At 42.0% G+C, this 144,179-nt stretch overlaps 2 protein-coding genes across 15 annotated transcripts; one reads left to right on the forward strand and one right to left on the reverse strand.

Moving 5' to 3' along the window:
- Positions 1–63,511: 63,511 nt before the first annotated feature.
- Positions 63,512–116,077, forward strand: MEF2A (myocyte enhancer factor 2A; the record flags this gene model as incomplete). Of its 14 annotated transcripts, none has more annotated exons than XM_080690614.1 (10): positions 63,512–63,565; positions 67,255–67,458; positions 88,082–88,213; positions 88,279–88,416; positions 90,695–90,914; positions 92,319–92,378; positions 100,290–100,477; positions 110,279–110,405; positions 114,224–114,350; positions 115,708–116,077. In XM_080690614.1, the coding sequence occupies 10 exons, from the start codon at positions 63,512–63,514 to the stop codon at positions 116,075–116,077; spliced, it is 1,620 nt and encodes a 539-aa protein (XP_080546740.1). The 14 variants fall into 14 exon arrangements, with proteins under 14 accessions (XP_080546740.1, XP_080546748.1, XP_080546746.1 ...); XM_080690622.1 differs by lacking the exon at positions 88,279–88,416 and adding an exon at positions 107,365–107,388; XM_080690620.1 differs by lacking the exon at positions 88,082–88,213 and adding an exon at positions 107,365–107,388 and having other exon boundaries at positions 88,279–88,428.
- A 12,029-nt stretch (positions 116,078–128,106) lies between these two features.
- Positions 128,107–132,252, reverse strand: LYSMD4 (LysM domain containing 4; the record flags this gene model as incomplete). The annotated part of the gene is made up of 2 exons (XM_080693339.1): positions 131,912–132,252; positions 128,107–128,637 (listed from the first exon to the last, which is right to left on the reverse strand). Exons 1-2 carry the CDS (start codon positions 132,218–132,220, stop codon positions 128,107–128,109), a joined length of 840 nt encoding a protein of 279 aa, XP_080549465.1. The 5' UTR covers positions 132,221–132,252.
- Between the last annotated feature and the right edge of the window lie 11,927 nt (positions 132,253–144,179).

Below are 144,179 nucleotides of genomic sequence, written 5' to 3' on the forward strand. Positions count from 1 at the left end.
TGCAAGTATCTTGATGGAGTATATTGTTTAGTGTGGAAGGGCATCTGGGTCAAGGGCATGGGCATTTCAATTATGAGACACAGTAGTGGAGAGTGGTGGCACAGGCCTGTGATCCCAGTCCCCGGGAGGCTGAGACCGGAGGGTCCCTGGTGGGAGGCCAGTGCTCAGTGACTTTGGGACATCCTGTTTCAAAATAAAAAAATTAAAAAGGGCTGGAGGTGTAGCTCAGAGGTAGAAATCCCCAAGTTCAATCAATCCCTGGTAACGGGGACACACACACCCATACACACACACACACACACACACACACACACACACACACACACACACACACACACATTTGCCTTCCAAAGAGAGTTTACCAATTTTTACTCTCCTAAACAATATAGGAGAAAGCCTGTTTTGATACACCCTGCCAACGCAGTGTGCTAAAGCCTTTTCATCTTTTATGAAAAATTCAGTCTTTCTATAACCCCATCTCTGCCCATGTTTGCTTCTAGAAAAGGTTTTTTCAGGAGAAATTGATCCTGAGGCACACTCTTCTGAATCCACAGACTCCAAGGAAGATTCTGGGGAAGAATTTCAGCCTTTTTACCCCATTTCCTTGCTCAGGCTGAAGCCAACTCAGCCGAGCTGCTGGAAATTGCAAATGATTGGCAAGGGGAGGACGCAGCCCCTTGAAGCTGAGTGCTTAATTCACAGAATGTGCCAGAACATGATTTCTGGAAAGGCCTTTTGCATTCCTGTAGATCCGTGTCTGATAAACACTTTGTTATCATTTTCTGCAGTGTTCGCCCCTCTCTAGGTGCTGAGAGGTACTGTCTTCTTTCATCTGTGTGCCGGATTACAGATATACATGATCAAATAAAGTCAAGACAAGGATCAGGCCTCATAAAAATCTTGCCTACAGCATGTACCAAAAAAAAAGTCAATCATGCCAAAACTACGCAGCCAAACCAAGTCCAGAGTTGTGCAATTATCCAGCAGAGGTTGAAACTTCTACAAAAACAGGGACCTCATTGAAGAGCTAGGCATAAGAAAAGCCATCTTGACACTGCGCCAAGAGAAACAGTGAAAACGTGGCTTTTGATCCCCGGCGTGTACTTCCTCCATGAAGCCCAGGATGAAATAGATTTTCCATTTCCATATTTTCTGGGTCGGTCATTTTGGCTGTAACTGAAGCCAAATTTTTGCATCAGACCAGAGTGTTCCATACTTTTTGCCTTTGCCTGAGAGAAGACAAAGATCGGTTCTTTCACTTGGGGAACGTTTATTGGAAGCCTATGATGTGTCGGCTAGATGCCAGGGAAGGTGCTGCTGAGTGAGAGACCACGGCTGCTGGCCAGGCCTCAGGGAAAATGACCTGGGCTCTAGGCCAGTGTGTGCCCTGGCCCCCAAGCCCGCCAGCAGGAGTCTTGGTGTTTAGCAGAGTCCAGTGCGTACCGGAATGAACCGGCCTGCACAGAGGGCTCTGGGTTCTCCTGGAAAGCATCTGAAGCCTGTGACCTGATCATTTCCTTTTCGGCCCGTTAGTGAAGGAGGGATCCCTGCCCTAATTAATATGAGATGGCTGAACACGCAACACCTGACACTGGACAGATGAAACCGGGGGAAGAAGATCCAGCCTGCCGAGGGGTTACAAAGGGGCTGCGCTGGGGAGCAGAGCGCGCCAGCAGAACCCAGTGCCAAGCAGGCCTCGTAGTAACAAGGGGGTGTAGTGCCCCTCGGAAGGAAGGCGGGACTGGCTTGTTTGCATCATGTTGCAGGCTGGCAGGGAGCAGAAACCTAGCAGGTTTAGGATTACGACGACATGCGGGTTGTCTGGCGAATGGGGGAAATAGAGGGCAAAGTGGGGACTTTGCCACCGGAGGGGCTATCTGTGGAGGGCAGGGGACTCACGGGTAGGGCTTTGGGATGCTGCAAGGGTCAAAGCTGCCATTTTGTATTCCGGCCTTACAGTGCCATCTGTTAGGTTTCTTACTGACAACTTTCTTCCTATGTGGCTTTTCTAGCAAGAGCTTTGGTGACATGGTCCCAAATTGCTGCCCCTTGCAGTATAAGTGCAAGCATACAACCATCACTTTGGTGAGGGGCTACTGTGGTGTCTGTTTTCTTTTTGTTGGTGTGGCACATAGCCCCTTTCCTCAGATGATAGCATCCCAATTTATGGAGAACTGCCTTCCTGACCTATGATAAAATTCAATGAACAAATTAGGGACAGTGAAAGGATTAACAACCGCTAAAAGAATAACCATAACAACACACTCTAATAAACATTATGTAAATGTGATATTTTTTCTCTCCAAGTGTCTTATTGTATGGTATCCACCCTTCTGCTTATTGACCACTGGTAGCTAAACCTGCAAAAAGCAAAACTGTGGTTAAGGGAGGACTACTGCACCCTTGAATCTTTCAGATACAGAAGCTAATAAATTTTCCTTTTAATTTTTTGCTATAAGTTGGTTTGACTTGGGTCACTGTAACTTGCAGCAAAAAAAAAATTAAGACAAAAATGACACTGACAAATCAGACGAATGGGTTAAGAGAGAAAGCCTCCCCTGCCCCTCTGGTGCAGGAAGGGAGCAGTCTGTACTAACTTGTGGGTGATTTAATCGACTGCTGCTTTCTGATTGCCCTAAATAGGTAACGACAGATCGACACCAAACCACCATTGCTTAAAGAACAGCCCCGTGCCCCCGACTCGGCTTCAGCCAGCTTTGCGCCCATTCTGTTTTGCAAGCAGAAGAAGCCTGGTCCCACCTCAAGGACTTCATCCCTCTCTCTGTTCTACTCACTCTCCCAGGTCTTCTCGTACCAGCTCCTTTGGCCACGTGGCTTAGATGCTGCTACCTCAAAAAATCTTCCCTGTACCCAAAGCCAAGGTACTGGCTCAGCTACTCCGACATCCCGGCCCTCGTTACCACCTGGCATTTTCTTGTTAATGCACTTGTGGTTGTCTGTCTACCCCCAGGACCACAGGCTCCCTGAGAACCTGGACTCTCCTCGGAATTCCCAGTGCTTTGTGCTCGGCATATGGCAGGGGCGCTCCAATAAACAACTGCACATGCAACTGTTAGTTATGTAGGAACATGTAGCTTACGTAAGCACCTTGCATGGATCATGCAATCCTCAAAATAATCTCCAGTAAGGATTCCTATCATCTTCTATGTAGGCAAACTGAGGTTCGGATTGGTTGAGCTACTTAGCAATTTGCTAGTGTTTCACACCTGGAAAAGTACACATGTGACTTATTTCCACTCCTCCTCCTCCTCCTCCTCCTCCTCCTCCTCCTCCTCCTCCTCCTCCTCTTCCTCTCCTCCTCTTCTTTAAATTTTAATTTTTTTTGCAGCACTGGGGATGGAACTCAGGGGAATTCTACCTCTGAGTTACAGCCCCAGCCCTATTTTTTATTCTTTATTTTAAAACAGGGTCTCACTGAGTTGCATAGGACCCCACTAAGTAGCTGAGGCTGTCCGCAAATTGCGATCTTCCAGTCTCAGCCTCCTGAATGCTGGGATTACAAGCGTGTGCCACCATGCCTGGCTTACTTTTTAATTTTTTGGTGCTAGTGATTGAACCCAGGGCCTCACAAATGCTAGGCAACTGCTCTACCACTGAGCTACATCCCCAGCCCTAGATGTATGATTTAAACAAAGGACCATTTGACTCTCAAACCTGTGGTCTTACCTTTTCAGGGATGTTTCAATTGTGTGTGTGTGTGTGTGTGTGTGTGTGTGTGTGTGTATGTGTGTGTGTGTGTGTGCGCGCGCGCTACTGGGGTTTCTGGAAACCCTTCTACCTCCAGGCTACACTCCAGACCTATTTTATATTTTTATTTGGAAACAAGGTCTCTTAAGCCAGCACGGCTGGCTTCGAACCCCCGGGATCCTCCTGTCTCCGTCTCCCAAGCATGGGGATTACAAGCGTGCGCCACCACGCCCGGCTCAAATCTTAATAATCTAAAACTCTGATTAAAAAAAAAAATCCTTGCTAGATTGCGAGTTGTGGTTTGGGAATGACCTGTGGCCATTCTCTCTGTATGGAATCTTCAGGAACAAACAGGCACAGAATTCATCTACATGTTCATTCTGATAAGCATGGCAAAGACTGGTCCTGCTTGGAATGCACTTTGAAACTAATTAAGAGGGGACCAAAGGCGCTTGGTAGGATAGTCCAGGCTTCCAGAAAATTGTGGCAAAAATACACCTGCAAATATCACGAGAGAGAGAGAGAGAGAGAGAGAGAGAGAGAGAGAGAGGGATCATGACGGTTTCATATGAAAGGAGCTGATGTGGGTGGGCCACTGGGGGATGTGTGAAGTTAGCTCCTCTTTGAATGGGTACAGAAAGTGAAAAGAAAAACTCAAGGTTTGGTGTTATTGTAATTGACATGTGAATATATTGCTGGTTGTTGAAGAAAAATCGCAAAGTTTGAATAAGCTCTGTACAGAAGAAAAAATATAACAAAATGACAACATATAATAGAAACTGAAAGACTTATTTGAAGTTTGGATTGTGTTAAACATCCAGCTGTCAAAGATTCAATTTCTTGCGTGTTTAAAGTTTATTTAATCTTTATGTAGACTTTTACATGTAAGAATATAAACTGAGCCAAGGAAAGTTCTTTCATCCCCTTCTTTGAGAAACTGAATTCATCCTTTTCATCACTAGGCATTCAAGAATAAAAGCCCATGTGATTAAAATAAGAAAAGCGAAAACACTACTTTTAATGCCTGAAAAGGATGTAACAATGTTAGAAGTTAAACACGTGTCTCTTATTACTTTGTGATGCTTGGGGATAGCTATATGGCAGACATAAAACCTATTGTTTTGTGTAGTAATTGGAAATATTTTTTTATTTTTCTATTCTTCCTTTCAATTTAGAACATGTAGCATCCCCAATACTAATACTTATAAACATTTTACCAATGACTTTTTTTTTTTTTTTGGTACTAGAGATTGAACCCAGGGATATTGAACCCTCTGAGTATATCCTCAGCCCTATTTTATTTTTTGTTTTGAAACAGGGTCTCATTAAATTGCAGAGGGCCTCAGTTGCTGAAGCCGGTCACGAACCTGACCCTTCTGTCTTAGCCTCCCAAGTACTGGGATTGCAGGCGTGCGCCACCACGCCCGGCCTACCTATGGTTCTGATATTGCTCAAATTGAAGTTAAACTCGCTACTGTAAGGTATTATCAGAATGCTGTAGATAACTAGTGGGCCAGCTACATTAACTCCACTTGAAGGCTGTAACTGGGAGTTGAGTAAAATATAAAATATTAAAATAGTTCATCTTATCACTAAAACAATTTTGAATTTACTAAGTTTTAAAACCGGTGCAGAGAATTCATTGAATGTTAGCATATTACATAAGGATAATGTGACTATCAATCAAGCCAGAAAATTAACAATGATACAACGCTACCATGTTATATAATTATGAACTATAGGCCTTATTACCTCTCCCCAACACCCCCCCCCCTTTATGTTATCTTTTTGTACTAGAATTGAAGCCAGAATCACATTTTGTATTTAGTTGTCAGGTCTCCTTGGTTTCCTCCAATCTGTTGTGACAGTCCCTGCGCCTTGCTCCCCGAGAAATCCTTCTAAAATGCCAAATCCATCAAGCAATTCACCTGCTTAATATCTCCCCCGTGCTTCCAGAGTAGCACGCAAAGGGCCTTGACTACAAACGGCCAGCACGCTAGGGCTCAGCTCGCTAGTTCCCTCCCAACCTCTCCTCTGGCTCGAACCCCCACCACTTTCTCCATGCTATCCGGATTCCAGGCTCGCTGGACAAGCTGTGGGTCCTCTCGGGGGGCCCCTGCATGAAGGGGCCCTTTGCCTAAATCCATGCCGGGCTCTGTGCTAGACATGGAATACAGTGAGAAGCAAACCACAGCGGTTCTCTTTAAGGATCACATTCTCTAGAACAGAGGAGACAGGCATACAAAGAGGCATCCTTAGACTTCCACCAAGGCGCTCTCCTAGAGAAAGCCCTTTGAGGAAACGACACAAAGGGGGAGACTTATGGCTCTAAAGGGCTTTGCCCCCGCAGACAGGAGGAAGCGTGCGGGTGTGGCTAAGACGCCTCCTGGTCTTCTGAATGGGGACAGTGAGGTGACGGATCCCTGCACCAGGATCCCGGACTCCTCGGGAGCTGGAGTTATATTCTTCACATCTAGATTTAATGAGAGCGCGCCTTTTATATCTTACCAGGAGGCTTTCCAGATTCACTCCGGCATTGTCTTCCTTAGGAAGCCCTTCCTAAAGCTCTTCTTGCCTTGGATACTCATTTACTGTGCTCTGGCATCTGCGGAGACGGCAAAGCCGGATCATGCTTTAAGCTGTAGCCAGCCCCTGTGAAGGAAGAAGGCCTGCGCCCGCCCTCCGTATCCAGTGTCTAGCACAATACGGAGCCCTGGAGTTCAGACACCTGGATACCTGAGTGCCTTTAAGGAGCCCGGCTGGTGTGGGAGGACAGACTCAGTCTGCGCCTCAGAATTTCCCTCTGAGCCAGTGCTGCAGGCACATGCTCAGCAGCCCTCCCTGCCAAGCTGAGCACCGCAAGTTGCTGGAGAATTACTGGAGACGCTGGACCTCAGAACAGGCTTTCAAGATCTGACCAGAGTTCTGAGATGACTTCCTAAAATAACTGAACTCTCCACAACAGTTGATTGTGCTCTGCTAATTTGTTTTACACATTGCTAAACTTACTCCCCCCTTTCTCTTCTCCTTGTTTTCCTTGCCCCCGTGCAATTCTTAGGCAAGGGCTTACTGATGCAGGAAATGATGGGGAGGGGTTCTCTCTAAGGGATGCAGGCTTTGGGGTGACCCACGGCACAGGCATAAGTGCTGGGTGGGTAGTCTGGGTTGAGCTGTCCGTGCCCCAGGAGACTCAGTTCTGGAAAGGTGGAGCCTGGGGTGGAACAGGAAGAGGTTTGTGAAACCTCTTTTAAGACCATCTGTCCTCACTGCCCCTTTTCCAGGGTGAAGGGCAGACGGGAAGGCGCGAACTGTGTCTCACTGTCCCTTGCCCCAGACCCTAGGCTTTGAAGGGAAAGTATCAAACGCTTCCTGTTTTCTTGGAGCAGAGGTGCTAAATCCTGCTGGCTTTGCAGCTCCTAGCACTTCCGCGCGTCTTACTGATTTACCCCACATTTTAATGTGTTTTCAAGTCTGCCCCGCAGTACCTGTTGCTGGTTCCCCTGAGCACTGGTGTGGGTTCTGAGCAGAGCTCCAGGCTTGCTTTCCAGGGCCTGGCGTCTTTGTCCTGTCTGTGGGGGTTCTTCCTCGCACAGTGCCCTGTCCTTGGCGAGGGAGCCTGCCAGCCTCCAGCTTCCCCTGGGACTTCCCAGTTCCTCTGCCCACCCACCCCAATCGCCTGGTTTTAAAGTCTGTACTGAGGATCGCGCCTCTCATCTTGAAATGAAAAGAATCAATTTGTTCTGCGTTCACTGCATGAGCACATCTGGGGGCAGTCGCAGGCGGCATAGCCCTGGAAAACTCTCCAGTTAAGTGGCCTTCAGTATGAGAGGACCGGCCACGGCCCACTTCCTAAAGACCTCTGTCCACAAAGCCACTAACCCCATCTCTCCTTTGCCCCTCTTAGGAAAAAAAAAAAAAAAAAAAAAAAAGCAACCCAAGAAACAAAAAACAAAAAACCCAGAGCAGAGTGCCTAGGAGTGCAAGTCCTCTTAAGCTCAGTGGTCCTGACAGGTCGCCTAGACTCTCAGCTCCCCTTTCTCTTCATCTGTCAAATGGGAACAGAAATTGAAATCTACTTGAAGGGGGATGTCGTAAGGGTTACATAAGAGACCGTCTGCAAAAACGATATAAATGCAAGTGACCACACAGTTTAGCCTCACACTAGTTATTATTAAAACTCAAGATAAGCAGGTTTGCTTCTCAACAGCAGGGCTGGGGGAGTGTGCCTGGCCGGCTTTAAAGTGCCCTTTATAAATCCGATGATTTCGGGGTCTTGGCTGCTGCATGCCAGGGATCCGGGTCCACTGGAGCTTGCCCGCGTGGGTGACCAGGCGGCCGCCCCGCGTGCGGCTCTGACCACAGGGAGGGCGCGGGCTCCGGCGTGGCGAGCCGACGTCTCGGAGGCCAGCCGCGCCCCGCGGGCGGGGAGCTGGCCCGCACCCCAGGCGCGGCAGGGGGCGTCTGGACCGTCCCGAAGGACGCAGCCTGGCCTCGGAATCCAGCTACTGCCGACTCGCGCCCGCGGCCCCGCCCCCGGAGCCCGGCCCCGCCCCCCGGCGCCCCGGGTTGGCTGGAGCTGCGGGCCGCGCGCGCCGATTGGCCAGGCGCCGCGTCACTAGGGCCGCTCCCGGCCCGGCCCCCGTGGGCAGGTCAGCCAGGCCGCCGTGGGGGAGGCGGGGGTGGCCGGGCGCGGCGCCGCCGGCCGCCCCGCCCTGGGAGGCGCCCGGCCCTCATCAAGTGACCAGTATCCCTTCCAGGACGGCTCGGTCCTCCCGAGCGCAGCGAGCTCCCGCCTGCAGCCCCGGCGCCAGGCCGCCGTCATCTCCTTCCTGTGTCGGCTGCTCCTTCTCCGCACCCACCCGGAAAAACATAGTCCGCCCTCACGTCCTTGCGGAGCAGCGCCCGCTGCAGGACTGTGGCCGCGTTTCCTACGCCGCCCGAGCTCGCCCGCTCGGCGTGCTCTAGGACCCGCCGCGAGCGCGGGCGGGCGGGCGGCGCGGCGCGGGGCCGGCGGAGGGACACGGCGGGCGCAGTGCGCACGCGCGCGAGAACGAGTCCCGGCCCGGCCGCGGCCTGGCTCTAAAAATAGCGCCGGCGTGGGATCCGTGCGCGGCGCCCCGCGAGTCCCGGCTGACGGAGGCGGCTCCGGCGGCGCGGAGTGCGGCGGCCGGGGCTGCGGCGAGAGCGCGCCCGCCGGCGGCGCCGAGGACGGTGAGGCCGCGGGCGGCGGGGCCGCGGGGGCGGCGGGGCGGGCGCGGGGACCCCGGGCGAGGCCGCGGAGGGCCGGGGGCGCGGGCGGCGGGGTGGGGGCGGGGCGGCGCCGGGGCCGCACCTGGGGGGCGCGCGGCGCCTGGGGGGCTGGGGGCGGCGGCGTGCGTCGCCCCCCCGGGGGAGTTGAGGGAGTTCCCGGGGTCTCGCAGCCTCCGGGGTCCTCCCTCCCGCGCTCTCGGGGGCCCGGGGTCTCCCGGGGCACGGCCCCCGGGGTGGACTTGAAGAAGTTCCCCACTTCTGCTCGGGGGAGGGGTGCCGCGGGGGGCGCAGGTGTGAGCTCGCGCGGTGCGCGTGTCGGCGGCGGCGCCGGGGCGGCGGCCGGGCGGTGGGCACCTGCGGGCGCGGCGACCCCCGGGCGAGGACCCAGCCCGCGGCTCGGGGGACGCTGCCCGGGGCGGAAACTTGGCCGCCCCGTGCGGTGGCGTCCGTCTTTGCACAGCGAGGGTTAAGAACAGGCGACGGCTTAGTGCGAGGAAGTTTGGGCCAGGTGAGACTTTCCTGGTGGGAGTGGGAGTGGGAGTCGGCTCCTGCCGGACCCCGTGGGGAGCCGCGTGGAGATCGGGGCCACCCAGCGTCAGCCTGCTTGGCGTTGACAGTGAGACCGGGATCGACGGCCGCTCTTACAAAGGTCTGCGGCGAGGTGATGTGTTAGCAGCCACGAGTATACGTGTTTAAAAAGAGCCTAACAGTCTTCGGGTTTAGAACGGCTTATTTTCCTTGTGTCTTGTATCTGTTCCTTTATGAAGAGGAGGTTCTCTCGAGCTGCAATTAGGCGTATATTACACAAGAGTACTTTTCCTTTAAGAATCCAGCTGTGTTGTTTTGGCAACTGTTAAGTACTCTAGTTGTCAGTTTTAAAATCTCTGTTACCTTGGCAGTACTTGAAGAGTCTGTGGAAAGGGTAAACAAAATAGTTTTTTCTTGAAACATTCAAAAATGACATTTAAAAAATATGAATGCAGGAAGTGAGGATAAAAGTAACCATTGTGCTGTTAAGGCTTTTTTTGTGCACTTTGTCTTGTTTTGGAGGGCTGTCTTTGCTCATTTCTTTTCCTATAAATGGCAACTTTTGTTTTAGGGAGTCAAAGTGTTTTTAAAGCTGATGCCCATTTAAATTAGAATTTATATTAAGTGTAATGTTTACACAAATGTCATGTTTCTAGACACATTTTTTCATACAAAACGGATTAGTGTATGTTGTACATGACGGTGCAGGCGTCGGTATTGGAATCACCTTGGTATTAGTTCTCCGTGAGGATTGTTGCAGAAGTGGAGAGAATGTTCTAATAAGGGAAGTCCTCTAAAGAGGCAGAGCTAGTGTCTGGAGCGTTTGTGGACTTTAGATGAATAATTCTGTTGGAAGAGTGCTTCCAGTAGATGCTGAAGCAGTCACAGCTTGTGAAGTGACCTCTAAACAGTTATTTGCTTATTTCATTTAATTCATGTTACCACATGTAAAATATGATCTTTTTTGTTAAAGCAAAGATGTTTAACTTAGCTATTTCCATGAAAATAATTTAAAAAATTCAATTATAGAGAAGTAATCAGGGGAGAGAAAATAGCTTATTGAGGCTCCAAAGTAATAGATCTAATGTTAACCGTGTTGAATTACGGTTTCAGAATAATTTCTTTATGCATAGAGTTTTCCCAAGTCCACAGTGGGTATGTGTGGCATAGTTTTTTTTTGGCAAATGTAAATTGGAAATAGTCTTAAAAATGTTGTTTTAAATGGTGATGCTATATTTTTCAGAGCAAGTTCATTACAGCTTTGTATTTTCCATTTAGAATGCAGTGCAGGTTAATACTGATTTTTATTAATATTCAGGTAACAGCAGTGCCCCCCATTAATTATTTGAATACCAAAGAGAGAATTACTAAACTCTGAGCATGGTTAAGTAATCATTGAAATGTTGATTAGAACATGATTTTGAGGTTTGAGATAGTTAAATCTTCTCTGTAGATTTGTGTACTGCATTGGGGGAGGAAGCCGTAAGCAGATTTGCTAGTGGAAGGTAACACCTTTTCCTTCAGCTTTGGAAAGGCGTCTTTCCCCTCCCTCACTGCTTTTAGTCTGACGAGGAATTTAATGTAACATGCAGTGATGATAGTCATGGGTTTTCTGGGGGAGTTTCATTTTCAAATACCCTGTTTTGTAATCAGATCTTGTCCCCCCCCCCTCCTTTTTTTATTTTGAAAGATACGGTACATAGGAATGTTGTGAGGTCTAGTGTAAGTTTTATTTTTTTCAGTGAAGGGGCAGAGAGAATTCTGTTTTGTGGATTGAATGATCACCGTTACTTTTTCCTAGATTAAAAAGAAAATCTGAATATTCTTAGTAAGTCGAGAAATGAGTGCTTTCTTTCTTAAATGCCCCCCCTCCTTTTTTTATTTTGAAAGATACGGTACATAGGAATGTTGTGAGGTCTAGTGTAAGTTTTATTTTTTTCAGTGAAGGGGCAGAGAGAATTCTGTTTTGTGGATTGAATGATCACCGTTACTTTTTCCTAGATTAAAAAGAAAATCTGAATATTCTTAGTAAGTCGAGAAATGAGTGCTTTCTTTCTTAAATGCTTAAGTAAAAAGAGAAGTATAAATATGAAAATCAAGTCAGGCTTGCAGTTGGATAACTTCATACAAGAGGATTCTTTAGCATGTCATGTTGGATTTGCAAACCTTGAAGAAGGAAGGCTGCTTGGCTCTGTAGTCAGATCTTAGCTCAGATACCAGCTTCACCACAGACAACTGAGTTAGGAAAAACCCCTGTAAATGCTACACCACCTGCCCCTGGCGCTGTTAGGATTCAAAGAGAGGCTGTAAAAGTGCCCGGCTCCTGGCTGCCCGAGGCTTGATCGCTTGATTGCCCTCCATCTTTACGAAGATTACATATTTATGCCCCGTGCTACCTGTGGGTATGTTTCGTGTTTGTGACCAAAAGGACTTCATATATCAATTTGATAGGGGAATGCTATTGTATTCCTCCTCCTCCTCCTCCTCCTCCTCCTCCTCTTCTTCTTCTTCTTCTTTTTTTTTGTGGTACTGGGGATAGAACCCAGGGGCTTTTCTACCTCTGGGCTATACTCCCAGACCTATTTTACACTTTATTTGGAAACAGGTTCTCACTAAGTTGCTGAGAGCCTCAAAAGTAGCTGAGGCTGGCTTTGAACCTGTGCGATCCTCCTGCCTCAGCCTCCCAAGTGCTGGGATTACTAGCGTGCACCACCACGCCTGCCTGTGCTCTTATATTTCTTATGGATAAAATATCCCAGTGTCTTAAATTGTCAGATTGTATATAAAATGTTTAGCGGTTGGCTGTTCCACATTTGACTTTTTGATCTGCAACCATAGTTTGTTTCTGACCTCCATAATCTAGCTGTCCTACTCTTCAGTGAATTATGTGTATGAGAAATGATCTGATAGCCATCACCTAAACATGTTAGTTAAAATTCAAAATTAGAAAAACATTGTTATTACTTAGCTGGATTACATATATTTAAAAGTAACTCTGGTAAACCAGGCATGGTGGCACACACTTGTAATCCCCGCACTTGAGAAGTAGAGACAGGAAGATCGCGCAGGTTCGAAGCCAGCCTCCCTGGCTTAAGAGACCCTGTTTCCAAATAAAAATATAAAAAATAGGTGTCTGGGAGTGTGGCCCGGAGGCAGAAGGGTTTCCAGGAACCCCAGTACCACCACCAAACAAACCAACCAACCTCTGGTAGATAATTTGTAATTTTTTGGTACTTCATTTTATTTTGTGAAGCTAAATGATATACTTTATTTGTAGATACTATAATAAATGGACCTAGCATCCAGTTTATTATAGTGAAGCTTATAAACGCATTTGGTTAATTAGTATTGCACATAGCATAGGATATATGTTGGTACTTATTCAGTAAGTACTATATTTTATAGAGACATTGTATTATTTACAGATTTTAATGTTTGTGTTTACTGAATTTTATTGATATTTGCTGGTTTTAATATTTTATTTAATGTTAATTATCTTAGTAGTTAAATCAGGATGAGATCATAAGCACATAAGTTAAAAAAAATTAGCTCATAGCTGGACAGGCATGGTGGCGCATGCCTGTAATCCCAGTCCCAATATTTCCTAGGCTGAGCAGGTTGGAGCCCATCCTGAGAAACTTAGTGACACCTTGTTTCAAAATACAAAGGGCTGGGTTTATAGCTCAGAGTTAGAATGACTCTGGGTTCAATCCCACTACCACCTCCCCCCAAACACACACACAAAGGGGAAAAAAAAGCTTGTGTGTGAGGTGGAATACCATATTTGAACATTGATGTATCATGGCAGATAATTTACTTCTTTAGTTTAATAACTGATGATGCAGAAAACCACAGGAATTGTTAACACGAGTGAAAAACAGACATTAGTTAATCAAACTTCTAATGTCAATCAAGGCACATCTTTCTGTCTTGAATTAATGTTAATATTATTTTCTTACAAAAAGTATAAGCTTTAATCTTTGAATTTAAAAACCTCATTGCCATAAAGTTATATGCTTTGAAAAATGTTTTAGGTGGTGAATTTATACTACACGAGCTGGACCTCTTTCGCTGGGTTACTTTTGTGACCAGCAGCTTGCGTGTGCAGGTTGACTTGGATTTGTTTGAGGTATGATTTATTATCCTTGGAACAAAGAGCTGCTTTTATTTGACCCAGTAAGATAACTTGTTAACTTTTGGGCTTATTAAAACAAGGTGCATTGAGTAAACTATATTTACATGTCTCACCTTTTATCCTCACCCCAGCAATTCACCTACTACATAGAGGATTGGAATTGTATTTCTTTTCTTTTTTTTCTTTTTGTGGTATTGGGGATGGAACTTGGGAGAATTCTACCACTGAGCTACGACACCAGCCCTACATTTATTTATTTATTTATTATTTATTTATTAATTTTGTGCAGAACTGGGGGATGGAACCCAGGGGCATTCTACCTCCGGGGTACACTACCAGCCCCTTTTTTTATCCTTTATTTTTTTGAAACAGAATCTCACGGAGTTGCCAAGGGCCTCACTAAGTAGCTGAGACGGTCTGCGATCCCCAATCCTCCTGTCTCAGCATTCCATATGCTGGGGTTACAAGCGTGCACCATCACACCAGTTTATTTAATTTAATTTAATTAATTAATTTTTTGTTTATGATACTGGGATGGAACCCAGGGGCATTCTATCTCTGAGCTATACTCCCAACCCTATGTTCTTTATTTTTTTTGAAACAGGGTCTCAACTGAAGTTGCAAAGGGCCTCACTAAGTAGCTGAGGCTGTCCAAATCTGTATCTTCTCATCGCAGCCTCCCAAGTGCTGGGATTACAAGCATGTACTACCATGCCCAGCTTTTATTTATATTTTTGAAACAAGGTTTCACTGAGTTGCAAAGGATCTCACTAAGTAGCTGAGGCTGGCAGTGAATCTTACCCTCCTGTCTCAGCCTCTCAAATGCTGGGATTATAAGTGTGCCACCATGCCTGGTTAGTGTTTCTAAAATTCCTATGTACATATCCTTTCTTCTTAAAAAAAACAAACAAAAACCAAAAAACCCAACAACCTTTGAAAGCATATAAGATCAGGCTAAAATGGAAAGGATGAGAGATTGGCCTCTAAAATCAGACTGATAGGTAGAAACACCCATTCTGTTTATTTTGTGTTCTTGTTTACTTAAACTTACTCTGGTGTTTGGTAGGGTCTCTGGCCTTTGAGGGTCAGTGTATGAATCAGTGATGACTTAGGTGCCCATAAGTGAGAGCATTGAATGGCATGCGTATCGCATGCACAGTGACTGGGTGATAGCATGCAGGTTTCTCCTCCGATTTCTACCCCCACTGCGAAGGTCACGGAGCATGGATCCAGAGCTCACTTGAGAGTGATTCCATCACTTTTTTTCAGGATCCGTGTTGGCCACTGCCTTAGCTCCGCCAGCTGTTCTTCCCTGGGAAGGCCGTGCATTTTTGTAGCGACGACTCCCACTTTTATTTCTCTAGCCCAGAATTTTCTTGAGCTTGCTATCCCCTTGGTCTTCTTTTATTTGTAATCTCCAACATAATATCAGTCATATGGCTAAAATATATCTTGTTTTTCCTCTCCTGCAGCCTTCTTCCTTCCTACCCTGGTGCTTCTGTTAGCCTTCCCTGTGCCAGTACAGTACAGTATTCAAGCCAAAAACTCATGATATTCTTGATTCTTTATTTTCCCCCCTCAAATCTTACTCACCTACAAGTCCTATTGGACCCTCACTTTTTTAAAAAGAATCTTGTGGTGCTGAGGACTGAACCCAGGCCTCACATGTTAGGCAAATACTTTGCCTTAAGTCCATCCCCAGCTCCATCCATCCATTCATCCATGCATTCATTCTTGATAGGGCCTTGCTAAGTTGCTGACACTAGCCTTCACCAGCCTCCTGACTCAGCCTCCCAAGTGCAGGGATTACAGGCACGCGCCACCACAACCAACTCTTTACAGTTTATCTTGAGTCAGTCTGTTGCTTGGTCTTAACTGCCACCTCTTCTTTTCTAAGCTGTCATTATTTTGTGAATTACAGTAGTAGCTTCCTATGTGGGCTTCTTTTTTGTTCCACATAAGTTCTTTCTTCATACAGCTACACTTGGGATCATTTAAAAAGTTTAACTCATATCATTTTTCTGCTTAAAATTTTTCAGTGATTTCCTATTCTTCTTGAAATAAAGTCTAACTCTGGTGTGTTGGTGCTCACCAGTAATCCTAGCACATGGGAGACTGACACAGGAAGATCACAGCCTTAACAACTTAGTGACACCCTATTTCAAAATAAAGACGACCAGGGACATGTGTAGGTAGGAGGTAGAATGCCTCTGGTTCAATCTCCAATTACCCCCCCCCCCCATAATAAAGCAAGCCTAACCTGTGATTGGTCCTCCCGGTGTTCCTCCCCTCCTTCCCGAGTACCAGCCGCGGGGCTCTTGGTGTCCTTCAGCTCTGTCTTTCCTCTTCCAGCACCTTTTGTGCCTCTTGTGGCTCGCTTGGCCAAACCCATCTGATCTGGGCCCGAATCTAATTTCTTCATACAGAAGCCTTCTGTACTTGTACTCCATTAGTTTACCCTCTCATGCAGATTATTTCCTTTAAGACACCCTCATGCTAATTTGTACATACCTGACTTGTTTAGTTTTTGCTTATCTATGGTCCTTGCAATTATCTGAATGTAAACTCCATGAAGGCCAGAACTGACTGTTATTCACAAGTTTGTCTCCAAGCATTAGCAGCATAATCCCTGGCACTTGGAAGACCGTAAATATTTATTAAATGATTCTGTATCTTATGTTTTTGCCAAAGATCGGAATGCTTCCTTTCTTGTATACTTTGAACTACTTACCTTTAAGTCCTCACCCAAAGGTCATCTTATCTGTGATTCTAGTTTTCATGTCTCTTGCTCTGTGTGCTACCAAAGCCCTGACACATAGATCATTTGCAGAGTAAACCCCTTTTAGTACTATAAACTACTATAACTGATGTTACCCTTTTGCTAGGCTGAGTTCCTGTGTCAGGGACCAGCCTGCTGTTCTTATGCTCAGTATGTACCAACCTATCATAGTACCTGATACTAAGTGAATTCTCAGTAGATGTTGGAAAGCTTTCCCAAGTCAGACTTTAAAGATGGTAAAGTCTGGATCGAGTCTTCCGTGTCCATTTCCTGTATGTCTTAGCACACTGCCATCACACTGTAAAGGAGGAGTGTGAGTGTGTGAGGACCGGTGGTGTCTTCTCAGGCTCCCCTCCTCTGCTGCGAGGTGAGTAGCCAGCTGTCTGGGGCTTGACTTTTACTTTGAAATGTATTTCTCCTTTGTTCCTTATTAGCCAGAATTCTTTTTCATTTCCTTTAGTTTACCCAGCTAATTTCACATACTATTTTAGAAAGGCTCCCAGTGGGAGGCAACCTTGTACAGCTTAACACCACTTCCTGTGAAATTCTACTAATTTTGCTGTATTGTTAATGTAGATTTACCAAAGAGCTTCTGTGGCCCCTATTAGGAACCTAACCATCATTTTTTTTTTTTTTTTGGTGGTACTGGGGTTCCTGGAAGCCCTTCTACGTCCGGGCTACACTCCCAGACCTATTTTATACTTTTTTTTTGTATTTGGAAACAGGGTCTCTTTCTTAAGCCAGCGTGGCTGGCTTTCAACCTGCGCGATCCTCCTGTCTCTGCCTCCCAAGCGCGGGGATGACAAGCGTGCGCCACCACGCCCAGCCTCAACCATCATTTTTAATAGCAAAAATGATTCTACATTCAAACAATTGACTTAAAAAATGGGATTTTGGCCGGGCGTGGTGGCGCACGCTTGTCATCCCCGCACTTGGGAGGCGGAGACAGGAGGATTGCGCAGGTTTGAAGCCAGCCACGCGCGCTGGCTTAGGAGACCCTGTTTCCAAATAAAAAAGTATAAAAAATAGGTCTGGGAGTGTAGCCCGGAGGTAGAAGGGCTTTCAGGAACCCCAGTACCACAAAAAAAAAAAAAAAAGGATTTTGGAACATATCCTACTTGTACTTGTAAGTTGGGGCTACTTTAGCAAAATGTATTTTTTGATACCTTTTTGTTGATACTGCTAAACCTAATTAGATGACATGGATTGTGAAGGGAAGGGGAAAGAAGCTAGGAGTTAATCTCCCCTTCCAAAGTAAAAAGGTTTTAGTATTGACAGAAGATTTTTATTTTTTAGACTTCATGTTTTAGAAGAAAATCAACTTTAGAGGAAAGCAAAAAGAATATTGCAAAGAACGCCCATATACTTAACACATTTACTTTATTATTATTTTTTAACTTGCAGAGTGGCCACGAAATTTGGACACAGATACTTTTTAGTTTGAAGTTCCTGTATTACATTGTCTGAAGTATGTCAAAGATCAAGGCAGCATCAATCAGAGACACATCAACTAAGGAAAAAGATCACAGGTGCATGCATAGTAATGGCTGGAAATGCTGCATTAATGCCAACAAGGAATTCACATGTTCAATATATAATGTTATTGACTGTCAATGTATTGCAGTGTAGTACTAGGAATCTATTACATAGCTGTTTCCCCTTCTTCCTCTTTCCCCCTCCTTTTGTCCTTTTCCTATTATTATTTTTTATTATTGAGAGTAAGTCAGTGCACATCCTGACCTGTTACCCCTAAATACTTTAGCTGATATCTCATAAGAACAAAGGTATATTCTTACATAATCGCAGTATGTGGATGCAAGAAACTTAGTTGATATTACACAGTTCATGCCGAAATTTCTCCAGTTGTGTCAGTAATATTCTTTGGTGTTCCCCCCATTCTAATATATGTTGCGTTTTAGTTGGCATAGTTCTTGTCTTCTTTAAGTCTGAAACAGTTCTTCAGCTCTTTTGGACTTTGCTGGCGTTAATAGTTTTGAAGAGTATGGGCCTTTTGCTTTGCAGAGTGCCCCTTTGCATTCGTCTTCTTGCTTCTTTGTAATTCCATCAGGTCAGGCCTTTTTTGGCAGAAACCCCACATAAGTGATGATATATCCGCACGACCCCACATCAGGAAGCGTGTGATGTCAGTTTACCCTGTTGGGATGTTACTTGGATCACTCAGTCTAAGTTTTCTTCTTACAAAAGGTGTCACCATCCCTTTATTATTGAGTAATCTCTGGGAGACACTTTGAGACTGTAAATATCCGTCCACCTCCAAATGTTTACATAATGGTTTAGTATTCATTGATGATTCTTGCTTGAATCAGTTAGTACACAGTGGTTGCCAAAAGTGTTAGCAGTATTCATTTTGATATTTCAAATGAACTAAGTCTCAGTGGGAACTCCTTCAAACTTAACCCACTGGCGGTTCTGACATGTATGCATCATCTTTGGATCATTTCCTAACAGTAAGATATTCTGAGCTAATCTGAACGCTTTTTATGCTGCTGCCCGAGAATGAGCTGTACTTGGAGTTCCTTTCCTCTTTTCCCTCCCCTCCCCTCTCCTTTTCTTTTTACTCTTTTTTCTTTTTCTCTCTTTTTTTCCCTTTTGTCTTTTTCCTCTTCTCTGTAAGAGTATTTAGAAACCAAGAACTGGGCAGTAAATACGCTGATACTGGAATTACTTTGTTTTAGGGTGCTTTCAGTTTATCAAGCCAAGACGTTTTTGAGTTTATGTTGATTTCTCAGATGGTACATTGTAGTTTCTCCTTACACTCCTCAAACTCCTTAGGTGAAAGTCTTTTCTTTTGAAAGTGTTAGCAGTCTTAATTACTTTTATCTAATTTTCTATTTTATTCTGCCCAGGTAGTGTCTTGCTTTCCAAAACATTTTCAGCTTCTTGGGAGTAAAAATCCTATTTTGTAATTCTTTCCAAACTCAATGAATATATTCCATAGTATCTTGAACATAGTTGATAACCATGTGTTATTTATAATATTATAATATTGATTCATTGTTACCTTTATTGCTCTCACACCACAATTAAGTATTCTTATGTTACTACATTTTAGCTAATTTTGTGAAAGCTTTTCTTTTAAATGACCTGGTAGTTTCTGTTTTTTTTTTTTTTTAATATTTTTGCTATGCTGTAAGACATGAGAAAGTCTTTAAGTTTTTCAGCTTTAAAATATAAATACCGTAATTCCTGAGATTAAAGTATGTAATTTAAGGGCATCAAAATATCTCATCTTGGCATTGATGTTTTATAGTGTTTGGTTCTTTAGCAAGTGATAACCTTTCTGGGCATCACTTTAATTATAAAATGAAATGATATCTAGATGCTTTTAAATGCTTTGATACTATATATACCTAATTAACATTGATTTTTTTTTTTATGAAAGTGCCACAACAAATGGGAAGAATATTTGCTTCTGACTCAGAAATGTTAGGTTTGGATTCTTTGGCACCAATGTGTTACCTTGATGTTTCAACTTTGGTCTTCACTCCCTTATGATTTGGTCCAGTGGGTAGTCCTGGGGAGTACTTGTAAACAATTCCAGTCAAATGGGCAATGGGCTGAGGACCAGAGCTTAGATTGGTTTGGAGAGACTCAGAGGGTATTTAGTACGACTGAATCAGATAGTGCTTGAGAGGGCAGGTACCACAGTAGTGAAAGATGAGGCCGAGGAGTAAGTGGGGGCCAAATTAGGAGGAGCCTTTGAGCCGTGTTGAGGAACATTAACTTTTTTCCTAGGAAAAAATCAAAGCATTTAAACCTGGGAAGAAATTGATGAAAAAGATAACGCTGGCTGGATGGGGATGTAGCTCAGTGGTAGAGTGCTTACCTAAGATGTGTGAGACCCTCGAGTCAATCCTTATTTAGCAAGGGACTGGCGGTTCTGGTTACACTGTGGAGAGAGGACTATGGTAGCCAGAGAACTGAAGAAATGGATGGGGGCTGAGAGATATACAGGAAGTAGAAGTCAATAATTCAGTGATGGAGGGCATACTGAAGGTGGAAGAGAAAGATGAAATGCCTGGAAGGGTATGGAAAAGCTTATGACTTCAGCAATTGAGGAATGAATGTGCTGTTAGTGTACTGAGATTAGAAGCCTGGGAGAGGAGCAGACCTGAAAGATGGCAGTGAGTCTTCTTGGGAGAGTGTGCCCTGGCATAGTAGTTAGGGTGGGATGTATGAATTTACTGGTAAAAGTACATCAGGGCCGAGTCATGAGGTGGCTTGGGGATGTAGCCGTGGAATGGGGTTTGAAGAGGTGTGGAAGTAAAGGTATGAGGTGGTCAGAGAGCTGAGAGGACTCATCTGTAAAATCCCCAAGGATGTTTCTACTTTAATATAAGGGTCCTCTCTTAGGTGACTTCAAGAAATTCAGTGTTTGGTCTTGGAAAATAGAAATGAAAAATTTCAAAGTTATGTTCTTAATAAGATGTTAAAAAGCTAAAACAAGCAAATTTCTATTATTATTATTATTATTATTATTATTATTATTATTATTATTATTTGCGGGTCTGGGGATGGAACCCAGGGGCATTTGATCTCCTATTTTTTTTAAATTTTTTTATTCTTTATCTTTGAAACAGGGTCTCTGAGTTGCAAGGGGCCTCACTAAGTAGCTGAGGCTGTCTGCAAACCGTGATCCTTTGGTCCCAGCCTCCGGAATGCTGAGATTACTCAGCCATAAAGAAAAACACAATTACATCATTTACAGGGAAATGGATGGAACTGGAGGACATCATGCTAAGTGAGATTAGTCAGAAAAAATAAGAAATCGGATGCTTTCCCTAATATGCGAAAGCTGGGGGGAAATGGGTAACAGGAAGAACTCTAGATGAAGGAGGAGACCCTATAGAGGAGCAAATAAGGCGACCTGAGGGGAGGGGGAAGAGGGAAACTCCAGCACATGATGTACTTAAACACATTAAAGCCAGTCACTAAGCCAAGCAGGGTAGGGGGGTGGGGAGGAGGGAATGGAGTGGGGATCCCGTGAGGGCTAATTGGGTGATGTCCATGTGTCTCTACAAGTCTTGTATCTCATTAAGATGTATGATTACAGTGCACCAATTTAAGAAATAAAAATAAAAGTTATCTAAAAAATTAATAAAGTAAAAAAAAAAAAAGAAAAATCACCCTTTGCATATGGAGTGGAAAAAAAAAAAAACAAAACAGTGATTGAGTTAAAAAAAAGACAAGCATGCACCGCCATGCCCAGCGCAAATGTGGTGCTGAACTCTGATACTGTCTGGAATTTATGGATCAGTAAACAGTCATATTGTAAATACTTAATCTGTTCTTTTCAGCACAATAAATTAGGTGGTAATATTAGAACAAGATGATGGGATATTATTTTAATTGATGAAGCATTTCGAGTCGCCCTAGGAATTGTGATGATTTACTTGGTGTGTATAAACTAGACTAATGTCATGAGTATTCCTTTCTTAAATGTTTCCCTAATTAACAAACATTAATTTTAATTTTTTTATTGTGGAATAATGTTAGAAAAAGCTTCAAAAATAGTGTAGTGTTTATATATATTCTTCACCCAGCTTTCTTTGGTTTTGGGCTATTTACATAACCCTAGTGTAATAATCAAAACCAGAAAAGTAATATTGGTATGATACTATTAACTAAAGAGCTTATTTGAATTTTATCAGTTTTTTTCTCTTAATAACCCCTTTTTGTCCAATCCAATTCACATTGAGTTTATTTGTTGTGTCTTTTTATTCTCCTCAAATCTATGGTCCTACCTTATTTTTCTTATTTTTATGACGTCGATGCTTTTGAGTAGTATTGGTCATTATTTTGTAGATTGTCTTTAAATTTGGGTTTCTCTGTTGCTATCTTGTAATTAATTTGGAAGTAAGCATTTTTGCAATAATTCCACTGAAGTGATTGTGTAACAGGAGGTATATTTTATTCCAGGGGTACATGTGTCTTTCTACTAGTGGTGTTAATTTTGCTCACTTAAGGTGGTATCTGTTGGTTTTTCTTCTAAAAGGTAAAGTTTTTCATGTTTGTAATTGATATATATGTATATCTTTAGGAGATATTTCCAACTTATGCTAATTTCTGATTTCTCTTAAAACTTTTAGCCGTACATTTTAGCATCCATTTGTGGAACTTATCTGCAATAATGAGTACTGTAATTATTTACCTAATGGTGGACTTTTAGTTTCCTGTCCTTTCTCATTTATTGAAATGCTTCTGTAGTGAAGAGACATTTTCTCTCTGTAGATATTAAGATACTTATTTTGTAGGTTACAATCTGACGCTGCTATTCATGTTACTGCTCACATTGTTTTGCCTTGGCCATTGAAAGAGCTCCTTTCTGCTGGCTCTTGGGCCCTTTTGAAATGCCCCATTCTTTTTAAGCACTCTCTCCCTAGTACTCCAAGAAACTCCAGGCTTATCTTATATTTTACTTGCCCAAGCCCTGGCTTCTTTTCTCGAGGATGGCATTTACAAACCAAGATCTGGGTACTCGTAGCAATGGAGTTTTTTTTTTTAGGCGTTCTCAGCAGATACGGACCCACATCCACAGGCAGTTCTGGAACACATCATACATATTACTAAAGACACAGTGCTGTGTAAAATCCTACAGTGAAAACCCGTGGCTCAGTGATGTCAGGAGAACAAAGTTAGAAACTTTGTTAGCAGCACGTTAAAAGCTGGACTTGGTGGCACACCTCTGTCATCTCAGTCCTGGGAAGCAGAGATAGGAGGATCTCAGATTGGAGTTCAGCCTCAGCAATTCAGCAAGACTGTCAGCAGTTTAGCTACAGTCTTTTTTTTTTTGCACTGGGAATTGAACCCAGGGGCATTCTACATCCAGTCTACACGCCCAGCCCTATTTTATTCTTTATTTTTTAAAACGGTCTCACTAAGTTGTGGAGGGCCTCACTAAGTAGCTGAAGCGGGCTGAGAACCTGTGCTCCTCCTGTCTCAGCCTCCCAAGTACTGGTATTATATACAGTGTTGCTAGATTAATAATTCCCTCTACTGTTAGTATAGGGCAGTCCTGTTCAGGGGTTTTGTTACAGTAGTTGAAGAACTGGAGAATCCAATTTTAGGATTCTCTCTTTAGGACCTTAAATCTTCCCTTTCCTTCTTTTGCTTTATATACAGCTGCTGACGGATCTCTCTCCCTTTCACCCTTTTTGTCCCCCCAGTAGCTATGTTTCAAAGAGCACCCCTTTATGTGGTGACTAGCATCTTAACGACACCTGGTTCTTTACATCATCAGAAATCTGAAATTCCTTCCCTGTAGTCGGTATTGTGATCTGCCCAGATACTTTTCCAGTGTTTCTGGATTTAAGGTGACTTTAATGTTTTGTTGGACTTTCAAAATGACTGCAGGCCCCTTTGCTCACCTGTTTGCCACTTAGCCCTGTGACAGAGTGGGAGTGGGTGACAGTTCGGGAGAGGAGGGCTGGGATAAGTTATTTTGTTTTCATTCAGGCATTTTACAGCAACAGCATGTCTTCAAGATATGCTCAAAGTGTAGTTTTGTGTAGTTTCCTTTACCTTTCCCCTTAGGACTGAGGGGGAGTACTTTTTTCTTTTTTTTTAGAGTTAGATATGTTACCCTCATTGTCCTGACTTTCTGAATTCTGTACTTTTTTTTTTTTTAAATTGGAGAGAAGAAGGAAGAATCTATTAATTGTAGACTGTCAGTCTCACAAGACTCCGGCGGTCAGCTTTGGCTGGTATGATGCTAGGGACTCCAGAAAGGAGAAGTGAGCTCACTAAATTTAAATGCTGTCACTTCATTCTGACAGCGTGCAAATGCTGGTTCTGTATTATTGCTAGGGTTCTGGGATTGGACCCAGGGGCATTCTGCCTCTGAGCTGTATACCTCCAGGCCTATTTTATTTTTTTGGCACTGGGGATTGGACCCAGGGGCATTTTACCTTCAAGCTACACCCCCAGCCCAATTTTTTTTAAATTTTATTCTTTATCTTGAAACAGGGTCTCACTAAGTTGTGGAGGACCTAAGTAGCTGAGGCTGGCCGCGAACCCGGATCCTCTGGCCTCAGCCTCCCAAGTACTGGGATTATAAGTGTGCACTACCATGCCCGGCTTTTATTTTTTATTTTGAAACAGGATCTCATTAAGTTGTGAGGGCCTACGTTGCTGAGGCTGGTGGTGAACCTAAGATCCTCCTTTTTCAGCCTCCCAAGTACTGGGATTATAGATCAGCACCACCACATCTGGATTGCTAGAATTTTAATCCTTTTTGTTGTTTTTTTTTTTTTCTGAAAAGGTTATTAAGTCAAAGGTTTGGGTCTACAATATAAATGGGAAACGCCTTGGTTTTATTAATACATGAATTACAGAGCTGTGTGTGGTATCCCAGTTGTAGTATTTGGGAGGCTAAGACAGAATGATTGCAAGTTCAAGGCCAGCATTGGCAATTTAGTGACACGCTGTCTCAAAATAAAACGATTGGGGGTGTGTCTCAGTGGTAGAGTGCCCCGGTATAATCTCTGGTACCAAAAAGGAGGGAGGAAAAAAAAGTGTTCAGCCTGTAGTCAGATAATGGCCTCCTTTGATTTTTTTACTTTTATAGCAATCTAATATGGGAGTTTTCTGAACAGTTAACTTCTAAACTTGTGACTTGGTCAGGTGTTGACTTCTTTGAAAATTAAACTACAATACCTGTTTTTAATCTTTTCCTGCTCTTTTAGTTTTCTCAGTTTTATTTTATGGTCTTAATAATTATTCATTGCTAGTGGATGTGGTGGCTCACGTTTATAATCCCAGCATTTGGGAGGCTGAGACTGGAGGATTATGGTTTGTGGACAGCCTCAGCTACTTAGCGAGGCCCTTACACAACTCAGTGAGAGCCTGTTTCAAAAAATAAAGAATAAAAGATAGGGCTGGGGGATAGGTTGGAGGCACAGTGCACCTGGGTTCCATCCCCTGTAACACACACACACACACACACACACACACACATGCACACACACACACACACACACACACACAATTATCCATTGCTTTAAAATAATGGTGTATGTGATGTTATTCTTTTCTTTTTATATCCACAACTTCTGTGCTATTATTCTTTGACTCTATACTCACTATAGAGTAAGATGACACTTTTTTTTTTTTAAGGTGGCACTGAACTTGTTTCTGGTAGCTAAAGCTAATTGGTTCTCTTGTTTTTATACTTTTTGTGGTTTTTTTTTTTTTTTTTTTTTTTTGCAGTACTGGGGATGGAACCCATGGGCATTCTACCTCCAAGCTACACCCCTAACCCTGTTTTTTATTCCTTATTTTGAAACAGGTTCTCACTGAGTTGGAAAGAGCCTCCCTGAGTAGCTGAGGCTGTTCATGAACCTCGATCCTCCTGTCTTAGCTACCAAGTGCTGGGTTACAAGCTTGTGCTACCACACTTGGCCTATTTGTGTATTTTTTTAACATGAGAAATTTAACATAGAATTATAGAGAAGTTCCTTAGGCTAGTTTTTAGAATTTATCTCCAAAACATTTTTTTCCCTAGTGTTAAAAATGTTTTTGTCCGTGTTTTTATGTTGGAGTAGAAATTGACTTGTTTTATTAGTCTTTTTTTTTTTTTTTTTTTTTTGCGGGTCTGTGGATGGAACCCAGGGGCATTCGACCTCCAAGCTACACCCCCAGCCCTATTTTTCATTCTTTATTTTGAAACCGGGTCTCACTGAGTTGCAGAGGGCCTAAGTAGCTGAGGCTGTCCGCAAACCATGATCCTCCTGTCTCAGCCTCCCAAATGCTGGGATTACAAGCGTGCATTACCACACCCAGTTCGTCATTATTTTTTTAAAATATCAACAAAATTAAAGGGCATAGTGATTTTAAACATCAGAATTCTTTCATAATATAAAAACCCTTTGCTATTAATGATCTGTCTTTCGAGTTACCCACATGGCTTTCAAGTGGTGTTCAAATACCGTATTTATTTTCATTTGTTATTGGAATCTCTCTTATGAACATTTTTTTCAATATTTTCCATGACTCTTAAATAATGACAAGGCTTTTTTGCACCTTCAGTTTCTCATTTGAATGAACATTTGCCAAATTATTTTTTATTGACTCGTCCATTTTTATTTTGGCAAGTAAATCAGGAGAGCCCTCAAACCATGTCCTTGTTTCAGCTTTCCAAATCCTCTCATGTGGCTCTATCCTTACCTCTTTCTCACTGCTTTAAATATTGTTTCTATTTTGTTGATTCTGAAATAGGAACACATATGATACAGCTCCTTGCTTCTAGGAGGTAATTGCTTTGGAGGGTAAAATTCCATTAATTTGCATGCATTATTACTAAGTGACATGCAGATTTAGACATGATGGATTGGGGAGTTCAGGCAAGAAAGAATTCAAGAGCTGAACAGGGGATACTTCATGGAAAAATTGATATTTGAGCTCTTTGTCAAGTGGAAAAAGATAATCTGTGTAGAGAGAACAGTTTGAGAGAAATGCCAGCATAAGAAAGTGAGAGGTGTGTATAGGCTACTGTTTGGCTAGCCGGGAGGATTTTCCAGAGCTCGCCAATAATAGGGTTAGGAAAGCTCTAGGGACCAGATTTTAGAACAGCTTGTATGTTGAGCAGTTTACACTTTGTTTTTCATGTGATGAGCCAATGATAGTTTTTAAGCTTGAAAGTGATCAGAGCCTTCTTTAATATGCCTATATGTGATAATAATGTATATGTTCCTTTTAAAAACTTTTTAATAGGTGCATTGTAATCATGCATTATAATGTAGTTCAGAGAGGTAGGGATATACATACACACAGCACTTGGTGAGCTCCCGCACCCACTGTACTCTTTCCCCTTCCTGGTATATGATATTGAGATTGGCATTGATAATTTCATATATGTGCAAAGATCGTGTGGAATGTTTCCTTCATCAGATCTTCCCCAGACCCCTGCCACCCCTCCTCTGAGGTTTCCTGTCCTGTGTCTAGTCCCTCTGGTGTCCCAGGTTCTCCCTAGCTTCCACTTATGAGAGAAAACATGTGACCCTTTACTTTCTGTGACCGTCTGATCGCAGCTGAATAGTCTCTAGTTGCACCCATTTTCCTGCAAGTGGCTTACTTTTGTAGTATGTATGTACACCTCAAGTCTTGATAATGTGCACACCCCACAGTCTTGTCATCCATTCATTGTTGATGGACACCTAGACTGGTTCCGTAGCTTGGCCGTGGTGAAGTGTGCCGTGGTAAACCTGGATGTGCATGTGTTGCCGAAAGATGCCCAGGAGTGGTATGGCTGAAACATTTGTTGTTCCATTCCTCGTCTTCTGAGGAAACTCCACACTGGTCTCCACGGTGGTTGCACTAATTGGCAGTTTGACCAACAGTGTGTAAGGGTTCCTATTTCCCTACATTCTTGCCAGCATTTATTATTATTTGTATCCTTGATGATTGCCATTCTAACTGGAATTAGATGGAATCTCAATGGAGTTTTGATTTGCATCTCCCTGATTGCTAGTGATGTTGAACTTTTTTTTTTCCCTCCTATATTTATTGGCCATTTGTGTTTTTTTTGGTCAAGTGTCTAGTTCAGTTACCTATTTTTTATATTTTTTAGTGTTAAGTTTTTTAAGTTCTTTGTATATTGTAGATATTAGTCCTCAGAGAAGTAGCTGGCAAAGATTTCTTTTTTCTCATTCTATAGGCTCTCTCTTTAGGCTCTTGGTGGTTTCCTTTGCTGCATAGAAATGTTTGAATTCAATGCCCTCTCATATAATTTTCTGAGCTTTGGGAGTTCTGCTGGGGAAATTTCTCCCCGTGTCTATATGTTGGATAGTTGGTTCTATGCCCTCTTCTGGTATTCCCAATTGCTCTATACTCCAGTGACTTTTATAGTAGAGAAAGTAATACAGTAATTGATCATTGTCACAAGTGTCCTGGGACATGCTGTATTGCAGCAGGCGTGGTGAGTAATACATAGTTGTTGGCATGGTGGCTGTAAACCTCCTCACTGCTCTCATATGGAAGAAGACATATCGTAATACAAGCAAAGGGCATGCTGTGAAGGTAATAGAATCAAATTATTCTCAGTTTATTTTGGTGTCTTTCAAGATAGTTTTAAGATCCTTTAGCATTTTATTTTCTACTGTTTTGGTGCTTTTATCATCATCATTGTCACCATCGTTATTGAATTATTATTTTGTGTGTGTGTTTCTGGTGATTGCACTCTGGGCCGGCTGCCACTGAGCTGCGCTCCCAGGCTCTGTCTATGTTAAATAGGTGGATTGGTGGTTTGGATTTTACTCCTGGACTTATTTTCCCTCATTGAGCGTTAGAGTTTGCATTTCAAAAAAGTGGTCTTAGTTTTCTTGCAGTCTTCTACTTTAGGAGCTGGTTAGTACCATGAATAGAGTATTGACCCTTTTTCTAAGTTGTAATGATAGGGAAATCTCTTCCAGTGTTCTGGAATTAGTTGGTGTTAACGGTTACACATCCCTGACAGTATAAAACATATTCAAGTGCATACTTTAAATAGGTTAATTGGTATGTGAATTATATCAATAAAGCTTCTTGCTTTTTTACTTTTGGGGACCTCTTGGAGAGTTTGGGAATTGTGGGTGAACATGAAAGGGCATAGGGGAAAGTGGGCATTTCTTAGCATTAATATGTTATCACATTATAAGACAGGTGCTCTTTTTTCTACCCACTAAGAATATAATAGGTTATGTTTTAGTGGGAACTGTAGAAGACCTATCTTTTTGTAAACTTGCCTAGCACTTGGCCTGGGATTGCACATGATTCTAGTTGACAGAATTAGTCTTGCCACTCTCTTACCTTTGTACTTTTTTATATTAAATTGGAATACTTTTCCTATTTGCAACATTGTGCGCAGTTGTGTTCTGCCTGCCTTTCCATCATAAACCTGCTTTCCTTTTTGTTCACACCCCTTTTAAGTTTGTGTCATCTTTCTTACTTCCTGTCATGGAACAATCCCCAGTTTAATGTGTGTGTGTCCATTCACTGTCTTCTTTAAGGGCTCGTGTCTGTGAAACTTTGCTGACTTAAAGATACTGGTTCTTGTGAATTAGTGTCTATTTATATGCTTATGTATTTCTCCTTTTTTCTTTTTGCGGTATGGGATGGAACCCACGGGCATTCTACCTCCGAGCTACACCCCTACCCCTATTTTTGTTTCTTTATTTTGAAACAGGGTCTCACTGAGTTGCACAGATTCTCACTACATAGTAGCTGAGGCTGTCCGTGAACCTTCTGTCTCAACCTCCCAAACTGTGCGCCACCACACCTGGCTTGAATATGTTCTTTTAAGACGTTGGTAGCAATTCAAAATTGATAATACAGCCTTTTTTCAACAGTAACCTTTTTCCAATTCTAGTATTAGATATTTCATAATTCCAAATTATGCCAAAGCTTCTCATTTGGCTTTTGCTGTAATATTTGTTTTTCTAATATGTTGAACGAAGTGATGGCTTTTATAGGAATATAGTTAAGAAATTGACTTCTGGTGGCATTCTCCATCTGTTCGGTTTGCCCACTTTCTGAATTGTTTATGGGTGATGCCTGTAATTAGAATTGTTGGCAATAATTACAAAAAGAGCCACCTGTAATTAGGCACTTAGAGAGTAAGTTGTATATGGTATATATGCTAGTCATACTGAGCACATAACACTAATTCTCACAACTAAGGAGGCATAGGACCTACTACTCTCCTGCTTCAGAGATGACAAAACAGACTCGACGAGAATGTGGTTGTTCTTGATTTTAACTATGAAATCAGAAGAATATTTTAAGTATATATAGCGTTTCAGGGTTGAGAAGTGCTTTTTTTTTTTTTTTTTTTTTTTTTTTGGTGGTACTGGGGGTGGAATTTAGAGGCTTTCTACCTCCAGGCTATACTCCCAGACCTTTTTCTATTTTATTTGGAAACAGGGTCTCACTAAGTTGCTGAGAGCCTCACTAAGTAGCTGAGGCTGGCTTTGAACCTGTGCGATCCTCCTGTCTCAGCCTAAGCTGAGGCTGGCTTTGAACCTGTGCGATCCTCCTGTCTCAGCCTCCCAAGCGCGGGGATTACAAGCGTGCGCCACCACGCCCGGCGAGAAGTGCTTTCATGATGTGTGAATTGTGACTCATTGTGTGTTTCTGAGTGGTGGTTCAAAGTTTTGCATATTTATTCTAAGTGAAATTACACAAAATGCATCTTTTTGTATTTGTGGCTGTAAGTGGTTTGTCTCTCGTGTTCCGTATGTGTTTGCATCACATTTTCTTTATACATCTTTAGTGAAAATTTTGATTGTTTCTAGTTTGAAGATGTTATGAATAAAACTGAACACTTGGGTTCCAGCCTTGTGTCGATGTGTGTTTTCAGTTTTCTTGTATAAATACCAAATAGTAGGATTTCTGAGTCACATGGTAGGTGTGCACTCTACTTTGTATTGGAAAAGGGGAAAATAGTACCAAGTGCTGTGTGTGTGCGTGTCACTGTCAACATGATTTACATTATGATGTGAGTCTAATGCACCCATAAACACACAGAATAAAAATAGTCAAAATCAGATAGAGTAATCCTCCAGTCTTTGTTTATTCTCAGAATTGTTTTGGCGCTGTTATCAATTTTTAATTACCCTGTCAGTTTCTACAAGAATGCTTGCTGGGCATTTGGTTGGGACTATGCTGAATTTGGATAATTTAGAAAAATTATTAGAATCGTCCATCACAATATTTATTGGATATTTGGATCCATTAATATGATATAAATGATCTATTTGTAAAGAGATTTTCTTAATTTCTCTCAATGTTCTAAACAATATATGTACTCATATTGTTAAATTTGCCTTTAAATATCTTATATTTGAGGCTAATATATTTGATATTTAATTTTTTTTTTTTTTTTGGTGGTACTGGGGTTCCTGGAAACCCTTCTACCTTCGGGCTACACTCCCAGACCTATTTTATATATATATTTTTTATTTGGAAACAGGGTCTCTTAAGCCAGCGCGGCTGGCTTTGAACCTGCGTGATCCTCCTGTCTCTGCCTCCCAAGCATGGGGATTATAGACGTGCACCACCACGCCTGGCTTGACATTTAAATTTAAAATTTTTCATGTATTATTATAAATATATAGAAATATGATTAATTTTTAGTATTGATCTTGCAGAACCCACTTTTTAGTTTTAGTAACTTTGTTTTAGATGTTTTGGAATTTGCTCTTATGCATTGTTATTTATATATGAAGAGAAGCTATTTTAATTCTTTCCAATCCGGACCTCTTTTCTTTCTTTTCTTGTATTATTGCACTGGTTAGGGCTACCAGTAAAATGGTGAATAGGAATTTTGTTGGCCTTTTTTAATTTGTCATATTTATTGGCATTAAATTGTATTTAGTATATTTTTGATGTTTGAATTATTTGTAGTGATGTCCTTTCATTTCTGATATTGGTAATTTGTTATCTTATTGACAAGTCTAGTTAGGAGTTATTTTCAAAGAATCAACATTGCTTTGATTGATTTTATTATTTGTCTCATGTCTTCCACCAATTTCTACTGTTAGTATTTCTTTTTCTCTTTAAACTTAATGTTACTGTTAGTATTTCTTTTTTCTCTTTAAGCTTAATGTATTACTTTTTTCTAGCTTTTTAGAGTGAAAATTCTTTTCTAACATAAGCACTTTTATTATTACTGTTGTTGTTGTTGTTGTTATTATTATTATTATTATTATTTTATTTATTTTTTTTGCAGCACTGGGAATGGAACCCAGGGGCATTTGACCTCTGAGCTACACCCCCAGCCTATTTTTTTATTCTTTATTTTGAAACATGGTCTCACTGAGTTGCAAAGGGCCTCACTAAGTAGCCAAGGCTGTCCTCAAACCATGATCTTCCTGTCTCAGCCTCCCAAATGCTGGGACTACAAGTGTGCACTACCACACCTGGTTTTAAGCACTTTTAAAAGCTATGAATTTACAAGTTTCTCTAGTTTTACCCTGCATAATCTGATAGTATTGTTATTCCTTTTCATTTGTTTTTTTAATTTTCTTTGGCTCAGTGTGTTACTTAGAAATATGTCAATTTGTAAATATTTGGGAAATTTTCTAATATCTTTTTGTTTTTGACCTTTAGTTAAATTACTTTATAGTCAGATTGTGTATGATTTTAAGTCTTAAAAGTCTATATGTCCTATTTTATGGTTCATATGTTTTTTCTTGTTGTGTAAGAGACGTACACACTTACACAGCGTGTGTTCTTATGTGGTTGGTTGTCGTTCCTGTTTGGATGAGCCGAGCTGGTCTGTAGTGTTGTTCAGAGATTCTGTCTTCACTGATTCTGTGCCCACTTATTTTACCAGGCACTGTGCAGGAGTGTTGAAAGCTCTAGCTAAAAGTGTAGACTCATATGTGTTGCTTCATGTATCTTAAAACTCTATTATTTGTTGTATACGTGTTTAGGATTATTTAAAATTTTAGCAAATTGACACTGTAAGCATTCTGGAGTGTCCTGTTTACTTTTGGTAATATTCCTTCCCCTGAAATCTACTTTGTCTGATAATAAAGGTACTCCATTTTCCTTAAAATCACTGTTTGTAGATATATCCTTTTTATGTTTAATCTCTGTATTTTTATATGTGTATGTGTGTATGTGTATATGGATAATGGGGATTGAACTCGGGCTTGCTACCTCTGAGCTACACCCCAGCCCTATTTTTTTATTCTTTTATTTTGAAACAGGGTTTCACTAAGTTGAGGGACTCAATAAGTAGCTGAGGCTGGCCGAGAACCTGTGACCCTCGTATCTCAACCTCCCAAAGTACTGACATTACAAGCGTGCGCCACCATGCCTGACTAACTGTATCGTTACATTTATAGCGGATATCTTATAGACAGAATATACTTGGGTCTTTTTTTTTTTAATGTACTCAGATATATCTTCACCTTTAATTTATTTTGACACTCTAAATTTTAATAGATGATTAGATCATATATTTATAATAATTGTTGATATAGTTGGATTTATTTATTTATTTATTTTTGGTGGTATTGGGGTTCCTGGAAACCCTTCTACCTCAGGGCTACACTCCCAGACACCTATTTTTTATATTTTTATTTGGAAATAGGGTCTCTTAAGCCAGCAAGGCTGGCTTCGAACCTGCGCGATCCTCCTGTCTCTGCTTCTCAAGCGCGGGGATGACAAGCGTGCGCCACCACTTCTGGCGATATAGTTGGATTTAAGTCTACTACCAATGTGGTTTTTGTCCCACCTATTTTGTATTTTGTTTCTTTTTTTATGTTTTAAAAAATCTCTTAAAATGAATTTTATTAGATTTATCTTTTCTGTCTTTTGTTGTCTCTGGAATTTATCACAATACACCACCTTAATGACCTGTTAACAACCCTTGCAGTGATGGGCCTTCCTGGTACACTAGCTGTAGGCTCGCCACTGTGCGGCTCTGCTGTTCCATGGCAGTGCCCGCAGCGCAGGCCGGCTTGCGACAGGCGCTCTCTGCTCTGTCCAGACTCCTTCCCCCGCCTTCAATCTGGGAGGGCGTTTTACTCCATGGAGACCACCCTGCAGGGCAGCTTTGCTTCTCCCTCCCTCCTCTCCCCTTTCTTTTTCTTTGCACGTTACCCAGTTTTGTCTTTTTTTCTTAAAGTTTCCTTTCATTACCTTTGCCTTTTTTTGTATTGTGGTTCTGGAGATTGAACTTATGGGGCGGTCTCCTTCTGGGCTGCACTCCCAGCCCTATTTTATCATTTTGTAATAGGATCTCACTGAGTTGTTGAGGCTGGCCTTGAACCTGCAATTCTCCTGTCTCAGCCTCCCAATGCTTTTATTACTTTTGGCAAGAAGTCTGTGATGATTCTTAACTATGTTTCTCTAGACATAATGTATCCCCCACCACCCTTTAGCTACTTTTTAAAAATTAATCTATATCAATTGATTTTCTAGTTTGATTATTATATGCTCAATAGAGTATCTTTGTGCTTAGCCTGCTTGATTTTCATTGAATTTCTTAAATACATGAGTTTAGTTTTCCTCAGATTTGAAAATTCGTTTGCCATTATTTCTTTGGATTTGTTTTTCCTCTTCCATTCTTCTGGGACTACATTTACACCATTTTTAAGACTGCTCTGGGGATTCTCACAGTTCTTTGAAGCTTTTATTAGTGACTTTTCCTGCATTGTCAAACTGCTCTCAGATATATCCAGCTCACTGTTTTTAAGATACTTTTTTTGCCTTTAGAAAATCCACTTGATTCTTTTCAAAATCATCTTCATCTTTTTGTTTCTGTGTTTGTCTTTAACTACTTTAACATACTTATGATATTTTCAAGTTTATGTCTGTGGAAACACATCAGTTCTCCTTCTTGGGGAGGTATCTTGCCAGATACTTCACCAGGTACGGGTCATGCACGTCTTCGTTTTCTTGCTTGTAAGTTTTGATCTACTTCTGGACACTCAGCACTTGCTTGTTTGCATTTTGTTGATTTCTTCTCAAGAGATTCTAGTTTTGTTTTGGCAGACTGTTCAGTTTGTTGCATATCAGTTTGAACATTCAGAACTTCCTCTCAGATCCTGTGTTGTCAGATCTAGTGTAGCCTTTACCATAGGACCAATCAATCCTCAGTGAAGGACTGATTTGGCTTCATTTTCTACTAATCGCCTCAAGTTTCAGTGAGATCTTTTTCTCCTCTGTTCAGAACTTGAACACCTCCCATTCTTAGTATAATCTCTTGCCAGTATTTGAGCTTACTACTTTCTGGACACAGCGTTCTTTGCCAACCCTTGTAGAGTTTAATTTTAATCATACGTAGTTCTACATTCAATGGAAAACTGGAGCCATGTTATCCATTTTGGCAGCCATTAGCCATATGTGGCTGGGTGCTTGAATTATGATAATTCTGAATTTAAATGTGGTATAAGTGAAAAACACACACTCAAGGATTGAGTGTGGTATGTATGTGTATGTGCATATATGTGTATGTGTATATAAAGAGAGGGAGCGAGAGAGGGGCAGAATATAAAGTATCTTTGATTTTTAAACTTATTCATTACATCCTGAAATGATAATACTATGAGCATATTGGGTTGAATAAATTATTATTCTAATTATTATTGTGGTGCTGGGGATTCTACCTCAGAGCTACACCCCCTGCCCTATTTTATTATTTTTATTGTTTTTTTTTCTTTTAAGATTTTTTTTATTGAACATAAATAGTATACATTTAAACTATATTTGGTGCCCTCTCCCCCCGCCCCTGTTTTCCCTTCCCCCCTCCCACCAATGGTTGTCCAGGTTAACCATGTCATATTCATAATTTTACACATATTCAGATGTAGACCCTCATTAATCAAGATCAGTCTTCCTCCTCTCCTATCTTTCCATTCAAACTTTGCTGATATTTCCCCTCCATTATCTGGAGTCCCACTGGTATCCTCTGTGTTTCCTAGTTTGGGCATATTAGAGGAAACATATGTACCTTCTCCTTCTGTGCTTGGCTGATCTCACTTAACATAATGTTCTCCAGGGCTTTCCATCTTCTTGCAAATGATATAATTTTGTTCTTTTTTATGGCTGAATAGAATTCCATTGTGTGTATTTCCCACAGTTTTGCTATCCATTCATCTGTTGATGGAGATCTGGGTTGGTTCCATATTTTGGCTATTACAAATTGTGCTGCTATGAACATAGGTATGCATATGTTGCTGTATTTCTCTGAATTCAACCCCTTTGGAAAGATACCCAGGAGTGGTATAGCTGGATCATATGGTGGATCTATTCCCAACTTTCTCAGGAATCTCCACACAGATCTCCATAGTGGCTGAACTAGTTTGCACTCCCACCAACAGTGTAAAAGAGTTCCTCTTTCTCCACATCCTCGCCAGCATTTGTTGTTATTTGATTTCTTTATGCTTGCTACTCTGACTGGGGTTAGATGGAATCTCAGGGTAGTTTTGATTTGCATCTCCCTGATGGCCAGTGATGAAGAACATCTTTTCATGTATCTATTAGCCCTTTGTATCTCTTCTTTTGTGAAGTGTCTATTTAGTTCATTTGCCCATTTCTTGATTGGGTTGTTTGTTTTGCTAGTGTAGAGTCTTTTGAGCTCTTTGTATATTCTGGATATTAGCCCCCTATCAGAATGGTGGCTGGTAAAGATCTTTTCCCATTCTCTAGGCTTCCTCTTTAGGTTATTGATAGTTTCCTTTGATGAGAAGAAACTTTTTAGTTTGATACTATCCCACTTGTTTATTCTTGCTTTAATTTCCTGAGCTTTGGAGGTTTTGTTGAGAAAGTTACTGCCTGTGCCAATATGTTGTAGTGTTGAACCTATGCTCTCCTCTACTAACTTCACAGTCTCAGGTCTAATTTCTAAGTCTTTGATCCATCTTGAGTTGATTTCTGTGTTTGGTGAGATATAGGGGTTTAGATTCATCTTTTTACAAATGGTTAGCCAGTTCTCCCAGCACCACTTGTTGAAAAGGCTGTCTTTTCTCCAGCGTATGAGTTTGGCCCCTTTGTCAAAGATTAATTGACTGAAGATGTGTGGGTTTGTTTCTGTATCTTCTATTCTAATCCACTGGTCAGTATATCTGTTATTGTGCCAGTACCATGCTGTTTTTACTACTATTGCTCTATAGTATAGTTTGAAGTCTGGGATTGTAATGCCTCCTGCATGTTTCTTATTGTTGAGAATTGCTTTGACTATTCTAGGTGTTTTCTTTCTCCATATAAAGTTCATGATTTTTTTCTAGGTCTCTGAAGAATGTCTCTCGTATTTCAATGGGAATTGCGTTGAACCTGTAGATCAGTTTTGGCAGAATGGCCGTTTTGATGATATTTATTCTGCCTATCCATGAGCACGGGAGATCTTTCCATCTTCCAAGGTCGTCTTCAATTTCTTTCTTTAATGTTTTATAGTTTTTGTTGTAGAGGTCTTATACGTCTTGGGTTAGGTTTATTCCTAGGTATTTTATTGGTTTTGAAGTTATAGTGAATGGAATTGTTTTCTTTGTTTCATTGTGGATTCGTTGTTGGCATAAAGAAAAGCCACTGATGTCTTTAGGTTGATTTTGTATCCTGCGACTTTGCTGAATTTGTCAATCAGCTCCAGAAGTCTTTTGGTTGAGTTCTTTGGGTCTTCCAGATAAAGGATCATGTCATCTGCGAATAAGGATAATTTTAATTCCTCTCTTCCTATGTGAATTCCTTTGATTTCCTTCTCTTGTCTGATTGCTACAGCAAGAGTCTCAAGGACTATATTGAAAAGGAGTGGTGATAGTGGGCATCCTTGTCTTGTTCCTGATTGTAGCGGAAATTCTTGCAGTTTTTCCCCATTCAATATGATGTTGGCTTTGGGTTTACAGTATATTGCCTTAATGATGTTGAAGTACTTTCCTTCTATCCCAATTTTTTGCAGTGTTTTTAACATAAATGGGTGTTGGATTTTGTCAAATGCTTTTTCAGCATCTATTGCTATGATGATGTGGTTTTTGTTCTTGGTTCTATTTATGTGGTGAATAACATGTATTGATTTGCGTATGTTGAAGCAGCCTTGTTTTTCTGGGATGAAACCGACTTGGTCATGGTGTATTATTCTCTTGATATAGTTTTGAATGCGTATAGCTAGTATTTTGTTTAGAATTTTTGCATCTATGTTCATTAAGGATATTGGTCTGTAGTTTTCCTTTCTTGAGGTATCTTTATTTGGTTTGGGGATTAATGTGATACTGGCCTCATAGAAGGAATTTGGGAGAGTTCCATCTCTTTCAATTTCCCGGAACATGTTATGAAGTATTGGTATTAGTTGTTCACTGAAGGTTTTGTAGAATTCAGCTGGGAACCCATCTGGGCCTGGGCTTTTCTTTGGTGGAAGAATTTTTATTGCCGTTTCTATTTCTTTGGTTGTTATTGGTTGGTTTAGGCTTGCTATGTCCTCTTGGCTGAGTGTAGGAAGGTTAACTGTGCTTAGAAATCAATATCTTCCAGGTTTTCAAGTCTATTGGAGTATAAATTTTTAAAGTAGTTTCTGATAATCTTTTCAATTTCTTCACTATCTGTGGTGATATCTCCTTTTTCATTTCTAATTTTGATAATTTGAGTTGATTCTCTTTTTCTTTTGGTTAGGTTGGCTAGGGGTTTATCAATTCTATTAATCTTTTCAAAGAACCAACTTTTTGTTTTATTGATTCTTTGAATTGTTTTTTTGTTTTCTATTTCATTTATTTCTGCTCTACTTTTAATGATTTCTTGCCTTCTGCTGGCTTTGGGAATAGACTGTTGCAGAATTTCTAGGTTCTTGAGTTGTGTCATTAGGTTCTTTACTTGGTGGTTCTCTGTCCTTCTTATGTGGGCACTCAATGCAATAAACTTTCCTCTTAATACTGCCTTCATGGTGTCCTATAGATTTTGGTAGGTTGTATCTCTGTTTTCGTTTGTTTCCATAAATTTTTTTATTTCTTCCCTAATTTCTGCTCTTACCCATTCATCATTCAGTAGTGTATCATTTATTCTCCATGAATTTGAATACTTTATTTTGAGTTTCCTGTTGTTGATTTCTACTTTTATTCCATTGTGGTCTGAAAAGATGCAAGGAATTATATTACATTTTTTGAATTTGCTGGTATTTTCTTTGTGTCCCAGGATGTGGTCTATTTTGGAGAAGGTTCCATGGGCTGCTGAGAAGAATGTGTATTCTGTAGTTCCTGCTTGAAATAATCTGAAAATGTCTATTAGGTCCATTTGGTTTATGGTTTCCTTTAGTTCTAAAGCGTCTTTACTCATCTTTTGCCTTGAAGATCGATCCAGTGGTGTGAGAGGCGTATTAAAGTCTCCCAGAATTATTGTATTTGGGTCTACTTGGGATCTTATGTCCAGCAAAACTACTATTCAAGATCATTGGTGAAACCAAAGTCTTTCAGGATAAACAGAATCTCAAAAAATTCATGAATTCAAAGCCAACACTAGAGAAAATTCTTAAAGAAATAAACCATAAGGAAGAAAAAAGAAGCAGACTTCAGAATCAGAGAAGAGAGGAAGTTAATAAGTGGGCCATTTAAGTAAAGAAGAAAGATCAAACCACCCAAGAGTAGACAGAACACAAAATGGCAGAAAACAAAAATCATATTTCAATAATATCTCTTAATGTCAAAGGACTTAACTCACCAATCAAAAGACATAGACTGGCAATGTGGATTAGGAAACATAATCCAAATATATGCTGTCTGCAAGAAACTCACCTCACAGCCAAAGACATTCACAGGCTGAAAGTGAAAGGATGGAAAAAGATATACCATGCCAACGGTGACCAAAAAAGAGCAGGGGTAGCAACCCTGATATCCAACAAAACAGACTTTAAACTAAAACACATCAAAAGAGACAAATCAGGGCACTTCCTTTTATTAAAAGGAACAATACACCAAGAAGATATAATGATAGTAAATATTTATGCCCCATATGTGGGTGCAACCACATTTATTTTTATTGTTTTTCTTATTATTATTACTATTATTACTATTATTATTATTTGTGGGTCTGGGGATGGAACCCAGGGGCATTCTACTTCCAAGCTACACCCCCTGCCCTATTTTTTATTCTTTATTTTGGAACCAGGTCTCACTGAGTTGCAGTGGGCCTCTTAAGTAGCTGAGGCTGTCCGCGAACCACGATCCTCCTGTCTCCGCCTCCCGAATGCTGGGATCACAAGCGTGCGCCACCACACCTGGCTTTATTTTGTATTTGGAAACGGTCTTGCTAAGTTTCTGAGAGCCTCACCAAGTTGCTGAAGGTGGCATCAAATCTTCTGTCCTCCTGTCTCAGCCTCATTCCCTCCTAAGTATGGGAATTACAACTGTGTACCACCATACCCAGCTTGAGTACGTTATATTAATGTCTCCTGCTTCTTTTTACTTTTAAAATGTGGTTCCTAGAACATTTCAAATGACATTTTCAGCTCACTTTGTTTCTTTTGGGCAGTGGGACTTGAGAAACCCCTCTGCAGACTTGAGGAGCATTCTCTTGAGTGCCATCTTGCTACTCTGCCCACATGTTCCTGCTGTGTCAGCATCCCTGGAGTTAGCTCTTTGTCTCTTCTGCCTGGTTGTCTGTTTTTGCTGCTTCTGCTGCCATCTGATTATACATCCACGCACTTGTAGAGGGTACTTTTCTTTTTCTACATATCACAGTGCTCAGCTGCTCATTGGCCTTTTTTTTTTTTTTTTTTTTTTTTTTGCTGCAGGTCTGGGGAGGGAACCCAGGGGCATTCAACCTCCGAGCTACACCTCCTGCCCAATTTTTTATTCTTTATTTTGAAACCGGGTCTCCTGAGTTGCAGAGGGCCTCACTAAGAAGCTGAGGCTGGCCACAAACCGATCCTCTGGTCTCAGCCTCCTGAATGCTGGAATTACAAGCATGCACAACCATGCCATGTTTTAAAATTATAGTTTTATACCTTTGATCAGCTTTGTAGTTGAATTCATTGGAAAAATATGTCTGGTATTAATTACTGTGTCATGGATGGTAAATAAAGTCTTTGAAGACACAAGTTGTTGGATGCTCACAAGAGCTGAACCTTATTTGAATTAAAAACACCATTGCAGCTAAACCTAAGTTTTTTGTTTTATTTGTTTTTGGCAGTACTGGGGACGGAACTGAAAGGCATTCTACCTCCAAGTGACACTGCCAGCCCTATTTTTTATTCTTTATTTGAAACAATGTCTCACTGAGTTGCAAAGGACCTCACTAAGTACCTGAGGCTGGCTTCAAACCTGTGCAGTTCTCCTGTCTCAGCCTCCCAAATGCTGGGATTACAAGTGTGTGCCACCACACCCAGCTTAAATATAAGTTTTTATTATAAATTAAATTCATAACTGAGAAACATGTACCTTTTATTGTATATACAATGTATGCCAGTTGTTTCTTGTGTCATTTTACTTATTTCCTGCCTGTTTTATTTTGTCTTAATTGGGTGGACTTTAAAGCTCTTTGCTTTCATAGAATCTGTTTACTTTGGTGCTGTGTTATGCTCAGGATGGTGGTATCCAAAGAGATTTTGATAACTTTGAAATATAAGATAGCTCCAAGAGGTCAAAGTACCACTGAATGAAGTCATTTACCATTCTTACTTATATGGGAAATTAGAAGCTGAGTAACTTGCACGATGGTATAAAACATGATATTCAGTATTTACCTGTCTTTGAAATCATAATACCCTCAAAGGTCTCATTTTCTTCAGAGTACCTTCTATTTACAAAAGTGTTTGAATGACTTGTTGTGTGAGATAGGAAAAAGGCAAATGTGCTTTTCCTGTTCTTATATGTGCACCTCTCACCGTGTGTCACCCAGTACTTCATCTCTGGTGACCACCGTGTGTGTGAGAAGTTCCCCCACACATCATGCGGTTCTCCAGTGGGACCTGCTGGTGTCCTCCAGCTCAGTTCTGATGCTGTCTACCTGGAGATAGCATCAGATCCTTCAGGTGGTGGGCTCATTCCCACAGCGCTGCCCAAGTACAAGTCCACCGTGATCTGTACTTCTGACCAGCTGACCACCCACTAGGAGGTCCCACAGCCCCCTCCTCGGTGTGGTTAATTTGCTAGAGCAGCTCACAACACGCAAGGACTTACTGTACTGATGTTTACCCATTTATTTCACAGGTAGAGTATTTCTTAGCTTTTGGGGACCAGATGTATTTTAGGTTTTAGATTCTTTTTTCAAATTTTGGGATATTTGCATATATGTAATGAGAGATCTTGGGGATGAGACTGAAGGATAAGCACAGAAGTCATTTATGTTTCATATAACCGCAGATGCATGGCCTGAAAGTGATTTTATATAATATTTTGAATGTGCCTGCATTTTGACTTTGTTCATCATGAGAGGTGAGGGATGGGATTTTCTCCTTGTGGGTTATGTCGGTTCGTTAAATGTTTCTGATTCTGGATGTTAAAATTCGGGATGCTCAGCCTACAGAGGATGTTGTAAAAGATATTAGGAAGGACACAGTTGAGCGGCCAGATGGCAGGCATGCTTGGGCAGGCTCTGGGGGGCTGCAGTGCTCCCTCTGGGCATGCTCCCCTCCGCTCACCTCCATGCATCAGCAGTCTGCAGGCTTTTCAACTCCTTTGCCTTTAGGTTTTAGGGGGGCTTTGTTACCTAAGCATGAATGATTACATCTTTGGCCAAGGGTGATCTATTCAACCTCTAATCCTTCTCACCTCAGAAAGGTTAGTGGGCTGGGCCTACCTTGGTTGTCAGGTTACTGGTGCACATCCTGAACTGCTTGGGGACCCTAGTTACCTTTAAAGTACCTAGGTACTTTAAATTATTGGATTTTTAGAAGTTGGTAATGCAACTAAATTTGAAGTGCTTTTTTATTGCCTACATTTTAGGACAATTAGATTAAAAGCTTGTTAAATTAGTTTTATGAAGCAAACTCCTTTTACCCTTGCAAAAAATAAACATTGTGTGTGTGTGTGTGTGTGTGTGTGTGTGTGTGTGTGTGTGTTTTAGCAGAGGCTATATTTATTTATTTTTTATTTATTTTTATTGGTGCATTGTAATCATGCATCACATTGGAATACAAGACTTGAGAGGATATACAAGCACACATCATCCAATTAGCCCTCATCCAGTCCCCATCCCATTCCCTCCCCCTCCCTCGATCCCATGCTTGTTTGGTGATTAACTTTGATACATATGTTTATGTACCTCCTGCTTTTTAAAGAGGCTCCATCCTCCCCTATTCCATACCCTCTGATTGGTCACCTTAATTGCTTCACTATAGGGCCCTTTCTATAGCTTGACCACTTCCTGTTGCCCCTTTCCTCCTAATTATTGCTGATTAGGGGAAGCATCTGATTTATATTTTCTGCGATATTTCTCTGTGCATGCCGCGTTGCAAGTACCGATCCCACTCTTGATGGCCCCAGTAGTGGCCTGGCTACCCGGTGGACTGATCCAGACCTCGCTGGCTCAAGCAGCGGCCTTGCCTCATGGGAGGCCCCGATTCTGGTCTCGCTGGCCCTGACACTGGCCTAACCCCTCAGCTGGCTTCAATCCCGGCCTCGGAGGCCCCAGCACCGGCCTTTCTCACGTCAGGCTCCGATGCATCAGCCTAACCCCTCAGCAGGCTCCAATCCAGGCCTTGGAGGCCTCAGTAGCGGCCTTGCTTCACGGAAGGCTCTGATGCCGGCCGCTGGCCCCGGCCCTGGCCTAACCCCTCGGCAGGCTCTGATCCCGGCCTCTGAGACCCCGGCACCTGCCTTGCCTTGCGGCAGGCTCCAATCCCGGCCTCAGAGGCCTCAATAGCGGCCTTGCCTCAAGGAAGGCTCTGATGCTGGCCGCTGGCCCCGGTACCGGCCTAACCCCTCTGCAGGCTCCAATCCCGGCCTCGGAGGCCTCAATAACGGCCTTGCCTCACGGAAGGCTCCAATTTGTGTATGTTTTAAAGTCTGTGGTTTTTTTTTTTTTTTTTTTTTGTGGTACTGGGGTTCCTAGAAGCCCTTCTACCTTCGGGCTACACTCCCAGGCCTATTTTTTTTTTTAATATTTTTATTTGGAAACAGGGTCTCTTAAGCCAGCGAGGCTGGCTTCGAACCTACGCGATCCTCCTGTCTCCGCCTCCCAAGCGCGGGAATTACAAGCGTGTGCCACCACGCCTGGCACAGTTTGTGATTTTAATACTTAATTTGTTAATATGAAAAGAACATTTGACAGTTTGTATTTTTTTCCTCTCTTGAGAAAGGAGTTCCTTTCCAAATAGAAGTAAAACCACACTATCACAATTTGGGGTGGAAATAGACCAAAAGCCGTGGAAATAAAGAGCTATGTTCATGTGTGTTTTTATCACATTGAACTCATTATGATGTATAATTGCAGTGCGTTAATTACAATTTTTATAAAAAGATAGTGAAAAAGTACAAGTATAAAAATTGTGTTGGAAGCCGGGCGTGGTACCGCACCCTTATAATCACTGTGCATGGGAGGCAGAGACAGGAGGATCACACAGGTTCGAAACCAGCCTCGCTGGCTTAAGAGACCCTGTTTCCAAATAAAAATTATAAAATGGGTCTGGGAGTGTAGCCTGGAGGTAGAAGGGTTCCATCTCCAGTACCACACACACACACAAAAAAAAATTGTGTTGGAATATGAGACATATTTTATTTTATGGAGCCAAATCACTGACAGTTGACAGTTTTCTAAATAAAAATAATATAGTGAATATTTCAACTTTTAAACTACTTTAAAATATTTATCACAATTGTTAAGTTCAGTAGACTGGACGGATAGTACAGATAAATATAAGCATATCATGTAACTTAGAGGTAGGAGGATGGGACCTAGGAAAGTAGTTATTTAATCTTACAGTACAGGTATGACTGAACATTTGAGGTCTGATTCATTAAAAATGGGCTAGTGAGATGGGTGTGGTGGCGCACACTTGCATTCCCCATGCTTGGGAGCGGAGACAGGAGGATCGCGCAGGTTCGCGCAGGTTCGAAGGCAGCCGTGCTGGCTTAAGAGACCCTGTTTCCAAATAAAAAAGTATAAAAGTAGTTCTGAGAGTGTAGCCTGGAGTTGAAGGGTTTCCAGGAACCCCAGTACCACACACACACACACACACACACACACAAAAGGCTTAGTGACTTTAGATACAATCAATGGGCTAACTTTTTTTAGCTAAATAAATTTACTAATTTAATTTTGTCATTCAGCAAAATTTTATGGAACTGCAAAGAATGGTGTAGAGTGCCAGAGTTTTGTAATAATAAAGCATATATAATTTTCTTTTAGAGTCAATAATCATAACCATCTCATTTTGTTTTCTTTTTTAAGGAATTGAATTTTGTGAAAAAGGAACAAAGAAGAGTTTTCTGAGAGGTTCATATCAGTGATTTTTGCTGATGCTTCATTTCTAGTAAGACATTTTTCCTTTTTCTGTGATATGAATTAAACAATGAAAATGTGTTCTTTTGTTAGCTTGTGTGGCAGTCAGTTTAGAGTTCGTTTTGGGGGTGATGTAGGTCAGGTAAGGAAAGCTGTAAAACCCAGTTGCACTGCATCATCGTGTGATGGCAGCTTCTCTTCCGTTATTTTTCACATTGCTGACATAATCTCCAACTGTTTCATCTTTCACACTTCTGTATCCCATGTGAATTAACCTTTATTTGAAAAGAAGAAAACGTCCAAAGTAGGTCATCATATTTACTATGACAGTAAGTAGAAGGAAGAGAGGATGAGAAAACATGAGTTATTTAATCTGAGGAAAAAGTTTCAAGTGAAAGATGAAGTAGACAAATCCAGCTCTATCTCATGTGAGGTGCGAAACATCAAAAAGAAAACGCCATTTTAAAAATGTGGATGTTTTGCCTTTGAATTTGTTGTCTTAAGTCATAGTTCATATTTACAAAGCTCTGGCGTAGGTTATTTTGAGTCGGGAGCAGTTGGGGCACCCCTGTAATCCCAGTACTTGGGAGGCTAAGATAGGAGGCTCTCTGGTGAAGCCAGCTTCCGCAGCTTAGGGAGACCCTGTTTCAAATAATAAAAAATTTAAAAAGGACTAGTGGTGTATCTGTGAGTTAGGCAGTGCCCCTGGGTTCAATCTCTAGTACAAAACAAAAAGGATTACATTGACCTAAGCTAATTGTTCACAGTGTATCAGTAAGATGCCTGATCCTCAAAAGTTAAAACCTCATCTGAATTCTGCCTTCTATTTAAAATGGAAAAACCCTAAATTATATTAATGTTAGGTTATTATTATTATTTTTTTTTTTGGTGGTACTGGGGTTCCTGGAAGCCCTTCTACCTCCGGGCTACACTCCCAGACCTATTTTATATTTTTGAAACAGGGTCTCTTATGCCAGCGCGGCTGGCTTCGAACCTGCGCGATCCTCCTGTCTCCGCCTCCCAAGCGCGGGGATTACAAGCGTGCGCCACCACGCCCGGCTAATGTTAGGTTATTTTTTAAGAAGTAATTTTGAAACATGGTAGTAGGTGATACTCTTCAGTGTGTTTTAAGAAGTTAGTGTAAACTTTGTGTGTGTGTGGTACTGGAGATTGAACCCAGGGACATTCTACCTCCGAGCTACACCCCCAGCCCTATTTTTTATTCTTTATTTTGAAACAGGGTCTCACTGAGTTTTGGAGGCCTCACTAAGTAGCTGAGGCTGGCCTTGAACCTGCAATCCTCATATCCCAGCCTCCCAAATGCTGGGATTACAAGTGTGCGCCACTATGCCTGGCATTTTTTTTTTTTTTTTTTTTTTTTATGGTGGTACTGGGGTTCCTGGAAACCCTTCTACCTCCGGGCTACACTCCCAGACCTATTTTATATATTTTTTATTTGGAAACAAGGTATCTTAATCCAGCGACTTTGAACCTGTGCGATCTTTCTGTCTCCGCCTCCCAAGCGTGGGGATTACAAGTGTGCGCCACCATGCCCGGCTGGCAATTTTTTTTTAATGGACTGGGAATTGAATCCAGAGGCATTCTTCCTTCGAGTTATAGCTTTACCCCTCTTTAGGTTTTTGTTTTGAAACAGGGTCTCACTATGTTGTTGAGAATCTTGCTATATTGCTGAGGCTGTCCTTGAACCTGTGATTCCTTCATCTCAGCCTCCCAAGTGCTGTGATTACAGGCACGTGCCTGTATTCCTGGGTAAACTTTTAAAATATTAGATATAATGGACTGAACCTGATGATTATGTCACTTGGAAACTTGGATATCTTAAGAAAAATTTTTATTTGAAAAATAATTTTGCTATTTAATAACAGTCTTAAGGTTCTTTTTGAATAGTTAAGTGACTTGACAAAATGAGTTCTTTAAAATATTCTAGCCTAATAGTTTAATATGGCTATATATTTTTCATATTATAACTTGCCTGAAGAACACCCCACTTAATGATATTAGTTTAGGAAACCAGAAGGAAAGGGTTTGCTCTGCCTATTCAAGTAAAGCATTCTTCAGTCTAAAACTTGTGTATGTACAAATAGGATGGAAATAAAGTTCAATTCTCATTTTGGAAAATTAAACCTTGTACTTTCTTGTAAGTCTTTGATTTTTAAAAAGTTTTCTCATTTACATTTCTCATGTATTTTGTTCATGAACTTCACAGAGTGATTCGTGTTAAAGCGCCTTAGAATTTATCTATTCTGATGCCTCAGCGCAGGCCTGAACATGAGGCTGTGGGCGTGGCTCCAGCACTTACGTTTTCAGAGCTGCTTAGGTTGTGGGCAGTGTCCTTCATGGCAGACTCTGGTTCTAAGGTTGGCCTTGGGTTAATAGTTTTGTAGGAGTCACTCAACTATTTCTGAGATGGGAAATGTCCTTTTAAAGAAATCCATGTGATGACCTGAGAGCCTCAGATTAGGGAGTACCCTGTCATTCTGCTCTAATTTTGAGTACCAAATGGAGATTTGTCACAGGAATTGGACAAATGGTTTCATTTTTTTTTCCTCTTGTTTATTATAGTTAGGTCTTCTGGACAATTATTTTTTGATTATATTTAGGTTCATTAAACAATGAATTTAGGTTCATAAGCCAATTTTAGTTACATAGTGTGAGTTAGAAGTTGAGATTTGTTTCTTTGAATATGGATATCAGATTGTCTTAACAGCTACTTTGAAAATACTATTTTTCCCTTGTTGAATTATTTTGGCACCTTTGTCGAAAATTAATTGACCATTTTATGTGGGTCGATTCTGAACTCTGCGTCCTGTCCTGTCGATAGGACATAGGATGCTCTCTCCTTGATTGCACTGCCTTGATCATTGTAGCTTTACAGTAAATATTAAAATCAGTTATTCCATTTCAACATTGTTTGCTCAACTCAAGGCCTTTACACTTCTCTCTTTGCACTTTTAGAATTAGTTTATCAATTTCTACAAAAAAGCCTGATGGGATTTGGTTATGAACGCTTTTCCCCCAGGCATCGGCGGGGAGTTACTTAAGGATGTCGAGTCTTTCCTTGCAGGACCTCGGATTCTCTCTCCATGTCAGTCTTCTTTACTTTTTCCTCAGCAGTATTTTGTGATTTCAGTGTAAAGGTATTTAATAAAATCCATCTTTGGTTGTTTATACTTTAGTATTTTAAATGACAGTTAAAAATCAGTTTTCATTTATTTCTTGCTAGCATACAGGAATATAGTTGATGCATGTATAAAACTTTATAGTTTGTGATCCTGCTAAACTCCTTATTGGTGCTAGTATCATTTTCCAAATTTCTTAAGATATTCTGTTTAGGTTGTCTCTGTGGATAAAGCCTATCTTACTTCCTCCATTTTAATTTCTGTGCTTCTCATTTATTTATTGGTATTCTCACATATGCACATAATGCCGGTGGAAGTCTTTCTTTTGTTAAGTGTCCACCCACGCCTACCCAGGCCAGCTTCCTCGCTCCACTGGGGTTTCTCTTCTGCATCTAAAGTCCCTCTCGTATCCTGGTTACTCCCTGGCTCCCCCATAGAAGAGAAAATGTAAGAGCCTCCGCTTTCTGTGACTAGCTAATTTAACACAACGGGCTCCGTGTTCATCCATTTTTCTGCAAATGACATAGCTTTGTGGATTTTTTTATTGCAGAGTAGAATTTCCTTGTGTGGATGTTCCACAGTTTTGTAATCCATTCCGTCTGTTGGTGAACACCTAGCTTGGTTCTTTGATTTGGCTCTTGTGAATTGCGCTGCTGTAAACATGAGTATGTGTGTATTACTATACTCTGATTTTAGTCTCTTGAAAAGATCCCTGGAAGTGACATACCTGGATCATATGGTAGATCCATCTAGTGTCTTGCTGTTCTTAATGCTTTTCCATTATTGTGTTTTAGTCATTGGAGTATGATTCATAGTTTTCTTTGAGATAAACTAAGTTTTGGAAGTGCTTGGTCACCATTTCTTAAGTATTCTACTTGCCTTGATTTTTGTCTTGTTTTCCTAGTGACTTCAGACGTCACACATGTCACGCGGTCTTCTGGCACTGACACTCATCATTCTCCTTTTCCTTTTTTCATTCTTTATTTCCTGTCTGTGCTTTACTTGGATGACTCTGAGATTAAATCCTATCTAGTATGTTGTTTTCTTTTTATTACTAAGTTATTTTTTATCGTTGGAAGTTTTAATTCTTCCATTTCTCTCATGTTTTTATTTTCCTTCACTATATCTAACATTAAAATTAATCATTGTTATAATGGCCTCATACGTTAATTACATTAACTTTACCATTTCCGAGTCTTTCTATATTGATTGACTTTTCTTGCGATTATGGGACACATTTTCCTGGACTTGTACATTTTCTATAATTTTTTGTGTACTCAACATTGTAGTTTGATGTTGTTTGGTGAAGGGTGTGTGTGTTACTGGGAACTAAATATAGGGGCTCTCTACCACTGAGCTATATCCACAGTCCTGCTGCTTTTTTTGAGACAGGATCTTGCTAAATTGTCCAGACTGGCCTTAAACTTGGGATCCTCCTGCCTCCGCCTCCCAAGTTGCTAAGATTACAGCTTTATACCACCATGCCCAGCTTTGTGGACTCCAAATATTGCTGAGGCTGGCCTCCATCTTGCCATCCTCCTGCCTCCATCTCCCGAGTAGCTGAGATTGCTGAGATTACGTGTGTGCTATCACAGTGGCAGCCGAATCCTTTTGAGGTGCTTTTGTTTAAGCACCTACAATAATTTGTTCCATGAAATAATGCCAAAAGGATGATTAAAAAGAGTAAAGCAAATCCTGCAAAAGTGTCCATGCATCCATGAACACTTGCTGTATGACAAAAATTCCACATTAGACTGGTGAGGGAGTTGTTCAGTAAATGACACTGAAACAGTGGATGATCTAGTGCAGAAATGTGAGTTATGTTGCATACCGTATGCAGAAGTCAACTAAAGATTGATTTGCACACTTCAACATGAAAGGCAAAACTATAAACTTGTTAGAAGCTCATGCAGGAGAATGTGTTCATGATTTTTGGATAGGCAAAAATTCTTTAAATCTAAGCTAATATAAAAATTGAAGTTTGATTACCTTAAAGAAAATTTGTTCTTGGAAAGTTATTAGGAATATGGAAGCAAATCATAGTAGAGAAGATATTTTAAATTCATTTAATGGACAAAAGGCATGTATTAGAAGATTGAAGGAACTTCTATAGATCAGTGTGGCAATCAGTAAAAATAGGACAAGAGACATGAAAAGGCACTTCATAGAAGAAATGTAAATATTTAAGAAACATGAAAGTGAAACCTGAATTATATTAGTAATCTGGGGAATATAAACCCAAACTGAAGATGCTCTCATAAACTCATTAGAGGGATGGATAGTGCAAGTTTTGGCACGGACGCACGGACGCGGACTATGGGAACTCAGTAAACACTGCTGGAATGTGTATCATTACTACCACTTTAGGAGACAGTTCCACACTTATTTATGTGTCCTATGACTCAAGGTGTATTTCTGAGTAGAGTGTGTGTACCAAGAAATGTGTTAAGTAGTATTGGCAGCAGCACTATGTTTGCATTAGCCTCAGACTCACTAGTGCTCCTCAGCAGTTGAATGCATGAGTGTGATTGTAATACTGCCATTTAATGGAATACACTGTAGCCGTAAGTGTGGAGAGTACAGCTACTACAGCACAGGTGACTACCGTAAACAATGATGCTAGAAGAAGCCAGAAATGTAAGGTTTATGATGTGTGATTCTGTGGATGTGAAGTAAAAACAACACACAAAACTAAAACTGGCAAAATAAACTCTAATGTTCAGGGATCTGCGGTTATGTCAGGAAACGACAACAGAGCTCTAGCGCCTGTCGACCAGAAGAGTGAGGGAGCCCGAGCGGGGTGGGGCGGGGTGGCGATGGCGGCGAGGGTGCGGCGCTCTCCTGCTTCTGCACCCTCACACCAGCGTTGTACATCCTCGCCCTGTGCTGCACGTGCTCGGTATCTCAATGTCAGCTACAGTTCAGCATAAAAATGAAACGCCGCGCTCTGAAGTCTCGTTACAGGCATTGTATGATAAGTACCAAACACGCCAATTCCCAACTCCATTGAACACCCGCCTACTTTACTGTATACTTCTTTCCATATTTATTTAGAAGTCCTCTGGTTCTGAATGTAATAATGTAATGGTACACAGAATCATGTATGTCTGAATAAATACAGATAAGCTGTAAATACACTATATCAGCTGCACTATGTACAGATTTGGTTTAAGTGATAATGGAGTTAAAAAGTTTTAGTATATTAATATTGAAGCCATAATGTAGAGAACTTAATGTACAACTACCAGTGATAGTTGATTTTTTATGGAGAATTAGTTGTAAGAGATTTTTCCAGAAACTGTTATGGTATCTTTGAAAGTATTTGTATTAAGCACAAGAATCTGCCTTCTGTAAGTGAAGAAGCATTAATTTATGGAGCAAATTGTTGGTGATAAAAGGGCAGAATGTTCGTTTTCGCACCTTCCTTTGTTGGGTACTTCTCTTGTGTGTCCCGTGTAAAGACAGGACATTGCTCTTTGTGTAGGAGTCATTAATATGGGAATCCAGGGCCACTTACGGTGAGCTCTTACCTCAACAAGATCAGTTTACAAAGTCTCATTGCTTATTTTTCGATAATACCATACCTGTCTCTAAGGAGCTCAAGGCTCCTTGTGATTATGTCCACTCTTATAATTTCTTGTAAGAGTTTTGAGCTATTATTCATGTTCTACTTTTTTTTTTTTTGGTGGTACTGGAGGTGGAACCCAGAGGCTTTCTACCTCCGGACTGTACTCCCAGACCAATTTTCTATTTTATTTGGAAACAGGGTTCACTAAGTTGCTGAGAGCCTCTCTAAGTAGCTGAGGCTGGCTTCGAACCTGCGCTATCCTGTCTCAGCTTCCCAAGCGCAGGGATTACAAGCGTGCCCACCACGCCCGGCTCATATTCTACTTTGTAGAAACGAATTGAGGTGGTAAAAGGAGTGAGTGAGTCACTGAAAATCACATGACAGCTCAGTGGTACATCTAGAAATATACAACTTATAGACTAGTTATACTAATAAAATTTTTGAAGTTAATCTTTTTAGGTAATAGTTCAGATGGTTTACCATGACTAATAGTTTTATTGTTTTAAAATAATTGTCTTGTTTTAAGGAGGTATATTTTTAAGAGAGTGATTATTGACACTATATAATAATTACTCCCAGCTTCCATCAAATTTAGTATGATTTCTTTAGTGAATTTAATGTGTTTTAATGGCCAGTATTTGTAACCAACATAAGTTTTGGCACTGTATTTGTTACTATTGTATAAAACGTGGTGTATATTTCTATAACAGAGTTCAGTAGGGTTAGGCTCTTTACATTTTACCCTTAAACCTAATTTTTCAGGAAATTGGTATTAAGTTATTTGGCATTGTTTGATTTTTTAAAGATCTTTTAAGCAGAGCAGGCAGGCACTGGGGTTCTTACTTGTTTAGACCATTTCCCCCTGATATGAAAAAATACAGATGGTCCTGGACCTGTGATGGTTCAACTTAAAGAGTTTTGACCTTCCAGACAGTGTACAAGCATATCCATTTTGTTTTTACTCGCAGATTGAGAAGCAGGAGTCCTCCGCTTCATTCTGGAGCACTAATCCCCGAGCTACACCCAACTCTTTTTATTGGATGGAAGTACTGCAATCTACATTAAGTCAGCCAACCATGAACACAGTACACTTTGGCATTTATTTAGGCTCTTAATTTCCTCCAATGATGCTTTATAGTTTCTAGCATATAGGCATTTCACTTTCATTAAATGTATTCAGCAAACTATATTAAATATTCAGCACTTAGGAAATTTTGGGTTTTGCATTAGGTGATTTTGCCCAATTGCAGGCTAATGTCAGTGTTCCGAGCATGTTTAAGGGAGGCTAGGCTACGCCAATCAGTGGCGTTCAGTAGGCTAGGTATGTGAAATACATTTCCACTTGCATTATATTCAGTTTATGATGGGTTTATCAGGTCTTAACCAGCCACCTTGCAAGCTGAACATCTCTACTTAGAGTGCCACAGTGTATTCATATTAAATGCAGTAACATCTTCCAGCTGTTCTTTTTTATTTCATTCAGAAATTTTAAAATTATGAATCATATAAAACAGTAGCAATGAACAATTCCATTTATAATAGCACCAGAATAATAAATTACTTAGGAATACATTTAATGAAAGTGAAATGCCTATATGCTAGAAACTATAAAACATCACTGGAGGAAATTAAAAGCCTAAATAAATGCCAAAATGTACTGTGTTTATGGTTGGCTGACTTAATGTTAAGATCACAGTACTTCCATCCAATAAAAAGAGGTGGATATAGCTCGGTGATTAGTGCTCCAGAATGAAGCTGGAGGCTCCTGCTTCTCAGTCTGTGAACCTACCACAGCCACAGTAATGAAGACCGTGTGGTGCTAGCATAAGGATAAAACACACAACAGAGGTCGGCAAAATAGAACTGAGAGTCCAGAAATAAACTTTTGTTTATGGTCAGTTTTTGACAGGGGTGCCAAGATGGTGCAGCCTTTTTTTAGGGGGGAGGGCATCAGGTGTTCTACCTCTGAGCTATACCCTCAGCCCTGTTTTATTATTTTATTTCTGAACAGGGTATCACTAAGTTGCAGAGGGCCTCACTGACTTGCCAAGGCTGGCCACGAGCCTGCTAGCCTCCTGTCTCAGCCTCCCAAACACTGAGACTACAAGCCTGGGTTCCTGGGCCCAGCTTAGTCTAGCTTTTTTAACATGGTACTTGGATATCAAAATATCCACACTCAAAATAATGAAATTGGATCCTTACCTCATACTGTATACAAAAATACTAGCTCAAAATGGATTAAAGACTTACATGTAAGAGTTAAAACTATGTAGCTAAATCTTCTTGACCTTGGATTTGACAGTGGTTTCTTAGGACACTAAAAGCATAAGCCAAAGTGAATAAAATAGAAGGGAAGAAAATGTTTGCAAATCATGTATCTGCCCACTTAGCTGGCTTTTATGTTCCTTTGATAATCCAGCCATTCTAGTTTTTCTAATTCTCCAAGAATTGGAATTGAAAGGATTTTTTTTACGTTACTTGAGGCAAGAGCAGCAATGGTTAAGTAGAAGCTCATGTTCCTTTGCCAATGCTTAGAATGTGTCCTTGGAGGACACGGAATGGTGTTAGGGAATGGTGTTAGCTTTGATGTGCAGAGTAGGTGCGATTGGGAGTTGGAAGTCAGAGCGCTCTCAGTCGGCTGATAATTGCCAGCAGCTCTTGTACTTCGACGGTCTGTTTTGTGATGTCCTTAGTTGCCTGTTGGTGTTGGAGCTGGGGACGTAGTGCGAGGCCACGTTTCTGCTCATGCTGGACGAGCTCTCGTGCAGCTGTGCATGTCTAGCAGAAATTACCTTAATACTCTCTGCTGAAAGGTAGCATACTCACAAATCTGGAGTTGATGATGCCTTAATGGCTCACACCAGGGACGATTTTGACCAATAGCCACTGACTGAATTAGCTTAGATTGACACGAGTCTCAGTCTCACTAGTTGCTGAGGCGGTCCTCAAACCTGCCAGTCTTCCTGTGTCGGCCTCCCAGGTGCTGGGTTATAGGCATGCATCTCTGTGCCCTGCTCACAGGCCTGTTTTGTCTGTAAATGAAGTAACGTATGTTAAGGTCTGATGTAGCTACTGGTGTGTGTAGATATTTGCTAAGTGTTAAAGTTGCTGTTTCTTCGGCAGAACTTTTTCAAAATAAATACTGAGCTTTGTGGCTAGATGTGACAGAATTTTGAATCCATCTTCTAAGATACTTAAGATTTTAGGGAAAAGATAAACAGCTGAATCAACAAGGATGCTATTCCACTGTGTTCTGCTTTGTCTTTGTCAAAATAATTTATCAGTCTTTTTAGTATATGATATGTGTATATTACAGAAATTACTTGCTCTTTGAATTTCAGTACTGTTGATGTTCGGTAGTTTTTATTGAGTATTTAATTTATACACCATCTTTTCTTGTAAAGTGTGTGCTATACTGAGTACTTATAGGATATCAGAAATAGTCAACATTCTTTAAAACTGCATAGAAAGCTCTTATTTTTTAAAGTTCTGTATGTGATCATTGTATGGTCTGACACAAAGCATTTTTTCTCTATCCTTATGTATCATTAAATATTTTGACTTAGATTTTTGTCTTATTAGCACTTTGTCTTTTTTTGTGTGGATTGAACCAGGGACATTCTACCTCTGAGCTACACCCCCATCCCTAATTTATTTTTTTTTATTTGGAAAGAGGGTCTTGCGAAGTTAATGAGAGTCTTGCTAAATTGTTGAGGCTGGCTGCAAACCTGCAATTCTCCTGTTTCAGCCTCTCAGGTACTGGGATTACAGGCGTGTGCACCACGCCTGGCTTTACTAGCACTTTGGATGCTTATTAGTACAGCATTTTTATAGCTAAAATAATTAAATGTGGTCGATTAAGAAAAGAATATACATGATTTGGTATGAAAATGACTAATTAAAAACATTTAAAAATGATCACTTCTTTGTCTTTTTTTTTTTTTTTTTTTTGGTGGTACTGGGGTTCCTGGAAGCCCTTCTACCTCCGGGCTACACTCCCAGACACCTATTTTTATATTTTTATTTGGAAACAGCGTCTCTTAAGCCAGCGAGGCTGGCTTCAAACCTGCGTGATCCTCCTGTCTCCGCCTCCCAAGCGCGGGATTACAAACGTATGCCACCATGCCTGGCCCTATAATGCTTATTTTTAAATTACATAGATATATTAAGTGAAATAAATGATTAAAAAAGTAGGCAGACTGTTTTTCTTTGTAGATGAAACCCGTGAAGCAGTAAAGAATCCTGTCAGTGCATCCAGTTTGCCGCCAGGCGTGGTGGCGCACACATAAATGCACACAGCACTTGGTGTCATGTTTAGGAAGAAGGCTCTGGGATTCATCTTGAGCCAAAATACTTGTTTTTTAGGTCATAAATATCAGTAACATGTCATGCCATGCTTGGAAATATACTTCTTGGAAGTAATATGGTGTTTTTGGATTATTTCATCCAAATAATTGCAAATGTGTATTTTTTCTCGCCTCCTTTGAAAGTATCACACATAAAATTTCAGTTTTTGTGTTATAAAGAGTTACTTTTACTTAGAAATTGATGGGCACCAAAGGTTATCCAATAGTTTAGTGATGTGGCAGGGGCTAAAATCTAGGTTTTCTCATTCACATTGCAGTAGACCTTCTCAGATAATGTTTTAAAATTCTAAGCATGTAGCTTGGAGGCAGAATGCCCCTGGGCTCAATCTCCAATACACACACACCAAACAGACAGACAGACAGACAAGCAAAAGCAGCAAACAGTTAACTCCGTTCTTCCTGCCCTTCCGTCCCTGTCCACTGCCATTTTACATTTTGTACCTATGACTGTCACCACTCCAGAATATCTCATATAAGTAGGATTGTAAGTTTCTGTCCTTTTGTGACTGGCTTATTTCACATAGCATAAAGCCTTCAAGGTTCCTCCATGTTATAGCGTGTGACAGGATATCTTTTAAAAACAAGTTTTTAAAGGTCACATAATCATTCCTGGCAGTTACACATTACAGTTTACTTATATTCAGCTACTGATGGACATTGGGTTGTTTCCTTCCACTTTTATTTATTTTTTGGTACTGGGGAATTGCCCATGGACATTGTACTTTTGCGCTGCAACCCCAGCTCCACTTAATTTTATTTTTAAATGGCATGGCCAGGTTGCTGAGGCCGGCCTGGAACCTGCTCTTTCCTGTCTCAGCCTCACGAGAACTGGGATTACAGGGGTGCACCGCCGTGCCCGCTCCTCCTCCCTTCTGCTTATTGTGAAGAAAGCTGTGCACATTGGTGCGCAGATGTGTTTGCGTCCCTGTTTTCTGTCCTTTCATTTATACACGCAGAAGCAGAATTGTTGGCTCAAATGGTAATTGTATGTTTAGTTTGCTTTAGTAACTATTATTTCCCATTTCCTGATGTAGTGCATAAGAGTTCCCTTTCTTCCTTTTTTTACATGCACACTGACACTTTGGTTTTCTCTCCTCCTCCACGCCGCCTCTTTTATCCTAGCCATACCGGTGGAGTGAAGGGTCTCACTGTGGTGTGGTTTGCGTTTGTCTAATAATTAGTAATGTTAAGCATCTTTTTTGTGTGCTTACTGACCACTTGTGTATCTTCTTTCCAGAAATGTTTGTTCGTGTCCTTCACCCATTTTTTAAATTTTTTTTTTACCTTTTGTCTTTTTTGGTACTAGAGATTGAATGTATACTACTACTGAGCTACATCCCCAGTACCTTTTGTTTTTTATTTTGTAACAGGGTCTGGCAAAGTTGCTGTGTCTGGCCTCAAGCCTGTGCTCCTTCTGCCTCAGCCTTTCCAGGTTGAGATGTGGGGCACCATTGGTTGTTTTTTGTCTTTGTTTGGCTTGTTAAGTTGTAGGGTTTCTTTATTCTGGATATTATTGTCATATGTTTTTTGCAGTTATTTTTTCCATTCTGTAGATTGCTGTTTTTCTCTGTTGATAGTGTCCATCATCGGTACACAAAAGTGTGTGTGTGTGTGTGTGTGTGTACACGCACATGTGGGGGGGGGTAGTGGGGATTGAACCTAGAGACATTCTACCCTTAAGCTATATACCCCCGGCTCGATCTTATATATTTGGAAACAGGGTCTCACTAAGCTGATGAGAATCTCTCTACTTGCTGAGACTGTCCTCAAACCTGTAATCCTCCTGTCTCAGCCTCTCCAATACTAGGATTACAGGTGTGTGCCCCCACACCCTGCTTCTACAAAAGTTTTTAATTTTGATGAATTGTAGTTTGATTTTCCTTTTGTTGATTTTGCTTTTGGTGGTGTGACTAATAAATCATTGCCAACTCTAATGTCCTAAAGCTTCTCTAATTTCTTCTAAGAGTTTTATAGAATTGGCTATGGCTTTAGATCTTCCATCCATTTGAATCTTTCCTTGTATGTGGTGTTGGTAAGCACCCAACTTCATTCTTTCTATATTATTTCTAGTTTTCTCAGAATTATTGGCTGAAAAGATTGTGCTTTCCTATTGAATAGTATTGGGCATTTTATTTATTTTTTGAGGTCCTGGGAATTAAACTCAGGGGTATTCTACCTCTGAGCTCTACCACAGCCCCATTTTTTTTTTTTTTTTTTTGAAACAGGGTCTCACTTAAGCTGTGGAGGGCCTCCTAAGTAGTTGAGACTGGCCTCCTGGCAGTCCTCCTGTCTCAGCCTCCCAAATACTGGGATTACAAGCGTGCACTCCCACACTTGGCAGTATTGATCCTTTTAAAACAAAATTTTTCTCCTAACCCCGATTTTAGCTGTATCTCATACTTTTTGAGATAATGTATTTTTAATACATTCCATTCAAAATATTTTCTAGTTTCACTAATTTCTTTTTTGACACATTATTTAAAAGTGTACAGCTCAGTTTTCACTTATTTGAGGTGTTCCAAATTAAGTTTTGGTTGTTAATTTCTAGCTTAATTCTCTTGAAATCGGAGACCATGTCTGGTCTTTGAGATTTGTTGAGGCTTCGTTACGGCTCACCATGCGTCATTTTGCTGAAGGTTCGCATGCAGTTATAAAGTGCTTTTCTTCAGTTTTTAGGTGTGTGCTCTGTGTGCTCCGTTTTTAGGTGTTAACTGTCAGATATTTTTGTTTCGTCTGCTTGTTTCTTTATTCTCATTTGCTTGTTCCCTCAGTTAAGGCGAAAGCTTTGTTAAAACCAACTTGATATAATTGTGGATTTAAGATTGTTTTAGCTATTTATTAGGAAAAGTATGTTTTTACATCTGCATAATTCCGTTTAGTATTTAAATAAACTAGTATATTGGGAAAGTCAGAACTCCATTTCAAATATAAAGGTAGACTATGGAAATAGACATGTAGACGTTTGAACGCGCATACCAAGTGTCGGAAAAGGGAGTGACACGAGGCTGCTGGCAAGAAGAAAGGTGCTAACGTATTAAAATTCGAGCCTTTGTCTGCCATGTCTGTCTTGAACTTATTTCTAATTGCCTTTTATATTTAGCCCTTAATTTTTCTTAGATCTGTAGAATGCACAAAAAGTTGAAAAAGCGTTAAGTCGTAGAGGAGAGAGCGAGCCAGTGAGAAGGTTGTTGCCTGTGTAGTCATGTAGTAGCAGTCTGCGTCTGAGCCACGGGAGTTCACTGTGTAAATGGGCGTTCACGGGATTACATGTTAAGAGAAAAGTGAACGAGGATCATGAGTCAATGTGTAACGGTTTCTAATTAGAATAATAGGAAATAATTTCCTGATAATTTTTTTGCACAGAATATCTAATTTTCAGGGACAGAATTCTGACTGCATGTATTATTAGTTATTATTAGGTTCATTCAGATTTAGAATTGTATGTCTCCTGGTGAATGAACATTTATTGCTTTAATGTCTCCTTTTATGTCACAGTTCATGTGTCTATCTCCTGCACTAAAGTTTACTAAGTATAGCCACAAAACTTTGTTTTGGTTGTACTCTTGGTTTACTTTTCTTCCTGCTTTCTGTATCCCGACATTTAAGATGAACCCTCTCTAGTCATCATCTGATTGGAGTTTTTATCAAATAGTGTTCTATTATCTTTTTTTTTAAAAAAAATCCCAGGTTTAACTTCATTATATTTAGTGTAAATACTGAAATATTTTAATTATATCTCCTCTCCCTGTTTGCTTTTGTCTTTTTTTCCTTGCCCTTTTTAAATATATTTTTATTTTTTAATTTTTTTGGTGGTACTGGGGTCCCTGGAAGCCCTTCTACCTCCGGGCTACACTCCCAGACCTATTTTATATTTTTGAAACAGGGTCTCTTAAACCAGCGTGGCTGGCTTCGAACCTGCGCGATCCTCCTGTCTCTGCCTCCCAAGCGCGGGGATTACAAGCGTGCGCCACCACGCCCGGCCTTCCTTGCCCTTTTTATTAATCCATTTTCTCCTTTCTAAGGCTTTTTAGCAATACATACAGAGATTATCTCATGCGTCCTCGATTTATTAAAGTTCAAAAAATGGGACACCCCCCGCCCTGCGCATTTTCTAGTCAGTAAAAGATTTTGGAACGCTTTAGCTTTATTTGGCATCCTCCTTAATTGTACTATTATTGTGTATTATAATATTTTAAATCCTACACTCTATTGTTAGTATTTTATTTAATTGATCATCAGAGTTACCCATTTACCTTGTTTATTGTCACTTCAGTTTTTTCTGTACTAGAGCTCTGTTATTTCTTCCATATGAAGAAATCTCTTCCCTGTTTCCTGGTAAAAAAAATTCTGGTTTTGTTTGCCTAAAAATGTCTCTGGTTTGTTTTTCTTTCTTTCTTTTCTCTTAATATCCTTTTATTGGTGTGTTGTAATCACCATCATAATGAAGTTCAGGGTGATGGGCACACGGGCACAGCTCCTGGTGAGCCCCAGCCGCTCCGCTCCCCTGCTTCCCCACCCATGGCAGTGAAATTGGCAGGAGTGGTATAGCTGCATTGTCTGGTGGTCCCATTCCCAGTTTTATGAGCAGCCTCCACACCCATCTCCATAGTGGCTGTACGGATTTGCAGTCCCACCAACAGTGTATAAGAGCTCCGATTTCCCCACAAGCTTGCCAGCATGTATCATTGCTTGTGTTCGTGATGATTGCCATTCTCATTGGGGTTAGCTAGAATCTCAGTATAGCTTTGATTGGCATCTTCCTGATTGCTAATGATGTTGAGCATTTTTCATATATTTATTGACTGCTTGTTTGTTTTAGTTTAATTGTCCATTTTTTATTGAGTGTGGGTTTTTTGTGATAAGATTTTTACGTTCTCTGTATATTCTAGATATTAGTCTTAGATTAGAGAGGTTGCTGGTGAAGATCTCCTTCTGCAGGCTCTCTGCAGGCTCTTGCGTCCTTTGCTGCACTGACACTTTTTAATTTGGTCATATTCCAGCTATTGATTCTTTGTTTTATTTCCTGAGATTTGGGGGTCTTATTTAAAAAGTCCCCAAAACAGATTACGTTCCGTTTTGCTTTTCTAGTTGTTCTCACAAGAAGATTGGTTTGAAGCAACTTACTCTGCAGTTGTCAAGAGCAAAATGCCCACGTTTTAGAATTCATAATTTATTTGAACATGAGCGATAATACTGAGTGTTTGTCTTATAGACATCAGATCTTACATACTTCGGCAGTAATTTCTCTGCTGTGAAATATACAGATAATTGTCTTGCCTACTATAGTGCAAGTTTCATAGTGGGAATAGAGCGGTTTGGAGTAAGGGAGGCTCTTCTCTTTGTGATACAGTCTGTTGAGGAACAAATGTTTCACAACACAGCTGCTCATTTGGTTGGGTCCTGCCATCTTTCAGTTCCTCTGCTCTTCCCCACTTTCTTTCATTGTGAGGCATTTATTTGCACACGCCATTTTTTCTGCTCGGCACGCGTTCCCTCATCCTCAGGTTTAAATGTGAGGCACGTCCTTGAGGAAGCCTTTCTTGACCTGCAGACTCCTGTCAGGTTTAGGTCAGGCCAATGAAAACTCATTTGACCAGTGTATGTTTCCCCCTTCTAGCCTCTGAATTCTGTTGGTTTTCTTTTTCCTTCACCATTTTATCCTCTGTGCCTAGTTCAGTGTTTGGAAGCACATTTATTGTAAATAGGTGATCAGCTAACAAATTGTCAGTTATTAATAGGTGATCAATTAATGTTTGTATGAATGAACTAAAAATTGGATGAAGGAAGATAAACAATGCGCTGATGATAGTACATAAAGTTATAACATTGCTTTTGAGCAAAAGCCATATTTAATCAAACATTGAATTTGTACAATATAACTGAAATTTTATAAATATACATGTACAGTATTAAAATACTTCAATGAAATTGCCTTGGGAATTTATTATTGTCAGTATTTTATCCTTTATTTTCCATCCTTCACAAATAGTTATTTTACTGTGTAAGTTTTGAAAGCCCTTGGTTTTTAAGTAACACAACCATCTTCCAGAGTGTTCACCACTCAGCACCTGGCACCACTGGCAGTCATTCTGCTAGAGCGAGAAGTGGGACAGAAAGCCCTGACAAGTCTTTAAAATCTTCAAGGATTTAGTCTCAGCTGACTGCAGTTCACATATGCATATATACATGCGCACATTTGTGGGTGTGCACACGCATGCACACACACACACCATCACCACTGCCACCACCGCCACCACCTGACTCCTAGGTGGTACCATTTTTTCTGTCAAGGGGAATTGGTTTTGGCTTCATTAGGGAGGTGACATTTGAACTGAAGCTTGAATGACGCTTCATTAAATTACCAAAGAAATAGTATTCCTGTTAATTACCTATTATTATAAAAGTTGTATACTGGTGTCTTTATGAACTGACAAATAGCAATTTGGCCAGAGGTTAGGGTGGTTTGCAATGAGAATTTGTAAAGGCAGATTAGGGCCACCCACTGTAGTTACCTTTTGGCCATTAGAAAATTTAAAGATAGTCTATAATTATTAATAGGCCGAGTTCTAGAGCCAGACTCTCGTTCATGCCTCAGGCTTTGCCCTTTATTGTGTGACCTTGGGCACATTATATATTTTTTCTGTCGCAATATCCCTGCTTATAAAATGAAGATGATAATTATAAGTAACTGAACTATAAGTAACTCAGTGGTTAGGATTAAGTGAGTTAGAAAAGTGTTAGCTTATAGAACATTCTCAGTTGGCTTTTGTTGTTGCTATCACTGGATGCATTGAGAAAACCTCAGACATTATATTTGAATTAGTTTAACCAGAGCCAGAGGCGGAGAGAGATTCAAAATAATTTTAGGGGGAAAAAAATCAGTAAAACTTAATGATTTTAATCATAAGTTTCAACTAATATTGATGCATATGTGCAACATAAAAACATGTTCAGAATTTGTATAAAAATTTTATGTTTGCAAACTTATAGAACTTAAATCTGCTAATTTGTGTTTTTTTTTTTTTTTTTTAGATCTTATAGAAAATTTCAGGTATAGCCCTTGGACTAGAAGCTTAAATCATAGAAGCTGTGTACGATGCATTAGGGTATTGAAGAAAATTAATTTTTGAATTAAATATTTGGAGTATAAGGAACGAAAGGTGACTGAAAATGGGGCGGAAGAAAATACAAATCACACGTATAATGGATGAAAGGAACCGGCAGGTAAATGAACATTTAATTACTTAATTGATTTATGTATTTAATTGGTACATTTTGTTAAAAGAACAGAATAGAATTATTGAATTTATCTTTAATTTTGAGTATTTTTAATGTGATGCTAAATGACAATTTTTGTAATCATAAAATTGTGTCTTTTTATCATGTACTTTAAGGAAACCATTACAGAAATCTTATGTGTTAGGTAACATAGATATGCAGAAAGAAAAGTAAAATTATTACAGGCCCATTATTATCAATTGTATAGATCGTTCATAAGAATAATATGTTGATTGTATGTTTGTTGGTCTTCTATTATTTTCATCTGATCACCTATATTTTCATAATTAGGTAATATGTAAGCTACCTGGAATTATTAGTGAATGTGTTCTAATCATTTAATTTTCTGGTTAATGAGTAAATAATGAGGTATAGTTTTATACCTCTTGTTATCCACAAACATTTCTCAGACACTTAATGTATAATACTTAAGCTTTAATTGGTAAGTATACAGTACCAGTATCAGTAAACCCTTATAAATTCAGTATATTTATAATGATGTTGATACTTGAAGAGACCAAAACCTGTGCTTAGAGCTGATTAGCAAACTATGGCCTATAGGATAGCTGCCTGTTTTTCTAAATAAAACTTTACTAGAATACTGCTATGCCCATTCATTTTCAAACATGTGGTCTGTGATTGCTTTCACAGAGTTGAGTAGTTGCCACTGAGATTGTATGGACCTTAGGCCTAAAATTTTTCCTCTCCCCCTTTAAGAAAACGTTGGCCAACCCTGTGGTTTTGAGAACAGAGGATAAATAATTTCATAGAATATTGCAAATGAGCCACTCTTCAGAGCATGTGCCCGAGGGAGGGATGCAGGCTCTGAATAGTTTGCCTATTAGCAGTTTCAAGAACAGTTTTCCGAACACTGAAGATGTCTTCTGTAAAGCCAGAGTAGTAGTTCACTTGAGTGTAGATGCAACTGGGGATAAACCCGACTGAGCTACTCGCGGGCCCTGAGGGCAGTGATTGCCTGACCTGAGGTGGGCCCTTGTTTTCACTCAGAAAGACTGCTTAGCAAAGGTGGGCGGCCCACATGGTATGAGAGCCATGAAGGCCAATAAAGGATGATCAGCCATTCCATCATTCCTGAGGAACGACTCCCAGCAAGGCTGCCAGAAAACTCCCTGGACACACCCAAAGACTGGTAGAGGAGGGGCACGCAGTATACATGTTGAATAGCGTTTGGTAGAGAATACATACAAGCAGAGCTCATAGAATTCCTGAGTTCTCATTCCCATAGACAGCTGTGTTTCAGTTGAGCATAGCTAGACAGGACCCTGTGAGACAGACTCTACATGTTTAGAGAAGAAGAGAAACTGGGGATACGTAGGTGCAACTGTGTGATGGAGCTTCCTGCTTTGAGGAGGTGGTTTGTTAAAAAGATGGAGTCTTTGATACATTACTCATGGCTCTGTATATGATCCTATTTTTTTTCTTTTTCTTTTTTTATTCTCTCTTTTGTCACATCTCATGTTTTTTTAAATGAGGTGTCAGATAATGTATGTGAAAGATACTATAAATATTCTATTCCTCAGACATACCCATTGAATTCAGGTACTGAGTGTCTTAGAGCAAGCAGGGATTGACCTGTGTGAGGACTGGGTTGCGGTCTTGACAAAGCTTCATCTCGCTTCTTGTGGTTTCCTCTGCTCTCCAGGAGGTGCCCTCTGAGGCTGTCCACTATCCACTGTTCTGTTAGAGTCACACATATTTAAAGTTGTTAAACCTGCTTGGTGAATTTTGCAATACATATTGACTCTCTCTACCCTCGATGAGGCATGTTTTTCTTAAATTTACTCTGCCCACCATTAGCTAGCTACAGCTTCGTGTGTGTGTGTGTGTGTGTGTGTGTGTGTGTGTGTGTGTGTAGTCCTGGGAATTGAACCCAGGAGCATTCTACCTCTGAGCTACACCCCCAGCCCTATTTATTTTTTATTTTGAAACAGGGTCTTACCAAATTGCAAAGGGCCTTGCTAAATTGCTGAGGCTGGTCACAGACCTGCAATTCTTCAGTCTTAGCCTCCCATGTACTGAGATCATAGAGGTGTGCCACCATGCCCAGCTGGTTGATGTTTTGATAGGTCAAGTTCTTTATATTTACTTTCAACTTTACTGTGTCCTTTTGCTTTGGGTATATCTTTTATAAATAACACTTGGCTGGATTTTGTTTATTCAGTCTGATATATTCATAGGCAAAAATGAATCTAGATACAGACTTTGTATCCCCCATAAAAATGAACTAAAAATAGATCACAGGTCTGAATGTGAAATCAAAACTATATCTAGTTATCCTAGCACCATTTGTTTGAGGTCTGTTTTTTTCTCATGGGATTACTTTTTTTTTTTTTTTTTTTGGCGGGTCTGGGGATGGAACCCAGGGGCATTCGACCTCCGAGCTACATCTCTGCCCTATTTTTTATTTTTTTTTAATTTGAAAAAGGAAAGGAAGAAAGCCACAGACAGCTACAGACATTTCTTCCAAACATTTGCCCTCTGAAGTGCACAGTGAAGAGAAAGGTTGGTGGCTGGAGGAGCAGCGTAGACTAAAGGAGATGCTAGAGCACATTTCTGTGCTCAGGTATTTGATCTGTAGAGTGAAAGAAAATGACAAGAGTCGGGAAGGAATAGGAACAGGCATGCCGTAGCATCAGAGGCGAGGGGACAGGTGCAGGGAGAGTGAAGCTGGTAGATATGGGAAGATGAGGTCATTCGTTTTGTTTTCTCAGTGAATTCAGACGAGGCGATCAGAGAGTGAAGTGGGGAGGAGATGGGAGATAGTTGCCTCAGAGACGAGTTAGTGAAGCAGGGGAAGTGAGGAACTTGCGGCAATTTAAGCGTTAGTTGAGATGTACGGTTATAACGTCAGAAGCACCAGCTCTGTGCATGCATGTGTGCTTGTGTTCTCAGAAGCTGCGTGCATAAAGAGATAGCGATACCTGGGCATAGGTTTAGGGAGTCAGTCCCTGCTTGGCGCCCTCCCGGGCACTATGTTAATGAGAGGAGAATAAGGTATTCTCTGTGTTCGGAGAGTGAAAATAGTGATGGACCATCAAAATGAAAAGGAAGGACATGAGAATAGTAGATGCAGGTTGAGCATCCTAATCTCATCTGGGTAAAACCAGAAACCCCAAAACCCTCACATCTGCAATATTTTTGAGTGCCAGTATGATGCCACAAGTATCCACTTCCACACCTGACTTGATGTGCTGAGTCACAGTCAGAACACAAGGACACTAGAAGTATTGTCTAAGATAACCTTTAGGCTGTGAGTGCAACTTTAAACCAGGGCCTCATCTTCATGATATCTCAGTGTATATATGCACATATCCCCAAGTCCTAATGGCCCTCAAACTCTGTCTCATGTAGTATAGCCACAGCAAAGGAAACGAGAATACCTTGTAGAAGGTGGGAGGCTTCTCTTTCAGAGCCTTGAACATCCAAAATAAATGTGACTGCCATCGTCCTGTGGCAGAACAGGGAAGGAAGGCCGTGTAGCACGAAGCCAGGAGTCTTTCCATCTCAAATCTGGCACAGCGTTATAAGAAGACTTGTTGTCAAATAAATGGCCTAGTTTTCAAGTGCTACTGATTCTTTTAATAAAAAATATACTTCTTCCTTTGATTGCCTAGGTCACTTTTACAAAGAGGAAGTTTGGGTTGATGAAGAAGGCCTATGAACTTAGTGTGCTCTGTGACTGTGAAATCGCTCTCATCATTTTCAACAGCTCTAACAAACTGTTTCAGTATGCCAGCACTGATATGGACAAAGTTCTCCTCAAGTACACGGAGTACAATGAGCCTCATGAAAGCAGAACCAACTCGGACATCGTCGAGGTAACACACGTAGCTAGTAATGCAGTGACGCAGCTGACAGGTCGCTTTGCGTATTCAAAATGCAAATCAGGTAGAGAGCTGTCTTTTCTCTGAATCATTTCTTAGAAGGGATTAAAATTGCTATGTCATGTCCCAGTTGTACTATAACACATATCCTATTGATTGAAACAAAATAAGTTGGGCTGCTTTACCATCTACATCTTAGCATGTAACCAGAATGATACTTCATCTATGATTACTTATTTTGTATGAATTTTTAAATTGATACTGTCAAAAACTACCACTTTTGGGTACAACGTATGGAGTTGTAATTTTAGTATATCTTAATCATTTCATTGTCAGTGATAATATCCTTAAACAGTAATGGAAGGAAAGAAAATTCTGTAAGTAATGTTGGTTTTGTTCATAGAGCTTTAGTTGAGTGTGAGGAGAAGTCCATGTACTTATTTCTGAGCCACTGCCCGTGTTAGTGTCTTTAGGTACTTATGCCAACCTAATTAAGTGAAAAAGAAAAGGAATTTTTTGGAATGATTTTTATCTACTCACAAGTAGTATTTTAAAATAAAGCATATAAAAAGGAGAACCTGTCTGCTTTTTCCTTTATTTTTTGTTTAAAAATCTTACAAATGATCCAGGCATGGTGGTACACGCTTGTAATCCCAGTACTTGGGAGCCTGAGACAGGAGGATCTCAGGTTCCCAAACAGCCTCAGCAACTTAGTGAGAGACCTTATTTCCAAATGAAAATAAAGTAGGGCTGGGGGTATAGCTCAGAGGTAGAATGCCCCTGGGTTTCCTCCAGTACCACAAAAAGATTTATAATGATGGCTTCCTATTATTAGGAATAATATTTCTAAAAGCATTTAAGTGCCGGGCATGGTGGCGCACGCTTGTAATCCCCGCGCTTGGGAGGCGGAGACAGGAGGATCGCGCAGGTTCGAAGCCAGCCGCGCGCGCTGGCTTTAGGAGACCCTGTTTCCAAAAATGAAAATGTAAAAATAGGTCTGGGAGTGTAGCCCGGAGGTAGAAGGGCTTCCAGGAACCCCAGTACCACCAAAAAATAAAAAATAAAAAATAAAAAAAATAAAAGCATTTAAGTAAGCTTCATATTTACATTTTTCTCTTTGCTTACATTTAGAGCTTTGTTTCATTTTCATTTTTTAAACAGGGTTTTTAATTTAATGATAATACTTTGACTTAATTTTATAATACTAGGAAAGAATATTGAGATGCTAAGACAAGAGGATTGCAGGTTTCTGGCCAGCCTCAGCAATTTAGTGAGTTCCTGGTTCAAAATAAAAACATAAAATAGGGCTGGAGGTGTAGCTCATAGGTAAAATGCCCCTACTTTCAATCCCCAGTATCACAAGCAGAATTCATTAAATTAGGCATTTCCTTGGAGAAGTAGTAAAACCATGTGAAGATATTATAGAACTAATAAAAGAACAATACATCCCAATCTAGATTTCATATCTAATTGGATTGAGCTAGATAACTAATTGTATTATAAAGGAGTCTAATTTATTTGCCTGCTTAGATTATGTTATAGTTCTAAAAATGTATTTTAAATTTTTCCTATTTTTTTCCAGTCTCACCAGTTCCATTTTGGACAGTGATTGATTTAGTTTGTTAACTTCAAAAACCTGCTGTATTAATAATATAAGATTTTAACTTTTTAACCATTAATCAGTTGTTTTAAGTGAGAAATAAGAGTACAGCATAATTAGAGCTCAGACTTATCTCTGTTGCTGGACTGGCCCACAGTTTTATTTTGGGACTCATTACTGTGAACCTCCCTGATATGCATTTGACGTTCTCTCTCTTTTTCAATGGTGCACCATAGTTATACATCATAGTGAGGGTGGAGCAACACGTGCATACATGACACAGCATTTGTGTGTTTTCCTTCATGCCCACCCTGCTCCCTCCCCCGCCCCACAGTCTCTACATGGAAACATGCACACCCTTGGAGGAATAGAGGGTTTTTTGAATAGTTAATAACATTAGCAGATCTCCTCTGGATCCTCCTCTGGATCCTCCTCTCTCTGGATCCTCTGCCTCCACGCCACTGGTGTCTCCCCCTCATTCATCTGCGGTCTCGTTTCCCAGTTCCTCTCTAGCTTCCACATATGAGTGAAAACATATGCCCCTTCACTTTCTGTGACTGGCTAATCTTATAAAGCATAATATTCTTGAGTTTTATCCATTTTCCTGCAAATGACATAAGTGTATTATTTTTTATGGCTGAGTAGAATTCCATTGTTTGTATATACCATGATTTCATAATCTATTTGTGTGTTGATGGACACCTAGGCTGGTTCTGTAGTTTGGCTACCATGATTGATCTGCTATAAACAAAGAAATGCATGGATTATTATAGTACTCTAACTCCAGTTCTTTTGGGAAGATCCCAAAAGTGATAATGGCTGTTAGAAGTTTTTTATTTTGCTTTTAAGCATCATTTTGATTAAACAATATAATTATATCTTTAGCCATACCCCTTAATAGTTATGTTTATGTTGCTTATAAATTATTTTGTCATATTTTACATTTATAGCTTATCAACACTTCTGCAACATGAACTAGATGGTATATTCTTTCCTTACTATAATTCATGAATACACTTTGTGTTGTAATTTTGTAAACTAGTGGATCATTCGGCAAGTTTTGTAGAGACTTTATTACTAGATTTCATTGAAATGGAGAGGATCCCTGATGGCTTTGTTTTTAATGTGTCTGTCTTATCAAAGCGTCACAGCCTAAAGGCAAACAAAGAAAGTGTTGACTGCCTGTGTGAGCAGATAGGTGTTCTAGCTGGGTTCCTCTTAGAGGGCAGCTCCTAATGCTAACTGCTGTGCTCTTTGATTGCAGCAGTTGTTCTTGGTCCCTGAAAGTTGAGGGCACTTCAAACAACCTAATGCCTACTTCCTTAGAGATTTGAAGAATATGTCTGGTTTAATCCTCCCAGAATTGTAGAACTACCTCCGTCTTCATCTCTTGTGGTCAGTAGTCAAATGTAAGGGTTAAATCCAGGCATTTTAGCAGTCTCCTACGTTACAGTCTGCTGCAACATGAAAGGACACTTACAGTTCAATTACCACTTGAGAGTTTGATGTTTTATTTTAGTTGCACGTTTTAGATATAATAAGCTAATGTGAATCATACCAATAGTTCTTCACGAAGTTCTGAATTTATATAAAAATAGAAGATATTTGGGTTATAAGCAATGAATTTGTTGTGGTAGGATAAGTTCACTTTATTTGTGTTTCTTGTATATTAGTCTTATTCAGTCTTCATTGTGAAACTGATGGTTAAACTCATACGATGGGATTTCTTTCACATATGGAGATGACGTAACCGTACCCTCATGCATCTGAGTTCTTTTTATTGTTAGTGGTAATAGCTCACACGACATCCTTAAGAACCATCGTGGACCAAACTACATGTACAGGGTAACAGTTTTGACAGATGTCATGAAGCACTTTTGGTGGGCCAGCTACTTTCTAAGAGCTTTACAAGAATCTCACGTAAAGATCCTTTTAGAATATCATCACAAGGAGTTTTGTCTTCTTACTTAATATACTTTCAAGCAATTGTTGGAATTGGAAACAGCTCTTTGATATTCACTTACTCATTTGACAGAGATACTTGTGGAGCTTATGTGTGCTGTTGAGTTCTACAAGGGGATCGCCTTAGAGATTTCTAACTTAAGCCATAAAATATTCTTTCTACCTATGCTTTTATAAACCATTGAGATATTCAGACTGGAAAATTTATATAAATAAACTTCTAGCAAGTTGATAATGAGGTATGCTAGACACTGTTATATGCAGCTGAGTAAATCTGGAGTAAAAAGGCATAAACATATTTATAAATTATCTGCTTTTGAATGTTTCCTTAAATAATGTGATTAGTCATGACATTTAAAAAACTTCCTTAACAACTTTCATAAGGCCTCTAACATGACTTTGCCTATTTCCTGTTGCTTATGTGTTAGTGTATAAAATCAGGATTTAGAAGTGGGGGTGGTGGTGCATGCCTGTAATCCCAGTACTTGGGAAGCTGAGACAGGAGGATCGTAGGCGCAAAACCAGCCTCAGTAACTTAGTGAAGTTCTCAGCAATTTAGTGAGACCCTGTTTGCAAATACAAAAATAGGGCTGGGGATGTAGCCTGGAGGTAGAAGACTCCTGATTTCCATTCCCAGTACCACAATAAACACATACATACATACATACATACATACATACACACACACACACACACACACACATACATACATACAAATATTTAATTTTTTATTATTGCCAGGATATCCTCTAACCGTCTCCAATTGTACCTATACACAAGCTATTTGGGATATACTGTAAAGAAAAGGATGGGTGCATTGTGCTGTTAACCAGAGTTGGCAGTGTAAAGATGCACTTGGGTTATGTCAGTAGAGTTATTGATCAAGTATGCTTTGGGGGAGTACTATAAAATTAATAATAGTGCTTGTTGAGCATTCCTAATCTTCATTACTAAAATCTGAAATACTTCAAAATCTGAGACCTTTTGAAGGCCCACATGACACTCAAAGATTCAGATTTGGGATTTTCAGATTAGGGATATTTTCCCAAAAAATCCTATGCAAATAGTGCAAAATCCCAAAACTCCAAAGTCTGAAATACTTCTGGTCCTAAGCCTTTTGGATAAGGGTAATTGTTAACTGAACACCAACAGTAGTATTATAGATACAGTGTTTATATTTATCTACATTTCGGTTTTATTTAACCACAGATATTAGAAACCCATCTAGAAAATAATGTTTTCTTATAACTCTTTTTTATTTCAGTGTACCTGTGTTTTAAAACTAGTTTCTTAACATTTTAATTGAGTAGAGTTGGTGAAATTTTAGAAATTCTATACAACTTTGTTTTCAATTAACAATGTATTTTTATATTTTAAATTCATTTAGGTATTTTAAATTAAAGTCTCTAATAGTTTGGGGATGTGTATGCTTTCTTTTCTATATTAAGAAAGATGAATACAGAGGCCCCTTAATTTTATAATGGAATTATGTCAACTATAAAGTGGATTATGTCCCAATAAGCCCATAAATATGTACCAAGCAGCCGCCATCCAGCACCCTGAGAGAGTATCATACCACACATCACGAGCTTGAGGACAGTTCAAATTTGAAGTTAAAATTTATACTCAATGCCAATCACTTTTGCAGCACTCTGAAGTTGAAAAATTTGAAGTCAAATTAATCAAAATTGGATTAATTTGGGACTGTGTATATAAAAATGGAAATTTATAAATTAGCCTTAAAATTAAGGGATTGCCATTAGGATAAACTTTATAAGAGACCTCATAATTCAGTTTTTCAAAGTGAAGAATATTATGATTATATTTAAAATGACATCTTACTTGAAAATGTGTATGCATTACTTTTCAAGAATATATTTCTTAGAAAAAAAGGAGTTTCTATATGTCCTGTATTTCTTTTTTTTAACTATTGATGAGTTTATTCATAATTTTAAGAAGTGATGCTTGACGTCATATAGCTAGGGCATATAAATTATTGGATGCATTTTTTATTTCAAAAGGACGATATTGACACCACCATTTTAATATTCTTTGCAAGGAAAAATGTAGCTGTCAAAAAATACACCAAAGGCCACATGACTTTTTAAACTGTTTAAGGTTCATGTAAGCAAACAAATTTGAAATACTGCTCTTTGACCTAGGCCAGAGGGGACTCTATGTTGAACCCCATATTTTAGATTGTCCCGTATTTTATAACAAAAATTAGATAATAAAGTAGCTGGTACCCAGTTGTGGCCCAGGATATTAATTATATATTGCTATGTAACACGTTACTCCAAAACATACTGGGTCAAAGACACATTTTGTCCCAGTTTCTGTAGGTTTGAACTCTGGAGGCGCGTCCTGGGCTGCAGTGAAGTTGCGTTGACCTCCGAGAGCTTCACTGGGAGGAGCCTTCTCTGGCTCACTCTCAGGACTGGGCAGGATTAGCTGCCTTGTGGGTGTTCCCTGTAGGGTGTTGTCCAGAAGCTGCCCTCAGTCTCCTTCCCATGCGCCTTCTCTAACATGGCCACTTCCGTCATCAAAGCCAACAATCCAGGCCCCAGGGAAATGTGTCTTCACAGAGGTTTTGGGGTTGTCTGCTATTGATTGTAGAGAGACCGTCATTTAGAATACAGGGAGACTTTAAAGGGTAAACGTTACCGGAAGAGAGGAAGGACAGATGGATTACCCTGTCAGATCCTTCCTCTCATGCACAGTCGTGTGTCATTTCAAAGTAGGACCGGAGCTGTATATGGTGGCTGAGCTATGTGTTTCTACATTAAGCCATTCACATTTGGTGTGCATGTGTGGTGCTGTGGCTGGAACCAAGGAGCATTCTCTCTCCAAGCTATACTCTCAGCTGTTTAGATTTTTTTTTGTTTTGAAATAGGTCATAGGAGGTTGCACAGAGTCTGGCTAGGTTGCTGAGGCTTCCCTTGGACCTGTAATCCTCCTGTCTCAGCCCCCCAACTACTGAGAACACTGGCATGCACCACCACAGCCCGCTCACATCGCTCTTGAAGTTTGGATGTATGCGTATCTAGACATAAGAAACATAGCACATGTGATGTACTGACAGTGAGGCAGGCATTGAATGAATCAGAGAGTTTTATTTTTATAAAAAATATTTGATAAATTGTCACCTTTTGGCAAGGTATAGGTGGCACAGGCCTGTAATTTCAGTCCTGCTGAAATGGGAGGACTGCCGGTTTTAGGCCAGCATCAACAACTTAGTAAGACACTGTTTCAAAATAAAGTGAGGCTGGAAGGTATAGCTCAGGGTAAAATGTCCTTGGATCAGTCCCCAACAAAAGAGGAGAGTGGAATCATCTTTCTGTAGCAATTTAAGTTTTTATATTTAAGATTTTTTTGCTCTTTAATTTAAATAGGTCATTTACATATTGAAAATAACATTTGAAAGCAAGAAAAACATTTTAATTTCTATTTTTATTTTAACTACAAATACATTTACTTTTTTAATTCTTTTCCTCATTCCCATCAACAGACACAGATTATGTGATTATAACAACATAACTAGTGATTTCACTGAAATGAAGAAAAATTTATGGTGCAGGCACGCACACACATACATGCATGTGTGTGTTTTATTACTCATTCAATCATTTATTATTCATTCGCCACCAGAATGCCCAGATACATGCAGTATCATTAAATATAATTATTTTGATATTCTTCTCATTGCATAGCTCTGAGGGCAAAAACAAACTTTATCTCCCTCTACTCTTGGGCTCAAAACACAGAATACTCTCATAACTTCTGTAGCTCGACACGCGTGGGGGAGGGCCGCCACCAGGCAGCTCTTCTGTAGCTTGACACGCGTGGGGGAGGGCCGCCACCAGGCAGCTCTTGAGTGGCACGTTGCTGTCTTCTCACTCAGCTCATTCTGACACTGTCTGCCTGTAGTCAGTGTCGGAGCCCGTAGATGAGGCTCGGGTCCAGAATGTCTGCCTGGTACTTCTGACCAGCTGGTTAGAAGTGAAGGCTCCCTGGGTGCGATGAGTTTGCTAGAGCAGCTCCCGGGATTCCTTCACTGCTTTATTGTCAAGCATGTCACTTGTGGGTGGAGAGTGTCAGGGGAGGTGCAGGGTGAGATCTGGAAGAGTCCCTGGAGCGGCAGCTCCTGTCTTGGTGGAGCTGGGATGCACTGCTCCGCCTTCAGTAGTGCATGGCTCAACCTGAAAGCTCTATTTCCTATATTTCATTAGGTGACAATCCACAGAGAGTGTCACCAAGGACATACATTATATCTTTGACATACATTGTATCTTTATATGTTATTAAACATGGCTATAAAAGTACAGGTTTGCTCATGTGTGTGTAGGAGTGGGGAGAGGTTGTGGTCCTGGGGATTGAACCCAGAGCCTTACATGTGTTAGGCAAGTGCTTTACCACTGAGCTACACCCCACTAGACACTTAGATCCAGGTGGCAGACTTCAGTCCTACAAAATGGAGTAATTTAACCTAAGCATACAAAGAAAATACTACAACTTCTGTACTTTTTTCAACTGATTATGATGAAAATTTGTGAGCTATTTTATAAGAATATATATATGTTCTGCAGTATAGGAAACTAGAAATTAAAGGCACTAATACAACTAGTCAGTATCATTCATACACACATATTTGTTTAAATTGAATTTATAGTAAATAAAAATCTAGAACCTATAGAAACTTTGCAGCTCTGCATCAAAATAAAAATGCTAAAAGGCATGAAGTGAGGATTTTAGCAGGTGCTACCTAAGAAACACTTGAGAGTATTTTTGTATCCAAATGTTCCCTGTCATTTTTGCAGAAATATTCTAAGTATTAAATCTTCCTGCTTGTAGTATTTTAACAAGCTTGGTGGCATTGGAGAACATTTAGTTAGTAGTTTATGTGGCAATTGAGATCATTGTTCTATCTTTTAAGAATGTGAATACATGGCCATTTATCTCTCTTGTTAATGTCTTGTGAACTGTTTCCAAATAGAGGTATTTTTTTTTTCACCACAGGAATACCATAGCACTTAAAAAAAAATTCCATTTGCAGTATCTCATTTGATCTTCACATCCAAGGTAAGCTTTTTTAGAAGTAGAAATTGGAACTCAAATTAAATGACTTGACCAGAGTCATGAGTTTTCCTTAATAAGGAACAGAAAATTAGTGAGGATAATTGCAGTAAGAATAATGTATAACATTTATTAAACTATTATTATGCTGTGGTACTCTTCTAATGACCTAATTTTTATCTTATATAATCTATTATCTATTCCCATTTCACAGTTGAGAAAATTGAGTCACAGTGATAAATGAAGTTAGAGGAGGATATATATCTGACTAATGAGAAAACTTGCCCTTTTGAGTCCTAGTACTCTGTCTGCTTTCAAGTTGCAAAAAATTAATAAATAATAACAACAGGGAATCAGTATAAGATGTATCAGTTAGAAAATAAAAACATAATATTAAATGTGTTCATGCTGGGAGTACATTATCTTATTTTTTATTTTTTATTTTTGGGTGGTACTGGAGTTCCTGGAAACCCTTCTACCTCTGGGCTACACTCCCAGATACCTATTTTTTTATATTTTTAGTTGGAAACAGGGTCTCTTAAGCCAGCGCGGTTGGCTTGGAACCTGCGCCATCCTCCTGTCTCTGCCTCCCAAACGGGGGGATTACAAGTGTGCACCACCACGCCCGGCTGGGAGTACATTATTTTAAATCAGTGATTCTCATAATGTGGTACCCTGACCAGCATCATCAGAGAACGTTTTAGAAATACCAATTCTTGGGGCTTCCCCAGACCTACTGAATCAGAAACTTGAGATGAAACCTAAGTAATCTTGTGGTAACTTGTCCTAAGTGTAGTTGTGAACTGAAGCTTCAGGTTAATACATTATCTCTTGGTGGTGGCTATTCAGCTTAAATATTTTTATCACCAAGAGTGTCTCCTGAAGTAATTTCAGGCAGTGAGCAAGCACAAATTGTAACTATTAACTATTTAAACTTTAAAAAGCAACTCAGAATAGTATGCTAGTTGCCACAAGAGAACATATATCTAACAGGCTACATTTCAGTTCACTTCTATGTGGTTCTAAGAGCTTCTTTGAATGTAACACCTTCCTGGGTGCTTCTTGAGATGGGTGCGGGGATGTGAGAGATGGAATCTGGTTCCTCCAGTGAGCAGAAAGTTAAATGAGTATTTCTGTCTCCTGAAATCATCCAGTGTTGACCACACAGCCAGAGGGCGTGACTCTGCTTAGGGGTCTGACAGCTCTATAATACCTTCAGAGAGGCTCTTGGAGCCGGTCACTTTCCCCTGATAGTTGAAGATGGGAACAGACAGGGAGTGTATAAGAGGCTTGCCTAATGTTTTACAGGGCTGCAGTGGAGCAGCAGGGAAGGGGAAAAATACAATGAGGCATCTGAAGGCAAGACAAAGTCCCTGCACCTCCAGCCCTGCCCTGCTCTCTATCCCTAGCAGGGCCTGCAGCGGCAGCGGGATCCACTACCCGTGTGGGTGAGGCACACGCTCCTCATGGTCCCTCCCAACCACCGCACCTCCGCCTCACATAGCCGTCACCCTGGCTCTTGCAGTTTCAGTTCTACCATTTTATTTTGCTATGTATTTCAGTATTGCTTATCATGCCGTTATTGGTTTTCATTTATGTGCTTTTTATAAGAAACTCCCAACTGGTTTTTCTCGTCAAGATCATATTTTTTTCCATCAGAGATTGGTGGTGATATATAAACCATATTCACGGGGTGCAGAGAAGGGTGATATATATCACTCTGTAGTGTAACTCGCATTTCTCTGAGACATTTCTTGTGCTCATTGGTGGCTATCTGGTGTGCCCTTTTTATGTCCATTTGTGTCAGTGATTGAGTATGCTAGTACTTACCATCAGATAAAGTGCTCTCTTTTCTCCAGAAAGTCTCTGATGTATTAGTCTTTTTTTTTTTTTTTTTTTTGGACCAAAGGGAGAAGGGGAGATAAAGAGGATTAGGAGAGTGGTCAGGGAAAACTTCTCTGGAGTTGACCCCATCCATCACCAGTCCTTTACAGGACATGGGTGGAGAAGGAAACAGGTATAGAAGGAAGGTAGTTAAGTTCACGAGGGCAACTTACGTGAAAAGTAGAAAAATGTCTGCACTGTAGAGTTTATGGAGATAAGGTCCATTCAGTGTAATTGTAGGGTAGGGTTCAGAATGGAACAACTAGTCGGTTGTGGTGGTGCACGCTTATAATCCCAGCATTTGAGAAGCTGAGACAGGGAGGATCCTGGGTTGCGGACAGCCTCAGCTACTTAGGCCCTGTTTCAAAGTAAAAAAAAGAATAAAAAAAAAATAGGGCAGGGGAGTAGCTCGGAGGTTGAAGTCCCTGGGTTCCATCCCCAAACCCGCAAAAAAAAAAAAAAAAAAAAAAAAAAAAAAAAAAAAAACAACCAAAAGAATGGAATAGCTAATCCTGAGAGCAAACCAGATCCTCATGACCTGTATACGGCCTTTAATCTCTAAGCTGCCTGGATTTCATTGGTCTTCATTTCTCAGGCAGTGAAATGTGTTAGAACTTTGATGTTTTCTTTAAAAGGATTGCAGGTAAAGCCAGAGAAAAAGGAGTAAGAATGTTGAATAATGTATTATTTCCCCTCATTTTCTTTATTGCCCAGTATTTTATCATACAATATACCAAGCAGTGTGTCAGACACTCGGAACAGTGGTCACTGGCCATGCGTTGCAGCTGGCGTAGCAGCATGCACCGACCTTCATACGGTCCTGAGCAGGCGTCCTTCTCCCGGCTTCAGTCTGGCATCAAGGCCCTTGGACCCCAAGCTGGGTGGTCCCCAGTATCAGTCACTTAGTAACTAAGTCATTATAGTGCTGGGAGAGCTAGAAGATCATTTAGAACACAAGGCGCTGGGTATTTGACATGTGTATCATTGTTCTTGGTATACCATAATGATGTGAGAATATAGTCTAAATTATATATTTTTCTCTTATTTAAAGGTGTATAATGCAGACATGCAGGTTTTTGAAACTTGGAACTGCAAACACATAATGTAAATTTAGATGGCAGCCATAATTTTCATATTTATTTTGAAGTTATTTTGTAGCTCAGTTCTGAGAAAAATTATTTAGGGTCTGTAAAAAGAAAGATAGTTTTTTTGTACAGATTCATCATAAATAAACTTTTAAATTTATAATTGTAAATTAGTGCTGTGTTTGTAAGAGATTACTAATGGTAGTATGAGGGTTTTATATTTTAAAATCGTAAGTGCAAGCTGGGCATGGTGATGTACACTTGTAATCTCATTACTTAGGAGGCCGAGACAGGAGGGTCCCAAGTTCTCTGCTAGCCTCAGTTACTTAGTGAGGCCCTCCACAACTTAATGAGACCTTGTTTCAAAATGAAGACTAAAAGCCAGGCGTGGTGGCGCACGCTTGTAATCCCAGCATTTGGGAGGCTGAGACTGGAGGATTGCGGTTTGTGGCCAGCCTCATCTACTTAGTGAGGCTCTCCGCAACTCAGTGAGACCATGTTTCAAAATAAAGAATAAAAAATAGGGCAGGGTGCGTAGCTCGGAGGTTGAATGCCCCTGGGTTCCATCCCCAGACCCGCAAAACAACAACAACAACAACAACAACAACAACAAACAGAGCTGGGGGTATAGCTCATAGGTAGAAAATCCCTAGGTTCAATTTCTAGTACTGCAAAAAAAAAAAAAAAAAAAGACTAAATGTATAGAATTTTTCAGGTCTTTGGTTGATTTGATTCATAATTGTTAACATGTACTTTAACAATTCTGTATCATACACTAAGGAAATCTATGAGGAATATATTACTGTATGTTTAAGAGATACATAATTATGTTTATTAACTCAAAGAATGTTTTTTGTAGTTCTCATTAGCAGTAAAACATGAGAAGGTAAACCTTTTATACTATTTTTAAAATGTTAGCAATTTAAAAAACTTGATAAATAGGCAACATGATTGAGCCTTCTAGAGTAAGCCAAAGCTTAAGCATTCATGATAGAATTTACCTCTTGTAATTCAGGGAAGAATATTTTTCTGTCATGCTTTATTCTTATAGAATTTTTTTCACATAGTAGTTATTTTGTGGCAATTTCTGGACTGAAATAATTTCCAGAATCTACCTTAAAAAAAATCTTAAAAATGTTGATGTTCTGAAAAAGGAATTTAAAAATAATTAGTATTTGTACAGGAATTTAAACAAAAAGCTTGTTTTTTATGCTTCTTCTGTTAATACAAGATTGTTGTATAATATATAATTAAAATATTGCTATTTTCAACATTTGTATAAATGAATTAAGTATTTAAAATTTGTTATTACTTGGAGGTACTTAAAATTTTTTTTGCCAATGTTCTAATTATGTTGAGGCATTAAAAAATTGTTTTGTAGGATGGTGGAAAATACTGTGAGTTTTAGCCAGGCATAGTGGCACACACTTGTAATCCCAGCATTTGGGAAGCTGAGACAGGAGGATCATAGTTCGCGGACAGCCTCAGCTACTTAGTGAGACCCTTTGCAACTCAGTGAGATTCTGTTTCAAAACAAAGAATAAAGAATAGGGCTGGGGGCAGGGGTGTAGCTCAGAGGTAGAATGCCTCTGGGGGGGGGGGTGGGAAACTATGGATTTTGTTGTTTTTGTGGTCCTAGGGATTGAACCCAGGGACATTATACCATTGAGCTAGACGCCCTGCTCTTTTTAATTTTTATTTTCAAATAGGGTCTCACTAAGTTGCTGAGGCTGGCCTTGAACTTGTTCATCTTAGCCTGAAAATAATGTTTTAGAGGGTTACTTAGGCATTTTGTGAAGTATGTTTAATATTATACTCTCAAACTCTATATGTTATTTTGTTGGTAATTGAAAATAAATTTGTATATCTAGTACTCTAGCTATTAGTAAATAAATCCAGCTTCATTAGAAAATAAGTGATTATTTATCTTAATAATCATTTATTTATTGAATGCCTACTGTACCAAGTACTGTGCTTAATGTTTAATAGGACAGAAAGAGCAGTGTTAAAGTTGTGTATCTCAAGGGTTCATCATATGACAAAACCCCAGCAGTGTGCTAGAGATTAGGCTCTGCTCTTGCTGGCTTTCCCATGGTGTCTGAGGAAGCTCTGGGCCTTGTGTCTACACACAGTAGCACTGAAAGCTGTACTTTCTAACCAACTGGTTTTGACAATGCAATTCTGGCTGGGCTGTTCAGTATGGTGGCCAGTAGCCACATGTAACTGTTGAACCCCTGATATGTGGCTAGTATGACTGAGAAACTTGAGTTTTAAATCTCATATCAATTTAAGTGACAGTCTAAAGTATCAGACATATTTATGTCTCAGGATTTTCAGAAACTATTCTAAAATTAATTGGTTGTACTAACTTATGTCACACGCCTCTCCACATCCCACACCCAAAACACTAATCACGCTGGTGGGGAGAGGATGGGATGTGCTTCTTGCCTTATTCTGGCCAGATGCTTTACCTCCGACTCACCATACCAGTAACCCAAACAGTGTATTATTTTCATAGTTATAGATATCTATTTCAGTAGAACAGAATGGAGAACTCAGAATGGCCCACACAATATGGTTAATTGACTTTTGACAAAAATGCCAAGGTTAATCAATAAGAAAAAAATTTAAACAAATAGTACTGGAAAAAAAAGATATCCATATGGGGAAAAATAAGCCTTCATGTTTGCCTCACCTCATGCACATTTGTGGATTAGGAGCTTCTATATGGGAATAATGTAAGGTAAGGAAGAGACAAAAACCTCAGTATTGTTGGGCCAGTCATCTGGACTAACTTTCCTCTAAAGACAACTAAAAATGGTAGATGAATTGCAAACAACTTCTTGCCAGGCTTAAAGAGCTCTCAAGGAGCGTGCCAAACTAAAATCTAACAGAAGGTGAGAACATAAAGGTGAAAAAGTTATTTGAAGCTCTGGCTCCCTAATCATGTATCCTGTGGATAGAGCAGTTGAAAACTGCAGTTCAGGTTCTGATGGACTCAGAAGTAAGGGGAAGGCAGTGCCCCAAGGATTTTAAGTCTAATTGTCCACACCTTAAGCCTGGGGCTTTAGAAAAATGTGTTGTCTTTTCCGGCTACCAGGAGATTGCAATAAGAGTTCTTTAGTGCTGAGCAGAGTAAGAAAAGTCAAAAGAGAATTTTTCTCTGAGAGGTTGTAAACCATGTACCAGGACTGGGTGGAATTCCAGGCCACCATCATAACGCATAAGAAACCCAAGTAAGCCAGTGGTGACGTACCTGAAGGAGTGAAATCTACACCATTTGAAGAGACGCCTTACACTACACATACGAGATCTGCACGAACCTCTCAAAAGCGTGGAGCGTCACGTTCAACAGACATGGTGGGAGTAGATCTGTGAGAGTTGCAGAGAATTTGCAAAGGGAAAGATACAGATTTAAAGATGGAAAACACCAAGAAAGGGACAAGTCAAGGAGAATTGTATTAGACGTTCTAGTAGCCTACATTTAGTTACATTCCAGAAGAAGGAAGGGGGAGAGGGAATGGGGAGAGGCAATATTTGGAGAGATAATAACAGAATTTTCTAGGATTGATGAAATGCCACAGTCCTGAGACTTAAGAATCTCAACAGATCTCATACAAAGTAAAACTAAAAAACAAAGAAGAGGAAGAATGAAAAGAAACCCGTATGTAAACATCTCATGGTGAAACTGCAGAAAATGAAGAAAAATAAGCATATTATTCCTCAGAAGAGTGCTTATTCTACAGAGCATCAAATAGACTCAGTGCATGGACATCCCAAATGTGCTGGAAGAGAGTCAGAATCCAGCCTGGAATTCTACACACTCCAGAGAAATTGCTTTCAAGAACAAAGACACACTCGCTGTACATCATCTTTGCCCAGGGTAAGAAAGCAGGAACAGTTCAGTGACCACCACAGGCTTCATGTAGACGACAACCCGTGTCTGTTTTGCTTATCAGTAAGTGTCTGAACCTAGTAGTATGCACTCAGTAAATTTTGTTGGGGAGGGGGGTGTAAGAGTATTCAGTAAACAGACAGAAGGGGACAGTGAAGGGCTAAAAGCTAGGACTTTGGTGATACACTTTCTTGACTTTTCAGTGCACTGAGACTCAGCACCAGGGAGGAATTTGTTTCTGTTTGGAGATCTACAGCAGAGTAACGGAGTTAACATTTCAGTGGTGACAGACTGAGACTCTGGCTACTCAGAATCCAGCTCTTGGAATTCCAGGCCTCAAATTTGTGATTGAGGGAGAGAGTAGGGGTGAGGGTAATAGTATTACAATTCATTAGGATCTTTGCAGTCATACGTAGGATCATGAAAACTGAGTAAAACCTTAAAATTCAAAAAAGCTAAAGCCTGAATATGCTTCTCACTGAAGATGTGGGTGAGTTCCTGGAAGACCTGGGGAAAGAATACGAAGACATGCCCACAGTCACAAACAAAATCAATGTTATCGCTTTTTAGTAAAGTGCAGTCTATAAATATGTATGTTTAGCTTTGTGTCAGTTAAAAATTTTGAAAAATGTCTTAAAAAAGAAAAAAAAATTAAAGAGCCTCCCTATTTTGAAGTCTTTGATCAACAGAGTATACATTTCTTTTCATTTTGGTAAAAACTGATTTGTTTGATATGAAACAACAAGCACAAAGATTGTAGATGTGATATAGGGAATTCATTCCTGGAAAGCCTTAGTGGCAGAACACTACCAGCTTTTCCCCTGCCAGCTTTAATTTCACATAAATCACACTGGCTTCGGATGGAAAGGAGCCTATTTCAGGAGATTGTGGGGGTTGCTATTTCAGATGGTTCAACTCAGTGCTGTGATTACAAATATTTAATTAGGAGTTATAAGAATTAAAGATTACTCGTTTTGTTTTTGATGGTGGTGGTACTAGGGATTGAATCCTGTGAACTATGCCCCCAGCCCTTTTTTATTTTTATTTTGAAACAAAACAATCTTCCCAAGTTACAATATGCTGTCTATCGTCCTGATTCAGCCTCCCAAGTACATGGATAATAGGCATGCACCCCAGGGCCTGGCTGAACATTACTCTCTAATTTCTTTGAAGACAGTACCTCAAAGGTCGTAAGCTTTCTCTGGTTATATTTCCTTACAATCTATTACCCTAATAACATGAATCATTAATTGGATAACCAAGTATTTTCAAAAAATTTTATGCTTTTTTAATTTTTATTTTTTTGGCAGTACTGGGGATGGAACCAGGGGCATTCTACCTTTGAGCTATACCTCCAGGCCTGTTTTATTATTTTATTTTGAAACAGGGTTTCACTAACTTGCTAAGACTGGAGGAGAACCTGTGATCCTTCTGTCTCAGCCACCCAAGTACTGGAACTATAAAGTGCACCACCACACCTGACTCAAAACAGCTAAAGAATAAAACATTACTTAAAAAAACAACAACAATGCTCAATCTATTCTTAAGTCCTATCAGGGGTTACTAGGAGTCTCCCCTCTGAGAGAGCTTTCATCCATAACTTATAACTAGTAACAGATAATTTCCAATAAAGGTAAAATCACAACTTTCAGACATTTAAGATGAATGTGAGGCAAAGGTTTTAGCTCACTGATTACTGTGGATACCTTTAAAAAGTTGCAAGTAGTTAACAGTGAAATCCAAAGGTCCAGTATGTAAGCCTATCAGGAAGGCCACATGAATTTGTTTCACAGGTGCAAAACTTGCTCTTCCCCAATAGGGGAAAGAAGTTCATTAATCTTTACTACACATAACGCATTTCATATCATTAACACAAATTATTTGCATTCTCTTTAATAGAGAGCTATGAAGTAGTTCAAAGACAAGGGCACAAACTCCATAGCGCCAGATAACTTGGAAAGAAAGATGTGCTCTAAACAGTGCATCATTTCCATTAAAGATCTTCATGATCCATTTAAAAGTATTTTACAGTTTATCCTTATATAACTAATGTTGAAAGGTAAGTGTTGGCTAAGGACACTTATTTATTTAATGCCTACATTTTGTACCATAAATGACAGTAGGAAAACACACCTCAGATCACAAAATGAAAAATCATTAAAATCCTAATGGAATATAACTTTACTGATGACAAAGTAGAAAAAGTTCTTTTTTAAAGTTTTTAACTGACTCTCCAAAAATAAAATTTATCTCCTAGAGAAAAGGATTAATAAAAAATATAGGTGCATTAACTTTAGAAATCCATTTTAAGTATTAAATCTTGCCAGTTAAAACCTATAACATGTATAGAACACTGTTATAAAGGGTATAAAACAGATTGTATCAAGTCAGCTCAAATTTATTAAAACTTAATTTCTCATCAAGTGATCCATTTAGCAGTTTATAATGTATATTTCAGAGTATAAGAAAACTATACTGGCACCTAAGGATAAATCAAATGTTCACTGCTTCACCACTGAAATTTGAAATTATTTTGACATAATTATCTTTTGCCCTTAGTTTGCCAGATTGAAACTAAAAACGTCAGTCACGTTTACAAGAAGTAGGTTCCTGAAGTCCTGTTTCCTCGGATGGAAGACCGTGGTCCGCGGTGATGGCCATGGCCAGTGCTGTTGTTTTTGCCGCGTCTTTTATAGCGCTGAGCTTACCCTCATGGTGCTGACCTTTCAGACTTGCCTTCTGTGTTTTTATTGTGGCTGACTTGAAGCATGTCAGAAAGTGGAAGCTGGCCTGTTTTCTTTTGTGCCTTGCCTGGCCTTGTTAATAGATTACAGCATTCCACTGGTTAGTGCCAGTGACACGGGAGAAACTTACTATTAAGCTATTTGGTAATGATAAAGAAGACAGAAAAAGTCTTTTTATGGTAGTTGGGTCCTCAAAACAACTCTTCATGTTTGATGATAAGGAGACAGAAGTTGGCTGTCAAATAGGCACATTAGCTTGTTATCTACAGAGCTGATACTGCCTCTTAAGTCCCCTGGCTGTGACAGACACCCATCTGCAGTGAAGGCTTGCAGGACTGGAGCTGCCAGAGTACTTTTCCTTCCTCATAGGTACCAGTAGGGTTAACCTTACTCTTGCAGAGTAAAAATTGCATGTAATTTTTGATCAAAGGCCCTATTCTTTTTTCCTCTGTGGATTAAAAAACGTTGAAAGCAATGTGCACTTGGTATTTGTGGAAAGTTGAGTGATAAGCATTTCAGTATATCAAGAACAAGACTGAATTAACTAGTTTTTAAAGATATATGAAGATTAGAGACAAGTATCCAGAGATTTAGGGCTGGAACAAATCATCTATTTCATGATAAGATCTGCGTGTATATAGGCACTTCCTCTATCCGTTCTGTTTCTAGAACTGTGCAGGGTTTAAGAGTTCAGTGTGTTCCATGATTCTGAGTGTTAACATTTTCACTGCTGATAGCAACTTGAAAAGATTTGGCAAGTTGAACTTGCTGCCACGAATGGGGAGGAGAAATGTCTTTATCCTAGTGTTCTGAAGAGCAGGACCTTTTATGGTTAAGTACACATAAATGTCCCTGAGATTAGTTAACTTGTAAAGCTTAGGACCATGGGACAGAGGTTGTCAGAATAAAGGTAGGGTTTGATATATGCTCATGTTTAGTGATTTTATTTTAATGAGAGTTTCAGGTATTGTTTATGGGATTCTTAGCACACGCCAGGTAATTTGAGGAGCTAACATCCATACTAATGATTGCTTATGGTTTTCTTTAAGCGTGCAAAATTAAAAATCATATTGAATAAAGTAAAATTTTAAAATGATTTGGCTTTGAAGAAACTAAGAAAAAGTCCTCAAATCTTACTGTGTTACACTCTACTTCTTTCAGGAAAAAGGAGCAAAGTAAACGCCCATAATTATTACAGAGCGAATTTCAGAGGGTGCTCATGTCTATTATGAACTAATATGTCTTAAGTTTCATTTAAATAATCATTTGTTAATGGCTTTATCTGGAACTAGTGTATTGATCAAACTTGACTTCCTAAATAAGCTCTGTTAGGTAGACATATTTGTAAACTTTTAACTTCCTAATACTTCTCTGGGGTTGGCTGGAAAATCAGCAAATCTCAAACCTATTTATGTTATTGAACTCAGTAATGCTAACTTACAGTCAGCCCCATTAGAATTTCTAAAAAAGATATTCTACAGGTAAATGAATATTCATATGTCATTAAGCCCTTGCTTTTTAAATACATTTTTTCTAAGTACTAAAATTATTTCATGGTTAAAGTTCAAAAATAGTAAAAAGCAGAAAACTAACCATCCATTATATTTTTACCCCTAATAAAGGGGGGAGGGAAAGTTAATATGGTCCAAGGGAAACTTTAATGGCACTTCTTAAAATTCTCTAGAGTCAGTTCAGTGGAGTGAAGCCAGCCAGGGAGGAGCTGCAGAGAAAGCAGCAGCAAAGGGAAGGGATGCGTTGGACTCAACGCAAACCCAGCTGTGTTATGGACGTAGGAGAGTCACTACTGACATAAGTATTAAGCCTGAGCTCTATATTTCAGAATTATGTGGGAAAATGTATTTCAAGAACAAATTGGGAATGATATTTCAGAGACTCTGGGATCATTTCTTGTGAATAGAATAAATTCTCACAGGCAGAAAGGAATGGCAATAGGTGAAGTTACCAAAATGTTTAATGTGGAAAGGTACTGTAACTTCTCAAAGCAGCATTTTGGTAGATTTTTAACTCATTTCCTAAATCCATTGGCCCTAAGTTGATCAGGCTATAATTAGATTCTAGGTGTAATTGTCAGAAAATTGTGTAATTTAGCTCTAAGATGTTTCAAAAGGAAGAATCCAAACAAGTAAATACTCCTTTTTCTCTTAATGTGCAATGGAAGGATTAATTTTGCTTCTATCTTAGGTAGCCTTTACTTGAAGAATTAGTACATTTGCAACTATTCAAAAACCATTTCAGTGGCTCTTATATAACCTAATTCATTCAGTCTGTGCTCTCTTAATAAATTATACAGAAAAAAAAAAAACTCATGGGAAGTTAGTATTATTTGTGTGTGAATTTTCCAATTGTATTTCAGACTTTAAGAAAAAAAGGCCTTAATGGTTGTGAGAGCCCTGATGCTGACGATTACTTTGAGCACAGTCCACTCTCGGAGGACAGATTCAGCAAACTAAATGAAGATAGTGATTTTATTTTCAAACGAGGCCCTGTAAGTACTTTCACTTTACCTCTACTTTTTATTTGTTGATCCTTTTTGTTAACTTCATTATTTAGGCTCTGAACAAGAAGGAACACAGAGGGTGCGACAGCCCAGACCCTGATACTTCATATGTGCTAACTCCACACACAGAGGAAAAATATAAAAAAATTAATGAGGAATTTGATAATATGATGAGGAATCATAAAATCGCAGTGAGTACTAAAGTATGGTTTGTGCTTTTATCTTGTGCATGAAGAGATTGACCACACATCTTATTTATTTCTATAGTGGGTGATGACAACAAGACCTAGAAGGAGAAAAAAGGCATTATTTTATACAGTTTTAAAATTGCTGAAATCCTATAATAGTACATGGTCAGTATCTTAGATGTAAAATTTAAGGGAAAATATTCTAGTCCAAATTTTTGTATGTATCACCCCTTTTATTTTTAGATTATATACCTAGACAACCTAAACATACTGAATTCTACATTCTTAAAAATCTATAAAGTCAATGACTTGGCTCACATAATTTTTTTAGGTCCCTTCCAGTTCTAAAATTTTATGATTTTTCATATTAAACATGAGAATTTATTCTCTCTCTCCAGTGAATTAAAACTTGGATCTAAGTAGTTGAATTTGTTACGAAACTTGGTGTTTCTGAATTATTTTTAGTTATTTTATATAGTTGCTTTAATATTAATAGATCTGAGCTTTCGTTTTGGCTCTTGGTATGTTCTCAAAAGCACTTGGTGAGCCCGTCAAATTTCCATTCTTTTCTTACACTATTGGTACTGAGGAAAAGAGGCCTGGATTTATTTTATTTATTTATTTATTTATTTATTTATTTATTTATTTATTTCTTGGTGGTACTGGGGAGGTGGAACCCAGGGGCTTTCTAGCTCCAGGCTACACTCCCTGCCCTATTTTTATAATTTATTTGGAAACGGAGTCTCGCTAAGTTGCTGAGAGCCTCACTAAGTGGCTGAGGCTGGCTTCGAACCTATGCGATCCTCCTGTCTCAGCTTCCCCAGTGCTGGGATTACAAGCGTGCACCACCATGCAGTGTTCTTCAACTGATTGACAAAAGTCACTTTAAATTTTTTCTGTGAAAAAGTACTTTTTTGAGCTCATGTTCCTGGGGTAATACTTCATCACAGTTTTTCTCATAAGAACCTCCATTGGTGAGAGCTACTTCTGATTGTTATTCTGGATCTAATTGTCTAGTTCTATATATGTAAGTGCAGCTTTCATGAAGCAAATTGAGGCTGGTATTTATTTCATTGTCAGTTATTTCTCTTAAAGTTATGCCCTGAAGTATATGCATCATAGATAATTTCTTCAAAGAAATCCTATAGAAGCAGCTCATGAAAAATAGCTTTAAAGAGGTATTTTGGGGCTAATATTTTTAAAAACAAATGAGTTGCAAACAAAGTAAAATTTTTCTGATTTCACAAGGATGATGATATTCTCGCAGGTAACATTAAACTGCAAAAATATAGCACTAATAAAGTTGTTTAATTGGAAAATTTTTCTCATATGTTGTTTTGTATTTGTTGGTAAATTACTGTTTTTTTAACCTGAAATTATTGAACAAAGTATATATACTTCTAACTTTGAATTAGCAATGTTACCTTTCTTTGTATATCACTATTTTAAAATGAGAGCAGAAGAAAGGGTTTCACCCTTTCTGTCACTTTAAATTATAAAGGGAACTGTTATTTATCATGGTCAATAAACATATTTTCTATGGAGGATATATAAGTAGGAAACAGAAAATATACCTTAATAGGGGATTTGGAATAATTAATTTAGCAGGAGGGAGAATAGCATTTATAATATTTGTAATTTAATTTTCATACAATTTAAAGAAAATACCAAAAAATTTATTACTAGTTTGTCAGTAGTAATTTTGTTTAGATCAAGTTTCTTTGCATTTTTAAATTATACTTAGATTTCATTGTGTTTATAATTACTTGCTTTTTCTTTAGTTTTGCATGTTATGAATGTCCATCAGTCAGATCAAACTGGGGCTTATTTATAATGTCCCAAAGTTGATGTATAAATTAGTAATTTGTATGCACACTTTTCCCCTGTTATATTTGGGATCTCCCAGTAGGCATGTAATGTTACTAAATCAGTTTGCATTGAAGTGCTAATTAGTGCTTAGTTGGTAATAGTGATATATTTTACAATGTCTAAATTAAAGCAGCAATACTTTAATATCAGGTTTTAACTTCTAATTTTCATCTCTGAATATTTGAAATATAGAATATATACATTATATTATACATATGTAATAATATACAAAATATTGAAATGAAAGTGTTCATGCCAAACATACTCATGTTCAAATATAATTCTAAAGAAAACAGCACTCTATCCCCATCCTCTCCTTTTAATAATATGAGTTACCTTGTCAATTTAAAGTTCAGAAGGTACTAAATGTAGATGAAAGTGAAGCTAAGGGTTTTCTCCTCTTTCTTCACAGCCTGGGCTGCCACCTCAGAACTTCTCGATGTCCGTCACAGTCCCTGTGGCCAGCCCTAATGCTTCGTCCTACACTAACCCAGGGAGTTCGCTTGTGTCTCCGTCTTTGGCAGCCAGCTCAGCATTAGCAGAGTCAAGCATGCTGTCTCCACCTCCAACCACATTACATAGAAATGTCTCCCCGGGAGCTCCTCAGAGACCACCGAGTACTGGTAATGCAGGTAAGTAATGACACCTAACCTGCTGGTTCTTTAAACAACAGGATGAAAAATAATTGCAGCACAAGAAGTTTCTGTTTTAGAACCTTTTTATTAGTGCAGTAGTCATACATCTTAATGGGGTGCAAGATGGTAGAAGCATCCATGCACACAGCACCCAATCAGCCCTTCCCCAGTTCTCACCATCCCCCCTTCTCCTGTTTGGCTTAGTGATTGACTTTGATATGTTTATGAATGTACCTCATATACATTAGGGAATTTCCCTCTTTCCCCTTCAGGTTGCCTTATTTATTCTGCTACCTTTTTTCTTTTTTGGCTACCTTTTTTTTTCTTTTTTGGCTTTTTTGTGTGATTTTGGGGAGTGAACCCAGAGACATTTACCTCTGAGCTACACCCCCTAGCCTGATTTTATTATTTATTTATTTATTTATTTATTTATTTATTTATTTATTGGTGGTACTGGGGTTCCTGGAAACCCTTCTACCTCCAGGCTACACTCCCAGACCTATTTTATACTTTTTTTAAATTTGGAAACAGGGTCTCTTAAGCCAGCGAGGCTGGCTTCGAACTTGTGCGATTCTCCTGTCTCTGCCTCCCAAGCGCAGGGATTACAAATATGCGCCACCATACCTGGCTATTTTTTATTTAAACAAGTTCTCATTAAGTTGCTGAGGCTGACTGTGAACCTACAGTCCTGTCTCGGCCTCCTAAGTACTGGGATTATAGTAGAGCTCCGTAACACCCAGCTTCTGCTATTTTTAATGTCATTTTCTGAAGGAGCAAGAATCATTGCTGCAAAATTGGACCCACCTTAAAGATTTTTGTTTTAATTTACTATGCAACAAGTACTATGTTAGGCAAAGTAGAATGATAAACAGAACCTGCAATGTTTAAGCTTTTCTTATCATGAGAAAGCTATACTTTGACAGACAATATAATTAGGATCTCATAAGCAAAGATTTAAAGTTGAATGTGAGCTCTCATGTTAGAAATATGAGGAATACACTTATCTGATTGGAGTTAGAGTATTGCCCCCCATCTCTTCTTGCCTAAATTAATTCACTAATTCAGCAAACATTTGCAGTACATTTGCATCATTAGTCTGGGTAATGCAGTGTCCCCTCTCCCTTCAGTTCCAGATTGAATGGTACTCCATATGCACTGTCCCTGTTCTTACCTGTATGTATACAGGGAATGCACACCCCAACACACACACCATATGTAGTAATACATGTTACACTTGTATGTGTATGTGCGTCATTACACATGAATGTCAACTTCAGACTAGGCTAGCTTTTCTTTCTTTTATTTTTAGGAATGGGATGCGGGTTAGTCTCCATTCGTCGTCATATAAGGAGAGCTAATTCATCTTCATTTTCTGTTCTTGTCTCCTGTCTGTAATGTTAGGTGGGGTGATGAGCGCCACAGACCTCACAGTGCCAAATGGAGCCGGGAGCAGCCCAGTGGGTGAGTGGGCTCCTCTTGTTGGACTCTGTGTAGGGATCTGGCTTATCTGAGCTAAAGGGAGACAAGGCTCCTGTCTTCTAAGGGGCACTTTACACTTAATATTTTCCCACAATACCTGTTCGTTCTTCATACACTCGTTCCACGTGCATTGTTTATTGAGCACCTCTGCCGTATCAGACATGGTTCTTTCCTGAAGTCTCCGCTGTTGCCTTGATGCAGTATCTTCATCAGGATAGTTTCTTAAGAAGATTCTGTAGCTTCTGTCCTTCCAGAGTCGATGGTTAGCAAATGCTCCAAGTGTCTCCGGGATCTGCTTTGGCAGCACGTGATGCACACGTTACCTTGCCATGGATTTTACCTTAGGGCTCCTCCCAAGATGGCACGTTTAAACACGTGTCATTAATGTGCCTGGCCATCCCTGAGAAAAATAGATTATGAGCTTAACATCGCAAAAACATAGCATATATGTCAAAGAAGTAGCAAGAATAACTGTAGCCCTTGGATTTTCACCACATTAAACCACCTTATTACCCTGACCGTCTTAATTACCATCAACTATCTGAAAGAAAGGGCAGGAATTTTCTTTTTGTTTAAATATTATGTGTCCTGGAGACATCTGAAAACATCAGTTGTAGGAAACATTGCCAAATACTCATTTTGCAAAAATGTAAGGAGCTTCTGCCTAAGAAAATTAGGTAGATGATTGAATGACTTAATAAAAAATGATGAGAAAAAAATAGACAATATTGAGTGAGGCAAGTTACAAAATATATGGTAAATTTAAAGTAGGAATTAATGCTTGGTTAAGTCTGCACTGTATTAAATGCCATTTCAGTGCCGTTTAAACAGATGAAACCTATTGTAGATAACAAATGTAAGAAAATGCGTTAAACTAACTATAAAAATATTTATTAAAATAAATATAATGCCCTCGATAACAAAAAGGAACTATAGCCATACATCTGAAGACACTTCTAAAATTAAGAGAATATAATGTACATTTTATACTATTTATACTATTAATTTTAAAATCTAAGGAGAAAAAATAGATACACTCACAGAAAGACTGCAGCCTTCTGAATCTTTGGGCATTGTTTTCTCCACGCGGCGTCCTGTCTTCTGTGTGTGGCCATTAGCGCTGCAGCAGCTGTCTAGCGCTTATGAGGCCGGCGTGCTGTGGACAGTGGAGGGGAGAGTGGACACGGGACTCTTCTGGGTCCTCAATGTCGAGCTGCTAACGCAGCTGAGTCTGAAACTATGCTTTCTCCAGTCTTATGTGAATAATAAATTCTCTTTATTCTTAAGAGCAAAAGTAAGAAAAATTACAAGCATTGAAGAGGGAAATGTTTAATAACTGGACAGGCATTCATGTGCCGTAAATACAAAATTCAAAGAAGAAACCCAATTAGTATGTTAAACATTAAAAAATATGTTCATTCTTGGTAATAATTATGAAGTTCAAATAAAAATAGTGAAAAGAACCCCGACTTTGGCTTACCAATTCCCAGCTAGTGCCTTGTTTTATTGAGGTATGCAGAAATGAAGATTGTATGGTGAAACCGATGTTCTCATATGTGCTTTGTAGCCTTGTAAATTAGTAGCAATCTTTCTGGAAAGGTTTTGGCAAGATACTTCAGTAGTCATGAAAATGTTCATACCTCTAAACCCACTAATTCCATTTCTGGGAATCTATCCTAAAGAAGTAAATTAGAATATGTAAAGATTCATTGCAACCTTATTTATAGTAATGAATGATAGGAAAAATCAACATATTCAACAATGTGGAAATTAAATAAATTTCAGATGAATTCCTTTTTACTTCTGATATCAGTTATGTAAAAAATACGCACATGACAGCCAGGCACAGTGAAGCCCTGTGTGCTTCGGGCAGTGTGTTGCCGAGGATGCACAGCATCTCAAAGAGAGGCTGAGCTGCCTCCTCCAGGGCTCTGCAGAAGCAGAACCCACAAGCACTGCGAAGGGCTAAGGATGAGGTCCTTGCTGTTCACCACCAGGCCTGTCACAGATCAAGTGAATGTGCTGCCAGTTATTTCAAAAGCCATTGTCTGCATTTTTTTTTTTTTTTTAGTTTCAGAAACCTCAAACAGCTTTTTATGCAAGTGACACAATTTTAAAGCTTTGAAAGTGGCCAGGTGTGGTGGCGCACACTTGTAATTCCTGCACTTGGGAGGGTGAGACAGGAGGATCACACAGGTTCGAAGCCAGCCTCAGCTACTTAGTGAGGCTCTCAGCAACTTAGTGAGACCCTGTTTCCAAATAAAGTATAAAATAGGGCTGGGAGTGTAGCCCAGAGGTAGAAAGCCTCTGGGTTCCACCCCCAGTACCACTAAAAAATTAAAAAAAAAAAAACTTTTAAAGTGTACTTTGCTTACTTACTGACTAAATAGCTGCACATTTGCCAGATTTTATGCAAGGTTTGTCAAATATGGTAAAATCAATTTTTGAACCTTGTTTTAATTGAGCTTTTAGGAATCCTTTGGAGTTTGCTTGTCAGTCACTGCTTTATGCTGTGGGTTTAAGTGCAAGTCAAGTATTATGTCTAAAATGGAGTCATAGTAAAACATTAATGATATCATCGTCTACAGTTTATTCCTAGATGAATATAATATTAAGAACATGGAATATTTACCAGACACTTGAATGCATTATTTCAGCTGACATGATTTATATTCTGAAATATAAGCCAGACTGGTTGTTGAATGAACTGCTTTATAGCTGAGGGGACCATAATTGAGATTCAGTCTGTTAAATTCTGGAGCATAGGTATGAAGTTTGCTCGAGAGCATTTTTTTCCCCACATTTGTGTTGTAGTAGTAAATTACCGTGATAACTTAAAAAATAGCCTAACGATAATCACACTAAATTAGGTTTATTCATTTAGTGTAGACATTTTGATTTCTAAACTTAAAAGTGATGGCAAGATGAATTACATACTGAAAGTATCCACTTCAGAAATCTATCTCAACAGTATCCTCATTTTTGTCATAAAATTGAACTGGAGGTAAGAAAGCTTTCATTGGATAGTGTATCAATACATACTACAAATAACAAGTCATGCGTATGAAATCACATTAGCTTCAACCTGGCAGGTTACCAAGCACTTACGTCATGCTGCAGTCTGTCTGTGGCAGATTCCTGATTTCATACTAAGATACGTGCTTTGAGATCTCTTTTTGCTCCTAAACTTGATTCTCATGGGTTACTATGGTACACTACAAGAAGCATCGAAGCCAAGTGTGGTGGTGCACACTTGTAAACACAGCTACTCAAGTATAATTGTGTGTGTGTGTGTGTGTGGTACTAGGGATTGAACCCAGACACATTCTACTTCTGAGCTCTACCCCAAGCCCTATTTTATTTTTTTAATTTCAAAACAGGATCTCACTAAGTTTCAGAGAGCCTCACATAGCTGAGGCTGGGTTCAAACTTGCAATCCTCCTGTCTCATCCTACCAAGTACTGAAATTACAAATATATGCCTCCGTATGTGGCTTTTTAGTTTTTGTAAGGGGCTGTGGCTCAGAGATAACATTGCTGGGTTTAATTCCTAACGTCAGTAAGGAGAGCCAAAGCAGAGCTTGCAGCCCTAGTACTTGGAGGCTGACACAAGAGGACCGGAGGTTCAAGGAAAGTCTCAGCAAGTAGTAAGACGTTCATTAGCATAGTGAGACCTTGTTTCTAAATAGAAATAAAAGAGTGCTGGGGGTGTATCCTGGAGGTAGAATGCCTCTGGGTTCAATTTCCAGTACCAGAAAAAAGAAAAACATGACAGATTCCACAAGGGAAATGGCATCCGTGCTTCTTGATGACACACTGCCTTCCTCTGAGTTACAGACTTGCATCGTCTTACGATGTCATTGAGAGAATGCTGCTTTATGCTGCAGGTTGAAGTACAAGGCAAGGATTATAAGTATCAGAGGTTGAGAACATACGCTTGTCCCATTACAAAGTAAGAGAAACTATTAATCTCAATATTGCTATGCCAAACGAAGTTTCTCTTAAACCTTTCTGTTTGGAATGAAATTATTAGATAAACATTTTTTATCCTCCAGATGTCTGGCTTAACAATTACCTCTGCCCAACTCATGAATGAGCTTTCCTCTACAGGGGGTGGCCTACTGAAGAGACTGTTTTTTGAACAACACTGCTTTCTGAAGTTTAACAGGATGCAGGAAATTGCTCTATGGGTGTGGGAGGGAGATTGAGCCCAGATTTGATTCAAATTCTCTCAAGATAATGGAAGCAGAAGGCAGGAAATAGCCTCATGAGGTTAACTGAAGTACCAGTCCTCACAGCAAAACTATGTCGCGCTAGTGAATTACAAGTGGTAGGTCAGTTGGTAAGAGTTTTGAAGACAGCAAGTGCAGTTGGTGCAAGGTGAGAAAGAAATGGGCAGTCACCTGGACCTGAGGTTCAGGTTGATGGGCCTGCAAGGGGAGCCGGCAGCCTGTGGCCACAGCTCCTTCTCCTCCTCTGCCTCGGTGTTTAGATAGGAGACCTGGAAATGTCGTGATGAGGAGTCAGCAGAGTCGATTATATCACACTGGCAAAGCATTGATCTCTAGCTTCTTATGTAACTCATCTAAATAGCATATCGTTTTCAAACTCTAAACATAAGCAGATATGTATATATTTTAACAAGTCATCGTTACAAACTCTCTTAGTTCATCTCTTCCTAGTTATATTTTTTTTCAAGTTGTGGAATTCATATGTATGTATCAGTTGACCTATTTATTCTTTACCATCTCAAAAAATGGCTTATAATCTGCCAAGTACTATACAGACAGAAGTTTAAATTCAATAGAAACTTCTATAGAATTAAAATGATCTGAATATCAGTGCAAAAGCTCTTCAAGTGAAAATCATATATACATCACTTATTTTGTTATTAATTTGTTGCAGTTCTTTGGAGAAAATTATTTCAGTTCTCAGAATTCAATCTTCTTGGGGTAAGATCAGTAGTAAGAATCTTATGCCAGTGTTTAAGTACACAACAGAAGCTCAATTTTGGTTAATTCTTCCATCTATGTTAATGTAGGGTTGTAGTGTGTGTGCATGCGTGCGTGCGTGTGTGCGTGCGTGTGTGCGTGTGTGTGTGTGTGTGTGATATCTGATCCGTTGTCGAATTATTTGTGATGAATTCTCAAGTTTTTTTTTTTGTTTGTTTTTTTTTTGGTGGTACTGGGGTTCCTGGAAGCCCTTCTACCTCCGGGCTACACTCCCAGACCTATTTTTATATTTTTATTTGAAAACAGGGTCTCTTAAGCCAGGGAGGCTGGCTTCGAACCTGCGCGATCCTCCTGTCTCTGCCTCCCAAGCGCGGGGATTACAAGCCATAAAGGGAGGGAGAGGAACAGAACAGATGCAGGCACGCTGTCCTGCTGATGTCCTATAGCCGTAGGTCCGGGCTTGTCCCTTGCCGTTCATATTCACACCATACTTATTCATTTTGAGCACATTATTTTCCTCATTAGGATTGTCTCTGTCTGCTTTTCGCATTCTCCCCTGTACACTGCTTGACCCTGGAGAGGTTCCCCTAAGCCCACATACTTGTGATTGGCGCTTGCTGTCCATTTGCTTGGGAGTTTTGCACAGCAGCCTTTAGTTGTGTTGCTGTGGCCCACGTCTTCATGTGATCTTGAAGACCGTGTCGAGATTGTGTTTGTGTATCTGCCTTTCTGTGCCCTTCCAACTGCACAGCACTCTACGCGTAAGAAACGTTTCCAAGTTTTAAATTTCCAAATAGTAAAATAGAACATACTTTTGACTTTAGGTGGTTGAAACTTGATAACTTGTGAATGCTGAGTTTTTACCAAAGAATTCAGAAGCCCCTTTATCCCTTAGGAGTCTCTAGTTTACTATTCTCAATATTTTGTTCTTGGTCAACTTTGCAGTAAACACCAGGAATGGGATTCTTAAGCTAACATTTATTTATCCAGTACATTTAAATTAAACTCTATGAAGCTGGGCGTGGTGGTGCACGCTTGTAATCCCAGTGTTTGGGAGGCTGAGACCGGAGGATCGTGCAGGTTTGAAGCCAGCCTCAGATACTTAGTGAGGCTCTCAGCAACTCAGTGAGACTCTGTTTCAAAATAAAGATTTAAAAATAGGACTGGGGGTGTAGCTCTTAGGTAGAATGCTCCTGGGTTCCACTCCCAGTACCACAAATAAATAAGTATATATAACTAAATAAAGTAACTTCTGTGTACTATACTAGAGAATACTTAGGACTGTTCGAAATAGAATTATAGTACAATATTTATGACATTAATGTTCCAATTATCATTCAAAGCAAACATCGTGATAAGCCTAAAGTTTTTTTGTTTTGTTTATAAAATTGGTGATTTTCTTTTTAAAATTATTTTATTGGCACGTTGCAATTGTACATTATAGTGAGATTCAATGTGCTAAAAATATGGACTAGTAGAATAAATACGTTTATGGGTAATCAACTATTTTAGATTTGGTAATTAAATTTTCATAAGATATTTTAAAATATATTTTATAATGTGTTTTATTATTCTCTGCTTTGTTTGCATTTTACTTAAACTGAAACAGCATATGCTATGTAGTCTATAAATGAGCATTCATTATATGTTCCTATATGCTTATTACTTATTTCTGCTTGTGACATCATCTCTGCTGTTGACTACAAGCTGATGAATATGTTAGGATACTGTAGGTTGCAACAAACAGAAAGCTATCCTTAAATAGTTTCGGGATTTATTATTAAATTATAAACGTAGTTTAATAAGTAAGGATTTTTACTTGTTTTCTCTGCTCTTCTTTCTGTATCTGCTTTTTCTTGATCTTCTAAGTCTCAAAATGGCTTACATGTGTTTCCTTAGTCTTACTTGGTATAATGTAGGAAAGCTAGGTTCCGAGTGGTCATTCCTGGACCCAGCCACTGTATGTGGTGAGAGAGAATCTCTATATTCATTGCCTTGGATCTGAATCAAATGCCTATCTTCTAGCCAGTCTGAGGCAAGAGTCAGCTTCACCCAGTCCACAGAGCTGCTGCTCACAGGGAGGACTGGAGTGACCAGAACACTCAGGAAACAGGGGTGCTCCCAGGTGGTGGCCACGAGCACGGTGTACACAAACACACAGCGGGCCTATTTCCTTTTTTCTTTGGAGACGGCACTTCTGTTAAGGAAGGTTAAAAAGTAGAAATCAGATGATTCAAGTTAGATAAGTCATAATTATTTAGTAAGGACTGTAATGGAAGTTGAAGAAACAGCAGGGAGAAGTAGAGCCACAGATACCAATACTTGGTGAAAACGAGGCATTGTGCCAAGTGCTAAGTAAGCTGCAGGTAAGGAGCTACCTGGAACCTAGATCAGTACCCATCACCAGGAGCAGTGCTTTGTGTCATAAGGATGAGTAAATAGGCTGGCCCACTATCTCCATTATCATAGCCCCCAGTAGGAGATGACCTGTTAGAAATCTGTGTTGTGAGCCGGGCGCGGGGGTGCATGCTTGTAATCCCCGCGCTTGGGAGGCGGAGACAGGAGGATCGCACAGGTTTGAAGCCATGCTGGCTTAAGAGACTCTTGTTTCCAAATAAAAATATAAAATAGGTCTGGGAGTGTAGCCTGGAGGTAGAAGGAACCCCAGTGCCACAGAAAAAACAAAAAAAAAGAAATCTGTATTGTATTTTAAGTGTCTCCCACAACATATCCAGCCAGAAAACAAGTGGCATTAACCTTAAACTTTGTGTTTTAGACTTTGGTTGACTTTCTTTGCTTATTTTCAAAATGTTTAAAGATAAATGTTTAGGTATTGGTGAGTTTTGTTACATTCATTTGCAACTAGGACTGGAAAATTTGCTTCATATTTGTGACAAATTTTAATGACTCTTTTTATGTTAGCAAATATTTATTTTTTCTAGGGAATGGATTTGTAAACTCAAGAGCTTCTCCAAATTTGATTGGAAATACTGGTGCAAATAGTTTAGGCAAAGTCATGCCTACCAAATCACCCCCTCCACCAGGTGGCGGCAATCTTGGAATGAACAGTCGCAAACCCGATCTTCGTGTGGTTATCCCCCCTGCAAGCAAAGGCATGATGCCCCCACTGGTGAGTTGGACTTCTCTTAACTTTCCTCCTTTGGAACACACGTAATCAATCTTCATCTTTCTTTGGAATTTTCTATACCTCCAGAGTCCATACCTTTTCTTAATGGATATTTTTTTTTAAATTAACATTTGAAAGAAGTCTACTTTAAATGCACAAAAATCAGATTATGGAAAAATAGGAAGTAAATTTGCTTTATAGTTTCTTAAAATTAAAGCTAAACATGAAGAAGTTTTTATGCTTATTTTTAATTTTTACTAGGCTAGAATCTTTGCTTATTGATATCATTCCCAAATTTATAAATTAATCATGACTTTATTTCTTTGCTATAGTTTTCTCTTTCAGTAATCAATGACATGCTTTTGTCTGTGACACTACATTATTTGTTAGAAATTTTAGACTGAAGAGAGAACAAACTTGAATGAGTTACTCACCAGATAATTTTCTTTGCTTATTCCTTCTCAAGTAACATTTCTATTTAGCTCTATAATAAAGAATGCAGTACCCCTACGCACACGCGCGCAAACACGCATGCACACGCGCACACACACAATTATGTCTACATAACTTCTTGTAGGAAAAATATTAGAATATGTATGTAAGGATAAAACCATTTTTACTTTAACAAGTGTTTGACTACGAACATTGATTCTATGTAATACACCGGATATTCTTTTACTCTACAGCTGTTAAACTTGCCATTTACATTTTTACTAAGTGAAGGTGATGTTTATCCAGCATAGATAACAATTTTTCATTTGTGCAGTGCTTTATAGATTCCCAACCTCATCAGATATGATGATGACTGATTCTCTCCTCTAATTCTCAGTTAGACTGAGGCTGTGACTAGGAAGAGATAAGAAAAGTAGCTAATGGTCAGGACTTTTGAGTTCTAGTCTCTTTGTTATACTTGGGGTCAAAAATGAACTTTTTTATTTCGAGATTCAGAAAGCTGAAAATTGTATTGCTCCCAACTTTACAATGGAAAAGCTTGAACACACGGAAGGTTCACAGTTTTTCTTGAACCCATTGTACTATTGAGATTTCAGGGTAACCCACTGAAAGACGATACTGTGGGCAAATCAGGGGCATTCTGAAAGAGCCTTTCTTGTAAGACACCGTGTAGACGGAAAGAGTAGTCACTGCAAAGGGGGCGGAAAAATTGTTCGGCCCTTTCTCTTCATTTGCGAGGAGGTAAAGAACAAACCGTGTCACTTTTAGAGCACCGGAGAATCCCACTGCATGTGCAGAAATGTACAAGGAGACTCTCTGACTACGGAGGAGGGGCGGGGCGCAGCAGTGCCAGGAGACTGGCAGAGGCCTGAGGGGGCCAGGCCACAGCCTGGGCGCGTCCCAGAGCGGCGGGCTGCACGCACTGAGGAACATGCCTGGCAGACCAGTCCCCTCCACAGGCCCTCAAGCCTCGCTCGGGTGGTTCCACCGAGGGGAACCACAGCAGCAGGAGCTCGGCCTGAGCCCAGTTCCTAAGAAAAATCAACCCAAACCCTCTTCTGCAGCCTAGTAGGAGTTAAGACCTATAGGTCTATAAATCAGTAAGAACTACCCAAACTTAAATACAAAGGAAGAGAATGGAAGCAAAACAAACAGAACAAAGCACCGTAAAGCTGCTGGAGTTTATCAAACGGTGTAACATATTTGTACTTGGAATTTCGAAAAAAGAACAGAAGTGGAGTAATAACAGAGTAGAACATTTACTACCAACATAACCACACATACGTATCTATTTAGACTGCTAAGAGCAAAAGGCGAGGAGAGAAATCTTAAGGCAGCCAGAGAAAAGGGACACATCACATAGAGAACAGAGATAAGAATTAATGCCATACTCTTCTTTAGAAACTATGCAAGCTAGAAAACATTGAATACCATTTAATTTGCAGTAGAGCATCTATGGGAAAATATAAAGGGCACAAATAATAAGTCATAGGGGAGATAATGCGGAATTATGAAAAATCCTTTAGTCGTCCAGGAGAAGAAGAAAAGAACAGATGGAATGAAAGTCTAAAAATAAGATGGCAGATTTTAATTCAGCCATACAACCAATCACATTGAATGTGGTCGGGACACATTAGTTCAAACATACTTAGATTTTTAAAAATTAAGATAAAAGCCGGGCGTGTTGGCGCACGCTTGTAATCCCTGTGCTTGGGAGGTGGAGACAGGAGGATCGCACAGGTTCAAAGCCAGCCGCGCTTGCTTAAGAGACCCTGTTTCCAAAAATAAAAATAGGTCTGGGAGTGTAGCCCGGAGGTAAAAGGGCTTACAGGAACCCCAGTACCACACACAAAATTTTTTTTTAATTAAGATAAAAAATATGCTTTCAGAAGCCTACTTTAAATATAAAGACATAGATTAAATGATGGGGGAAAATACTATGCATACAGTAAACAAAAGAAAAGCTAAAGTAGTCAAAAGCCCCTGAGACTAACTGGTAAGTTCACAAGCTCACAGAGGAAGAAAACCTGTGTTCTTTTGTGGCTCACGAGTAATTGGAGTTGAAGCTTAGGAGAGGACCGCCACTCCCAGAACGGAAGTGGCTAGGTACAGATGCAATATAGTTGCAGTTTAAGAAAACTAGAAAACACTAATGAAGTCAGATAACCTAAATGAATAGAGAAGCCAGGCATGGTGACGCATGCTTGTATTCCCCACGCTTGGGAGGCGGAGACAGGAGGATCACTCCCAGACCTATTGTTATACATTTTATTTGGAAACAGGTTCTCTTAAGCCAGAGAGGCAGGCTTTGAACCTGCGTGCTTCTCCCGTCTCCGCCTCCCAAGCGCCGGGATTACAAGCATGCGCCACCATGGCCAGCTTAACCCCATTTTTAAAATGGGCACAAGATACTTTTTCAGTGCTGGGGATCAAACCCAGAGCCATAGGTATGCTAAGCAAACAGCCTACCACTGAGGTATACCACAGTAAGATCTTAACAGGTACTTGAGAAGATTCATAGAGGGTAGATAATCTTATGAAAATATGCTTACCATCATTAGGCATTAGGGAAATGAGAATGAAAACCACTGTTTTCAATAAGACTATGTACCTATTAGAATGCTAAAATTTTTTAAGTAAATGAAAATTCTGTTGAAGACGCAGAGCAACAAGAATTCTTGTACATTCCTGCGTGGAGTGCAGTGACACAACCACCACTTTGGAAAAGAGTGCAGTGATTGCTTGTGAAGGCAAAGCATAACACTTGTCATGGACTCCACAGTCCTACCCTGAAGTATCTACCCTGTGAACTGGAAACTGCTTACATCATAACCTGCACTTTGCATAATTATAAAAAATGGAGAAAAATGCAGATTTCCTTCAGGGAATGAATGTACATTCACGTTCTGGTTAATCCATGCAAAGGAAGACTATTCATCAATAAAAAGGAAGGCACAAAAATACAGTAAATCTCAAGTGACTTCTGCTAATGTAAAGGAACCGTATCCAAAGGCTACAGTAGGGCGATTCCAGGTAGATTTCATTCTGGAAAATGCAGAGTAGCACAGTGTGTAAGGGGTTATCTGAATTTTTTAGGTGATGTAACTATTGTGTGATAGATACTGTTGTTAGATACATGCATCTGCATTTGTTAAAACCCATAAAACTTATGTAATAGAAAGAGTGACTTTTTTACCAAATGCAGTTTTCAGAAATTAACTAGGATTCCTGGGGACCAGCGGAATGCACACTAGTTTTATTTATTTATTTGTTTGCTTTTGGTTTGGTCTTTTGGGGACTCATGATTGAACCAGGGAGCTTTTAACCTCTGAGCTACACCTCTATCCCTTTTTATTTTGAAGCAGGGTTTTGCTAGGCTCCAGAGGCTGCCCTCAAACTTGCAATCCTCCTCACTCAGGCTCCCAAGTACTGGGATTACAGGCGTGCACCGCCATGCCAGGTTGAATGCATACTTGACACATTAATGCAACTCTCCTACAAATGAATGACAGGATAATATTGAAGGGAGTGAGGAAGAAAGGATCCAGTCGAAGGAACTTTGAACACTTTTTTGGTTGGAGACTATAAGGATAGACAAAAAACATAACAAATCACACTGTACTCCAGGAAGTTTTCTCCTCATACATATTCACACAGTCATTTTAGCTCGTAAGTAAATACAGTATAGAAATTCGATGGAACCAGGTTTCTTATTAGAGAAAAAAAGTTACATATAACGTAGAGGGTAAAGATGGAAGATTTTAGGAAGCTAAAATGAACCTTTTAAGCATAGACACCTAGGTGGAGACGTACAGAGGTGGGCGTGCACACGCATGTCTTTCTAGCTCTCTGCTCAGAGGCTCTTGAAGTCTCGACACCCAAGAACAGAGCATACTAGTGCTGAGACTGGAGCTTCTGAACTCTACCCTCTCCTTCAGGGAACCAGGACCCTTTAGGGCTTGATTTGGTAGACCTGGTACAGGGCAATACTAGATGAGACACAGGCACCAGAGTGAGGAGAAGAGCCCCCGCGGCCTGAACTAAAGCAACTTGAACAATAAAGTAACAGTTGTTGAGGATGTAACCCAAGGGATAAAGAATACTGAATCCATTATGGATAGAAGTAATGATTACATAAACAAGGGGAGAAGTGACAACTCTTCCTTAGGGAAAAATTCTAATTAGTAAATGTAGACAGAATGAGAAACAGTAAATCGCCTTTAGAACATCTTGGTGCGCTGATGTTGCAGGTAAGGCCAGTCAATAAATGCTGCCTTTGGTGGGCAAAAGTTTAAGGTAAAACATAGTATTTACATAGTCTCAAAATGTCTCTTCCCCAATGAGTATTTCTTACCAAGGGAACCTAGTGATTTTACGGTGGAGAGTCTCGAAAGATGCTACCTGGACTTAGAGGATCAAGGTTAACGGCACCAGTAGTAAGACAAAATGGTGCCGAGCTTCCCAGTACAGAGTGTTAGGAAGGTCACCTGTTCTTTGGCAGTCTTCCAAACATCCATGCCCTCTATCTACCCGTGAGCAAACATACCACAAACCCAAATTCAGAGACAGTTTACAGGATTAGTGTTCTCCGAAAGTGCCACAGGTATGAGAAAAGAAAAGCAAAGAAGGAAATGCTGAGGAACACAGTAGTGGAAAATAATCCCAGACCAGAGGAGACTCAGGACCCATGACAACTAAAGGCATGCTCATCTAGGACCTGGTTCTGGGTCAGAAAAAGGATGCTGGTAGCACGACTGCCGACATCCAGTTAAAGTCCAGAGATCTCATTAGTGCTAGATTTAAAAGTTTCACGATCAAAGCCGGGCGTGGTGGTGCACGCTTGTAATCCCCGCGCTTGGGAGGCGGAGACAGGAGGATCGCGCAGGTTCGAAGCCAGCCACGCTGGCGTAAGAGACCCTGTTTCAAAAATATAAAATAGGTCTGGGAGTGTAGCCCAGAGGTAGAAGGGCTTCCAGGAACCCCAGTACCACCAAAAAAAAAAAAAAAAAGTTTCACGATCACATTGTGTCTGGGAGGCTAACATTGGGGTCATGCTGAGTGAAGTTTGTGAGGAAGACTTCTTTGCAGCTACTCTGAAGTCTAATTTATTTCAGAATTGGAAGTTTTAAAATATATACAACTATAGCAAAGAAATATGCCCAAAAAGGTGCCAAGCAAAGTGTGGCATTGAGGATGGCCACTGTGGCTTGCCTTTCAGGATTGGATGTGCAGTCCCTGGCCACTGTCCTTCAGAAATATATCTTTTTAAATCACAAAAAGTTTTATTTAATTAAAGCTCAGAAATCTGTTAATATGAATTATTAGTAAGCCACAAAATTTAAAGACAACTACACTTAAACATCAAGAAATTGTTTAATACAATTATATGTGGCATTAAGGAAATCATGAAGCTTCTCTGCAGAAACTTCCCACATAAACTGTTTACATCCTTATAATGAAAATCATTTCTCTTACACACACTTGCATCCTTAGCGTTGGACAGTGTTTCAGTGTGTAATAAAATAGTTGAAAAGCATTTTCTCCACCTTTGAGCTAGGGATTGTAAGCTAGGTGACTGTTTTGCAAAGTAATGAATCCGCTTCCCCCTCTCCCGTTCCGTGCATCTGCAGAGAACCCTGCTTCAAGATGAGGGCCTTGTGTATCATTGACTCTCATGAAAGACACTCGACAGATTGCAAAAACATGTTGACTTGTTAAGTAAAATGAGAAAGAAGCTAACGAGTAGACTGCTTCTAGCTTATTAATATTTTATAAATGTTTAGAAGAAAAGGAGCAAATATGTTTTATATATTTCCTCTTCATAACTTATCAACTCATTTCTCTTTCATTTTCTTCATGTACATGGTGTTTCTCCACTAAAATTACTTTATTCACATGAAAACTATTTGCAAATGATAAACATTTTATAAACCTGTTAAACTGTTGTATTTATTATCAAATGTTTGAGTTTATATTTTTTATGACACTATGCTGGCTATTGTGGGAAGTAAAGCCCTCCACAAGTTCTACCAGGGAGCACAGAGTCTAGCAGGAGATACGTGGACATGTATGGCCAGGTGAGGTAGTGACTGGGAGGTCTGAGATGTACCCTCAGGGTTTCAAATACAGACTGGCGTCATGATTAGGAATGTGTTAAGTGTTGGCGGGAGCATGGCTGTGGGTGGGAGGCCAGCATATGAGCTGCTGAGATAGGTGGGGGGCTTTAAATCCTGGCTTTAAAGAGTTTTCCAGTCCTTTGAAAAGTCAACTACACGTGTAGAAACAGTTGCATTTTTATTGTGTATATAATCATATCTCTAGAGTCACAAAGAACTTCTAGAGTCCAGGTGCCATGTTTTTCTAAAGAACTATTTTGTTGCGCGTACCAACAGTCTTCTTAGTGTAACTCTCTTATCCCTCTCATGTGCTGAGTACAGTCGGAGGAAGAGGAATTGGAGTTGGTGAGTGTGGGTTTCTGCTTGAAGGGACTTGAAAAAGATGTAGAAAGTACTAATTAAATGTTTTTATTCTAACCAATGTTCCTTTGTTACATAGGTATTTCTCTTTTTATTAAACATTGTTCAAACACTTTGAACCACAAAAGCAGTCTACTGGTAATGTAGACTCTAGCTTTTCTCTTAGTAATTATATATGTTGATCTGTGTTATTTATTGGAGGAACATTGGACTAGAGCCTTTAAAAACAGTTGCTGTCCATGAGCACAGAGCACTGTTGACGATTTTTAAGGAAAGGCACAAAATACCTTCTGTAGCTCTCCAAATTATTAAAATATTTTTAGAAAATGACTTCACTCTCAGAGTTCCTCAGATTGTAACTCACGGTCTTGTGTTATTTCTTTCTTTCAAAAAGATTACATCACTTCTGGTGAGGTCACCTTTTTCAGAGTTAGAATTATTTCATCCTGCATGAGACAGTCTGAACCACAAGGGGGTTCCCTGTTTACTGAAAGGAATATCTGTAATGAACAGGCACAGATTTACTTTCCTGTCAGAAGATACTCTGTTCTTAAAAGCAAACATTACTCCCTTACCTCCCCCAAGAAAGAAAACCAATGTTTTCTGTTGCCTTTTCCTTTAGAAAATAAACTTGACTAAAAATAACTTAGAGTTTAATCTCTTTCTTTTTTGGGAACTAAACCCCCAAACTTCACAGAAGTAATTCTATGCATTGAGAGTCAGCTGCTGCTGAGATGACTCTAATTTAAGGGGAATAAAAACTTGAAAGTGTTGGGCTTTGGCATGGGCAGGGGTTCCAAGTGCATGAGAGCATGGGTAATGCCACTGGCTGGTTTATTTACATCTTGTTCGTACATGTTTATGCATGCTTGTGTGTCTTGCACAACTGTTTTGAAATAAGGTTGTCTGTTCAATCCTTAAAATATGAGATTGTTTTTTATTTAGCACTATGATCAGTTTTGGAAGTGGTTTTGAATTGATGAGCTGAGATACGCTAAATTAGCTGTAAATGCAACATTGGGTACATTATGATTACCATTTGGGGAAGTCCTTAGTGATAGAATTATTGATAAAGGAAGTTTGTAATTCAAAATCAAATAATTCATCTTCTATTAGACCTTACTCTTTACCCTAACAAATTGTCCCATTAAACACTTCCTTGAATTATCTAGAACTATGTTGCCCTCTGGTGGTTCTGAAGTCACTTTACTCCTATTTCTAAATAAAGTAGAAATGACCTGAGACTGAGACGTGACTAAAAGTTGCAAATACCATTCGTGTTCTTTAAAATGTAATTCGGAATCTAATGTCAGATACAGAGCTTTATGTGTCAAAGTCAGAGTAGAATCAGGAACACAGTCTGGGAGAACTTAGTTGTTCCAGTTGGTTTGAGCTCTAAAACATAGTCATGGAGGGAGGGCTGAGCGGCAGATTGAGGAAGGACAGGGAGGTGCCCGGGTCCCTGGGGCTCTGCTACGGCCTTGACCCTTCAGAAGCCTTGGAGTTGTAGGGCAACTTTACTTCATGACTGCTCTAGTTAGTGACTGGATCAGAAGAAATAAATACATTTGTCCTTTTCAAATCAGCACCTCTGTAGAAATAGGATTACACAGGGCTTCTCGCAGTAATAATTTAAAGGTACGATCTTACAGTTCTTTAGTAGTTCAGTTCGCAACGCATTTCCAACAGAACACATATCTGGTCTTGACGGTGGCACTCAACACAGGTAGTACAGAGATCACTGTCTTCAGCCCTCTTTGACGAAGAGGCTCAGAGAGGCCAGTGAATTCCCCTGCATAGGAAGCCGTACGTCCGGGACCAGAGCTCAGCAGTACAAATGCATTTCACATTCTTTCCGACACTTTCCACCTCAGACAGGATGCTAACCAAAATCAAGTGACTTGAGATCTGCACTTGTTCGAGTGTCCGGATCTGGTCAGGAGGCCTGCATCTCATGTGCCCTTCTGGAAGTAGAGAACCAAATCACTGATGGTGACCAGTTCAGACTGTAACATCTTCAGAACAAAAAACATAGGTTGGCCTTAGGCTTCGGCCTTACACACTGATGACATAGAGTCTGTTCTGTTACTCTGATCCTTGAGTTTAGAAAAAGAATACTTTAAGTCAGTGTGGGGAGAAACTGATCCTATCATACTCCTACATAGACAACTTGATTGCTTAAGAGTTGACTTTTTAATCATTCCCAGTGTGGATATGAGGCAGGTTACTGTGTAGGTGCACTCAGCAGCATTTAATACGGCTGTATGCGTATCCCGTAGAGCAGGTCTTCATGTAAAAGCCCTCCGCTCAGTCTCTCAGGCTGGGAGTCTGAAAAGACACATCTGAACCTACTGTTAAGAATGGGTCATCTGCAGGACCAGAGGGAGGAATGCAGGACACAGGTGTGCCCCCAAAGCCGTGTCTTGGGCCCTACGGGAATACGCAAATGCAACAAGAAAAAGTTTTGATTTCTGTACTAATGGGCTTCTAATCCCAGTATATACAAATGGCTTGCTATTGTCGTGTCCTTAAAACCAACACATATTTTATTCAGGGTAACCTGGCAGTATCTGTAATGGCATCAGGTCTTCATTATGCTAACACACAAAAAAGTGTTATCACCCGTAAGGTAAGTTTCTATTTTAAAGCTATTCCTCTGACTTTAAGAAACTATTAAAGAAAGCAAATAATTAATGTAAAAATAGGTTTCAATTAGTATTTTTAAGGTGTTCACATCATCACTGCTTCAGAAAATAATAATATTCACATAAAATTGTGAAAAGTGTCACATTTAAATTGAAAGTCATTTTAATATGTTAAGTCTGAACATAAATACCACAGAATAACACTCTTTATTTTTTCTGATTCCTCACAGTGTACCCAAAGGATAAGCAGTTCTCAAGCCACTCAGCCTCTTGCTACCCCAGTCGTGTCTGTGACAACCCCCAGCCTGCCTCCGCAGGGACTCGTGTACTCAGCGATGCCGACAGCCTACAGCACTGGTGAGAGGCTCTGTGCCTTCCTGGGTTGTACAATGGGATTTTTCTCAATCCAGCAAGACCCTGTTTCCAAATAAGAAATAAAATCGGTCCGGGAGTATAGCTCAAGGGTAGAAATAGTCTCCGGGTTCAATCCCCAGTACCACCAAAAAGCAAACAGAAAGAAAGTGAAGTTGCAGGTGACTGGGCATTTCATTACCGGTTTGTCAGTATACTTAGAAATTCCACTCTACTTAATTTTTAGAAATATCACTAGATTAAACAATTTATATAAATAAACATTTTCACATATATAGTAAATATTTCAAAATACTGAATACAGTCCTCTGGAAGTAGAAGAGTTTCAGTCCCCACAACCACAACAATGTATGTTTATTGAAATAAACTGTCTTTATTGTTTTAGATTCAAAATTGGATATATTTTTTAAATGCTAGCCTTGAAAAGGTTGCAGAAAATATATTGATAGTAGGGTGAGTTGAATAAGTTGTTTTATTTCTCCAGTGTGAATCTTTACTTACCCTTGACCAAGAAACAAGTATTATCTGGAAATGTGGTGTGCTGCGCCTTCGGGTGTGTTGTAGTTCTTGTTACAGCGCCCTCTTTAGGTCCTGAAGGGCGGTGTCTTTCTGTGCTGCTTTGGGAGAAGGAAGAAAGGCGTGGTTCAGGTCCTGGTGGGCTGCGCTCTTCCCTCTGTGCCTCTGGGTTTGGTCTGTGGCGTTGGTGCCTGCGGGGTCAAAGAAGGGCCTTTGTCGTTTCTCCTCACAGCCACTCACTCTGCTGTTTTTACTTAGGAAAGTGTAAGAGTGCCTCAGTGAAGGCCAGGGTGCTGTGGGCGAGCGGGCTGCACGAGGACCCGGGTGTGCGCTAGGTGGCCCTGCTTGCCATCTGACTGAGGCGACACAGTGTGTGTGGTTTCACATCTCTCCAGCTGAGCCTAATCCCTGTTGCTCAAAGGAAGAAGGAAAGGTAGCTGGGCATCACCTTGCGAGCTGGCGAGACTGCAGCATGGGGAAGTTACTCTCAGGCTTCGTACACGCAGACTGTGGTCAATGGTTTGGCGCCTTGTCTTCACACTGCTGTCACAAATGACCCGAGGGGCAGAGTAGTTGATACGTTTGACTGCCACTTTAATTCCAAGCACACATTTTTTTAAAAACAGAAACAACTTGGTTCTCTTGAAAAAGAGCCTTTCCAACAATCAGTACTGGTGGGGGGCAAATCCATCAACTGCAAACTCGCCTAGATTCTGTCAGTGACTCTGCATTGTGTCTTAGACAGAGAAGGTTCTAGAGAAAGCCAGGGATTAGGCCTTCATAGACATTGAGTTTCAGTGCATTAATCACCTGCTTCGTGAGAGTTTCTGTGCTAGGAACATACATCTCTTGTTTATTCTAGGTAAGGAAGATAGGACATACCTAAGCCAATAACTGGGGAAGGGGAGGCCTGCGCTGTTGTGTAGTTAATACTTGGAGGTGGAAGGCTGGGGGAGCTGCCAGCAGCTCAGGCTGAGAAGATGGAGCTTGGGCTGGAGGTCAAAGGGAGGCTGCAGTGACTGGGCATTTTACTACGGGGTTTCAGTAGAACTAGAAATCCACTGTATTTAATTTTTAGACATGCCATTAGACTTGACAATTTCTATAAATATTTTTACACATATAGTAAGTATTTTAAAAATATTGAGCACACTTGTGTATACAGATTATAATGTCTAGAAGGAATTACCAGAGCATATAGAAATGGAGTCAGGCCCCTTGAAATCACCCATCACTTAGCTTTAATCTCATTCTACCTTTGATAGCTGATGACTGCAGTTTTTGCTCTCTCCCAGAATACCCAGTTCTGAGGATCGTAGGTTTATAGCCAGCCTCAGCCACTTAACGAGACCCTGTTTCACTATAAAAGAATAAAATAGAGCTTGTGGTGTAGCTCAGAGGTGAATGCCCCATGAGTCTCCAAGGCAGTACCATCACCACCAAAAAAAAACCTGTTTATTTGTAGCTTGTGTATCTATTTGCCTTTTATACTATTCCATGTTTTATCTTTATTTAATGTGTCATGCACCTTTTTATACATATTTAGTGTCAAACATGTCAGTATGTAAAGGGATGAATAAATAAGCAACTTTTTAAAATAAACTCAAAACAAGTCCTTGCAGAAGAATCCTTTTGACGCGTCCCGGATGTCACTACGGGCGCTCTGAGCCCAGGCGGGTCGAGGCACCCATGCCGTGGGGGCTTGCCAGGCACTCGCTGCTGCCCTGCCCAGGCTCCAGAGCACACAGTCAGACTTGGGGCAGAGAGGTAGTAGGGATTTGTAGGCCGTGTTGTGGATTTGGGGCGTTGTCTTTTGAGAGCATTCAAAGCCGTAAAACTTGTTAAGTAAAAGATTGTCATGATCATGTTTTTTTGTTTTGTTTTGTTTTGGTGGTACTGGGGTTCCTGGAAGCCCTTCTACCTCCGGGCTACACTCCCAGACCTATTTTTACATTAAGCCAGCGTGCGTGGCTGGCTTGGAACCTGCGCGATCCTCCTGTCTCCGCCTCCCAAGCACGGGGATGACAAGCGAGCCCGCCACGCCCGGCCTTATGCTTGTTTTAAAAGGACAACTTCAAAGCAGGCGCAGTGCACGTATCTGCATTTCCTGTACTTGGGAGGGTGAGAAAGGAGGATTGCAGGTTCCAGGCCAACCTCAGGAACTCTGTTTCAAAATTAAAATAAAATTAGAGCTGGCTTGGGGTGTAGCCTACAAGTTGAATGCCCCATGGTTCAATTTAAAAACAAACAAACAAACCCACCACCACTTGGGCTGCAGTGTCCATAGGAACCAAATGCCAGGAAGCCATCTAACAGCTAATACAGTGGGCCAAGGAGTGATGGCTCATGGCGTGGACACCGGGACACTCAGAGGCAGCGGGGAGAGTTGGCTGGACTCGGTGGCAGGCGGTGAGAGAGGGGAAGAGAAGCGGCGGGAAACTGCCATGCGCCCCAGGGTGTATGCGGGGTACAGAGCACTCAAGGAAGAGAAGCTTTAGAGGAAGGTGTGAGTCCAGTGTGAGCCATGATGTCACATAGGTGTTTGGAGAGGTGCCAAGTGGGCCTGGCCTGCAGGCCGATGGAGGCCAAGAGGTCATCGGATAGTGGGGCCCTAGGACGAGCTGGGGCAGGGGCCGTGCGCGGGCCTCTGCAGGGCCGGCTGAGTCTGAGCCAGCCAGCGAGCATGTGGAGTGAGCCTGGTCCTGAGAGGAACCGAGCGCCGGCATGCGGCCTCATCTCAGCGCCTTTCAACAGTGTTAATTCAGCAGGAATCAACTTCTTTAAACACCTTTCTCGAGACATGAGAAAGGAGTTAAAAGTAAAAGAGCTTTTGCCACCTCTCTTTAGAACTAAGTGGAAAAAACAAGTGTTTATGATGAACTAAAATAACTCTACGTGTGAGTGATAGCTAATGTCCTAAATCTTGATCAGTGTATGACTGAAGCGTTCATGTAACATGAGCTGCATTATACCTTGTGCCATGGGAGGCTGCCCCATGGAGAGGTGATTGTGCACGCCCAGGGCGCTGTGGCAGTCCCGGTCCTTTAAACAAATGCAGGTGACTGTGTGCTAGTGGACGCCACACTGGTCACCGAGCTGGGCATCCTGTGAGGAGGGACTCTGTGTCTTTCCTGTCTTCTTGCACCTCATCCAGACCTGGCGATCCAGACTCAGTCTGGGTGAGCCCAGTGCTTCTCTTTGTCGCAGATGGTCGTAGCAGGCATATTTATTTAAAATAACCACTGTAAAGGAACAGCTCAATGCAGCAACCATGTCTTCCTTTGCAGATTACTCGCTGACCAGCGCTGACCTGTCAGCCCTGCAAGGCTTCAACTCCCCTGGAATGCTGTCTCTGGGGCAGGTGTCGGCCTGGCAGCAGCACCATCTAGGACAAGCCGCCCTCAGCTCTCTCGTGTGAGTAACGGAAGCCCCTGCACCTTTGCTCTCGGCTGCAGTCCTTTCTGCTAGTCAGTCTTGCTCTGGGGACTCTCATGTGAACAATCCGCAGTGATTCCATTTTAGGCTGTCACAAGTATTGGGAGAAAATGTGTTAACACGTCTCTAGATGATAGCTTGGATACAGAGCAAAACACGTTCCTTGAAGGGATTCAGGGAGCAAGGCTTTCCTTTACAGACACCCAGTTAGACTCCAAGACTGGTTGGTATCAGGGGTCCAGAGGCCCAGCTGCCTCGCCTCCCGCCTCCAGCCCCACCTGCCTGCCTGCCAGCAGGAGTAGGCTATGGCCTCCCACGTCTGCTCCGGCTGCTTGAGGAGGCTCTCCGGCCTCCTTCCCCTGCTGTGGTGACTGCGGAGACGAGGAAAGGAGCTGTGCCCTTTGCTTTTTCCCTGGCTCTTAGGGAGTGATGGTTGGGTATCACGTGTATGTCAGGCTTCGCAGGTTGATCCCGCCCAATGCACACACCGTACCTCATTCACGATGACAACAATTTCTGATGGGCTGAGTGTGAGGATAGAGCCAAAGAAGGTTTACAGTGGTGCCCGGAAAACACCAGACTCACTGAGAAGTAGGGAGAAGGGACCAGCCCTTGAGAACCCACTGCCCAGGGCAGTAGAGACACCCTAACCTTCGAGCCTCCTTCCAGAAAGTGCTCAGAGGCCTGACCCCAGGAGAGCATTCCCCTGCTTTCTGCAAGAACTCTACTTCATATTGTTATCAGTAGTCTTCCCGAGAATTAAGTCATGGAAAACGAGTAGAGGATCTCGGGCCTTTTGTTGTTGGTAGTTTTTTTTCTTATACAACTCTTTTAGGAAGAAACTATCCTAAAAGAACAAAAAGCCCCTGGAGACCAGTGGGAGTGCAGGCACTGAGCTGTGGGCGTTCTGTGCCCACCCTCCGTGGCCACTGTGAGCGGGTTCCTCGGCTCTTCTGAGGCTGTTGGCTCATCTGAGAAATGCAGATGGTGCTGTGAGGCCAGATGGGATGTTGTGCCTGTCACGGGCCAGACTCGGCTCGCCATGGCGCCTGGTTGTTCCTTTGTGGACCGTGCCCAGCACTAGGCACTGAGACTGAGCTGCAGACTTTGCTGCACAGGTGCCAAGGCCGCAGGAGGTAGCAGTAGGGACGTGGCTCGACAGTTCTTCCCCTCCCAGGGAGACAGGGTCTCCTGTGACACTGAGGATGAGCAGAGCCAGCCTGGGGGAGTTCTGACAGGCTTCGCCCTGGCTCTTGTCAGAAGCCAGGCCTGTCACTGTCCGCCCGTGAGTTACCCTTGCATTCACAAACCATCTCACTTCTGTTTTTTCCCTCAGCGCTGGAGGGCAGTTATCTCAGGGTTCAAATTTATCCATTAACACCAACCAAAATATCAACATTAAGTCAGAACCGATTTCACCTCCCCGGGATCGAATGACCCCCTCAGGCTTCCAGCAGCAGCCGCCGCCGCCGCCTCAACAGCAGCCGCAGCAGCCGCAGCCGCCCCTGCAGCCCCAGCCCCGGCAGGAGATGGGGCGCTCCCCCGTGGACAGTCTGAGCAGCTCCAGCAGCTCCTATGATGGCAGCGACCGGGAGGATCCCCGGGGCGACTTCCATTCTCCAATAGTGCTGGGCCGACCCCCGAACGCTGAGGACAGAGAAAGCCCTTCTGTAAAGCGCATGAGGATGGACGCGTGGGTGACCTAAGGCTGCCGGCTCACGTCGGTACTTTGTTACTGCAGTGAACCTCCCGACATATCTAAGTGGTAAATAAGGACATGAGTTAAACATATTTATATGTACATACATACATAGGCATCCCTCTGCGTATGTATGTATGTGGGCGTGAGTGTGTATGTGTGGGTGTGTGCTGCACTTACTGCAGGCTCCTCGCAGGTCTGCAGAGTCCACGGTGGCAGACACAGACCTGCAGGCACAGACCAGGCTGGCACTTCCTTGGACTACTTGTTTCATAAGATAACCAGTTTTTGCAAAGAAACGTGTACCCATAGATAATTCCCCCACACTAGCTTGCAGAAACCTAGAGGGCCCCTACTTGTTTATTTAACTGTGCAGTGACTGTAGTTACTTCAGAAAAAAAAAAAAATGCTTTGTAGAACAGAGCAGTAGAAAAGCAGGAACCAAGAAAGCAATACTGTACATAAAATGTCATTTATATTAATTACCCAACCTGGCATGGGTCTCTATTGCAAAGGGGTGCATGGGAAAGGGCTGTTGATAATAAAAAAAAAACAAGCAAATAAAACAAAAAGCCCCACACATAACTGTTTTGCACGTGCAAAAATGTATTGGGTCAAAGAAGTGATCTTTAGCTAATAAAAAAGAGAGACTAGAAAACACGCATGAGATATTCAGAAAATACTAGCCTAGAAATATAGAACATTAACAAAATAAAATTAATATATTAAGTTATAATTGGAATATGTCAGAAGTTTCTTTTTACATTCATATCTTAAAAATTAAAAGAAACTGATTTTAGCTCATGTATATTTTATATGAAAGAAAACACCCTTATGAATTGATGACTATATATAAAATTATATTCACTACTTTTGAATACATTCTGCTATGAATTATTTATATAAGCCAAAGCTGTATAATTTTCTTTTTTTGTTTTTTTTTTGAAAATAGCTTTATCTTGTTTTAACTTTTTAGTTTTATTTTAAGAGGAGAAAACACAAACAAAATATCTTGCAAGCAGAACCTTGGAAAAAAAAAGCCATGAACACTTATTATTCTATATGTAAATTAAAAGTTGAGCCAAACTCTCTGTGTATATAGCATCTTAAATATATTACCACATTTGATGTAAGTACCTATGTATTGTATGGTCACCAGATTAAAAAAAAAGTATATTTTTGTGGATTGCCGCCAGTTTGGGGGAAAAGGCGAAGTCCTTATTAAGTAGAGTATTCACTGTTTAATATTTGCTATTTTGTTAAATATACTGTACTTTGGGTTTTAATTACTAGCCCAGTTCTCCCGGAGGGTCGTGTATGGGGCTCTCCCTCACCGGTGGTGGATGTGTGGTGTTACTTGTAATCTTTGTGCTGTATGGGGTGAGCATCATTATATATTTTATATGTGTACATAAATAGCAAAGTGGCAAAAAAAATTGGTGTTAAATTCATCCTGATAAATATAAATGTGTTGTAACAGATTTTATAAGGCATTATTTAAAACTTGCCTTCTGTGAGGAAAAAAATATAGTAGAAAGAGATGATCTAATTTAATTAATATTAGAGAAAATGGCAAAATCGTAGATGAGCACAAAGGTTTTATAAGTGGTATATGATTAGGAAAATATTTGTGGGGAAAGGGATCATTTTCCCTTGAGCCCATAAAAATAGAATGATGCAGCTGGTTATGAATATACTACCATTCTCAACTGCCGCACGCATTGAGACAGCACTCCTGTGTGGGAAGAGTCCTCCCGTGGTGCAGTCTCAGGCCCACCTCTCGCTGTCCCGACTGAAATCAGTGCCACCCTCGGTGTGATTCCCAGCAAGGCCTTATTCTTACAGGAAGGCAACTCATTGGTGACTGCAAGTTCATCCGTTTACTGGGCTTATGCCACGAACAAAATTCAAAGTCCTGGATATCTTTTTTCATAGATTTTTAAATACTCTCTTTTCCTGAGAAGCTCAAAAGAAAGGCTTTTTGAATTGCTGCTATTTTATATTCTAATCTTATACTGAGCAGCTACCTACGACTTTCACTTCCATTTTTATTTTCCCCCCTAAATTATGTTTTTTTTTGACATTTTCCTAATCTGCTCTTTATGGCAGATTATCCGCCAGGCTTCCTGGCTGACGCGTAGGTGAGGTGCAGGACACAGGTCTGTGGTGCCCGCCCGCAGGCCGAGGCTTTGGAGACTGTGTGCAGTGGCGGTTTGGGGAGTTTTTGGTCAAAGGCAAAAAGAAGAGGGTAGATGATGTCCTGTCTCCTCTTTGCAGTACAGACATTTGGCTCTTACTCAGAAAGGATTCGTTTTCTTCTTAAATGTACTCATTTTACTGAGCTACGTACAGGCACGTTTCTTCATAAGGTCATGCCTGACTGAAACAAGACAGTCTCCCGACACTGAACTTCCAAGGCCATCCTTACCACTTTGTAGACCGTTATAGCTTTGAAAGTGTTACGTGAACCTCTTACCCCTTATGCATGTCCATGAACTTCTGCTGTACACGGGACAGGAGTTAGCACATTCACATTTACTGTCTATCTTCTTGTGTGCCTTACGAGATGGCTTTTCTGACTGTATCTCAATAGTCTTTCTTTCTATGCAGGTTTATAATCAGTACAACTACTGTTTTCTAAAATAATATTACACAAGGCTCGGAGTTTGTATTCAAATTACATTGACCAATAACAATGTATTCCGTTTTCAGGAACTGAGTATTTGACTGTTAACCTTCCCCGTATGCCCAGGTGCTTTGGACCTAGCAGACACCTCACCCAGACACCCATGCCTGAACACGTCCACATCCTCATCTCTTGGCGGGGACCACCCTGGACTGGGGAGGACACTAATGGTGTTGTTTTGAAACCAACTTTTCTTACCCTTTTAGACTCATGTGTTTTGTATAAGACACTTGTCGCAGGAAAATTTTAATCCCTTCATAAAATGTATTTTATTACTAAAAAAAAACAAAAACAAAAAAAGCTTAAATTGCACTGGTGGAAGGTAGTTCCCAGCAGCGGCGCTTCCTCCAGCCCTCACCTGGCACTGCGCGAGAGGAGATGTCTCCCCGCGCACGTGCACGGTGGCCCCGATCAAACTCCATCTCGTGAGCCCTAATTACCCATTGTGTTCTAGACGAAATCAGGGGTTTGTTCGAAAAGAACAATGCATGTTTTTCCATTTCCTTTTAGCTGTAAAGACAACGCATAATACGTTAACATAATTTCTGTACTAACCATCATGCGCACAAGAAGTACATAGTAAATACGGAACCTGAGAACTCCTGGCGCTGGGTCATAAGAAGCTAGATGATTAGAATGTGAAAAAGATTTTACAAACGTAAGACTTTTATTTCTCTGTAGAAACTTTCTTCACTTTGCTGTGCAAGAAGACACTGCTTTGCTATATTTAAAATGGCTTTTTTAAAAGAGATTTATGTATTTGGTAAATGTTTGTAGTCAACAGTTCACACAAGAAGCTGTACACGGTTTGATCATGTAAAACCGTTTGGCGGCACAAGCTGGACTTTGTTGCCATCCTTGAGATGAACCTTTTAAGAAAAATAAGTTAATCTCAATTTTTCCCTGAATGTGTTGTTTTTTCTTCATTATTCAATAAATATTATAGTGAACTTTTTATCAAATGGTTCAGACCGTGCTAACGGTTGTTGTAAGCTCTTTGTCCTTTGCACGCGCTCCAGTAAAGGCGGACTCACTCTCAGCCCACTCCCAGACTCTGTCGTGCTTGCCTGGGGGAGCGGGAGGCGCTGGCTCTGCCACCAGGCACCCTCCCCAGAGCGCTCTGCTCCTCACGTGCCAGATCCCGCTCCTTGTGCTGAGACATGGTCAGGGAAGCTCCTGGGCCCAGCGTCTGGGCAGCCCAGCCGTCCAGGCCCGGCACAGGTCAGCCTGGCTGAGCTGTGCGCGTTGATGTGGGCCGAAGAAACCCTTTCGAGCTCCAGGTACTACTCAGAAATACCCAGAGTGTGTCGAGAGTGTGGGTATTGCTAGCGCTTGCTATCATTAGGTTCCGTTGATCTTGGAAGTTTAGGGGTGAAATGATTAGTCCCAAATGCAACAACAGAACGTTCACTGTCGAAGCGATAGCTGCGGATTCCCTGTGCTGGTAGGTACTCCTCAGTGGTCATTTCTCTTGACCAGAGTTCAGCTAGAAAAGTGAAAAATGCTCCCTTCCCATTTGCCTTCTGCGTCAACTCCTAGCTAAGCAGAGTCTTGGTGTCTGATGAAGTCAGAAACTAAGCTTTTGTGCCTGGTTTTTCTTGCTGGCTACAGTGAGCCTCTTACCAGCTGGTTGAGTCCTGTGACTAAAAATATTCTCATCACAGCTTCAGCTATTAAAATACTCACTGTGTGGCCTAGCCAGCGCCCAGGGAGCCTTCCTCTGGGCTCTGTCTTGTTTTTAAGTGAAGTCTGTCTCTGGCACCAACCGAGAAAATGATTTTCAGTTGGAGCTGGGCACCAGCTGGAGGGCTGCAGCCTGCCCCATCCACCTGTGCACAGGAACCCCCTGTGCTATGTACCTGTGGATCTGTCTGAATGATGTTTTCTCATGATTGGCACAAGGTGTACATTTGGGCAAGAATATCACAGAACTGATACATCCTTACTGCTTCCTGGAGGTGAGGGTATTGATACTTCTTACTACAAGTCTTGACCTCCAGCACACGAGGAGTGGTTCCTACCGCATTTCTCTGCCCTTTGTAATTGGTAAGTATCTTGGAGACCCTCTGAAGCCACGCAGGATTCTTCTCAGATTTTCACCCACTAATTTACCATTTTGTCTACAACCATCTTTTGCTTTTTGTTTGCTTGTTTTTGTGGTACTGACGATTGAACCCAGGAGGATTCTTCCTCTGGGCTACATCCCCTTCCCTTTTTATTTTGAAACACTGTCTCGCTACATTGCTGAGGATGGCCTTGAATCTGTGATTTTTCTGTCTCAACCTTCCTAGTGCTGGGATTACAGTCATGCGCCACCACTCCTCTCTCTATAGCCTATTCTATGCTCATTGGTGGGGATGCTGTCTTAAGAAACAGCTGTCCTCTCGCTCCACTAATTTGTTTACCTCAATATATGAACTCATTTATTCTGCGGGTTATAATACTATTTTTTTTTTGTCCTCAAATCACTCCACCTCTGATGGTCGGCAGCTGCATCAGGTAACCCCACGCTGTCTGGACCCCCTGTGGCCCCCGCCCCTGCGTGTCCTTACCTTCTGGCACCACGGGATGTCCACACGCGTCTCGTTCTCTCTCGCCCACTACGGGTTCAAGCATGTCTTCGAGGATTCCTGGCTCCTCCTATTAGAGAAGGATATTTTGAAACCAAGATCTGAGCACTCTGTGTGCCAATTGCTATTCTCGGGCTCTGAAAAGACCCCCAGGAAAGGCCTGTGGGCATGCTCCCCCAGAGATGCCATCCTCCACTCCCTGATTCGCCACAGGCTGCGCGTGCCCCTAGTCTTTCCTCATTTGTAGCTAATTTCTCTTGTGGCCAGACACCCAGTTCTCCTTCACTACAACCTTTGTACTTAGTTGTTCGGTGCACATGCAGTGGTTTCAGAATTGCCAGTCCACACCGTCCAACATCCACCCCGTGTCTGCCTGCCACACTAGCGCTCACAGAAGACCATCACATCCCTTCAGCGCTACTTCAGGGCTCTGTCATGCATGCTTGATTACTTGATTCTTTTCTTTCTTTTTTTTCCTTTTGTACTGGGGGTGGAACCCAGGGGCTTTTCTACCTCCGGGCTACACTCCCAGACCTATTTTGTACTTTACATGGAAACAGGGTCTCACTAAGTTGCTGAGAGCCTCACTAAGTAGCCGAGGCTGGCTTCGAACCTGTGCGATCCTGCTGTCTCAGCCTCCCACGTGTGTGCCACCACGCCTGGCTCAGTACTTGATTATTTTTTACATGTGATACAACCTGGGGAAGATGAGGAGTCACTGGCCTATAGGGATATCAAGAACGAGACGTGCTGAGGTCCTCAGGTAAGAGGAGAGCCCCGGTGTTGGCATGCCGCGAGATGTCTAGGTAGCAGGTGCTGTGTCCTGGCAACGCATGTCCCGTGGGAGGAGGAGGACTTGAGGAAGGAGCAATGGTCTCAAAGTAGCGGTAAGAAGCAGAGGACACGTCCACTTCTGAGCTGCAGCGCGGGCTGTCCTCCCAGCCTTTGCCGAGTACTGTTCAGTATAAATGGAATCCTGGGGACCTGCCACGGTCCTAGTTTGGGGCCAGGCTCTGGGCTTAAGAACAGTAATCGCAGTTTGAGATGCGTAGCTGGAGGGCGGGAGGGCTCAGGGGTCCTCCATTTCTACCTGCAGGGTTTATACAGGGGCTGAGCTCCAACAAAACCTCTCCGCTGAAAGAAAACTCATTACTTACGCCTCCTTTTACTCCTTAATAGTTCTTTTGAGTTTTGAGGACCAGTAAATTTCTTGAATCTGTGGGTTTATGTAGTTCTATTTTGGGGGAGGAATTAGTCATTTTTTCAGTTTCCTCCCTGATTATTCCTCTTCAGCTATACATTGGGCCATTTGATGTTCTAAAGTTCATTGAAGTCTTTTATATTTAGTCATCCTCTGTGTTGAAGTGTGGGTAGTTTCCATTGCTGTCTTGATTTTCTATGTCTAATCTACCATGGAGCCCATTAAGTGCATCTTTCATTACAGATATTTTCAATCTCTGGAACTTCTATTTGGATTTTTTTTTGGGCGGGGTACTGGGGTTCCTGGAAACCCTTCTACCTCTGGGCTACACTCCCAGACCTATTTTAATATTTTTATTTGAAAACAAGGTCTCTTAAGCCAGCGAGGCTGGCTTCGAACCTGCGCGATCCTCCTGTCTCCGCCTCCCAAGCGCGGGGATTACCAGCGTGCACCACCACGCCCGGCTGGATCTTTTTTTATACCTTCCATTTCTTTCATCGTTGCACTCACGTGTTCTCAGACATGGAATTTATTGGTAAATGTTAACATCCTTATCTGCCTATTTATCTGTTTTAACATCCTTATCTGCGGATTCTATCACTCACATCACTCTGAATCCAGTTGGTAAGTCTCCTCCTCGGTATGGGTTGCTTTTGTTTTCTCCGTGCCTGGCAATTTTTGGTTGGATGCTAGACAGGGTGAATTTATGTTGTTGGATGCTAGATTTTATTGTCTTCCATTAAATATTCTTGAGTTTTGTTCTGGGACATAGTTACTTAGAACCACATTGATCCTTTGAAGACTTACTTTTAAGCTTAGTCACCTCCTTAAGGTGACTCCCCACAGATGGACAGAGTCACCTTATCTTGAGGCCTCCCCTCCCCCAGCCAAACTTCTCCAAAACTCTGAGGTTACTGTAGTTAGTTGGTTGCTTTGATTGTTGTATTAACCTGGGGGGGGGGGTACTGGGGGTTGAACCCAGGGGGGATTCCACCTTTGAGCTACACTCCCAGCCTTATTTTTTATTTTTATTTGGAAACATGATCTCACACTTGGCAATTCTCCTGTCTCAGCCTCCCAAGCCCTGGGATTGTAGGCGTGCGGCCCTGCGCCTGGCTAAGATTCTTCTTCTTAAATGTTAACTCTGCTGCTTGGACTTCCCGTCGCTTCCCCCGTCCATCGAATGTAAGTTCCCATCACACCAGGCTACTCACTGTTTTCGTCCTCGTGGTCCCTGCGTTGCCACACGGGCACATCTGGAAAATGACCACCCGCCACACATCACAACCCTTGTCCTCTTCCCCACCGGCCCTCTCGTGGGCCCACGGTGCTCCACCACGTCACCACCCCTGCCGAGCGAGCCCCGGCCTTGCCCTGGCTGTGAGCAGCTTGAAGTGCAGGGGCCGCGTCAGCACATCAGCTCTTGGCAACCAGGCCGACGGATGGACGGGCTCCGGAGGGTGTACGTGTGGTGGGTAGAAGGATTGTGGGAGGAGGATGACAAGCGGCACATGTTCCCAGCTGGATGTGGTGGCGCACGCTTGTAATACCAGCCTTCGGGGCTGAGACAGGAGGATCGTGGTTCGTGGCCAGCCTCAGCTACTCAGGCCCTTTGCAATCAATGAGACCCTGTTTCAAAATAAGAAATAGGGCTGCGGGTGTAGCTTGGAGGTAGAATGCCCCTGGGTCACATAACTGAAAGCTTTCTGAAGCTCTGGGAAGGTCGCCCCGGGTTACCCTAAGGACTGTGCTGCCGCCACTGTAATTCTGTCTTGTGGCGTTTGGAGCAGAATAGGAAGGGGCACAGGCACAGGCTGAAGCTGTACGCCCCATGCTGGTCCTAGTTGTTTAGGAGGCAAGGAGGCTGGCCTCACTTCCCAGCAGCTCTCTTGTACCCAGCTGACTGGGACAACAAAGAAAAATGGATGCCGCCCACATTCCCCCCGCCCCCCAGGCATGTGCCCTTGCGCAGCCCAGTAAAGCCAGTCGCCCCTCTCTCTGGAAAGAGAAATCTGGTCCCAAGGTGTTAGCACTGAGGGGAAAGGGAAAAGGGTTGTGTGTGTGAGTGGAGACTGCACCCAGAGGCATTCTACCTCTGATCTCTGAGCCACAACACCCCCCAGTCCCATTTAATTTCTTATCTTGAAACAGGGTCTCACTAAGTTACTAAGGTCCTAAGTGGTCCTAAGTTGTGGAGGCTGGCCTCGAACCTGTGACCCGCTTGCCTCAGCCTCCCAAGTACTGCGATCATAGGCATGCACCACCACACCCATCAAGGATGCTCCTTTGATTTCTTGCAGTCGAGGAAGGACCCGGCCCTCTGGCTCAGGGGCTAAATTCAGTTAATTTTTTTTTCCCCAGCAAGAAAACAGGAACATACACGTGGGTTCTGCAGCGCTTGGTATTCAAGGCTTTCTTATCACCGCAGGGTCAGCGCCCCAGGTGGATCAGTAGAAATCTTGGCTCCTCGCTGTGCTCTCTGCCCGCAGCCCTGCCTTGGGAGGCCACAACGGGCCCGTGCAGCCAGAGGCAAGAGTGACCCACGCGTGCCGAGCCTGGCTCAGGCCCACAGAGGACAGGAGGCAGGTGGCCGCGCAGCAAGGCCCAAGGCCTGGGGACTGAGGAGAGGACAGCTCCCCAGCCCCGCCCGCCTGCCAGCTGTGACAGCAGCTTCCTTTCTCCATCTGCCGGGTGGGCTGAGGACGAAATGAGTTCATGTAAGGCCTCTGAGAGCACTGCAGGGCACGAGGGAGCAGCAGGGGTTACACGTGATGCCTCTGTCCCCAGGGCCGCAGCCCAGTCTCTCCCAAAGAGAAATCTTCACGACTCTTCGGGCCTTCCCTACAGCCGAGCTGCCTGCCTGCCTCTGCTCAATTCTATGACCTTCAGAACATTCCTCCGCACCCCAGGCACCTGGCACAGTAAAGCCTGCCTCTGTGTCTCCCCAGAAGCCGCAGAGCAGGCTGCCTGACAGCATGAGGGTCCCAAGGCTTCAACATTAAGCCAAACGGTTCAAGCAGAGATTATTTCTTTAAAACATTAACTCCCAGCTAGCACACACGTATAATCCCAATACTTGGGAGGCTGAGACAGGAAGATCGCAGATTTGCATCCAGCCTCAGCAAGGCCCTCCACATCTTAGGACATTTCAAAATTTAAAAAATAAAATAGGGCTGGGGGTGTAGCTCAGAGATAGAATGCCACTGGTTTCAATTCCTAGAACAACAACAAAAAAAACCCAAAACAGTAACTCCCCAAAGACAACAAAAATGTCTACTTTGTAGAAAGCAAACCTCATGGTCATGTTTACATATACATATACTTAACAATATGTATGTTAAGTATATAACGTGCTTAACAATTATGAACTTGTTATCCAGCGGGATCTGCCAGAGTGTCTGGCCCCACTTGGTCCCTTCCCTGCTGGCATGGCCATGAGCACAAGGCCGAGGCCAGGTCCAGGCCCAGCGGGATGCTCAGCCCTCCACCTTCTCAACGTCGTCCCACGTCTTCTAGTTCAGTTACCCATCCCCAGGTTTTAGAAAGAGGGAATCATTTTTCCTTCACAGAAGAAATCATTTTATTCCATTTGAGAAAAAGACATAGACATTCATTTTTGGCCTGCCAAAAGTGATTTCGCGAGGGCTCTGAGGCCTGCCTGTGAGGTCAAAGGGACAAGCCTTAGAGAAGGCTGTGTCCCTCCAGAAGCCTTTACATGATCACGATTCCTGCAGCGGGGCTTACAAGTTCATCTTATGCTGAGGACCACTGAAGTCTCCAAGATAACATTTAATTTTGAAGGTACTTTAAATTTGCCAATTAAACCTTGGGCAGATTATTTTCACACAAAGCAGATGAGAGAGAACCTGGAAGGCTGTCCGGGGCGCCTCCTGGAGCCCTCCCCTCCTCGTAGTGGTGCGATCCTTTCGGTTCATCTCCAGGCCTCAGGCGTCAAGCCCCCTGACCTCCTGACTCAGCACGGGGGCCACCGGCCACCTCAGCCCTGCCACAGCACAGCGGCTCTCACTGCCTGCCCCTGCTGCTCTTCCGAGGAGACGGAAACCCTGAGGGCCTCCCCTCTCAGGTGTCAGGCCCCCTTGTTTGATGGACTTCCCAGCCAGAGCCACCTTGCTATGGTTTGGAGTCTCCTAAAGGTCAAAGGCTTGGCCCTCAGGGAGGCACTACTGGGAGGTGGTGGCCCTTTAAGAGGCGGGGCCTAGTGGGAGGAGTCAGCTCACTGGGGTGGGTGTGCCCTGGAAGGGATCTCAGGGCCCTGTGCCTGCCTCCCTTTCAGCTTCCAGGCCACTGTGGATGCCCTGCCCTGCCCCGGCTGTGAAGTCGGCCTGGCCACAGGCCCCAGGGCAGCAGGCCAGCTGACCGCGGGCTGAAGCCCTTTGACACCTCCAGTCAAGCCTTCCCTCCTGAGCTAACTCAGGGACTTTGTGACAGTAATGAAAACCTTTCCAACGGGTACCGCTAGCTCCACCATTAAACATCTGGTCTCTTAGCATTATGAACGGCATGGTGTAGAGAGGGTTTCTCTAGGGGCATCAACCAGAGAAACGGACCGAGCTGCCTTCCCGTGGGGAAACGCTAGGGTTCTGAGGAATGGCGTCTTGGAAGCAGCAAGGTCACCACCATGTCGCGGAGGTGCTGCCCTGGCCACGCTGGCTGGGCGGCCGCGCAGCCTCTGAGGCGCGCACTCTCACCGCACACACTGCAGGGCGGGTGCTTCCAGGAGGGCCACCTAGGAGGCCAGGGCCACCCCGGGGTGCTCCTCACTGTGACACCCGCACCCGGCTCCCGCGTGTGGCTTGGGACACGCCTGTTTGTCAGACCACAGCGCTCTGAGCGAGTGAAGAACAGACCTGGATTTAAATTTGCATCAGTGTGGATTGGGGGCTTTTTAATTCCGAAAGTGGCCCTGCTTCAGTGAGGCCAACGGGAAGTCGGGCTTGTGGTAGCTGCCAACGCATCGCTGTCTGCGGCAGGGTGGCGACATGCCGGCGCAGTGTGGCGCCCCTGCTGGGGGGACGCAGGCCACTCCAGTCAGTCCTGACCCCTCCAGGGCCGGCAGGGGATAGATACTACCAGTCAGGTGACCCAGACCAAGGCCAGGGCCCCGTACTGTGACAGGTCCCAGCCAAGGCCGTGTCCCTCCTGCTGATATGTCCAACGTCAGCCCCACGCAGGGCTGCTTCAAAGGCGCTCGCAGACGGCGCACTAGTCTTCCAGAAACAGCCTGTGGTCCCAGGTAAATCTCTTGCCGCACCTCTCTGGAATTGAGGAGACCAAAGATGGCGGTGTATGGGGGTCCTGCAGCCCTGGATTAGGTGACACCATTCCCAGGGTCAGGTCAATAGAGGACACTTCGGTGACTTCTGAAACGTGTCCCAACATCCCAGGAAACCCAATGCAGCGCCCCTCGGGTCGGGTGAGTGACAGCATACACACTTCCAGAGCCGGCTGCGGACGCTGGGCCGATTCCCCAAAACCCGCAGACAGCTCAGTTCCCAGCCGGGGGGTCTGGCTGAAGTGGCCATCTGAACAGATGACAGTGGATGTTGCTATTCGAGCACTTACCCTGGAACCACGCTCAGCGCCGCTGAGCCATTGCGGACAGCGGTAGCGTTCAAGTTCTCAGGGGTCTCCCCTGTCGCTTGTATCTTAAAATAGACCAGATAAAACACCGGTAACACAATCCCAATCAGCAGCATGATGAAAACGGCATTCCACCACCGAATCCCACAGTCCGCACCATCCGCCTGCGCCTTCGGAGGGGCCGGGAGCAGCAGCGGAGCCGAGGTCTCTCTGCAGCAGTCCTCATGCAGGAAGATCTCGGACTGCACAGCACGCTCGATGTTCTGGTCAATCCCCTTAAAGAAATCCGTGAGCTGGCTGGCTGGGGCCTCGGCATCCTCAGCGGCTCCGTCTCCATCTGGCACTTCCACGACGGTCACTCTGGTCTCCGTGGACGGGCCCAGGAGGGGTTTTAGTTCCTTGTGGGTCTCTGTTAGGACCCCATGGTTTTTCACTGGAATCTTAATAGATTTCAAAGCATATAAATCTTGTTCTCTGATGAAGTTGTTGACTTTCTTGATATCTGCCACCTACGGATGCCAGGAAGACAGACACTGTAAAATATGTGAAGCTCCCCAAAACTAATACCCAACCAGTGACCTTCACCCCTCTGGGTGACGAGCCAAGTCCACCCCACTAAGCAGCTGAGGAAGGCTGGAAACCGCACCGATGCCCTGAACTAGCGTAAGCAGAGAAGCTCTTGTTTTCTTGGCCTTTGTTCAGCCTTCTTGAATAGTTTAGTAATCAAAGTTCCTAGAGATTCACGAGTCTGAACAATTTAAAATTAGTTTGGCATATCGAAGTCAATCACTAAGCCAAGCAAGGGAGGGAGGGACGGGGAGGGAATGGGGTGGGAATTGGGTAGGGGTTAAATCAGCGATGAGTACATGTTTGTACACACAAGATTTTTACCCCAATAAGTTGTATGAATATAATGCACCAATAAAAAAAAAATGAAAAAAAAATTAGTTTGTGAGACTATTTAAAGGTGACTGTGATTCGGGAGGCTGAGACCAGAGGATCAAAGTTCTGGGACAGCCTCAGCTACTTAGTGAGGCCCTCTGCAACTCAGTGAGACCCGATTTCAAAATAAAGAATAAACAAATAGGGAAGGGGCTGTAGCTCAGAGGTTGAATGCCCCTGACCCACAAAAAAAGAAAAAGGTGACTGTGATGACATGCATGCTTTTAGGTAAAATATAAATGGGACGCTAAAAGGACCGCTGTGGCCCTTTGTATGTCTTTTAACTTTTGAGTCAACAGTGCCCCACCTGCCTGACTCCCCTGTCACACTATAACCTAATTAAATTGCTGCCGGACATAAGCTTCATCAGCCCCTAACCTCTGGCAGCTTACAGACACACACAGGATCTGGTTTACCTGCAAGACCCTCTAACAGACGTGCCCGCAAGTCTTTGCCAGGCTTTCTTTCCCAGAAGCACTACAGTGCATAGAAACTTGTTTTTAAAATAAGAGCAATCTTTAGTTAATTCACTTTTAAGAGATCGCAGCCCTTCTTTTCATTAGAAACATTTAGGAAATCATCTATCAAGTTGGAAATTACAGACTTAGATTTTTCTATTCCAAACTTAGGCAGAAGGAACATGGCTATAAGTTTTACCAAGTAACACAAAGTTCATGACAAGCTCCTTGGTAAGCAAACCTCGTAAAATGTAAGTTAAAAAAAAAAAAAAAAAAACTGCCGGGCATGGTGGTGCGTGCTTTTAATCCCAAGATTTGGGAGGCTGAGAAAGGAGGACTGCAGTTTGCGGCCAGCCTCAGCTACTTAGTGAGAGCCTTTGCAACTTAGTGAGACCCTGTTTAAAAATAAAGAATATGCTGGGCGTGGTGGCGCACACTTGTAATCCCCGTGCTTGGGAGGCTGAGATAGGAGGATTTCACAGGTTCGAAGCCAGCCTCAGCTACTTAGTGAGGCTCTCAGCAACTTAGTGAGACCCTGTTTCCAAATAAAATAGCCTGGAGGTAGAAAGCCCCTGGGTTCCACTCCTAGTACCACCAAAAAGTAAAAAATAAAAATAAATAAAAATAAAGAATAAAAAATAGTTCTAGGTGTGTAGCTCAGACGTGGAATGCCCCTGGGTTCCATCCCCAGTACTGCAAAAAACAAAAAAAGTAATGTTTGAAAAATTTCAAAAGCATTAGAAATGGACTCTTGATGATGAGTCTGCTTAAACTAGACCTTTGGATAGTGGCTCATTCAAATCAATCATGTCAATTATTATAATTATTTAGCAACTGCTTTTATCATTTCACTGAATTGCAATGGGAAACATTTTTATAGTATTCAGAAACTAATGACTGTAGACAATCCCTGGGATCTTTTGGTCTTTTTTTTTGGTGGTCCTGGGGTTCCTGGAAACCCTTCTACCTCCAGGCTACACTCCCAGACACCTATTTTATCTATTTTTTTTTTTTAATTTGGAAACAAGGTCTCTTAAGCCAGTAAGGCTGGCTTCGAACCTGCATGATTCTCCTGTCTCTGCCTCCCAAGCGCGGGGATGACAAGCGTTCCCACCACGCCTGGCTCCTTTGGTCTTTGTTGCTAATAAAGAGCACATTTATTCACTCAAGTAGGAAAAGTGACCAGTTACTGGAGGTGTTATAACATTCTCTATGAGCCGGGCGTGGGCGCACGCTCGTCATCCCAGCACTGGGGAGGCTGAGACAGGAGGATCCCGGTTTGCAGGCAGCCTCAGCTACTTAGTGAGGCCCTTTACAACTCGGTGAGAACCCGTTTCAAAAGAAAGAATAAAAAATAGGGTTGAGGGTGTACCTTAGAGGTAGAATGCCCCTGGGTTCCATCTCCAGAACCAAAAATAATAATAGTATTCTTTATGGTTTTATTGGATATGACCATTCCAACAGGCTTACTCCATCTTTTTTAGCATAGGATTAAATTTTCAGTCCATGTTCCATAAATCATATATTTTATGCATACAGGAACTGAATCAAGAGTCAAATATAACTGTTAGCACAAATTAAATTATATACACCTAGAGTCCAGCCTGAAGTTCCTTATGAAAAAAACAAATACCACATAGGATTTTTAGCCATTTGGACCTTGTCAAATAAATGACAGACACTTTAAGGGAAAAAAGTTGTTTGTTTGTTTTAATTACTAAGTAGCCTATATAGCCTTAGAGTTGACCATAGAAATTTATAGCACAGTGCTAGTAAAATGAAGCAAATATTTTCAACCCAGGAGAAAATGCAGCAATTCTAGAAAGACTTTCCTACTTACTTTGCCATTGTTAATCACTCTGAATGCTAAAGACATAATTAAAGAGAAAACAGGGTTACACAGATACACAGCACAGAGGCTAGATCATGCAGTTCTAAAAGAGAACAGGGAAAACTTTACCACTCGAATCAGCTACCAGCAAGAAAAGTCAGAAAACTGAAGGTGGCAAGAAATGCAAGCATGCCAAAGAAATCTTGGGCAAATTCTGTCTGGCACTCCAGCCCCCTAAGGTCTTAAGTAAAAGGCCCCCCCCCCCAGGGGCTGGGGAAAGTCTCCAAATTTTACTGTACAAAGACAGGGTAGTAGAAGTACTCTACAGAGAGACAAAGGTACTATGACCTGAAGTTCCCAGAAACTTCACTCCAAGCCCAGGTTCAAAACTAAAGGCATTGCCGCCTGCCTTCTAACTGGCCAAACAGGGAGTCCTCTGCTGCTGCAACAGGCCTCTGGCCACCGACTAGGGGTCAGGAAGGGCAAGGAGGGGCCTCCCTTGCAGTGAGCGCCTCTAAACTTGGGGTGGGGACAGAGCACGTGGGGTCTTACTTTGCATCCATACTGAAGAGCCAGCTTGTTGAGGCTGTCCTCCCGGGCCAGCTCTCTCTGCAGCAGCACCACACCGCCCACTCCTGCTCCTGCTCCTGCTCCTGCTCTTGCTCCTGCTCCCGGCAGGCACGGGTGGTGAGCATCACTCTTCCTGCCCCGGGGCCGCAGAACGGCCGGCTGTGCCTCTTCTTCAGAGGAGTCCCCCGAGTCCTTCTCGCCATTCTTGAACACATAAACGTGGCTGCTGGGAGTCCTGCAGACAACAGCTGGGCCTTGGAAGGTCTTGGTCAGCACCTCCTTTTGCCTCATTTTCTTAACTGAAAACCAAGAATCCCAGGGTTAATTCCATACACAAGGTCTGGCCCTTCCTCCCTGGCTTCCATAGGAGAAGTACCTGGTTGGCAATTTTTCCCTTCTCCAAGTATTGTGACTACTCAACAAATGCCCTCAGTACAAACAAGAATGTCCTTATGGTGGCTAAGATGGAAGGGATTACCTTTTGTGCAGAAACCGAAAAATTCCCCACTCTTCCCCCCTTATTCCTCATCCATAGCTCTGTCTCCCCCAAACCCTCAAAAACAAAGAAACCACTTCTACTTTTGGTCTCAACGTCATAAAAAAAAAGTGGCTAAAATCTCTGAAATAGCAGGGAAGGAAAATTCTCAGTTTCTCTGCACTGACAATCTTACACTCAGAACCTTCGCACAAAATATTCCTACTCAACACTTCACACATTCCACGATAGCTTCACTGAGATCAACACCAAGGACTTCGGAGAACTAGGAGACCGAAACGCTCCTATTCTGATACTCGTTGACTGTATCTAATATGCAAGACAGATGAGGGGGAAAGTGCCTGTCCATCTGCGACACCCGTCCCGTTTCTCACAGGTCCCTTTGCCTTCATGACACCCCACTTCTGTTCAGATGTCCACCTTCGACCAAATGCCAAATAAGCTTCAACTGGTTCAAATGAAATTCCAGAAATCGTAAACATGGGGTTTTGCAGGCCTCAAAAAGAATGGCACGCGTCCCTGGAGTCACAGGGATGTGCCCGATCCGGGACGGCCTGCGCCCAGAGCGACTCCGTGGGGCGCCGGGAGGAGGGAGGCTGCGGAGGCCGGGGCCTGGCCTTCCCAGCCAGGCGAGGGGGCTGCGAGGGGGCTCGGCCGCTCTCAGGCCCTTGGCCCCGGGGCCCCTTCCGTGGGAGGCGGGGGTCTCTACGCAGGAGGTGACACAGCGAGCCCGGCGCGCCGGCCCCTGCCCCACTCGGGCGGCGCCCAACACCCTACACAGGCGGATCCTCCAACCTCTGACCTCCGGCTCCCGCGACCGGGGCCGGCCCTCGCCAGTCGCGGTCACCGCCCCTCCGGCCGCCGGTGGGGGGGGGGGGGCTCGGCTGCGGCGCCACCACGAGCCTCAGGACAGCGCTCGACACCGCGGCGACCCCGCAGGCCCGGGGACTCGGCTCCCAGCGCCGCCGCCGCCGCCGCCGCGCCCATTGGCTGCGAGAACCAGATCTTCCGGGGGCGGGGCCGGCGAGGGAGCCAATGAGAGAAGCGGAGGGCGGAGAGTGGCCCGAGCTCTATAGCTGCTGAGCTCAGCCAGGGGCGGGGCGGGGCGGGGCATGGGCGTGGTCGTGGGCGGGGCTACAGCTCCGGACCTGACCTTCGCTGCGTCCCCGGCCTGCCAAGGCTCGACCCCAGGCTTTACCTCCTCTCTCCCTCTCCCTGAGCCGCAGCTTTCTTGCCAGTAGAAGAAGCCTTCGAGCCGCCTGCTTGTATCCTCGGCAGAGTGGGTATCCCCTCCCGAGTTGTACAGGGGAATAAGTGCCCCTCTGGCTCCGCTTGGTGGGCAGGCGGTCTTCCTGTCTCCGGATCTGCGATCCTAAGACTTCCACTCAAAAAAGGAATCCAAAATAAAAAGCAAACAAGAATCTGAGGGTGGAGGAGGATATGCAACAACCACCTCCCAAGAACAACAAAAAAATTGGAGGGCCTGTGTTTAGCCCTATAACGGGTGAACAAAGTGGCGGTTCATCTGAGTCTTATTTAAGTCATGTGAGAAAGGGGGTTGTTGGCAATGGGCCATTGGCCATTTTCTAGCATGCCGGGCATAGGGGGTGCCGTTTCCTAGCAGCTTGGGTCTTATTGCAGACAATGAGATGGTCGAGGGCAATGGTTGGGCGGGATTTCTGAGAAAACCTTTGAAAGGGGAACTTCTGGAAAAGCTCGCTCCCATGGTGGCACGCGCCTGCAATTCCACTACACGAGAGGCTGAGACAGGAGGATCGCAGGTTGCTGGCTAGCCTCAGCGATTTAGGACGGTCCTCAGTCACTTAGTGAGACCCTGTTTCAAAATAAAAAGTAAAATAGAACTGAAAATGTAGCTTGGAGTAGAATGCCCTGGGTTCAATCCCCAGTGCTACACACACACACACACACACACACACACACACACACACACACACACACACACGATGTGCTGGCTAGAACACCCACAGTCATTACAGACTATGAGGCAATACTGGAGATGGAATCCATTCTCTGAGAATAGCAGGGCAGAAAGATTGAAGGCATGCACACGATTTTAAAAAATGCCTTTGTTAGGATCTCTATTAGTAGCAGCTGAAAAAAAAATTCCCAAGTCACATACTTGGGCACAGAGATTAAGTTATTGGCCCAAGATGCCATGACTAATGGGGTACAGGAGACAGAATACAACCCAGACACCAGAGGCTCCATTGCCCCCGCCACAGCCATGAACGCTTCTGCAGGAAGGAACAGGGTCATTCCTGCTTTCCCAGCTGCCCTGGCCCAACCAGGAGGCATGCTCACTGGTCAACAGTTCCCCAGAAACACTCAGTCTTCTCCCCAGCCTTTGCCTCTGCTGGCTTGAGACACAGTTTCTCAGGTTTTTGAGGGCAGGAGTAAACTGACCTGTCTAGTGAGGTGTGCCAGGGTCATGTGCCCAGGACAGCCACATCACTGGGGCCCCATGCTCAGGGGTTGAGACTTGAGGATCCCAGGTTCAAGGCTGGTGTGTGGGAATTTAGCAAGATGCTTTCAAAATATAAAATGAAAAGAAGTAGGGTTGTATCTCAGAGGCAGAACACCCCTGGGTTCAATCCCCAGTATCATTAGAAAATAAAAATATGTAAATAATAACATTTCTGCCTGCAATGGACCAAATGTCATGTCCCCTTCAAATTCATGTGTTGAAGCTTGGAATAGTGACACACACTTGTAATCCCAGTACTTGGTTGACTGAGGCAGGAGGACTGCAGGTTTGTGGCCAGCCTCAGGAACTTAGCAACTTAATGAGACCCTGTTTCAAAATAAAAAAATAAGGCCAGGCATGGTGGCACATGCTTGTAATCCCAGAATTTGGGAGGCTGAGACAGGAGGATCTCGGTTTGAGGACAGCCTCAGCTACTTAGTGAGGCCCTCTGCAATTTAGTAAGACCCTGTTTCAGAAAACAGGGCTGACAGTATAGCTCAGAGGTAGAAGGCCCCTGGGTACCATCCCTTGTAAGACAGACAGACAGACAGACAGACAGACAGACAGACACACACACACACACACACACACACACACACACACACACACACTTCATGTGTTGAAATCCTAAATCCCCAAGGTGAGCCTTGGAAGGTGAGCCAGGCTCTCCCAATGCCTTTCACCTGTGAGCACACAACCCGGAAGAGGGCCGCATGGAGCCCGACCAGCCCGACCATGCCCGCCCCCAGGCCTTGGACTTCCAGCCCCCAGCTCAGGAGAATCAAGGTGCTGAGCTCTCGTAGAGCCGGGACCCAGGGAGACCTGCCCTGCTCAGGTGGCTGGAGCTGGTCTGTGGGGCTCTTCCAGGCCTAGTTCTGCGGTGATTGGGGGACGTTGTCAGGTGAGTTCCTCTGTTTGTCTGCAGCTTCATTTTAAGACCCAGTTGCCCCCAGGGCGACCCATATTTGGCTGGAGCGTGGGGAGGTGCCTGGGAACAGGAGCCTGTTGGACAGGGATGTCAGCTGGGGCCACTGTCTTCCAGACCCAGTGCATTCCACATGGGAAGTGCAGAGCCCTGCCCACACCCCAGATGCCCTTGGGTACCTCTGGGGCCATGCCGGGATGACTTCTTCCTGCAACCCCTCCACTTCTGCTTAGAACCTGGAGCTGTTCTGTCCAGCTTGTGGGGAGCTCAGCCCCCTTTGTTAATTCCCAGAATCCCACTTCCCGTTCCCTTGTGTATGCCATAGAGTGTTTAGAGGAGTTTTGTGTTTGTTTGGTTTGGTTTTGTTTTTTGTTGTTGTTGGGTCCTGGGGATTGAATCCAGAGGCATTCTACCTCCAAGCTGTACCCCAAGCCCTTTTTATTTTTTATATATACTTTTAGAACAGAAAGAATCTTGTTAAGTTGCTGAGGCTGGCCTCGAACCTGTGATCTTTCTGTCTCAGCCTCCCAAGTCCTGAGATTGCAGGTGTGCAGCACCATATCCACTTGTTGAAAGGTTTTATAGATGCATCCTAATAGCTCCCCTTAGTTCCTCGCAGGAGCAAAGCCTTGCTGGTCAGCATGGCACCTGTTTTCAGGACATGTGAGGCGTGGTGACAGACACTGAAATCACCAGGTAATGCAGAGCTTGGACTCTCCCCAGAGACCCGGTGACAAGGTTCCTGGTCCAGGTGCTCGTGAAGAGTGGCCTCCTGGGAACCAGCACAGGGACCTTCCCCATCATCTGGACACTGGAGACCCTGGGTTTATATTTTAGGGGCTACAGCTGTCTCTGAAATAGAAAATTATCTCCTCAATCAGTGTGACTATAGTGTAATTTATATATTACTCCGTTTGTGCCGGGCGTGGTGGTGCACGCTTTTAATCCCCGTGCTTGGGAGGCAGAGACAGGAGGATGGCGCAGGTTCGAAGCCAGCCATGCTGGCTTGAGAGACCCTGTTTCCAAATTTTAAAAAGTATAAAAATAGGTCTGGGAGTGTAACCCAGAGGAAAAGGGTTTCCAGGAACCCCAGTACCACAAAAAAAAATTACTCTATTTGCATTTTTTTAGAAAAAGAACATCTCTATGGATGGAAATCTAGTTTACATGTCATAAAATGTACCATTCACGATCACATTTAAGTTTTCATGGAGATGTGCTGTTGAGCAGAATGGCAAGTCATGGTTAATGATGGGGAGGAGGTGGACACTCCCAGCCTGGTCCCTGGGCCAGGCGGCCCCAGGCTCCCCACACCCTAAGGACTCCAGTTTCGTCCTCACCACACCCTAAGGACTCCAGTCTCGTCCTACGACAGGAACGTGGGAGACCGCTGATGACCCATATTTGGCTGGAGTCCCTGTTTGGGAAACCTTTGGAAGCCTGGTTGATGTTTTCTAGGCTGTGCTTAGAGATGCCAAGTAGCTGAGCCTTCCGTGCACTTCATATATGAGAACTCGGCAGGGCTGGGCTTCCAGCTATGCGTTACATGGTTGGGAAGGTGAGGGCCAGGGGAAAATAATCACCTTTTGGTTTTGGCTTCCCCTTGCTAACAACTGAGGGTGAACTCCCAATGTATTCAATGCACGGATGTTTTAAAATGTCACATAGGGGATCACTTCCCAGTTTCTGGAACAATCTTAAGCACAGGAACTGGTGCTCAGGTTAGTATGATCCTGGCCACGTCAAGGGCTTGCCTCTGGCTTTCTTCTTTATGGCCATCACCACCCTATGCCCAGGCCTGAGCCAGCACAGATCCCACCCTGATGCACAGGGTGGGGACAGTCCTGACTCTGTCAGGGGGCGGTCTCAGATCTTCTCTCTTCTCTCTTCTCTCCCCCACCAGTACTGGGGATCAATCTCTCATACTTGCTAGGCAAGCACTCTGCCGAGCCCTCCCCAGCCCCAGCAGTGCTTCCTAACTGGGGTGATGTTTCCAACTCTCTTATTGGTACAGTGGCCGTGATACATCCACGCTGCTCACAGTGCCGCGCTCTGCTCCCCTCCCCACCTCCCTCTCTCCTCTCCCTTCTGTATGTGACAGATTCACAGTGATATGTTCATATATCACATAGCATTGGTCTGTTTTCTTCCCTAAGTCCCCTTTCCCTGCCTCTCCCCCTCCCTCCCTCCCTTCCTCCTTCTCCATCCCCTCCAATTACTTCACAGGTCCCTTTATCTTGAGCTCTCTTTTCTTTTTGTTTTCTCTCTAGCTTCTACATCTGAGAGAAAACACATGGCCCCTGATTTTCTGAGCCTGACTGATCGCACTTAGCATAATATTCTCCTGAACTGGGGTGAATTCTGAATCCTAGCAGACCCCTGGGAATGTCTGAAGGCACAGACTGAAGTGTGTGTGTGTGTGTGTGTGTGTGTGTGCGCGCGCGCGCGTGCGCGCACACGCATGAACACGCGCGCACACACATATACACATACTCTTGGTATTTAAGGATCTTCTAAGCATCCTTCATTGCACAGGGCACCCCCCATCCACCCAACAAAGAATTATCATGATGTGAAGACGGAGAAACCGGCCCAACACTGAAAATGAATGTTTACAGTGTGTTCTTGAGTCATCCGAGGGGGCTTCTGGCTTTTATTCTTAAGCAAGAGCGGGCATACCTTTGAAGAAAGCATCCGACACAAATACTAATGATCAGCACACACACAACACAACAACAACTTCAGTGAAATGGCTCCTGCAGGGGGAAGGGAAAGAGAAGACACAAACTTAACTCCACGAAACAGAGCAGGGAGAATACAGAGCAGGCGAGAGCTCTTGGAAGTAAACAGTATAATAGCAGAGACTGAAAACGCTGACGAGCTTAAAGATATCTTTCAGAAAGCAAGGTAAAAATCAGAGATAGAATATAGAAGAGAGAAGGTAAGAAATTAGGGGGCTGCCAAGCAGGAGCCGGGGCTGTGGATCCTTAGGGCATGATAGGGAGAAGCAGAGACAGGGAACAAAAGGTCAGAGGGGGGGAGATAAGAAACACACACACACACACACACACACACACACACACACACACACACACCCCTGTTGTACTTGGCCACAATAGAGTCCTAACCCCAGACCTCAGAATGTGACCTGTGACCTGTCTTTGGGAATATGGTCATTACAGAAGTAACCAAGTTAAAATGAGATCAGTGGGTTGGGTTCTAACTTAGTATTGTTCATGTCTTATAAAAACAGAGAGCTTTAACCTGGCTGTGGTGGCACACACACCTGCAATCCCAGTGCCTGGGGACCTGAGATGGGAGGATGGCAGGTTTGAGGCCACCCTCAGCATCTTAGTGAGACCCTTGGGAACTTAGCAAAATCCTATTTCAAGTAAGTAAAAACACAAAGGGTTGGGGTATAACTTGGAGGCAGAATTCTCCGAAGTTTAATCCCCAGTACCAAAATAAATAAGTAGTTAAATAAATATAAAGAGAGAGATTTAGACAGAGACACATACAGAAGGAAGACATGTAACGTAAAAAGACAGCCATCTACAAGCCCAGGAGACAGGCCCAAAGCACATCCTCCCTCAGCCTTCAGGAGCAACGAAGCCTGTGGCCATCTTGACCTGATCACTAGGGGATATAACCTATGGGACTGTCAAGTATTGTCCCTTGTTGACGAAACATTGCCATGTGGCCCAGGACTAAAATCTGTTATGGCAACCGTAGCAAACTAATGCTCGGGATGAGAAAGCAAAGCCCCCCTCCTGCTCTGAGAGGTCCGCAGGTAAGACCTGGCGTGGAAACACAGCCAGGGAGGCGGTTACTGAGAGACAGAAAGGCAGATAGCAGAGGAATTAGATGGAAGAGCTCCATGGGCTGGTCCCCGGGGAGAGGACAATGAAAGGGCCGACCATCCCTGTTGTTTTTTAAGAGTCTTGCAGAACTATTTGATGGTAAAACAGATGCTTGGATGCCTTTGATAAAAATGGAATTTTAAGACATTAAAGGGGAGGAAGGATGGCAGGGCAAAGGGAGGAGGAGGGAGGGAGGAAGACCATGTGGCTTTCACAGATGGTGCTGCCTGGTTGGTACCCAGGGGCTGACGCTGGACTGAACTGTGCCTCCGACCACTGAGCCAGGAGAACCAGTGGGTGTCTGCATCAGCCTTGACGGTTCTGCTCCGTTCTTTCAGGTCACAAGGTTTCCTGTTCACATCCAAGTAGAGAAGTGATGTGTTGTTGTCAGGAGTGACTGAAGCCGAAGGAATAAGTTTCTGCATGCTTGCCCCAGGGGAGGGAGCTTGATTTAGATTTTTTTTTTTTTTTTGGTGGTACTGGGGGTAGAACCCAGGAGCTTTCTACCTCTGGCCTATACTCTCAGACCCATTTTTTATATTTTATTTGGAAACAGGGTCTCACGAAGTTGCTGAGAGCCTCACTAAGTAGCTGAGGCTGGCTTCAAACCTGTGCAATCCTCCTGTCGCAGCCTCCCAAGTGCAGGTATTACAAATGTGCACCACCATGCCCGGCTGATTTTGATTTTTAACGCAGCCAGCCTACATAACAGCATAGAGAGATTCCCAAGAATAACAAGCTTATCTGGGAGCAGTGTTGTAATGGTTAGGTCTAGAATATCCCTTGAAGAGCTCATGTATTGATGTCCAGAGGTAATATAATTGAATTGTGGGTTTCTAATCTCATCAGTGGGTAAATCCATTGTGATGAATTATTCCATGGTAACTCCAGGCAGGTGGGGTATGACTGGAGGAGGTGTGGCTTTGGGGACTATGCATATGTCCATGGACCCCCCCTTTCATGAGCTCTCTCAGTGCTCTGGCTTGGGTGATTTGACAACAGAGCCCTTGTGCACACTCTCTGCTTTCTGCTGAGATGCCCTGAAATCCACAGATATAACCTGGCCTACCATGGACGGAACCCTCTGAAATCTCCAGAACTGTGAGCAAATGAATCTTCTTCCTCTTTGTTGCGGTGGTCAGGTATTTTGGGTCACAGCAGAGAGAATACTGACTGAGACACAATCTAGGTTCATATTCAAGGAGATCAAGGTAGAGGAAGTTTTAAAGGCAAAACAAGGAGGATTATATAAGTTGTTTTGAGACAATAATTCTTGGCTGCAAGGATCAGTAACAAGGGTGGCGTCAGTCTGGAGCTGAACAGATGGTTGCTGAGCAGATGTCTTGCAAATATTCTTTGCGTAAGAGTGCAGCGGCCTTCCATCTAGGTGGGGCGCTGGCAGAGGTGTTAGGGTGGCTCTTAAGCCAGACAAACATGTATGAGCTGTATGTGACTGCCCAGCTGTGTTTAGTTATCATTGTTGGGGTTTAACACAAGTGACTCTGTTTTGATTCTGACCATTTTCGCAATGCCAAGGTAGAGAGAATTCTTTTAACTTCTACCCAGTGACCCACACCCTAACATTCTCAAAGCTAATGGGCCTGGCCCCACCTTACCCATTGACACTGTGTTCCAGCACGTGACTGGAGCTTTCTAGGCAGGGGACAGTACTTTAATTGAGTCATTTGGGATTCTTTGGTGTTAAGCTTTTTAAACTCTTTGTATAGTCTAGGTATCAGACCTTTTCCTAATGCATAGGTAGTAAATAGGCTCTCTGTTACACCAAAGCTTTTTTAATTTAATGTTATGCCATTCATTAATTCTTATTTTAATGTTTTGAGCTTTTGGGGTCATATTGAAGCAGTTTCTACCTGTACCTATACGCTGGAGTGTTGTTTCTATTCCCTCTTCAGGCAGTTTTGAAATTTCTGGTCTAACTCGTAGGTCTGTGAAGCATCTTCAGTTGGCTATGGTGCAGGGTGAGAGGCTGGGGTTTCATTCTGTTGTTCTGTGTATGGACAGCCAGGTCTCCCCACAGCGTTTGTTGAGGAGGCCATCCTTTCTCCAGCATTCATCTTCGGCCCCCTTATCAAAGATCAACCAGTTACAGATGTTTTGTTTCTGAGTCTTCTATTCCTTTGGTCTATGTCTCTGTTTTATGCAATACCAAGCTGTTTTTTTTATTACTATTACTCACTAGTGCTGATTGAAGTCGGGTTGCGGTGTATGTTCTCTCTTACATGTGGAAGCTAGAGAGATATTTGGCAGTAGGGGTAACATCCGAGAGGTGAGCAGAGACTACAGGGAGGGACCGGGGTGATAACGAAAGGAAGGAGGGGGTGAAGTTATGAAGAATGCAGTCATAGAAATAACGTTATGAACGTACAGAAGATTGCCAACTGCAGTCTCAAAGACTTGTGGGGTGAGCGGGAGGACCTGGTAGAGGGGGCAAGAGTGTGTGCTAGGATGTCAAAGTACAATTAAAATTTAAAATATAAATAAACCCAACAAATGAGCAAAACATGCCGCAGTTCAGATGGTAACAAGTGATTCATAAAAACATAATTTGGAGAGAGAGGCAGGTTTTGCAAGGTGTTGATTGCTATTTACAATAAAGAAATGAGGGAAGTATTTGTTCAGAAAACACTGGAATAAAAGCAAGTAAATGTATTATGTCCAGGGTGACGGACTGACCCACCCCCCTCCCTCCCTCCCTCCCTCCCTCCCTCCCTCCTTCCCTCCTTCCCTCCCTTCTTCCCTCCCTTCCTTCCTTCCCACCCCATTCCCTTCTTCCCTCCCCCTTTTTCTCCTCCTTTCCTTTCCTTTCCTTTCCTTTCCGTTCCTTTCTTTCCCTGGAGATTGAATCCAGGAGCATTCTACCTCTGAACCACACTCCCAGCCCTTTCTATTTTTTTTTTTTTTATCATGAAGCAATTTCTCGCTAAGCTGCGGAGGCTGGCCTCAGACCTGCCAGCCTCTGACTCCACTTCCCAAGTATTGGGATCACCAGTCTGTAACACTACACCAGCTGAAGACTGGACTAGAGGTTCAGGAGGCCCTTTCTGATTGGGTGGAATTCGGACAAAGAACGGTAGGAATGGCAGGGGAAGGCACGTGGACTCCTTGTGAAAACGTGTCTCCACAGAGTGAGAGAGGACTGCCCCATCTGCAGAGGCCTGAGCAGGGTGGGGGGCAGCGGGGAGGCGGCAGCCACTGTGCTGAGTCAGAGGGAACCCCCGGAAGGCCGTGAGTGTGCTGTGGGTGGAGGGGCACCCCCACTTTTCAAGGATAGCTTTTTCCTGGTTTGCTTTTCTCATGGAGCAATCCCACAATCTGTTTCTCTGCCTCAGTCATTTTATGGGGCCTCACTGTAGCGGGTGTTGAGAAGTCTCCACAGAGCAGGGGCTGGTCACCACCCTGCCAAGACTTGTTCCATACACCCCTTTCCTCCTGGGCGGGGGCTTCCTCCCTGGCCCTGGGAGCTGCCCAGCCCACGGTTGACTGCCCTGCCCGGGGCAGTCAGCTCCCAGTGAGTAAGAGCAGAGATGCAAAGACGCAGGTCCCCTTGCCGCACTTAGGGACACTCCTGAGGGTCCTTCCAGCCTCGGCTCTCCTGCGTTTGAGGTCTCTGATGTGAGAGCCTGGCGCTGTGTCCTGTACCCTCTGACAGCTCTCTGCAGAGTCTAGACCTGGAGTCTCTCTCCCAGAACCAGCTGTGACATGGGGCTCAGGGGGATGCCAGGAACCTGACTCCAAAAACATATTCTGGAGCCGAAGCCCTGCTAAACCAGCAGTGGAAAGCTCCCCCCCCCCCCGCAGGAGGTGGCTGGTGCACCAGCATCCCTGGGCGTGCCCTGTGGTCAGAGGTGACTGCGGCAGGCTGGTCAGCTCAGACTGCCGTGACACACCGCCACTGTGGGGGCCGAGCAACAGGTGTCCAAGGCTATGGTTCTGCAACCGCAAGTCCAAGGTTCTGTGTCCAGCGAGGGCCAGGGCTGTGGGGGCCACCTTCTCCCCCTGTCCTCGTGGGGGGAGGGAGAAGCCTCCTCCCTCCTATCTCTTCCTCCTCCCTCCTATCTCTTCCTCCTCCTCCTCCTCCTCCTCCTCCTCCTCCTTCACCTCCTCCTTCACCTCCTCCTCCTCTTCCTCCTCCTCCTCCTCTTCCTCCTCCTCCTCCTCCTCCTCCTCCTCCTCCCAGGATTAAATTTAAAGTTCAATCTGAATTACACCCCTAACCCTATTATACATTTTATTTTAAAACAGGGTCTTGCCAGGCACAGTGGTGCACACTTGTAATCCCAGTACTTGAGGGTCTCAGGTTTACGGCCAGTCTCAGCTACTTAGTAAGGCCCTCTGGAACTTAGTAAGACCCTGTTTTAAAATAAAGAATAAAGCCGGGCGTGGTGGCACACGCTTGTAATCCCTGTGCTTGGGAGACGAAGACAGGAGGATCGCGCAGGTTCGAAGCCAGCCTTGCTGGCTTA

This window comes from Muscardinus avellanarius, assembly GCF_963383645.1.
Source record: "Muscardinus avellanarius genome assembly, chromosome: 3".
Lineage (NCBI taxonomy): Eukaryota > Metazoa > Chordata > Mammalia > Rodentia > Gliridae > Muscardinus > Muscardinus avellanarius.